Source organism: Ursus maritimus, unplaced genomic scaffold (genome assembly GCF_017311325.1).
Source record: "Ursus maritimus isolate PB19 unplaced genomic scaffold, ASM1731132v1 scaffold_11, whole genome shotgun sequence".
Classification (NCBI taxonomy): domain Eukaryota; kingdom Metazoa; phylum Chordata; class Mammalia; order Carnivora; family Ursidae; genus Ursus; species Ursus maritimus.
In genome coordinates, this window is record NW_024423453.1 from 349,332 (window position 1) to 493,510 (window position 144,179).

The window sequence follows — 144,179 nt, forward strand, 5'->3', positions numbered from 1 at the left end:
ATTATATTGGTAACAACAACAGCCATGGTGGAAGTATTTGCACCACAGAAATTGGCAAATGCTACAAATCATGTTCTTTATTTCTAGAAGGTCGTTTGTTAAACATTACTAGCATACTACTGATATTAATTCATATTTTATTTCAATTAATCTTCACAATAAGCTAACAGTGGAGGTTTTTATCACCATTTCATAAGAGAGGAAGTTGGAATTCAGAGAGATCAAATAATTTTCTGAGAATTCAATGCAGAACAGAGCCAGAATTCAAACCCAAGTTTATCTGATCCTATGGATAATTAATTTGTAAAATTTATCCTCTCTCCTTGTTGAGATAGGTGTTTAGGGCATATCTTGATATTACTCAAGTCCTATCTTGAAGTAATTACCTATTCAATAACATCATAGAGCTGACTCTTCACAGGATGTTAGGATTTTTAGGGTAGGCTTGGAGAGAAGGGGGAACTAGAAGAAGAATGTAGTATAAAGTTCTTTTGATAAATCTATATACAGTCAAGGATAGATGAAGAGCTGAACAGGAAAAGCATACACTACATCTGCAGTGTAGAAACCTGATTGGGGTATAATTCTTGTTATTCTCAACACTTGGAAAAATGATCAAGCAATCTAATATTAAATAAATCCATATTAACATTGATTAACATTAATATTAACATTAACAGGATACTACAACTGTCTTAAGTACTGACATTACTATTATTGCTATTACTCCTACCATGTTTTGAGTGCCTACCATGGCTCAAGTTCTCTCAAAATGTTTTAAATAGTAATGTCTTATTTGAATCAGTCATTCAACATATATTCAATACCTGATCTGTATAAGACATTCTGAAAATCTCAAAACTTTATAAAGAAGTGTTATGGATTGAATGTTTATGCCCCTGCAAAATTCATGCTCAGAACCTAACCCCCAATGTGATTGTATTAGGAGGTGGGGATTTGGGGAAGTGATTAGGTCATGAGAGTAGAGCCCTAATGAATGGGATTATTGCCCCTGCAAAGACCACAGAGAGCTCTTTCACCTCTTCACCACGTGAGGATACAGTGGGAAGACAGCCATCTCTGAATCAGGAAGAGTGCTCTCACCAGATGCAGGATCTGTTGGCATCATGATATTGGACTCCCCAACCTCCAGAGCTGTGAGAAACAAATATTTGTTGTTTAAGCCACCCAGTCTATGTTATTTTTATTACAGTGCCCCAAATAACTAAGGCAGCAGGTATTATTGTATTGTTATAAAATGGGGATTCATTTTATAGGTGAGAAAAACGAGCTTTAGAGAAGCTTCCTAATTTGTTTAATATTCAAGTGTCTGGACTCTTTCTTAACCTTATCTTGTTAATGTGTGATTTGCTAGACTTCTGGAATGCCTAGGCAATTTTCTCTAAAAAAATAATTTAACTGTGCATAACTGATATGAAATGTTCACGTAATGGGTCTTGGGGTGATACTGGAGAGCACCACCATACCTCCATGTATCTTTTGAGGGGGGAATTTGAGGGCTTATAAATCCATGTGAGATGTGATGATGTAAACCTTACTGCCTTGGCCATGTGAAGCCACGATGTACATAAAACTTCACACTGACAAAATCCACAGCTTTTTAAATCTCTGTGTTTCTCCAGAGAAAGAAAGGGACCACAAATACTTGGAGAAATAATCAGATATTAACACAGGGAAAATGACTAAACATGTACTGAACAGTTCTAATTATTCTAATAATGAGGAAACTCAATAACATACATTGACAAGTTATTGATCTTCCTCATTATTAGAAGAATTAGAGCACTGGGTGTTATATGTAAGTGATGAATCACTAAATTCTCCTGAAACCAATATGACATTATATGTTAACTAACTAGAAATTAAATAAAAACTTGAAACAGACAAAAATAATTCCAAATATTAAAAAAAGGAAATAGATTGTTACTCTATAAAAATTCACTTGGGAAAAGACTGAAAAAAATTACTTACACATTGAGAAGTCCAGCAGGCATTTTCATTTCTACTTTGATGGGATCTTGAATTGGAGTCCTGACTTCACTCCTTAAATTGCCTTTGTCCAACACAACAAAAAATTCATTTCATTCAATGGAATTACCCCAAATATTAGATTTTATTATTTTTACCTGATTCTCATAACAAAAACTCTGTATTTATTTCAAAATGGTGTGTTGTTACTTCAGCCCAGACATGTTAAATTTGATAGTTTTGAACAACATGGTGATGACCAACCAGGCAATTTAATGGTCTCATGACTCAGACTTTAGAGTGAATGTTATAGAAAACCGTATCCTCAAACTAAAGGAGTCCATAATTAAATTGTCAAGGCTAGGTACATTTTACTTCTCTAGTTATATATCTCAGAAAATAATTGCAATTTTGACTTTCATAAGAGTTTTGATTACTCCATATCTATCTGAAAGCATGTAATTCTTGAGCATTTCACAGACCATTGGAGATAAAGGGGGAATGCAAGGCAGCTCTTTGAGGACAACATGCATGACTCGATAGAGCTGGCAGCATGTTGTGCTTATACTTTATAGTGTCAAAGGCATTGTAGAGATCATTGAATCTAACTCCTTTCTTTTAAAGCTTTTCATAATCTTTATAGCAGAACGAAGAAACAAACTAGAATGATCAAGAAGAAAGAAACAGTCATTTAAAATCCTTTTTCTTCTTTGTTTTTAGTCAAAATATTAGGGCATATAAAACCAAAAATATACTTTGAGCATTTCTGAGTTTTTAAGTATTATTTCTATGGATAATTAATGATGATAGAAAGTATTGAATGATCATTATTTGCCAGGCATCATTTTAGGTACTCTATGTAGATTTTCTTGTTTGAAGTTTCTGTTGTTACTAGCAGAACTTCCATAGCTATTCCTGTAAGAATATTTTTTTTTAAAGATTTTTTTATTTATTTATGAGACAGAGACAGCCAGCGAGAGAAGGAACACAAGCAGGGGGAGTGGGAGAGGAAGAAGCAGGCTCATAGCGGAGGAGCCTGATGTGGGGCTCGATCCCATAACACCGGGATCACGCCCTGAGCTGAAGGCAGACGCCCAACCGCTGTGCCACCCAGGCGCCCCAAGAATATTAATGTTATGATCAAATAGATAGCATCTGAGTTGCCTCACAAAATAAATATTTTGAGTGATCATATTTTTGCACATATTTATTGAGTGTTGGCTATATCCATGTAGGAACCACTGTTTAAATTCTAGGTAAATAGAAGAGACTAAACTTCTGACCTCATGTACCATATATTCTCGAAGGTGAGGCAGGAAATAAAATAAATATATAATATAATAGGTACCAATAAAAAATTAAAATAGAGTGAGAGATAAGTTAATGAAAGAAGTTCTTTCTGAGATGTGCCTTTTGAGTAGAGGTGTAGATGAAGTAAAGGGGCAAACCTTACGAATATTCAAGGTGAAGGTATTTAGTGAAAGGCTCACCATGTCCAAAGACTCAGAGATGGGAATGCACAAGGAGGCCAGGGTGGCTGGAGAGGAACAGGCACAGAGAAAGCAGTAGGAAAAGGGGAGGTCTAAAAGGCAGCCAGAGGTCAGTTGATCAAAAGCTTTGTAGGTCATGACTCTATAGGCACATGCACCTTCAACTGCCTTGCCCCTCTTTTGTTTCTTTGTAATTGTTTAGAAAAATCACGTTCTGGTTAAATCTAAATCTCCTTCTACTCCAAGCCTGAACTGCTTTAGCTGACACTAAGAAAAATAAAAACATTTTTTTCTGTCTGATTTCATTCAAAATCCGTGGCCATCAGCCTCAGATGAATGGGATCAAAAATTCTGTCATGCACTTGTTAAGTATAAGACACTTACCATAAATCAGGTGGAGATATAGAATTGGATAAAAAGTAAAGAGTGTGGGGTGGGAGATGTGGGCTGATGGTAAAAATTTGGAAGTCATTACTGTGCAAATGGTTTGTGAGAGAATAAACATGGCTAGAAAGACTGAGTCCTCAGGGACACCAACTTATGGAGTGTAGACACAGAAGAAGATGCAGCAAAGGAGGCTAATAGAGCGATGCGTTATGTAGGAAGGAAATCAGGGGTTGTGGCATCCCAGAAGTCACATGAAGACAGTGTTTCAAGTAGGATGGAGTGGTCACTCAAGTCAAATACTGTGAAGAGTTGAGCAAGAAGGGATTGATCATTAGATTTGGCAATGAGAATGTCTTGGGAAGGGCACGTCTAACTGGGACAGGTTCAAGAGGATGTGGGAAGTGGAGTTTGCAAGTTTGGACAGTCCTTTCCAGAAGTATTGTTATAAAAAGGATCAAAGTTGAGTGGTAGAACAACATATGGAATCTAGGAAGGAATGATTTTTAATGTTATACCATGTCTGTATGGTGATAATAATAAGCCAGTAGAGAGTGTGAGAAAAGTGATGATGAGACAGACAAGAGGTATAATTTCAGAAGCAATTGCGTAAAGTAAGTGAGAGAAGGTGGAATCCAGGGCCTGAGTGGAGAAGTTGGCCTGGGATAGGAGCCCAGAGAGTTTGCCCTTATAACTGGAGAGAAAGTAGAATACGAATGAGTACGGATAAAAGTGGGTAGATGAGGTAATGGTAGTTTATGGAAGTTCTCTCTTAATTGCTTCTCTTTCCTCTGTGATATAAGAAAGATCAGTAGCTAAGAATAGTAAGAAGGAAGGGTCTGTTGGAGGATTAAGGAGGAAGAAGGTAGGAATAGCTTCTTGGTATCATAGGAGAATGAATGAAATGAGGAAATGCAGTTTGTCAGAATTCTTGAACTTACGTTCCTAAGTTTAAAGTCAAGGTGTGGAAGAATTGTCTAGGTGGGGATTTGAGTTAAGACTTACAGCAGGACGAATGGTTTAGACAAAAACGACCAGCCAGATACTTGAGAGTGGGTATTTTTTAAGGAATAAGGGACAACAATGGTTTAGAAGTGTTGATATGGAACAAAAAGGGCACCACCTCCCTTCCAAGATCAGTGCTATGTGTGGCTTAGGAGATGAAACAGCCAACATATGGGAGGGCTGCAGAAGAGAGAGTGAAAGCATATATTCATAGCTGAGATCAAGGAAAAAAGAGTTAGGCTGTACAAGTTTAGGAATCTAAAAGACTAGTCTTCTCTCATCTGCCAGGGCTAGGCAGGTTTTGTATAAATATCTAAAAATGTAAACACCTGGCTATTCTGAATTAGGATATCCCTAATGAGAACAAGCTAAAAAATTTTACGTGCATATTAAAATTTATACTTCATTAAGCCTTAAAAGAGTAACAACAAATAGTGCTTAATTTTAATTTTTCATCCTGGTATTCTATCATTGGCATTAAGATAACAGCTTGATTTCCTATAGTTGACTTGTTCTGCTGTCAGAGATGAGACTGTACTTTAGATTACTTGATTTTAAAGTTGTTTTTTTTTTTCATTGAATTCTTCCCTACATCTCCTGGAGTGTAGAAAATAATTATTTTATAACTATTACATTATATGCTGTTTGTTTCATTTTTAATGCTCAGCGCAAGCTCCATGAGGGCCAGAACTACATCTGGCATGACCCTACCTCATTCTTTGTGTCTGTCATAATGTTTGGCTGATTGGAAGCACTGATATTTTTTAAATGAATCAATCCAGATCAAACTTTGTATTATTACTTTGTGTTCTTTCTCTAACAAGATTTTAAGTTCTTCAAGGAGGGAGAGATGCCTCTCTCTCTCTCTCTCTCTCTCTCTCTCCCTCTCTCTCTTTCTCTCTCTATGTATGTATGTATACATACATACATATATATATATAAAATAAATTTAAATATATATGTATAAATCTGACTCACTTGGCTAAATAAATTAATGAGCCATGAGGCCACTTTCCATCTCAAATAATAAAAACATAAAATGGAAACACTAAGAATATTTCATAGTCTTTGTATTTTTTTTCTCCAGTCTTTTATTACATCCTCTTCTTTTCTGTCAGGCATTAACTATTTGGGGGTATTTTTGAGATTTTAAAAGTAATTAATAAACAAGCAAACAAAATCTTGCCTAGATATGCTCCTCTCTTAAGCCATTACCATGGTCTCTCTCTCTTCACTGACAAACTGTTTGAAAGAGCAAAGTGCATGGCTGTTTCTTTCCTCAACTTCATTCATCAGTGCCTAAAAATCCACTTCAGTCCTTGCCGTTCTATTGAAATTGTTCTTCTGAAAGCACTAATATCTTCTTAATTGCAAATCAGAAGTCCTATTCTCAGTTTTTATCGTGTTTTATTTCTCATCAGCCTTTAACATGGTAGACCACTCACTGAAGACCTTTCCTGGTTTTTTGTTTGTTTGTTTGTTTGTTTTGAGACCAGCATATACTCTGGGTCTCATTCACCTCTAACAATATTTGAACTCTGACATTTCAGTGACTCTTTCTGGTTTTTTTTTTCTTCTTTTTTTTTTCTTTTCTTTTCTTTTCTTTTCTTTCTTTTCTTTTCTTCCTTTCTTCTTTTCCTGTCTCTTTTTCATTTACTTGTCTAATTCTAGATGGTTTCTCTGGTTGAATTAATCCCCTTTCATGTTTTCACTGCCATCTCACATTCTAAAGATTCAATAATATGCATCTCCACCTCCATATTTCGAAGTGATGCTGTTGAACAACTGCACTACATGCACTATGCACCTTCGATTTGGCATGTCAAGATGGGAAGTTACTGTCATCCCATACCCAACTACTCTTACTTCAAGATCCATTTTGACATTGGGAATGGCATCCATCCAGTATCCAACCTGGAGACCTTTCCTCTTTCACACCCAACAATTAATGTGCTATCTGGTGAAGAGCTTTTTCCTTAGAGTTATCTGTAACCTCTGGATTCTTTTCTTCCACCTTCACTTCCATTCTGTTTTCCAAGTTAATATCATCCTTTGCAGTAACCTTCAAAACGATCTCTACTCCACCAGTTTCTATCCACTCCAGTTTATACTTCACCCCTCACCAGAATTACAATGCCAAAAAACAAAATAGAGTTTATCATTTCCTTAGTTAAAACATCTGTTGATCATACCAACTTATAAAATATGAAAAAAAAAAACCATTCTGGGATACTAAGCCTTTTAAGAATGTTTCAAGCTTTTCTTTCTGTCCTCTCTCTTGTTTTTTTCTGACTGATTTTCCCCAGGCAACTTACATGCCATTTGCATTGAATGTCTACCCTTCCCGATATTTGCTAGGTTTTTGCAAGATTCTGAAATTGTTCGTGTTTCCTCTCCCTCTCCCCACCCCATGTAGGCATGTTATTTATTCATTGCTTGATCCAGCACATATATTACTCGATGACACTACACGACAAATAATGTAAAACGTACTTGAAATATAGTGGTGAGCAAAAGTAAGTATTATTCCTCTTGAAGTTAATTTGTAACATAATGGTGGAAGGGAGACAGATATTAAATAATCACACTAACGAACGCAAAATTTAAAACAGAGATAAATACTCCGAAGAAAAGGGATAGGGTACCATGAGAGTGTCTGAAAGGTTCCTGATATATCCTGAGAGAAGGTAGTCAGAAAAGGTTAAAATCTGAGAAAAAAAATAACTAGGTAAAAAGAGGAATGGGCATTCCTGACAAATGGATTAGCATCAGCAAGGACCTCATGGTGGGAATGAACATGACCTGTTTGAGAGACTGAGAGAAGATCTGTGTGGATGGAACACAGAGAGAAAGGGGACAAGAGGTAGGCACTGAATTTGGACTGGTTGGCAGGCAACCACTACACAGGGTCTAGCTATCTAGGATGAGGCTATTGGTCTTAATCTCAGCATTGGTGGAAGCCATCAGAGGGGATTAACCAACTGAGCCATTCAGGCACCCCTGTCAAGCTACTTCTTAAACTCAGTCCAAATATTATCCATTCAGGGCTCATGTCCTTCAGGTTCTTTTGGCACAATATTGAGATCGCTTTATGGCACTTAAAAAAATTTCTCTGCTGAATAACTGTGTCTTCAGTTATTATGGGACTCCTGAAAACAATCACCATGCTTTATTCTTCTTTGTATTCCAGCATGTGAAATCATACCTTTCAAATAATAGATGTTCATTGAAATTGCTTATTGACTGATAGAATAAATTAAAATGTCACAAATAGAGCCAAAATTTATTAAGTCAGCACATATATATATATATGAAATATAATATATATATGTATTTTAAATATATATATTTAAAAGATTTTATTTATTTATTTGACAGAGAGATAGAGAGAGAGCACAAGTAGTCAGAGCGGCAGGCAGAGGCAGAGGGAGAAGCAGGCTCCCCGCTGAGCAGGGAGCCTGATGCGGGGCTCCCATCCCAGGACCCTGGGATTATGACCTGAGCCAAAGGCAGTTGCTTAACCAACTGAGCCACCCAGACGCCCCCAGCACATATGTTTTTAACAACTAATGCAGTTTTATTTTTTGGTATACATATCTACTACATACAGATAGGCTTACTTCCCTAAAGAAATCAGGAGATTATTAAACTTGAACTCTTAGAAAAAAATATTTAGTAGTTGTACTTTAAATAATTATGGAAGACTCTGCAAACTCTCAATTTTCAGTTTTCATTTATTATACGATATCTTTTTCCAGTTCTCTTGAAAGAACTTTTTGGCTAACTGCACAAACGGTGTATTAGCAAATACAGTAAAACACAGATTTTTTGAAATGTATTAATAGTATTTAATCCACTGAAAAATGGTGTATTTCAAAGTTTTAGTAGAACTGTATTTTAAAAATGATTTGAGAAGAATACTGTTAAAAGTATGAAAATGAAATAAGTGAATGAATATGTTGCAATGATGCTTAATTTTTCAATATCCATATTCTGCTTAATTTTTCAATATCCACATTCTACTTAGTTATTTTCCATATAAATTAATTATGTTTCCTTTAAATACTAAACATTTTTTATATTTAGCATTTTTGTGAGGGATTTACATAATTTTATCTATTTTTTCCATGCTGTGTACAAGTTACTGAATAGATTATTAAATGTTTTTTGATTAGTTGATATTTATTATTATGAATTTTATTCCATATAACTTATTGAATGCCTGTTTTGTGCACGGTGCTATTTGAGTGCTAGAGATTCAAAAGCTTGGAGTCTCCAGGGATAGGAAAGAGAGACTTTCCATTTAAACGTCAGATATTAGAGCAAGGTAGGAAGAAAATGCTGTGGGAGTTTAGAGGCAGAGCTGGCTGACTAACTCTTTCTGAAGAAATCAGAGCTGTCACAAAGACGTAAATCTTGAAATGTCATGAAGAAATAGATGTTTAGGAGGTAGAAGGAACAGCATGGTTGAAGGTCTGGGTTGTGAACTATTATGCTCAAGTAATTAGGAAATGCTAAGTATGACAAGAGCAAAATGTTCATATGGCTTAGTGTTTGAAGATGGGGCTGTGTGTTCTTTCATCTTTCAATAAAACAAACAGCAACCATAACAGCAAAAAAGAAAAATAATCCTTACTATTTAATGAAATAGTATTAATCCTTATCATTAAAAGAATTAATAATAGCAACAACATCATAGTCTCAACTACAAACCATTGACCACCAGCTGAACACTGAAAAGAATTAAGATATTATAGATAGAATATGCCAGAATTCACTAAACATGCACTATTATTTGTAGTATTAATGAAATGTGGACCTATATGAGACAAGATGCTAAGAGATGGTTCATATCGTCCTAGAACCTGGTTATGGTGGTACCTGTACTATACCTTGGCTAATTGAATTTAAATTTTAAAAAATCCTTAAAAAATACATAAATAAAAGTAAGTGCTGTGCTTCTGAAAGATTTCTATAACACTCCTTTCCTAGCTTAGAGCAACAAGATCTGAGGCACAAAACGGCTCTGGAAACATGGCAGTGTCTCTAAAGAGACAGCTCTATACTGCTGAAACCACAACACGGCTGAGACATGAAGGGGAATGTGAAGGTGTCACCCACACACCACTGTCATCTGCAACGTAGCCTTCTGCTAAGGAGGCTGTATGGAGGTGAGGGCAGTGGTGGAAAAGAAAGGATAAACAGTAGCACTAGATTCAACACAAGGGGAGGATGATTTAAGGAGCTTCTCTGAATTTATCTCCTAAATTCTGAAAAGCAAAGTGAGCCATGCCCCTAGGCAGAGGACAAAAGAGGTTGGGTAGTAGGACATTCCCAACTATAAAACCAATGTTGTCGTTATGACCCTTTCCTGGCAGCTCACTCTTCCTGTGCTAATCCCACATTTGTAGAAATAGCCAAACAGATGTCCAGATGGAGCAGGCCCTATTGACAGACAAAAAAGATGAGAGATAAACAGGAAAGAACCCACACCAGATCTATAAATAACAGAAGGGGAAATAAAATGAAGAAACGAACATAAGTGGAGGCATATTGAAATTCAAAGGTAGTGATTTTATTGTCTAGTTTTACAAAAGTGATATACTATCAGGAGGTCTCATTAACATTGCTAAGGTATATATGTGTTGAGATTAGACTTTAAGGTAGGGCACATTGTTTGCTAGTCATTCTTCAGGTATGAACTAACAGTTCAGATTTTTGTGTGTTAAAAAGACAAGACCTTCCTAAATTGAAACTTCAGTTTCTCTTCCATTCCAAACTCCCACTGTGTCTCTACCCCCAGCTCAGGCCAGCTCTTACAGTTCAATGGAGAAAGAGGATGTGATCTGCCTTTCCCTCTTTTCCACCTGTTCTTCCACTCCCTTCTCACCTCACTTCATTCCTTTACCTACAACGTCAGGGCAGGGAGAAGCCTCAGAAGAAATGCTACCGCTACTGTTGTTACTTGGCTGTAGGCCTTCTGTCTGGAAGATGCATAAATGTTAGCTTTCCCTTGAGCACCGTTTTGTGGGTTATTGGAGAACTCTACCCACCCCAGCTGATATCTTTGATTTTCTAGCTCCTGATGCATTGACCTCCACTAGCTTCTCATGGCTCTTGTTCAACAGCTGTCATAATGCCATATGCCATGCTGCTTCTTTCTGCTTTGTTCTCATAACCACAGCAGATTATTATCCTGGGAGGGGTCCTTTAAGAACTGAACAAGTCTGGCTAACTTCTGGAGTGTCCGTTTTGGCTTATGGAACTTCTGCATGTTCGTGCTCCTCTACCAAGCTCTAGAAGATCAAGCCCCTTTGTCTGCAGCTTTTCATCCCTCTTGATCAGCTACCAGGAGCAGCTCTTGCCACTTCTTGCCTTTTGCATCTTCCAGGCAAAAGGCAAGCTCTAATCTTTGTACCTCATCTCTAAGTTTCTTCAAGGACTGTCATACTATCTCCTCAATAGCAACAGAACAAAGAGCTGCAAGCTTCTGTGCTCAGCAAATATCCAGTCCATGGATGACCCTCTCCTTTAGCAACCACCTTGCTGTCTCCTGGAGCTTCTTATTCCCCTCTCCTGGCTTGGAGGGCAGCTCTCCCTTCTTTTGAGGACAGGAGGGAAGGGGAATCACAACCTTAGCATGATATTACTACTAGGCCTATAACACTTTTCTGGAAATGCCTCCACATGATAGTCCTTACATATAAATAGAAGCTGGACAGAGTGAGGAGGTAGGGTCACAAACCTAGCAAGATCCTCTTTTTAGCAATTCTGCCATTAATAGTCTATTTTTCAGTCTTAGAAAATACATTTGTTTTCTATTGTGATTGTCACCAATTACCACAAACTTAATGGCTTAAGACAACAGAAATTTATTGCCTTATCACTCTTTCAGTCAGAAGTCTAGCATATCTCTCTGGGTTAATATTAAGGTGTTGGCAGAATTGTGTTCTTTTTTGGAAGTTCTAGGGGAGAATTCACTTTCTTACATTTTCAGCTCCTGGGGGCCATCCACATTTCTTGGTTCATGACCCTTTCCCCCATTTTCAAAGCAAACAATATGGAATCTCTCTGACCCTTTTTCTGTAGTGTTTTAGTCTCTGCAGGTTGCCATAACAAAATACTACAGACTAGGTGGCTTAAACATTCCAAATTCATTGTCTCATGGTTTTGCATGCTAGGAGTTCAAGATCAAGGTGCCCTCAGGTTTCTGACCTTTCTTCCTGGCTCTAGACAACCACCTTCTTTCTGTCTTCACACAGTTTCTTCCCTATCCATAAACAGAGGTGAGGGCAGGTAGGGGTTAGGGAGAGAGAGAGAAAGAAAGGAGTGACAGAGAGAGGTCTGGTTTCTCTTTCTTTTTTTAAAAGGATGCTAGCCCTATCAGATTAGGGATCCATCCTTGAGACCTCATTAACATTAATTATCTCTCTCAAGGCCCTCTCTCCAAATACAGTTACATTGGGGATTAGGGCTTCAACATATTAATTTGCGGGAAACAAGTTTATAACTTCTGGTCATATATAGTGACTTTCTGTGACTATAGAAAAGGAATGTCCTCTGTTTTTAAGAACACACAGTGACTGGACTGGGTCCACTCAGATAACCAAGGGTAATCTTTCCATCTCAAGATCCTTAACCTTAATTACATCTGCAAAATCTCTTTTGCCGAGTAAAGTAACGCATTCACAGATTTTGGGTATTAGGGTGTGGACATCTCTGGGGTCAATTATTCTACCTACTATAGGAAATTCTAGTTTTGGGAAATGTCCAGTTGAACATTCTGTTACATAGGTTACCAATTTATAGTCCAGTGAACACCATTTTAAGGTGTGTCAGTTTCATTGTCTCTGAACATTTCATTTTATCCATTTATATAAGGAATACTTGGAGAGGATATTTTAGACCATGGAACATTGAAAATTGCAACTTATTAAGCTATGACATGTTATATTTAATAATTGTGCCTTTTTTATGACTTAAGGAACATTTTCTCTCAGCTTGTGAGATGTATGATTAGCTCATTATAAGCACCCACTACAAGAGTAAATAACGTCAAATGAGGGCAGTATCAAGGAACAATGTCCTTTTTCTTTGGCACACACTGGAGAGGAGAATGCAATTTAGGAACAGAGATGGAAGTTCTTATTTGTAGTTTGCAGTTCTTATTGAAACTAAGTTTCAAAATGTACTAACCTGCAGAGCAGAGGATATCAAAGACAGAAGAGGAAAACATTTTCTGCCAAAGCACTCAGCAAAACTTAAGGGGAAAGAATTTGCTGAACAATAGAAGAAACCATCTTGATTTATAGGAGTGTGTAATGGGTCACATATAACAGCTATCAAACCAACAAATACATAGATAAGTGTGTGTCCCAATTTACCCACTTGGGAGCAATTAAGGATAAAAAGAGAACTTACTGAGCTACATGTTTCTATAATTACATGGTAGGCTTATATGAGCTAGCAGCTGGCTTTGCCTTTTTTGTAAGGCAATAGGAGGGTGCCAGAAAGACCTTTTCGAAATATTTCCACCACCCAGATCCTACAATGCATAGAATTTCACTATGGTGTAGGTGCTCTTTTTGGAGGGAAGTCTTGCTCTCTCCAGTGTGTAGTAATGGGACTTTTAAAAAATAAATATATTAAGTTGTGAACATTTTCACCTGAAATTTAGCGTGTTGCTGTCTTCTTTCTGGGAGATGAGGAATAGGAAGAGAATACTATGAATTTACAAGGGAAGGACTTCTGCAAGGAGAGATGATACATAAAGGAGAGCAGGAAGTTACTTGGAACTTTGCCTTCTTTCTTACAAGGTGGGAGACCAGTGTCTTGCTCTCCCAAGCATTCGGATTTTCTCATCACTACAGACTCAGAGCCATGAGTGAAACTCTGGGGAGTGTAGAATCCAGCAATTTCCATGTTCTTTCTAATTTTCTAAATTAGAAAAGTGCTGGAATGTGGGTTGTTGTATTGGACTGGAAAGTACATTCAGATACTGGCTGAAACAAATAGGGAATATGAATAGAGATGGAGAATTTATAACATGACACATTTTTAAAAATATGAATGCATATGGACAAAGACAAGATCATAACATGGGAAAGAGAAAGGGGTTAGTTAGGGGTAATGTTTTGCTTTTTTAAAACCATTTATTTTTTTTTTTACAGTGAAATAAGAAAAAATATCTATCTGAGGATGCATAAGAATAACTGAAATTCTCAACAAACTCAGTTTTTAGAGGAAAAAATTGTATATATTAAATTCACTTACATAAAGGAGAAGACAGACGAGAACTAAATTTTTCTCAATAAAATTTGATTCTTATTTTTCCTGAACTACAAGAGTGTAAATCTGAAAAATCAAAAGACTTTCAGTATTGGTCATGATTTCTTATAAAAATGCTTAGACAAATATATATTTTGGCAGATCTACTCCTGGAGTTCAATTTTATTTTGTAGATTGTTTCTGATTTCCAAAATATGGAACATGCTGTAGACCATGTCAGATATAATCTTGAAAATAGTCTGTATAAGAAAAGTGTACAGGGGGCGCCTGGGTGGCACAGCGGTTAAGCGTCTGCCTTCAGCTCAGGGCGTGGTCCCGGCGTTATGGGATCGAGCCCCACATCAGGCTCCTCCGCTAGGAGCCTGCTTCTTCCTCTCCCACTCCCCCTGCTTGTGTTCCCTCTCTCACTGGCTGTCTCTATCTCTGTAGAATAAATAAATAAAATCTTAAAATAAAATAAAATAAAATAAAATTTAAAAAAAAGAATAGTGTACAGAATCGTCTTCTCAAAATATAAGCATGTCCACCCACAATGAATGAGAATTCTGTTGCATTGTATTTTCAATGATTTTGATAGATGCATACATTGTAATATCTCATTGTTTTCATTTGCATTTCCTAATGAAAAATGATAGCATCTTTTTATATATTTGTTTGTTATATGTATATCTTCTTTGGTGAAGTATCTGCTCAGATCTTTGCCTGTTTTTAAATTTGGCTTTTTTCTTTACTGTTCAGTTTTAAGAATTTGTGTGTGTGTGTGTGTAAAGTTATATATATATGTATGTATATATATATACACACATCTGTATGTAAAGTTTTATATATTTATATATACATACACATGCATATGAAGCTATATATATGCATTGCATATATTTATATTATATATATTAGAAGTTTTATGTATATATATTTGGTTACAAGAGTTCTTTATATATTTTGGGTATAAATCCTATATCAGATATATGTTTTGCAAATATTTTCATCCAATCTGTGGCTTGTTTTCTCATTCTCTTTACAGTGTCTTTGGCAGAGCAGACTTAAAATTTAAAAAACACTAACATCAATTTTTTTTCTTTCATGGATCACGTTTTTGATATGTAACAGTCTCTTCACCAAACCCAGGGTCATGCAGATTTTATCCTATGTTTTCTTCTAGAAAATTTAAACCTCTGATCAATTTTGAGTTAATTTTTGTGTACAGTGTAGACTTGTAAATTTTTGACTTGGGCCACCAGGTGTATCATGATAACATTTACTAAGATGGGAAAGACTGGGGGTAAGTCAGTTTTGGGATTGGAGTTTGGAATCAAAACAGTTCAGGTGTGGACACGTTATATGGCCCCATTTGATAAACATGGTTATGTCAAGTAGGCGGTTGGAAAGAGAAGAGTAATGGATTTCCATATTCCAGTAATACTGGAACGTCCAGGAATCTGATTTCTAGCTTCACCAGCACCTTGAACTCCATCCTTCCTTATGTCTCCCCCGCTCTCCCCCCTCCCCCCATCTCCCTGTTCTTGAGGTGTGGGTTCCTGAAGTTAATTAAGTAAAGAAGGTCTCATGGGTGTTTAGTGAGAAGAAATAGTGGTAGAGGTATAAAGATGGCTGTGCAAATTATATTTGCAAATCTCAGACCAGAAAATGAATTTGGGAAAATGATGAGGTCTGGAATAGAAACTTTAAAGAGTGTTTTGTCAGAGGGAAATGAGAGCGAAGTTTGTTATATGGCCATCCATGTGTTGTTTTTCAGAATGATGACTGGACTCTGTGGAGAGAAAGACTTCATCCAGACACCAAAGTCCTCAGTAGTGTGGCATAAGGAAGTGGAGGTCAGTCGATGACAGTGATGAAGGTGAGTAAAACACGGTATAACTGAATTTTCGGGGACTCACATGAGGAGGGGTTTTGGGATGAGTATCAAACGTAGTGAGAATGAATAGTGAGGAGAAAGATGTACATACCTGCTCACTATAAAATGCGGGGAGAATTAGTTTCTTCTGAGGGCTTACTGAGCAAAATTATATCATTAGAGGAGAGCCAAGTTATAGTTACGGCCAAGAGGTAGAGGGAACTGTCAAGGTCTTGTGGATTATAGAGAAGTTTCTTAGAAATAGGATGGGATTCTATGTAGTTTCAGTAAAAGGAGGTAAAAGTAGAATCAGTAAGAGAATGATAGCTCTGAGGAGAAGATATAAATGAGATGGAAAGTTTGCAATGTGGATTATAGATCAAGGGCCCTAGAAGGGAAAGGAATACAGAGGAAGATGGGACATACTTGAAAGTAACTAACCTCAGGGTTCCAGCTGGGGCTTTGATGGCAAGTGTATTGTTGCTGCTCATATCTGGACAAGCATTCCTGGGAGCTGAAGAGCAAGAGGTGAATTGTAATATATCTCAAGGAATACCAGAGTGAGAAAAAACTTTTATAAAAATGTGAATTAAAGTTTAAGTGGAATAAAATAAAAAGCCATGGTAATTTTGAGGGGGAAATGGAGAAAGTAAAATACGATCTATTTTATAAATTTATCTTTTGTGTTATTTATTAACTTTGCCATGATCAGGATGGCCTTAATGTTCTCCTCAGTTAGAATAAAATTTAGACAAGCTTCTTTCTGTCTTCAGGCCCCTCCCTCTCAGCCCTGGTCCTTACAGAATCTACACCCTAGAGGCCCTTCCCCTCCCGTAGAGTATTCAATTTAGAACACTTGTAATTATACATTTTTCCTCTGCCCCTCTGAGTTGTAAATCTTTGTTATTATTAGTTTTTACTTTTTAAAAAATTTTTACTATTGAGGTATAGTTAACATACAATGTTATAGTAGTTTCAGGTGTACAATATAGTGAGTGATTCAACTACTTTATGTATTCCTCAGGGCTCACCACGATAAGTGTAGCTCCTATCTGTCACCGTGCAGTGTTACTACAGTATTATTGGTGATATTCCCTATGCTCTACTTCCCATCTCTGTGGCTTATTCTATAACAGGACAATTGTACCTCTCAATCTGCTTCGTCTATTTTGCCCATCCTCCACCCTCTTCTCTGGCAAACACCAGTGCGTTCTCTGTATGTATGAGTCTGTTTCTGGTTTTTGTTTGTTTGCCTGTTTGTTTGTTTTATTTGTAAGATTCCACATAAAAATGAAATCATATGGTATTTGTCTTTCTCTGTCTGACTTGCTTTACTTACATTAATACCCTCTAGGACCATCCATGTTGTGGCAAATGGCAAGATCTCATTTTTTTTTGGTTGAATAATATTTAAAATATTACTAATTTATAATATTACTAATGTGTATATATATTTATATATTTAAAAGATTTTGTTTATTTATTTGACAAAGAGAGCGAGGGAACACAAGGCAGGGGGAGTGGCAGAGGGAGAAGCAGGCTTCCTGCTGAGCAGGACCCTGGGATCATGACCTGAGCTGAAGGCAGACACTTAACAACTGAGCCTCCCAGACGCCCCAACACGTGTTATTTTTTATCTTATTTTGATACTAGCCATTCTGACTAGTGTAAAGTGATTCTCACTGTAGTTTTGATTTGTATTTCCCCGATGATTAGTGATGTTGAGCATCTTTTCATGTGTCTGTTGGCCAGCTGGATGTCTTTTTTGGTAACATGTCTGTTCAGTTCCTCCACCCATTTTTAAATCGGATTGTTGTTTTTTTGGTGTTGACTTGTGTAAGTTCTTTATATATTTTGGATATTAACCCCTTACCAGAGATATCATTTGCAAATATCTTCTCCCATTCAGTAGCTTACCTCTTTGTTTCCTAAGCTGTGCGAAAGCCTATAGTTTGGTGCAGTCTCAATAGTTTATTTTTGCTTTTGTTTCCCTTGCCTAAGGAGATGCAAATCTTTTTAAATGCTGTTTGCCAGTTTTGACGGTACCAGAACTATCTTTTTCAAGGATCTGAGAGCCATCTCTTTGAAATGTAAACATTACAGAAGATAGTGCCCCCATCTCCTAGTCTTTGTGGGAGGGTGGGTGCCTAATTTCAGTGGGTACCTTTCTCCAAGTTATAAAACTGTCTCTTGCCATGAAGATAAGAGAAAGTTTGTTTTTTCTTTGAATGATGCCAATTAGCAGACACAAATGGCCAGTGTGTTATCTCACCTCAACGCTGAAAAGGGTCCCACCCTTTGTTTCAGGGAGTTGATCAGACTGACTTCTGCTGTCTCAACCTTATTACAATAAACTTGACTGAAGTCTTCCTTACTTGTTTAACTCTGCTGGAATTTTTGCTTCGACAGTAACTTATAAATATTTCTCTCATTCCTCTAAGGACTGACTTCTCATAAGTAGACTCTTCCTTAACCAAGGGCAGGGAAAAACAACTTGAAATAGCTTGGGAGACTTGATCACTCAGAGAAAATTTTCCAGGCCTGCTAAAATTTCTAGAAGGTATTTTCACAGAAAAACTGGTAAGTATATATTCAAGTAACCTTCTTTTCCTGGGCATATAAGAATGCCACAGAATACTTACAAAGTCAAGAATAGAAGTTTACCTTCAGATTACCAGTATTGACCTCCCACCTTTCAATGAGTCATCTAGTGGGATGATTAAACCTTCCCCCAAGTCAGTCTCTGAGAAATTCTGTTGTATTTGCCAGAAGACACCACTGGTGATGCATTATTTCCTCTGCAAATCACCTCACCTTTATGCTTTGCCATAAATGACAAATCAGGTGCTTAGTCAATATTTGACTGTAACAGCTTTTACCTTGTTTATAAAAACAAATTTGGGGGTAATACATGTTAGAAAATTTATTAAAAATGTGTTCAGTGAGACTGGAGATGGTCATTAGAAAGCTTCTTAGAATCCTTGCCTTGGAACATTTGAAAGTGTGGTTTAGATATTTTATAGATCATAATTGCTGCTAAGGCAATCTTCATCAACAGACATTAATTTTCTTCTCAAATATTTTCCTCCATTGAGATAATGTATATGTGTACTAGATATTAATTAGAAAAAATAATTTAATCATCAAATATTTGTAAACATGTGAGTAGATACTATTATACTCAAATAAACCTTGTCCTTAAAGAAATAATAATAACAACAATAACAGCAGTACCTGTGGAAGAATGACTATGCATTATGTTGTGCTTAGTGCTTTTCACATATTATTCAATTTGTACAACAATCAGAAACTTAAATTACACACACACACACACATATATATATATATATATATAATGTATTGATATTTTGCCAGCGAGAAAGCTAAAGCTTCAGGAGGTTGTATAACTCATCTAAGTTTACATAACTGGTAAGGAAAGGATAAAACACAAGTGTAATTGATTAAAAAGTTTGGGCTGTAATCCACTACATAATGCTGACCACCTGGAGTTTATAATTGAGATATAATGAAGAGAGAAGTAAAAAAGTATTTATATTTCCATTTTTGAAGTGTGTGTTTTTGGTTTCCGAGCTTTAGATCACTAATGCTCCGTCATCCAGCTGCAACAGTACCATCAGTTGGCATCAAGTGGAAGCCCTGGAGGTCAGTGTACTTGGGATAAAAGCATCACTCACCTGGCTTCCATGCTTCCATGTGTAAGAGTGAAGAGAAGACCTCACAAATCTAAGATTCTAGTCTCTTCTATTGCAGACAGTTGCAAATTCCATGAGTTCCTTCTCTTCTCCAACCTGGCTCGAGGAGGAGGCTAAGCACCCCTCCACTTTCCCTCATGAGGGGAACCACCATAATGCTCTCTACTTCTATGGATTTCTTTCATTTTCATCTAGCTTGAAGTTGTCAAAGGACCTGTTTGCATAGCTCCTATTAAGTTCATGATGCTTCTCAGAATATATCATCCATTTTCCCTAGCTTTGAGGCATTAGCTGAAATTTTGAGATAGCAGGAAAAGGCCTATTCTATATATTAATGCACTTCAGTTGTAAGTCTGTTCCTTCTTATCCTCTGAATGTATAAACATGCTTAATTTTCACTTCATTTTATTTAAATGTAAATAATTCACAAAGGGAAAAACTGGAAAAGAAGATAAAAGAGAGATTAGAAGACAAACTTGCACTAAGGCAAAACAAACCAAATTTAAAACTAAGCCTATCACTCTGCATGAATAAAATGTCAAAGAACTGGATAAATGTCTAAGAATCAAGGATTAGATCATATAATCTTTTAAAAGCATTGAGATACTATTTTAATTATCTTTAAATCCTTTCTGTCTTTTTCTATCTTTTATTCTACAAGGTTGAGTTTTACAGAATTCTCCTACAAACCCAAGAGATTAATGTACTCTGAGAGGCTAAAAAATCAAACTCTGGGTGTGATCTCCCTAGGAAACGGGAGCAAGCTAATAGTCTGTTCTACCCTAACAGAGTTTATCTTGCAGGGAGCACTTCACTAGGGTCAATTTCTAAAGCAAGTCTGATTTAAAATCTATTTGAGAACATTAGCTGCTTTTTGATTCTCTTAAGACTCGAACTAAAAAAGCCACATTTATTTTCTCTTTAACTGCCATCAGGCTTATAATATTTCTATTCCGGTCTTCCTGGTGTCCTATGAGCGTGCCTACACTGGGCAATGGGCCCCAATTGGGAGTACAGGAAACTGATGTATGTATCCATCTGGGATGAGTTTTTGACTATTTCGTGTGTGTAAGCGTAAGTTTATTTCTCTTGCATAAATAGCCAGAAGTGGGATTAGTATGTTTGTTTTAACTTCCTGAGAAGCTGCAACTGTGTTTCAGAGTGGCCAACCCTCGTCCATATCCTCCTTTACTTGGGTTTTCCTCTGTACCAGTCTTATGCGGATAACCAGGACCTCTCAGGAATAAGAGAATTATGTTAATGAGGGCTATGCTGGCAGTGGATGAGGTCAGAAGGAAACAGTTTCCAGAAGTGGGTTCCTTGAGCTGCAAGCCGCATAGCTTTGGAGCAACCCTGATTTCCAGGTTAGTCCAGACTTCAGTTTAAAATAAAAGGAATTTTAACTTGCTTAAAAGCCAGTATGGAACAATAAAAATTCTCATTCATTGCTGCTGGAAATGTAAATTGATACAGTGACTTTGGAAAACCATTTGACAGTTTCTTACAGAGGTAAACAAGCTTTTATCCTACAACCTGAAATTTCATACCTAGGCATTTCCTCAAGTGAATTGAAATTTATGTTCACACAAAACCCTGTACACAAATGCTTATGGCTGCTTTACCGTAATCGCCCCAAGCTGAAAATAACCAAGATGTCCTTTAACAGGTGAATGCATAAAAATGAGTAAATAAATAAACATAAACAAAAATAAAAGCAAATGAACAAAAACTGTGGTACACCCATCCATACAGTTCTCTACTCAACAATAGAATGAACTATTGATTCTGCGACAATATGGATAAACTTTAAATGCATTTTGCAAAGTAGAAGCCAAAAACTGTACACAGTCTCAAAACTACACTGCAACTTTGCCGATATCATATTATTAAAAATGTTTTATTGAATAAAATAACACATAGAAAGATAGATTATTAATATCTACAAAACTAAGGGAAAGGTAACTTTCATCATATTTTTGTGTTGTTATTTACATTTTTTGCCCAGTTTCTTTAGAGCCCAGTTCTTTTAGAACTAATGATCCAGGATGCCTGGGCGTCACGGTTGGTTGGGTGTCTGGCTCTTGGTTTTGGTTCGGGTCATGATCTCAGGGTCATGAGGTTGAGCCTGCATTGGGCTCTACTCCCGGTGCGGATTCTGCTGAGGAGTCTCTCTCTCTCCCTTTCCCTTTGCCGCTCACCCTGCTCGCACTTTATCTCTAAAAAATTAAAAAACAATAAATAAATAAATAAATAAATAAATAAATAAATAAAACTAATGATCTGTAAGAAAAAGCTTTTTTTTTTTCTTTAATTTTGGAATTAAATATTTTTAAATCCTAAAACAATGACAGCTCTACATAAAATATAAAATTTAGAAAAGTTTCCCAAAAATTAAAAGCTATCTTTACAAAACAAGATTATGTAGTAAACTTACATGTTTTATTTCTATGTAGGAGGTAATAAGTAAATAAGAAAAATTTAGAGGTTGTAAAGTAATGATTCAGTGTGTGATTATGAAGTTATAGAGATTATAGCATGATTAATGAAAGAACATAGTAACAATACAGTAGAGGTCCTGAGAAAAAAATGCGTTAAATCAGAGCATGTACACTACCATACCCTAACCCTACTTTAGAAAAATCTAGAACATAACAGAATACACAAGAATGCTTTCCATTAACTGTCAGAGTGATGATGTCATCATACATCACATCATCTCTGGAAAACTCTACCAGACATTTATGAAGAAAGGGAGTGAAAAGTTTATTATGGAAATACTCATGTATCCACTGCCACACATTGAGAACTCTGTATTAGTCTGTGACCTGTGACTGACAGGTTGGATGGAAGGAGAAATATAAGAAGTATAACTAAAGTTTCAGATTATTAGGTGTCTTAGTAATGGAACTTTAATAAAATGAGAACATCTTAGCCTTTATTGAAATAATTGAGAGACAAAGTCAAAAATACTCTATATATCTTTATTATTCATTTTTGCCAATAGAGCCCATGAGCATTTTGATAAATATTTGTTATCAAAATTTGGTAATACAATAGTCTTGTCATCAGTGAGCAGGGGAGCCAAATGATCTGTCATCTAAACAGAGCCCATCAAGAATGAAATGGGTGCTACTAATTATTATGCAGAGCTAAGATGCAAAGAGCTTTGTCCCAGGGGAACCAGAACATAAAGTCATCTTATCTTTGAAACACATGTTCTGGAGCAAATTTCTAAATTTGTGAATGTTTCTGTAGCTTATACATTTCACACATTAAGACTCAGTAAAGTTTAAATTCCTGAGGGTTGCTGAATTTGTATGATAAATAGCAACATTTAAGCAATGATGAGATTTGAATCCTGAAATTTTGGTTGGCTCACTCAGTAACCAAGTTACTTCTGTACATCCGTTTTGACATAATTGAATCTGTTTTATATACAATGGAATTGAAAAGCATTATCTGGTCCTAAATTATATGTAGTTACTTTTAGTATATTCTCTTGCCTATACGTAGATTTCACAACAATTCTTAACATACAAAACAGGTGCATGCCCTTTATGAAAACAAAAGATCAGAAGTATGAGAATGGGGGCGCCTGGGTGGCACAGCGGTTAAGCGTCTGCCTTCGGCTCAGGGCGTGATCCCGGCGTTATGGGATCGAGCCCCACATCAGGCTCCTCCACTACGAGCCTGCTTCTTCCTCTTCCACTCCCCCTGCTTGTGTTCCCTCTCTCGCTGGCTGTCTCTATCTCTGTCGAATAAATAAATAAAATCTTTAAAAAAAAAAAAAAAGAAGTATGAGAATGAATCTTTAGCCCAATAACTTCTTATCATTGATGTTATTATTATTTTGATTATATGTAAATGTGTTCTATTAAACACAAATTATGTTGATAGTCTTATGAAGAGAAATATTTGAGATTGTGTCTTAATAAAGGTATATTTGGTGGCAGAGATGGCCAATGAACAAAGACTTGATACAGTTTATCTCTTTTTTCTACTAGTGGCTAAAGACCAATGCAATTATCTTGAACAGAAACAGAATAAAATATTTATGAGGATTGGCTTAGAAGAATCTTCGGGAAGTAGTTATTCTTTCCACAGTATTTTCATTTGCATTTTGGAATGTTGAGCAGTTGTTATGTGTGGTGTTTGTTCCTTTAAGAGGGAAGGAATCCTCCCCAGATATAGCAGAGAGCTGACCATGGCCATGAAAGAATGGTGTCAGAGCTGTAGCTGTCTTGCTGTGGGCAGTCTTGAGTCATCTAACCCACCTTTCCTTCAGTTGATAAAGAATGGATTATAGGAATATTGCACTGTTCCCCAAAATGAAATGAGCAATTAATACGAATTACTGCAAAGCTGTAGTTTCTGTTTTATAGCCCTCCATGGGCTTGATTATCCAATTTCCAGGTTGTCCAGGACCCTCACATTGCCTTTAGTATGCTGCATGCCTTTTCCAATATTTATTCCTGAAATAATGCTTTCAGTGGAGAAAGAGAAAATTGGTTACTCTACTGCTTTTTTTTAGTCAGTTGACTTAATATCCAACATTTACTGAAAAACTATTTAAATGTTCTTAAAATACAATACCCCATTCTTCCCACACTGCTGAAAGACTGTGATTTCTAGTCAAATTCCCCCAAAACTCTCGTCACAAAGCTCTCCATCTACAATGCACTTTATCCCGCCAAGCTTCGAATCAGGGAGTGGTGAGCTCTTTTCTTAAATCATCATCTACCGTATTTGAATCCTTTCATAGAATGTTACATTTAAAGCTTTTATAAATAGGTTCTAGCTTTATTTTTTTAATTGCAAAAAGCAATAAACTGTGACAGATGGTTATTTATTCCAATATAGATGACTTTCAAAAAGCTTTTCACTAAAGTTCCATCAATTTAGTTCCAAGTCTCTGTAACTTGATTGAATCTGTGGAGCTTCAGTGTTTCTTTTATTCACCGATATTCCTTTTTTTTCTTTTTTTTAACTGCTTTTCTTCTAATTTCCTGAACCTACTTTCTTTAGGAGACATTACCTTTACAATGAGGAAGGGTAGCATGGTGGTTAGGATGTGAGCTCTGGATCCAGACTGACTAAGTTTAAGTGAGGATAATAATTGGACCTTCCTCACAGGGAAATTATAAATATTAAATAAGTTAATTCATGTAAAGTTCTTAAAATTATGACTGATATGAAATAAGTATTTAATAAAATTTATTGAGGGCCTACTATAATTCAGGGCCTGTGATAAATACTTAGGGATATAGCTAAAAAGAGAACACATACTTAACTGAGTTTAGAAGGAGAAGTGCACATTGAAACAAATGAATGGAATGCAAGTGGAAACTGCGTTGTACTAGGTCACAGAGGTGGTTACATGTAGGTCACAGAGGTGGTTACATGTAGGTCACAGAGGTGGTTACATGTAGGTCACAGAGGTGGTTACATGTAGGTTACAGAGGTGGCATAAATCTTGGGGGGGGGGGTTCTGCAAAGTCTTCCCAGTGGAGAAGTATTACAACTAATCTTGAACTCTGGCTGGATAATGAAGAAGAATCATCTGGCCTCTGTGACTTTGGAAAGGCAGAGCTGGTGACATCCTGGGCAGGTGGCGTCTCTGATGCCTTTCCTGGAGTCATTCCTGGAGGCTTGCCCAGGGCCTACCTCTCAAGGCATTCTAATGATTTAGAAAGTTCAAGGAATTAAATTGCTTTTTGCTCAAACTAGGTAGAGCAAATTTATATTTTTTCAGTAGAACCCTGACAAAGTGGCTTATATTATTTTTTTTCCACATGACTTTTTAAGAAATCATACTTCTGAGACCTGTCTGCTCCTAATCTTGGTCAACTGTTTACTCTCAATCTACATATATGGTAGGCATCACATTTATACTTCTTAAATGCCAAGTCCTTTTCTGGATCATATTTTTGAAGTGTATTTTAAATATACATTAATATCTGTACATTTCAAAGAACTTAACCTTCATGAACTCCAACTTGCTTAAATGTAAAATATAGACACTAATACTTATTACCTATGATTGTTATGAAGAGACAAAACAATTGTTTTTATAAAAATGCTTTGAAGACTGCAAAGGGTTGTAAACATTAGACCCTACACTTATTTGTTCTCTGATCAAATCTTAGGGATTTTTTGTAGTGAAGCCTGTAAAAGGTACTGTTTCGAAGATCACATAATTAGCATTAGAAACAGACACAAAAGCACATGCATTAACCTATGGTAAGGCTAATAAATAGTTGGTAACCTAAACAGAAATTTAATGTACACCTCTGTTATAGTTTCATTTTTCTCTGTATGCTTGTTTGGAAAAGCATATCAATGAAAGCATATGGTGCAGTATGATTTTTTTCTAAATGGTGTGTTGGTAGGTTAAGCGACATCCTATTTTGCAGAATGAAGAGCTAAGGAAATTATATAGATACTTCAGGTCTTTAAATATTTTGGATTTGTTTTCTGATCGTTCTAGATATTTTCTTACCTCAAATTGATTAATTCCTCTGAATTTGTATGAATTTTATTCTTGTGTTTCTGATGTGCAAATTAGTCCTTTTGTGGTGTGAGGTTTAGAGAATATTTTTATGGCCTGTGAGGCATCTTAAATCTGTTTGTGTGCTTCCTTTAAGATTCTTATTGTTTTTAACATTTTGTAATGGACTAAACAGGACTGTTTCATTCCTTGCTGCTAAACACAAATAATTTCACGGCTGCAAGCACTTCAAAGGATTTTCCAAGTAACTTTTTAAGTGAATAGCAAATACAACCAATAATTGAGTTCTGACTTAGATTCAAAAATGGTATCAGTGATGTCAATATCTTTTTATCTCATTATCTGAAATTTTTCTTTTTTATTTCTTTTTCTAATATAGATACAGCCATATGCATCATTATTATTTGTTTTCATTCTTACAGAAAATATGTAAGCACCAAGAACCAAATTTGGATGTAACTGGTATTATATTAGAGTATTTAATTGCATAGTTATTCACAAATTGACTCAAAATACTTAACTGGTTAAGTTATGAGCTCCTTTGGAAAAATGCTTTTTAAAGGATTTTGGATATCCTTTTACTTGGGCAGTATTCAAGAAATGCAAAAACTGTGACAGAGACTAGATATTTCCCTTTAATAGAAATTATTTGTTTCCTTAAAAAGATCAATAAGTCAAAGATAAACAACCACCAGTATATCTACTAGTAAACTTTTCTGTAAAAACCACAACCTCCCAAACCTTTAAAATTAGCTTAAAATAACAATTTATTTAGCTCCCATTACCTAGGGGCTGTTCTGATTTGGGTTGGCCTTCCTGATCCCAGCTAGATTTGCTCATGCATCTATGATCAGCTGGTGTGGTGGCTAGGGCTGACTGGTTCTGCATGGCCTCACTCACATGTTCGGCAAATGCCTGAAATGACCGAGGAGCAGCTGGGTCACATATCTCTCAACATGGGTTTTATGCATGGTGCACTGGGTGTTACACTCAAGTAATGAATCATGGAATTTTACATCAAAAACTAGGGATGTACTGTATGGTGACTAACATAATATAATAAAAAATATTATTAAAAAATGAAAATAAATGCAGCAATATGGCAAGCCTTATTCTTGTTGCAAGCATTAAAAACAAACCAAATTCTTGGCAAGTTTCTGCTTGCATATAATGCTGGCTAATGTTCCATTAGGTAAATTAAGTTACATGGCTAGCCCAGATTCAACGGCTGGGGAAACGGACTCTCCCCTTCGATGGGAGGAGAAGAGTTGGTGATCACTTACGCAGTCTGTCTCAACATCATTCAAAACTCTTTGAAAACACATTCACTTCAAATTTCTATAAAGCCAGAAGCCCAAAGCTGCAATGATTGAAGTGTTAGTAATAAAGTAGATGCCGTCTATGGACTGAATGTTTGTATCCCCCTAAAATTCCTATGTTGAAACCCTACCCCTTAATGTAATAGTATTAGGAGATAGGGCCTTTGGGAGGTAATTAGGATTAGATGAAGTCTTGAGAGTGAAGCCCTTGTGAATGGGATTAGTGCCCTTATAAGAGTCACCAGAGAACTCACGTCTGCACTCTGTTACATTCCATGAGGATACAACAAGGTGTCAGCAGTCTGCAACCCAGAGCGAGCTCTCACCAGAGCCTGACTATGCTGGCATCCTGATGTCTGACTTCCAGCCTCCAGAACAACAAGAAATAAATTTCTGTTGTTCATAAGGCACTCATTATGTTACTTTGTTGTAGCAGAGCCTGAATTGATCAAGACAATGCCTTTAGTGCTGAGAAGTACTGGAGAGGTTTCACCTACACATCTAGACTTAGTAAAAGCTATAGTATTAAGACAGTATGGACCACAGATTAAAAAAAAAGAGACTAATGGAATAGAGTGGAATCCAGAAAAAAACCTACACATATTCATACTGCCAAAAAGTGGCATTTCAATTTAGTGAGACAGGAGAAAGATGATCTTTTCAATAAAGTGGTGCTGAAGCAATTAGATATATGTAAGAAAAAAGATTCTTGACAGATCACATCATACACAGGAATCTTTCCATACAGATTGCAGACCTAAATGTCAAAAGTAAAACAAAAAGATTCTGAAAGAAATCCAAGGAGATTATGTTCCTAAATGTAAGGTAGAAAACCATTTCTTTAAAGACACAGAAAACACTAACAAAGGGAAAGATTGGTAAATAGTAGGATATTAAATTTAAGAACTATTATTCATCAAAAGATATTAATAAAATGTTATAAAATTCAAGCTACACAGAAGAATATATTTAAATGTACATACCTGATAAGGCATTCATATTTAAAATACATAGATATTCTACAAATCAATTAGAACAAACAAGTAATCCAATAAAAAATTGAATGAGAGACTCAAGCCAGCACTTCATAAAAGAATAGATTCATATGACCAATACATTTTTAAAAAGGTGCTTAACTTCATTGGTCATAGGTAAAGAATTAAAACAATAATCTAACTTAATGCACCCCTGCCAGGACAGCTAATGTGAAAAAGACAGATAATCCAAAAGTTGTTAGGATGTGGAGCAACTGGAAACAAGAGTATAAATGACTGCAACCACTTTTGAAACAGAAGAAAACTAAGATTCAGAGAGATCATACGTTGGGATTTGAACAATGGCCTATGTGAATCCAAACTTTAGGCTTTAAAAATGCATTCTTTTGTTTTATTCATTTGTTCTTTTAACCAGTAATTTCTTATTATATGTCTGTCGTGGCCCTGGATGCTGAGATTGCATTGGTAAATAAGCCAACGGTAGCAGAGACAGGTATAAAGCAAATGAGCAAATAAATAAGCAAGAAAGGTATCAGATGGTGGTAATGTATGAAGGAAATTAAAAGAAGGTGATATGATAGAGATTGAGAGATCAGGGAATATATCTAAGGAGATACCTTTTTAACTGAGATCTGATTGACTAATTAGCCAGCCATGACGAGATCTGAGGAACTCTTTCCAGGCAGAAAGAACAGCTAATGTAAGAGCCCAAAGGCAAGAATCTAGTTCTAGGGACAGAAGAAGGTTAATATGGTTGAAGCAGAGTGGGTGATGAGAAGCAGAAGGCAAAATGAATCAAGGAGGCAGGCAGAATAAAATCATTTAAGACTTTGTAAACTAGGAAAAGAATTTATATTCTAACTGGATGGAAAACCACTGGAGATTTTTTAACTGGCTGTTGTGTGAATAATGACTTGTTTATGATAAGAGTAGAGGCAAAGGGTCCAGTTCGGGGTCACTGTAGTGATATAGGTGAGAGATAATGTTAGCTAAACATAGGAGGTCATGCAGATGGAAACAGTTTTTGAGGCAGAGTTGATGGGACTTTTAAATTGATTAGATTGCGTCAGAGGGAAAGAAAAGTTGGTTTAACCAACTTGTTGGATGGCAGCACTATGTATTGAGATGTAGCTCAGAGGAAGAGTTAGTTTTTGGGGTGTTATGACCACCTCCTATTCATCCCATTGGTGAAGGAAGGATCCTGTGCCTTAAAATATAGCAGATGGTCAAACACACAATACCTGATACTGGATAGATGAGATTAACAGCAGTTTATTAGTCATGTATTCTCAGCCCAGAGGAAGAGGACACTGCATGCTATGGTAGGCCATACAGGTGTTGCACTTGGAAGCTGGGTGAACCAGAGGGGCTGCGGGGAAGCAGGCCTTATAGTAACAGGAGGGAGCAGTGCCTATTGGTTCTTGCAGGAAGTTCTGATTAGCTTGTTTAAATAATTTTATGGGTTGGCAGGGAGCTGAATCTGTTAGGTTGAGGATCGGTTTGGGGGTGGGTGCAGTTGGTCCAGGTGATAAGGGAAATAGTCAGATGGGGAAATTTCCCACTGGGTAGGAGCACTTCTGGCAGGAGCAGGGGAGCTCACAGCTATCCTTCTGGGGCCCTGTGAGACTCAAAGATGTCAAGGCAGCACTTGAAATTTTAGATTTTATAATACAGGGGGGACATCGAGTTCTTTTGGCCATGTTATGTTTGAGATGTCTGTGTGAAGACATGGAGGTGTCAAGTTGGATATATACATCTAGAACTGTGAGAAGTCAGAATTGGAGGTAATGATTTAGTAGATAATGAATGTATCAAGTCATAGTCCTGGATGGGAGAGTATATAGATAGAGAAGAGAAGAGGGCCCAGGACTTAGCTTTGGATACATTTCCACTTCGAGAGAAGTATCAAAGAGACCGGGAAGAGTAGCTGGTGCGATAGGAAGAACACCATGATGTGAAGTATCATGATCCAAGAGAAACATTTCAAGAAGGAAGTGATCATACGTGACAAATACTCCTGAGTGATCTTGTAAGATAAGTAATCTTTGGATTTACAACCTGATAACCTTGAGCAAAGGGTATCTGTAGAGTTGTGGGAAATGGAGAGGAAATTGGACATTCTTTGCTGGTTGTCTCCATTTATAGTTCAGTGAAACCAGTGGTATCTACTGGTCTCTAGCATTTAGTTGTTTAATTTTGACAACAAAATCCCCTGTGGAATCTAAGGCACGTGTATATAGAAAATAAGCATCCAGAGACACTCAGTCGGTTGGACATCAGACTCTTGATTTAGGCTCAGGTCACGATCTCAGGGTCCTGAGATAGAGCCCTGTGTCAGGCTCTGCGCTCTCCCTCTCCTTTTGCCCCTCCCTCTGCTGGCTGCATGCGTGCTCTCTCTTTCTCTAAAATAAATGACTAAATCTTGAAGAAAAAAAAAGTATTCATTCTTTTTCCATAGGAAGTTAGCCATATCTGTCTTTCAGAGGCCAATGTAACAATTTGTAGGGTGTTTCTCATCTAATAGTGTAAGTACTTACCACCTGAGAAATTGCAACAGGCAGAGGTATCGGCAACCACCACATGGCCCAGCCTTCTCTAATGTCACTCTCCCTAGATACCTATGCTGAAGCCTTGCTAACCTTTTAGTTTCACAAACAAGACAAGTTCTTGCTTCAGAATATTTGCATACGCTTTTATCGGTGCCTGAAAAAATAATCTCCCATTTTCTTCTGGATAATCAGGATCATCCTAGGTTTCTGTTTAAATGTCTGTTTCTCAGGAAAACCTCCTTGGCCTCTCAAGTTAGCTTATGTTTCCTTGCTATGTATTCTCATTGTGAATTTTTCCTTTATAACTCTTTGATCGTCATAATTAAATGAATATCCAGGAATTATTTGAGTACTATCTCTTTACTTGACCATAAGTTCTAAGATGTCCTGATCTCTATCTTGTTCTTAATGAGATTTCTAATGTTTGGCACAAGTCTTGGCATAGTGTGAATGAACAGTAAATACTTTGTTCTCTTCTCAGTCATAAGTGGAAGTGGAAGGAATCCATTTAACAGTAAGGATAAAAACAAAACTGTTTTCAACTGTTTTTTTATTTTACCTTATGCCTAGAATAGCTTATTGGAAGAGTTTTTCAAAAATATTAGTATTACTGAACTTATAATACGTTTCTGTGTTCAGCTTCACTCTTTAAAAATATCTATTCAAAGTTTGAACTGTCCTATTGACTTTAATAATAATAATAATTCCAAAGAGGGCCACACTAGTTAATATACAGTTCTGTAGCAAAATAATTCCATTATCTATCTACCTGTCTGTCTTCTATCATCAATCATCCATCTATCTATCTTGTTATTCTTATGTTGCATACATCTTTTAAATATTAATAAATGACAAATATGGGAAGATTTTGTTAATAATGGAGTAATGCCTCAGACTTACTTCATACATGATCTTCACTGCAGCCATGACTCATTCTGAACTTGATGTCACTCCATTCTGATCTCTATATATTTCTTTCTTCCACCCTAAGCCATTTATCTCTGCACTCAAACTTGACCCTCAACTTTCCTTCATTTCATCCCTGACCTTAAGAGGTCAGTCTCAGACATGGAATGAACACATCTATTTTAAACAGTATGATAACAAAACAAAGCTGAATATTTCATAGTAAAGTCTTCCTGAAATTAAAAAAAAAAATGATTGCATTAATGTTTCTGGGTCAAAATGTTGTGTACCCAATAAATCCAACAGCTTGTACAAATAGTGTAGAATAATAAAAAATCCTTTTTGTTGCTTGTAATGATTGAGGAAATTCTCTGCACATCGAGTTTGATGTGAAATGTTACCGACAGGAAAGGCCTTGGTCATTTGTAATCAGATTAGTGTCCATTCGTATGACTTTGATGCATGGCTGAAAGAACCTAAGGAGAATGTGAGGAAGATGTGAGCACTTCTTTGGTTGTGTGAATCTAAATTGATATTATAAAAGGTGGCAGAAGTAATCTATTATTTGGCATATTCAAACCTCAAGACAATTTTAGTATTGGCTTTCTTTACTCTTAACTTTGAAAGTAATTTAACAGCTAGTGAAAAAAAACTTGTGGATTATTTAGGCCTTCTTGCCCCTGTGCACTCTGTTCTCTATGATTGACTTTTCTTCTCTTTGGAGAATTCCTATTTATCCTTCAGGATTCAGCTCAAACATCATCTGTGAAAATTACTCTCTATGCATCTCTTCTTTCCTTGCAATTTTTCCAGGGAGGCAGACGTGCTCTCCGCAGTCTGTTCCCATGGTGCCTTACTGTAAATCTCTTAATCATTTATTATGTTGTAGTGAAATTATTGTTCATAATTGTAACTGAGCTTAACATTTTGAAGATTCAACAAGATAGATTCAACAAAGATAGATACTGTATTTATCAACAGTGTCTTAGTCACAGATAAGAACTGTAGTCCAAGGGGGAAAAATAGAGAAAACCAATAAAAGAAAATGACTATATAATAACTCTTCCCATGTTCATCAGTTTCCTGAATAACTGTTTTTCCACATACGATGTTAGTATTACTCAGCCATCAGAAAGAACAACTATACAACATTTGCAGCAACATGGACGGCACTGGAGGAGATTATGCTAAGTGACATAAGTCAAGCAGAAAAAGACAATTATCATATGGTTTTACTCATTTATGGAGCATAAGAAATAGGAAGATCGGTAGGAGAAGGAAGGGAAGAAGAAAGGGGGGGTAAACAGAAGGGGGAATGAAGCATGAGAGACTATGGACTCTGGGAAATAAATACGTATTTCTTATTATAAATCACAGTACTACATAGGGTTATGTCTATAATAAGGTCAAATATTATAAAGACATTCAGTTGCATTTGTAAAAGAGGAACCAATCCTTGCACTATTTTGTTATGTCCTTAGTAAGATTTGTTCAACCAACACTTTTGCTTGCTGATTTGATGTTTTTTCGCCTTTGGGCTCTTTTAATGATACAGGTTATTGATAGTCCCATTAGATTTGCTCCTTAAAATCCTTATTCCTTTTCGATCAGTTTTATTGTTGTATGATTTATACCTGTTTAAAGCATACAATCCAGTGGGTTTTTTTTTTTAAAGCATATTTAGAGTCGTGTAGTGCCGGAATGGCCAGCAATCCTGGTACCAACAGATGAAAGATTACTCCAAACTTGCTGCGAAAGAGGGGAGAAGGCAAGGGGGTCAATGCTCAGAGGTGAAGACCGTTTGCTCTTCTTTGCTCCCGCTTTCATTGGTCCTTCAGGATAATCACAAATCCTTATCACTGTTTCTCAAGCACTTGCTGTGTGACAAGGGGTCTTACTGAGACTGGGAAGATCTGTTTACAGAAAGATGCGATATGCTAATTTGGGAATGTTCTAGTAAACACAGCCTAAGGGACAATGCCTGCATCTCCTAGATCACAAGGCTGCTGTTTGGGCTGGGAAAGCTTGGGGAGGGCCACTCCCCCCCCCACCCCTTGCGCGGCATTCCAAAGGCAGAGTGGTCACGCGGGCCTCGGCATAACAAAGGCCTACGCCCTTGCCCTTCTCTGAAACCTTCCCTGCCCTCACTGGGCTCCGAGTTACATTGTAGCGAGCCAGGTATTATGGCTGGTTTCACGCTCTACATTAACCCCAACAGTATAGATATCACAAAAATCTAATTTTAGAGCCTTCCACAAAAAGCCTTGTACCCATTAGCAATCACGACCCCTTTCCACTCCTTTCTCTCGCCTCCAGCACTAGGCACCCAGGCAACAGCAAATCTACTTTCTTTCTTTGTAGATTTATCTATTCTGTTTGTTTCATATTTGTGGAATCATGCAATATGTGGTTCTTCGTGACTGGCTTCTTTGACTTAGTATAATGATTTTGGAGCACAATTATTACTTCATTTCTTTTTATAGATTGCCAAACAACACTTTATTGATACACCATGTTTTGTCTATTCATTTGTTAGCCAACAGGCATTTGCGTTGTTGCCACTTTTTGAGAATTACAAATAATTCTGCTATGAATGTCTGGGTACAACTTTTGGATGGGCATATGCTTTCGTTTCTCTTGGGTAGATACCTGGGAGTGGAATGGCTGAAACCTATGGAAACTCTGTGTTTAACATCTTGAGGAATTGCCAAGATGTTTTCCACAGCAGCTGCACCATTTTTCACTCAACTCAATTTCAGTATATCCACATTCTTTCCAAATTGTGCTGTTGTCTATATTTTGATTATGGCCATCCTAAGTGGATGTGAAGCGGTCTCTCACTGTGGTTTCCCTAGTGACAAATAATGTTGAACATTTTTCATATGCTTATTGGCCATTTTTATATCTTCTTTGGAGAAATGCTAATTCAAGCCCTTTATCCATGTTTAAACTGAGATTTTGTCTTTTGTCATTGAGTAGTAGGAGTTCTTTATGTATTTTGAATATTAAACCCTTGTCAGACATATGATTTGCAAATATCTTCTCCCATTCTGTTGGCCCTCTTTTTACTTTCTTGAGAATGTTCTTTGATGCACAAAAGTTTCAAATTTTGCTGAAGTCCATTTTATCTATTTTTTTCTTTGTTGCTCATGTGTTTGGTGTCATATCCCAGAAACCATTGATATTTCCAGTGTCATGAAAATTTACCTCAGTTTTTCTTCTATGAGTTTACTGCTTTCAGTGCTTATCTTTAGGTTATGGATGCATTTTGAATTAATTTTTGTGTATGGTGTGATGCAAGGGTTCATTATTTTGCATGTGGAAATCCATTTCTCTTAGCTACATTTGTTAAAGAGATTATTCTTCCCTCCATTGGATGGTCTTAGCACTCTTGTCAAAAATCAATGGGCTATAGAGGTACACAAGTCTGTTCCTGGACTCTAAGTTCTATTCCATTGGTCCAAGAATATGTCTCTTCTTATGCCAGTACCATACTGTTTTGACTACTGTAAATTTGTACTAAGTTTTGAAATTGGTAAGTGTGATTTGGAGCCCTTCAACTTTGTCCTTCTTTTTCAAGATTGTTTCCTCAGCGTAGGTATCCTGCAATTCCATATGCATTTGAGGACTGACTTTTCCATTTCTGCAAAAAATGCTGTTTATAATTTTAATAGGAATTGAATTGACTCTTTAGATCTATTTGGATAGTATTGACGTCTTAACAATACTAAGTTTTCTGATCCATGAGCATAGGATGTCTTTTCATTTGTTTGCTTTTAACTTCTTTTAGTGATGTGTTGTAGTTTTCAGTGTACAAGGTTTTCACTACCTTCATTAATATGCTATTGAATTCAGTTTACTACGATTCTATTGAAGATTTTTGTGTAACTGTATTCATAAGGGACATTTGTCTATAATTTTCTTTTCTTGTGATATTTTAATCTGGCTTTGGTATCAGGTTAATGCTAGCCTCATAGGATGAGCTGAACAAGTATTTCTTCCTCTTCTATTTTTTTTTACAAGAATTTGAGAAGGCTTGCTGTTATTCTTTCTTTAGTGGTTTGCCATCTGGTCCTAGTCCTTTTGTTTTTTAAGTTTTTTACATTTCATCTTTTTCTTTGTTATAGTTATTTGAGATTTTCTCTTTCTTCTTGAATAACCTTAGGTATTTTGTGTATTTCTAGGAATTTGCATTTTAATCTAGTATTATAATACTTTATCCCCACTTTCATTTCTGATTTTAGTTATTTGCATCACTCTCTTTTTTTCTTTGACAGTGTAACTAAAAGTTTGTCAGATTTGTTGATCGTTTCAAAGAACCAACGTTTGGTTTTGTTGATTCTCTCTATTGTTTTTCTATTCTCTATTTCTTTCATCTCTATTCTTATCTTTATTCTCTCCTTCCTTTTAGTAGTTTGGGATTTAGTTTGTTCTTCTTTTTCTAACTAGAAAGTGTGTAAAGTTGAGGAATTAATTTGAAATATTCCTTCTTTTTAAATATTAATTTCCTTCTGAACGCCACCATAATTGTATCTCATGGGTTTTGGAATGTAGCTTTGTTTTCATTCATCTCAAATATTTTCTAATTTCCCTTATGATTTCTTCTTTTATATTTTTTTAATAATAATTTTTTATTACATTATGTTAGTAACCACACAGTACATCCCTAAAGAGAAATAAGTCAAGCAGAGAAAGACAATTATCACATGGTTTCTTCTTTGATCTTTTGATTGTTTAAGAGCATGTTGTTTAATTTCCACGTATACATGAATTTCCTGCTTTTTTTTTTTTTTTTTTTTGGTTGTTGAGTTCTAGTTTCATTCCTTTGTGGTTGGAGAAAATATTTTTTTCTAAGTGAAGTGAGTTCCTTCATTCTTTTTTTTTTTTTTTTTAAGATTTTATTTGACAGAGAGAGACAGCCAGCGAGAGAGGGAACACAAGCAGGGGGAGTGGGAGAGGAAGAAGCAGGCTCCCAGCGTAGAAGCCCGATATGGGGCTCGATGCCCTGAGCCAAAGGCAGACACTTAACGACTGAGCCACCCAGGCACCCCTCCTTCATTCTTTATCTTAGATATTCTTAAAATCCAAGAAAATAAAATTAAGTTCTCTAGGTAAAGTGGGAAGCCATGAGAGGATTGTGAGCAAATGAGTGAAATGATAGGTTGCTATTTTAAAAGAATCACTCTGATTATTGAGAATCAGTTTTGGGGAGGGCGTGTGGTAGAGGCTTTTGCAATAATCCAGGTAAGGGATGATGGTAGCTTGGACCAGGTTTGTAGCAGTTGACATGGTGTGTATCAGTTGAAACTTGGGTATATTTTAGGATGTCCTGATGCTTTGGATGTGTGGTGGGCTGGTGAAGATATCCTGCTTCTTTTTTCTTTTCTTTTTATGATAAACTGATAAGATAGGGTAGAGGATACTTGGCTTGTATCTGAGTGGGGTTGAGGAAGTGGATCAAGGAAGATGTCTTTGCAGCTGTTGGAAATAGATAGGCAATGAGGATCATTGCTGACACCTGACATGGAATTGTCTCTGGGCCCTCTTCTCAGAGCACATGGGAGGAACGCGGAGAGAGCAGTCTGTGGAGCTGCCCAGGAAACCTGAAAAGAAACTTCTCTGCATTCTCTTCCTCATCTATTTTCTTTTGAAGTTAAACATTCTTATTCTTCAACCTAAAATGGCTACATCTTTCCTAAAAAGTGAGTTTAGCTTAACATGTCCAAAGCTACTTCTATTAATTGGCCATTTCTAACCCTTCACCTATACAGCTTTCCCTTACACGGGGACCCAGGGCCAGATAGTACATTCCCAGAACACTCATACACATAATCCGTGAGATCCTGTGCAGACTCTGAAAATAGCCCAGGGCTAAGTGATAGCAGGCTATATGGCTATTAATGCCTCAAAGAGCTTTGGATGGGGGCAGAATGATACAGGCATGAAAAGGTTTCTTTAGTATTCTCCCCATGCACACAATGATATTAGTGATGTTTTGAACACTTGTCTAATATTTGGCCCTGCCTTATTCATGCATTAGCTCATTCAGTTCTCACATCAGCATTTGGAAGAAATTATTATTTTCTCTTTTTTATTGATGAGTTAAATGGGGCTCAGGGCAGAATCACTTGCCCCAGGCTTCCCAGCTATCAGTTGGTGAGGCTTAGATCTAAACTTGTCTGTCAATCGTTAGAGCGGTGCTGCCATAGCTCTACAAGGTTATGCTCTGACTCAACTTCATACTCTTTCTGTTCTATATTCCATGTGCTCTCCACACAGAATATCTTTCTACATTTTGATAACTTTTCTTTCCATAGATGCCTTTTTTCTGCATCAAGATAACAGGAAAACTAGATATTTTCAATGAGGAAAACTAAGGAAGAAAGCAAAGCACAATATAGTTCTGAGGGTGAGTGTGTTGGGACAATATAGGACCTTCCATAGTATATATTTTGCTAGCCAGTAGGAAAATATTAGGACTACTTTCATTTTTAATATTATTTTTAATATTTTTAAAGAAAAAAAGCAAAATCAAATCTGTCACATATTCCCACATATACAAAGGATATGAATGTATTAAACTATTCAGTATAATTAGAACAACTTAAAAATACTTTATTCACTCGCTGCAAACTTTATATTCATTTACTTCTTATATACACAGAATTTTTGCCAAGCTACTTGATAACACATGATCACTGACCTTGTACAAAGCTATTGTAGTTTATTCTTCATTCCTGCTTAGCCCTAAGGGAAATTATTACAACATTATTCTACATGGCCAGTGTCATGCTTCATTTCTTTAACTTTTGGAATGCTATCAGCAACAAGTGGGATCTCAATTTGTTACTGTTAAAAGTGTGAGAAATTGTAACTCTCCTGACTTTGCATTTGATGGAATAATTTACCAGACACTAATCAGAAGTTTTCTGATGAAATTCTGCATTAACAAAATTCAAGTTCAAATCTGAGCTGGCTAGCATCGATTTTTCACATTTATTTTGTGCTTCTGAGGTTTGATGCTAAGCTTCTTGGTATTCTTCTCTGTGCTTTGTAAGCATGGAGGTCACTTTGAAGTTGGTCGATCTCTGTCGATAAGAGATTGGCAGGATCTGGAGAAGAATATGAATCTGGCTGCTGGGTCAGAAATGTCACCATCGTGAAGCTGGGAGACGGACTAATGAAGCAGCGTACTGAGCTCGCTAAAACATAAAAGATGCAGACTCTACAACAATCATGTTGGCTTTAATGTTTTCCCACGCAGGTAATTTCAAAATCACTTTGCCAGATGCAAAATAATGAAAATACAACATTCATTATTTACTTACTTTGGTCTTTTAAAAAATATTTAAAATGTTTCAAGTCTTTTTGGGTCTTTCAGATTTTTCTCAAAATATTTTGTATTTTCTATTGCTGACCTAAATCCAAAATATCCTAGGATGTTTTAACCATCTGCCTAGTATTTCTAGTCAGTTTTTACCTTCAAATAGTGAAAAAGATTTGCACTGAACTTTAACATCAGAGGGTAGGGTGAATTTTGGAGGTAAATTATTCCAAACCCTGACAAATGTGAACATATCAGCATAGCTTTATTTAAAGTGACCTCTATTGCAAGTGATTTCCATGTGTATTATTCTATAATTCTCAGTGTCAAAATTCAGACAAAGGGGCTAAAATCTTCTTTCACATTGTTCTTGTTTTACTATTATTTTTTAAACTTTTGACCTTGAAAATTCTGCTTCCTAAGTTTTCATTTAAAAGTCGTAAATATTGAGTTAATGATGTCAGTTTTCCCGGGCTATCTGGACATTAGGCATTTCTGTCACACTTGAGGATAATACTTGGTTAAGCACAGCAACAACAAATCTACTGAAAAACCCAAAAAACCAAAAAAACAAAAGAAACCAAACAAAACGACAGATTGAAGCAATACTTTTCCTTAGATGTCTTAGCAAATTATACTAAATTTTCCTACCGTGTGAACGCCAGGAGTTAGGTTTTTCAAACTGCCTTTGGAGGTGGCTGACTTAGGTGAACCTGACGGCCCAACTTCACATTCACTTCCTGCAGCTGAATACAGCCCCATGTATGCTAGTCTCATAATTATTTGTAACTTTAAGAAGATAACGTTTGCTAAAATATTAGACTTTTTCTCAACACTTTCACATTGTATGATAAGCATTTACATGCTTTGGAATGAACATTTAAAAAATTATATTCAACAACTAAATAGTAAATAATGATAAATTCGCTTATCCAAAGCATGCACACAAGCTTCATGGATTTTGTTGATCTTTTTCTGGCAGCTCTGTAATAACCACTTACTATTTTAGCATTCGATTTTGAATTTAATTCTTTGAAGCTGTTACATACATTAGAATGATTGTATTTGCACACTTGTGAGTATATATGTGTGTGTCTGTTTATTGGTACAATCAGAAGAAATCAGCTTAAACACATGGTGGAGCTGTGTACACTTTTAACACTTTGTAACAATTAGGTATTTCTGGCTTTGGGCCCAAAATGGGAAAGAGGACTGGAAAAGTCAAGGCAGTGGCAGCAATAGACCATGATTTGCTCTTGAATAATTGCTTTTACCTTGTTCTGCAAAGACAGTTGGTTCTGTATTGATGGAGGCATAACAATGCGGTAAAGCATCACAGGTAATTAGTTCATCTGGATAGCTTTAAAAACAATCTAACTGAATATTTAACCTTTCTGGGAAGTTTATATTGTATATCCACATTGTCAGAAGGTTTCTGCTTCTTTGAGCAAAATTGACAGTATCTTTAATTCAAAGAAAGATGATTTCCAGGTACTGACCCCTACACTTAAAGTGTCCTTTTTTTTGTTATGGCTCTCAGAAATACGATAGTAAATTTTTTGTATAGTAAACAGATGCTTCTTTAGGACCATTAGCTCATTCCTCTGAATTATTTAAACAGACAAAAGGAAAGCTCTCTGTGGAAAGGTGTGTATTATACTCTTGTTTGCCTGGTATTAGTTCGCATGTATCCAAACTCTTGTTCTGCCTTTTATTCTAACAGTTCGTTCGCCTTTCTACATATGCTTATTAGTACATATAGGTAGTACACAGACTTACTTTTCTAAGGATTTGCATTTGACTATATTTTCTGATACTTTCCCCTAGTCCTTACTCATTTTTCAGTGGAGGGAGAGGACAGGAGAAGGACGCTGTACAATTGATAAAGTCAATATTCATCTTAAGCTTTTTCCTTGAATTATGGGGAGAAACACTTCTTCCTTTGAAGCTGGTAGATGTTCCTGTCTGCCGTCCTAATTAAGAATTACTATCTTTAATTCTTGCCTAAAAATTGGTAGCCAGTTTCAGAGACAAATGGGATTCTTCCCTTCTTCATTAGAAGGCATCTTTAATGTTTTATAATCTGCCCGTTTTCTAAAAAATTTTAAATATTTGTGAAAAATAAAGTAAAGAGGATCATAGGAATTTGCTTTGTCCTTTTCAGGACTTAACTTTGACAATTTCTTAGCTTGGTACTTTATATAATGGTCAAAAAGTAAAGGGGTATTTTTTTTTCTTTTGAAGCCATATTCTCAGAGAAAATAATAAAGAGAATGACATGTACCGCTGTCTAATAATTTTACTAGATTTCCTTTCCAGTTACTGATTTCATGGAAAAAATACTTAAATCTTTAAAATTTTTTATTCTACAAAGTGAATTCACTTGAGCGAAGATTTTCATTAATTTCTACTCCTTGAGGCAATTTTCCTTCATTCTCATGGGAAAATGAGTCATTTATTTTTTTTCTGTTTTATAACTACAGATGAAAATGTTTCATTCACATAGATTTTGTTTTTATTCACTCACAACATTATATTTTTAAAGCTTCTTTAATCTCTTGGAAAAATCATATGTCACCTTAGCGTCATAAATGTTTATTGCAATTTTTAAATGAGAAAAATTTAACACTTTGGTATTTTTCAGATTTATTTTTAGTATGTTACATGTAATAATTTAGAGTTTTCAAAGAATAAATGGACAGCCCATTTTATTTTTGAGGGGAAAAAATATCTTAATAGTGTCTTTGTTACATTTCTATTCTACCTTCCTCAGTTGAAGCTTTGCTGACCAAAACTGCCCTCTGTTTCCCAAAAGTAGGTAGGACAGGACTGGTAAACAGGAGAATGGGGGCTTATGCTGAAACCATGATGGCCTCATATGACTGTCTTACTTCAGGAAATGAATTTAGGAGTATTCATCCACAGAAGTATAGGGCGAACTAATGAAACTGGAAGTGGTGGAGGCAGATTTGGAATTCCTGCGGGAGCAGCCCCTGAAGCTTGGATCTCTTGGAGTTGCTGTCTTCTTCCGACTGGATTTGGTGTTGTCTGCATCACTAGGCTCAAACACCACCGTCATGGACTCCATCCTGGTCACCGTGTACAGGCTGCTTTGCCGAGTGGGGTGAAACCTGGTGGTCTTGAGCTCCAGCTCATCATAGCTAGAAACTTCAATGAAAGGACACCAGCGAAACGCCCTCTTGAAGCCAGCTCGAAATCTGAAGAGAAGCAGGTCACAGAAAGAAAAAATTATGTTTTCAAGTGGAAATTTCTTTCAATTGCCACAGAAAGCCCTATTGAAGGCAATTAAGCAAAATCAGGTTTTGAATTTGATTTTCTTGACAAATTCTTAAAATGTATGCCACAGTATTGGTACCAGTCTTGTAAATTTTCTTGTTTGAATTTTAATTTCCTATGGATGAGAAGCATGTCATTGAAGAGAAAAAGCAGAGCATCACATAATCCATATGCCAAAGAAACAGTGTACATTTCTTCAATAATTTTATACATTTGCAGAAGTGTAATTGAATTAGGCTTGGTGGTTAAGGCACTGAAAAATGACATATTTCAAAATAGCTTCTTTCGGAAATGATTAAACATTTGTACATTAAAGTCTCATTTAATGTTGGAATTAATTACTAATCTTGATGGTTTTTATCTAATCATATATGAAAGTGCAAAATCTTTTGCTTTGTAAACCATGAAGTGAAGTTGATTAAAAACAGATATACTGTTTGTGGGGTGGCTTGAATTCATATATGGCTTATGCAATTGAGAGAAAAAAAAGAATTAAGTATTTAACAAACTTAAGGCACAGTGTAGTGGAGGCTCAACTGGAAAGAGAATTAGGATTTGGCTTACAGTTACTTGCGTGAAGTTCTACTTCTAGTTCTGCTCAGAACACATTGGTTTCTTCAGGGAATTACCGATCTTACGACATTTAGCCCTGCCCCTCCATGTGTTTTTACAGCCGAGGTGTTTTCATCTGGAAACAGCATTTTACCCTCCTTTCCAGTCCTAAATTTGACTACAGTCAAATACTGCCTTTTATTTTTATTTTTTTAAATATTTTATTCATTTATTTGACAGAGAGAGAGACAGCCAGCAAGAGAGGGAACACAGCAGGGGGAGTGGGAGAGGAAGAAGCAGGCTCCCAGTGGAGGAGCCTGATGTGGGGCTCGATCCCAGAACGCCGGGATCACGCCCTGAGCCGAAGGCAGACGCTTAACCGCTGTGCCACCCAGGCGCCCCAAATACTGCCTTTTAAAATCTTTACTGTAAAAGTAGCTTTGCCCTGACCACTTTAATTTCTTCATAGCCTATTTCCATGGAGACTGCATCCTGTCTTACTTGCTGACCTCATTATACCGGCAGGAGGATTGGAATTCTCCTCGCCCTTACTGTTGATTCTGTAACCCTCACAGCAACATCTTCTATTTTGAAGTCTATCCACTCACATATGCCATCATCTCTCCCCATCTTATAAAAATTATCTGTATATTTCTATGAAGTGTCTTCATTTCTTTGAGGACTTGAGCACATATTCCACTCACCTCCTTCAATCATGATGGACTTTTTTTTTCTTAACAGACAAAATTCTGAAGGGTCTGGAGGGAGAATAGGCCATATAAAAATCTCCCAGTTAGAACTCTTAAGTTTACTGTTTTGAGGATGTAATTGTTAAGGTGGGATATTTCATAACGTAGGAGGAATTCTGAAAAAAATCAAGTTCTGTACTCTTCTTAGTAAATTTTTAAATTTTTCCTTCCTTTTGCATTTGTAATTTGTACCAAGAAGCTGGAACAAAATTATATGCTTTCAGCTAAGCCAAGAGTGACAAGAACTCTGTGGTTTGGTAACTTTCTACCTTTTATTCAGACAGCAGTAGATGATGGGGTTGTACATGGTCGAGCTCATTGCCAGCCAAAAGCTGGCCAGGTAGACCTGCTGGATGTATTTCCACCTATTTAGTTGTTGGTAGACTGCGGTGAGGATGAAGTAAATATGATACGGCAGCCAGCAGATGGCAAATGTCACCACGACAATTATCATCATTTTTACAACCTACAAAGAAAGAAGGAAAGAGGTCAGTTTTGGAAAATTTAAAAGTCATTAAATATATTAGTTGCAGTAGCTTACTACAAATCATATTTTTCTCCCAATATAGCTAAATACATAGCATGCCTAAGGATAAGTATTTAAAAAGTGGGAGTAATCTAGGGACAGCTGCCCAAGATAAGTCTCAAGAAAGCATGCTGATGTGACCATTCCTTCTTTACCTAACCCAAGAGAATGGATGGCACTAACTCAAACAGAAACAAATATTTATTAATTGGCCTGAAGAAAATAAGTGTTTACAAAAATCCAACGAGCTTAGGGGAGAGTGGAGCAAGATTTGGCTCTGCTAGCCTGAACATTAAAATAGCAGAGATATTATATCTAGAGAAACTGGTATTGGGAAAGGTTTCTCTGGATAGTGATTATGAGCACCCACAGTCTGAGGAAATATCATTAGCTTTAAATTTGCAAGTAGGTAATCAACTGGTTTATACAGCAGGTCTTATGAATTTTGTAAACATGGATCATTTCCGTTGGTTTTCATACCTTTGAAACCAAATACTCTAGAAAGCCCTGGCCGAAGTAGCACATCAGCCTTTATTTCTCCACCACTAGGCCTTAAGTTCCTAGACGGCAGAGAGAATGTCTTAATTATCTTCATATTCCCAGCATCTAGCACAATCTGAAGTATATAGCTGAAGATAAATAACTAGATACGGAATGAATGAATAATGAATGACGATGTACAATTTGCAATAGTAGGTTGAATGGGAGGCTGTTTTATGTGTCCCTAGATGAAATAAAATCTGTCCATTGTCTGTGACTGTAAGAAAGGTAGACTCAGAGCTGGTTAGCTTTGTATGGAAAGGGAAATCACAATATTCTATGATACCGCATTTGATATTTCTCACGAGCAATCTATCTACTAAATTTGTCCATACTTCTTTTGGCAATTTGGAAATAGTAAAATGTTTAGAATGATATATGTTAAATAAAATAATTTGGGGGCTTACCCCTAGTCAGATCAGCACACAAATCAGAGACAGTCTTGACATAAATGATCTGTGAGGCATCTTAGAACTATGAAAATACATTTATGGACTGGACTCATCATTTCACTGCAAGTTAGGGATTCATAAGAAAAGTTGGCAAGGTTAAGAGTCAGGAGAGACGTAATTCTAGAACAAGGCAAAGCATGAAGTGGATCAGTGTGGAAAGCAAAGTTTTCCCAAGGGCCTAATCACTGTACCATCCAGGGAACTAGTATTGAGCTGATGGAAATTAGTCATCAGAGCTGAAGATCAAGGTCAATAGCTCAGAGAATGTCATCACTGGCTGCACCATCCAAACCCTTTTTTTCTCAGTGCTCTTTAAACTGCCCTTTTTTTTTCCCCCTGAAAAGCTGTGTTCAGATTTCTGCATTTATCTCTCTGATTTCCTATTCATTTATTTGTGGAATATAAGTGAGAACTGTATTTTATTATAATTCACATTTATATAATGTTTCATGTATTTAACACCTTATCAGTTGGTTTTCAATTGTGCTTTAGGAAACTGAGGCAAAGACCAAAAGATTTGACCACTGTGATTCACGAGACAAGGCTGGAGTTTTAAAACTAAGATTTTTAAGTCTTTTTTCTTCCTGCTTACAGTTAACATTTACTGAATGTCTACTGGGTCTAGAAAACAGAATAGAGAAAAATAGTAAGTAAAGGACCCATTTCTTATCCTGCAGAAGCTTACAATATAATGAAAAATGTAAATAAAAAATGCACAGAAATGTGGTGAATATAAACATGTGCATATAAAGTTGAAATAATATTTATGAGAACTTTCTAGTTTATTATAAGCAAGAACTATTCAGTACATGGTAACTGTAGCCCAGGGATATAAGACTGAATGAAACAAGTTCTATTGCCTTTTTACTTTGAATATATGAACATTATACTATTCCTTGAATACGACAAGTAAGCTCCTGCCCCAAATTATTCTCCCTCCAGAACACTCTTCTCCCAGTTACTCCCACTGGGTAACCCCATCATGTTCTTCACGCCTTTGCACAGCTGTCACTTTCTCTGTGACTCCCATTCTGACCAACCTGTTTAAAAGTGCAGTCTGCCCTTCCAGCACCAAACTCCTTAGCTTGCTCTTTATTTTCAGTTTGTTATGTTTATTCTTTACTTCCTGTCTCCTCATGTTAGAATATAAAAGAGCAAGAATTTTCTGCTTGCTTTGTTTTTTGCTGATGGATTCAGGCACATAGATCGGACTTCATACACAATCAGTGCTCAAGAATTTTTTAAAATAAATCCATGAAAGCTGAATACAACAAAACAAAACAAAACAACACCCGAGAGTCATATAGGTGGTTAAGAGATGTCCCTAATTTTACTTGGTCATTAATTACTGGTATCATTTGTCCTCCAAATTTAAAATGGGCATGTATGTATCGAATGTGCCTGATGTTTTATTGCTATCTCATTTTTCTAGGCAAACAAATTCAAAAGAGTATGAGTGTATAAACAATACAACTGATACATTATTTGGGGTGCATGAAAGCATTAAATTTTATTCTGAATAAATGCTAAGGGAAAAAAAAAAAACTACGACAGTGTGAACATGGTATAGGCTACTCTGTTAAATACAGTATCAGCAAATATGCATAAAAGCTTCTTTGAATGCTTTTGTGCAGGCTGACCACAAAATCCCTGCGCATGAAGCTATTTTCTAACAATAGTAAAGACCTACAAAAGCTATCAGAATCTTTAAGTGACTTCCAACCATCAATAATGTGGAAAAATTAAAGTGCACGTGGAGAATTAAATTAAATAAAAATGCCTCTGGAACCGAAGTTTCAGATAACTTCTAATTCACGGATATAGGGCCTTATGGACCTTGTTATAAAACATTTAGATATTTATTTGAAAATAAGGAAAAATCTGAAAGACTCTGAAAGAAAATGTCTTTTCCAGTGAAACATGGTTATAATATTCTTCACTTACTTATTTCTATAAAATACATTTTAACTGTTAGCTTCAGTGTCTGCTCACCAAATCTTGTGGAATTATCTCAGATGTCAAACTTTCAGGACCCCAGGTGTCATGTATATGCAAAAAAGCAGGGTTCTAGGTGGGAGAAATTGCATTGCTTTGTGAAGTGCCAAAATCATGAATCTGTAATCCTACTCTTTAAATTGCTCAGGAAGAGAGCACTTTGAAGCACAAATCTTGAGCAATGAGAGATGTGCAAAGGCTGCGAGCAGTTCCCCTGTGTCTCATGGCTGGACGACGGCACTAGCACATAAACACTAAGCAGGAAAGGTATGCAGTTTGGTAGACTTCCTGAAAATCCTGAAATTTTTAGGCGAGATAAGAGACTGGGATAGAGACGGTTCAAATCTTTCACCATGTCTTAGCAAATTGTGCTACAACCTGATATGAAGATTGATTGATGTTGGGTATTTCAGGAATCTGAGACACGTCCCACTTCTGAGGCAGTGGGATTTATTTTCCACTTTCCATGGCAACATGGATGGTCATGGCTGTCCGCTGTCCTTGGCACAGACACTTACTAGCAGGAGGAAGAAGGGAGGTGGGACGAGTGATGAAGCTCCTACAGTTCTACTGCCTGTTTTTAGTAGTTAAGAATCCACTTTACTCACATAGGCAGGACTGAAATGCATGCTTTGGTAAGTGAAAATAAGCTTTGGGCACCTTTTCTTTGTGTATCAAAGGGAAAAAAAATCTTTGATTTTTGTATCTTGTACAGGTTAGACTGAAATGCCTGCAGCCGTTCTTATCTTTCATATTAAATTAGTGTAGGAGGGATGATTTTGAGGTTTAGGTCATAAAAAAGAAAAAAAAAATGTAAGTCTAGGAAATGAAATAGAAGAGTGCCAACCATAAAAAAACGTGTAGGATTATCTTCTTCAGCGTAGGGTTTATGTTCCTAAATGTCCGAACTGGAAATTTTCAACGCCATGTGGCAGGAAGCTTCTTGCTTTGATCAGAACCCCTTCAGAATGTTCTGGAGGACCATCCCATGAGTCACATCCTACCACTTCATCACGCCTTTTGTCTGCAGAAATGGTCTTAAATGGACCATTAAATTTCCTTAAGTCAAAACTGCAGGCCTGCTTATTTTAACCACACATTAGCAAATTAAAATAATATTCTCCAGAGTAGGATACGGGAAAATTTTCAATAAAAGCATCAAAATGTAAAGTACCATTTCATGGGCTATTTAGGTTGAGGTTTTGCTGCTTCCATTACATTCAGTGGGCTTAAACATTTCTGTCTCGAGTGAGGAAATAAGAACTCAGTAATAATAGTGGTGAAAAAAAGGGCACCGTGGTCCAGAAGCCGAGTTGAATTTTGCTAGTAATTTTAGAATTAGATGAGAATACGGGTGCGCTGTGTTGGTGTGGTCCAAGAACCGTGACGCTGGTACCAACTCCAAGTAACGTGTGCATGCAGTTAACATCAGAGTGATGCCTGTAAGAAGTGACGTCAAGCCCAAACAAAGGAAAAAACCTATGTGTGTGTAAGTGCAAGCGTGGAGAGCCTTTGTGTGTGTGTGTGTGTGTGTGTGTGTGTGTGTGTGTGCAGTGTTGTATTTGGACTGTCCTGTACATGTTACTGGTCATATTTCGTTTTTAGTGTATTTTCATTTTTTCCATTGAAAACTTAGACTTTGAGAGCATCATAAGATTTTAGGCTTACAATGGTCTAAAGCCGGAGAAAGTGAAGCAGCCATAAAAAGGAAGATGAGATGAAATTAGTAAAGGAAGTACGTCGAGCAAGACAAATAAAGACTGATGTTATGGGATCGTGGTTGGAGATAAAAATGCATGGAGCCTTCTTATGGACCAAATTGTGTTCCCCCATTTTTTTAAAATTTATACGGTTTCTTTCTTTCTTTCTTCCCTTTCCTTCTGGCTTTATTGAGATATAATTGATATCTAATGTGTATGTTTAAAGTGTTCAATGTGATGATTTGATACATGTATGTATTGTGAGGTGGTTACTGCAATAAGGTCTATCTCCTCACACATAATTACCGTTTTTGGTTTGTGTGTGTGTGGTAAGTGCGTTTAAGATTTATGGCAACTTTTCAGTATACTACCCAGTATAGTTAACTGGAGTCCTCATGCTTCACGTCAGATCCTCAGACTGCCTTCATCTTATAACTGGGCCAGTGGGAGAGGAGAGGAGAGGCATCCCCGGCGGCTGGTGGACTGGCCTCCCACAGAGTCCGTGACCGGTTAGTGGAATCCAAGTCCCCCGGCTGGGGTCCATTTACCTTGCCTGCTGTTTTCTTAGCCACTCCCCTGCCTCCTAGTTCTGCAGCTCAAGACTCAGTTCTCTGGATGGAGGGAAAGAAATGGGCCTTTTTGGCAGCAGCCTGCAGAACTGGGGCAGTGGGTACTCACTCATTCACATACTTTCATTTCCCCCCTTGGGAGAAATCACCTCTGAGAAGGAACCTCTTGGCGCTGAGCTGTGTCACTTTCAGGGAGAGGTGATGTGTGTGCAGTCAAACTATTCCTCTCACCCTCTCCAGTGCATCTGCATCACATTTTTTATCGCTAACGTTGTGCTGGAACTTCTCTGCTAGACTCCTGGACTTCCACATGGCTCCCAGGTCCATGGGTGATTCCCTAAATCAGTGTTTCCCAGGGCCCCTGGACTGTAGCTGAGAGGAGCTGGAGCTGATTGACGGGCCACGGTAGGGTCCACAGCTGCATGGAGGTCTCTATATTCATTACCCAACTCACAGTGAGTGAGACTCCTCTCGGATCTCTTGGAGTTTGGTGCTGATGAAAGAACCAAAGCCAAATGAGGCAAGAGCCAAATTCTCTGGGGTATGGCGCTGTTTCTGGGTCTCCAGCTGGAACCTTGTTTTAGCCTCCTGGATACAGGCCTGCCTTCTCAAAATGACTCCTCCTCTTTCTGGGACGGCACCAGACCTATCTGACCCTTCAGCACCCACAAGGCACATTTGCCTGTGGATAGATGCCACATTGTTATTAAGGAGATAACAAGAGATGTCTTATTTTGTCATCTTGCTGATGTCAGTCTTCAAAATTCGTGTTGATATTCTAATCCCCATTACCTCAGCATGAGACTGAATTTGGGGAGAGGGTGTTGAAAGAGGTAATTAAGTTAAAATGAGTTCATTAGGAGGGGGCCTCAATCAGTATGACCCGTGTTGTTGAAAGAAGTGATTGGAACACTGACACACAGAGGGAAGACCGTGGGAATACAAAGGTTTGCAGCCATCTGCACACCAAACAGAGAAGTCTTACAGGAAACCATTCCTGACAACACCTTCAACTCAGACGGCTCACCTCCAGAACAGCAAGAAAATAAATGTCTGTTGTTTAAACCACCAGTCTATTGTATTTTGTTATGGCGGCCTGAAAAGACAGCAACAGGGTTTGAAATGCTGAGGACACTAGATGATATGGCTTCATGCCAGCAAAATAGAAGGCAAAATACTCTACAGGGTCCCAGAAAATGGAGATTTCCAGAGAGGTTTGGATTGCCTGTAGAACTGCTGTTAGCAGTATCAGAAACAGACCAGGACCTCCATTTGCAACAGATGAACCTCTCAGGTTACATATGGTCTTCCTCAGGAGCACTGTGTTCCATGGTAATTTTTTTGCAGCAGACATAATGACACTGCACGTAGAAAGCTTGCTTGCTGAATGAGATGATAGATTTTTCTTGGTTGTTATACAATTCAAAATTCCAATTGAATCTGTCACTTGAGCTTAGACTGAAGAGTGGTCCCTTTGATTCAGGCAAAAGGCTCCTTTGTTACCACACTCAAGCGTTCACCTCGGAAGGAGCAAAGCTGTTGTGGCTTGTTAGGTTAGAGGCAGAAAATTAAAATAGAAAATAGCCAGAAAACAATTTCTGTGGTTTACAAAAACAGGAGAAGTAGATTTATTTACCACATTTCATGGGTTTCCAAATAATCAAGAGCAATTTTAACAAGAGTTTTTGAAAAGGAAGGGTCACATATTGTGAATATTGGGTCAAAGTCATGTTTTTGAGGCTTCTGTTTTATTAGAACGGGAAGGAATGTCAGAGTATGGTTAAAAATGTAGATTACTTTAAAATATATGTTTAGCAAATTAACACCAAAATGTAATACAAGAGTACTGTTCAGAACATGCTGACAAAACGTAATACTGATTCATAGTGGACTATGAGATGGTGGTCTGGTAATGGGAACGAAGTTTGAAATTCCTTGATCAGTATCTTGTGCTCTTAGGGAGAGGGGCTGGGTTGTTACATTTTAACTGCAGTGCAGTCCAGAGCCCATTCCTGACTGCATTTCAGATCTCTCCTTCATAAACTAGAAGATACAGCGGTGTTTCCAAACTTACCCTGTGCTCTCTTGTTTCATCCTACCTTTCAAAGCTTCTTTCCCCTTACTACCTTCCTGTGCTAGTTTCTGGTGCTACAGACTCTGTGCTACAGAGTGTGACATTCAGCCCAGGTGCTGCACTCCACGCGTTGGCCAGGTCGTTCTAACACGCACTTTCCGACTTCCCAAAGGAAAATCATGCTGATGGCAACATTGTCCTTTGAGTGAGGCAAGGCCAGCAGACGCATTTGATGGAGGACTCAGCGGAGTTGTGTTCACTTCTGATTTTAGTAAAAGGCTTGGTGCTTTTTATAATTACTAAAAAAAGAAACTTTCCAATGTATGATCTTCTATAATCTTCATGACAAACCTTTGACCATATAGCTTCTCCATTTTATAGATGAGAGACTTAAAACCCAGGAGGTGGGGTGCTTTCTCAAAATGCGAAAGGCAGGTTCACAGCAAGGATTCCTGGGTCTCTTAATTCTTCATTAGCTAAGAGCTCATTTTGCGTACATTCTACTTCTCAAGACCTTTAGAAAGAGCCCCGGCTTCTTTCCTCAGCTAGCGCGCTCAGGGGTGCTTAAGTGAAGGGTAGTCAGACGGCCTCATTTTGCCCAGGAATTGCCCATTTGAGCTTCAGGTAAGATGAGATCTTTTCCAAAAGATGAGAGAATGAGAAAAGAAGTTGGAATGGTGGAGCGGGCTGGGAACTTTTAGTTGGAATCTGGTGTATCTATTACTATGGGAATATGGACAGATTGATCTGCATTAAAACTGTGAAATAGGGACTCGGAACTTCAAATATTTTATGGGCTCGTGTGGTACCACTTACTTCCACAGACTTCATTTATGTTGAGCATGTTCAAAGACAAATGCACAAGAACTGTAAATTCTTGACAATCTCCTGTATTCTTTTTCCCTAGTAGCCATAAAGCAGGTCTGCTGAAAAGGATTACTTTAGTCCCAAATAAACACTGTTAGGATTTAAGATCTTTTGACATTCACAGAAGGGGAGTGAGCGAAGAGAATTTCTGCCTCAGTTACCTTTGTGGGAAAGTGAGTGTCAAGAGCAAACAGCTGCAATCTGCTGCCAGCCTGCTGGCACCAGGGCATGGGCTCATCTCTTCCTTTTCTGTTCCAGGAGTTGCTGGGGGAGATCTGGTGTCTCGGGAGTGTGCCTGGCCAGGTGAAAAAAGCTAGGCTGATGACATTTGCCTGACCAAGAGATTTTATATCTTGCTCTATGTTGACTTAACTTGTCCTTTTAAAAATACACTCTTATTAATAGATTGTGGTCTGAAATATTAGGTCAGCCAGTGTCTCAAGGTACTTTTACAGTTGGCTTTTTGTCTTCAAGTTGTGCATACCTTAATTGCTTTTTGAAGCAGCATAAATCTAGAATACTTAAAAATACACTTTTCTATACTAAATCTGGTAGAAAATAAGATCAGCCACTGAATATTAATATTTTTCTCTATGATATATGGGAAATAGGAAGGCATGGATTATAAATAATGTTATTGTCTTGATTTGTAGTTACCTTGAAATAAACCCATGTGGTTCGCACATGCCTATCACTCTGGAATGCCCTGATCTGATCTCTCTCCCTGTAAAATTCTCTATCCATCTTTCAGGAGGTCCCCCCAAGTTCACCTCCTCAGTAGCTTCCCTCATTTCTTCATGCAGGTATTCTTAGTTACTTCCTAATGAGATTTAGCAAATCACGCTTACATCTTATAACACAGGTACATGTTATAGTCAAGCACGTCTCTGTTTCCTTCAGACCAAATATGGGCATATGCATTATTTGTTTTTTTGTCTCCAGAACCTAGCATAGTTCTTGACATTGAATAAATTACTTGTTAACTGAAGGTATCAGATTTTCTCACTCATTTTATGAACACTTTAATTGCAAGAAGCATCATTTATTTTTGTCTTATCAGTGTTTTGCCCTATCATGCACATAATAGGATTTCAAAAATATACATTTTTGAACTAGGAAGGCAGAATTTTTTTTTCTTTTTTTTTTCCTACTCCCCCTCCCCCTGTATGCCATGCTTTTATTCCCATGACTTACTCATTCATAACTGGAAGCCTGTATCTCCCACTCCCCTTCACCCAGTTTGTCCAACCCCCTATCCTCTTCCCCTCTGGCAACTATCAATTTGTTCTGTATATTTATAGGTCTGATTCTGTTTCAAAAATATTATTTAAGTGAATAAAACAAAAATACATTTAAATATTTTATATCTAAATTAAGATAATTATTATTGCCCTTGACTTTTGTGTTTAGCACAACGTTTGAAAAAAATATTTGAACCATGTGATGGCTCAGGCTTAAAAAGGAAGCCAATTACTTTTGCATACTTAATTTATTGTACACTTATATAACAATTGTTTTACAATAATGCCATTTTTCTAAAGAAACCAAGGCTCCAGACTCTAGAGATACAGTGCGAAATTAAAAAAGAAAAAAAAGTTATCTATTTTCAAAGCATTTATATCCTATCAAAGAGACATTTGTTAAATAATAAGTATAGAAAACATATGAAATTACAAATTCTGATAAATTCAATAGAAAAAATAATCACATCTAGATTTGTAGAGTACAACGGAAGGTCTGTTTGAGGAAGTACTATTTAAGCTGCAACCTAGAGGCTGTACAGACAGAAGAATAAAGGGCATAGCATTCTAGGCCCCGATAATAGTGTGAGTGAAGACCGAGAAGTGGAAGAAAGTTTGATGTGTTCAAACAACCGAGAGCAAGTGTTATGGGAACGCAGTGTATAAATGGCAAAGTGGCACAAAATGAGGTTGGCAGAGTAAATGGCAGCAAGATTCTGTGGAACCTTGTAGGTTATTTTCAGGGTTTGCAATTTCTTTTATTTATTTCCTTACGTGTATCGGGAAACTACTAAAAAATTGCAAGCAGGTTGTATGAGTTGGTTTACATTTTAAAAACATCAGTTGTAATACACCATGGTGGCTGTAACCACTAACACTGTATTATATATTGGAAGATGCTAAAGGACTTGGTTTTAAAAGTTCTTATCACAAGAAAAAAGAATTTTAACTATGTGTGGTGATAGATGATTACCAGACTTAATGTAGTGATCATTTTGTAATACATACAATACCAAATCATTACGCGATACACCTGAAACTAATATAATGTTACAGCTCATTAAAAAATCATCCTGGCTGCTAAGTGAAGAATGAATTTGGGGAAACAAGTGCAGACCTGGGAAAGTGAGTTGGAGAGGTTGTGGTGGTGGACCTGTGGACAAGTGATAGAATCTTGGAGAATCATTTTAATGGAGAGAGAGAAAAATACAGAGATAGGAACTATTTTAGGGATGAAGACCATTAGGATTTAGTAATGAATCAGGTGAGGGTAAGAGAGAAAGGGGAGTTTTTAAGAATGACTCTTCATAGAAATTAGTATCTGGGTAAATGGAAGTACCATGCACTTGTATTTGGATGACTGTAGGAAAAGTCTCCTTTTATGCCACACCTGGAGACTCAGAGATCAGTAATGCATATTATAATTTCAAAACACCTGAGAAATAGGCAAAGCAAGGACATCAAGCATGTAGCTTGTTACATAAACCTAGAGCTCATAGAAGTAGTATTGATTTATGATATACATTTCAGAGTCAGTGACCTGTAGATGATATTTAATATCTTGAGAATGAATGAATATAAGAATGAATATAGGAATGAATGAATTATATATATAATATATATTCAGACATATATGAATTATATATATATATATATATACTTTTTCTCTGGGTAACACTAACAGAACTATGATATCCATTATATTGCACAGTTCTCTATTATATACTACATATTTCCATATGTAGCAGCCAATTCCTGAGCACTTTCATTTTCATATAAAAACATATTTGATCTAAGCGAGAATACATTTTTTTCCCGATATACAACCCATTCCTCATCAGTTTAGCCAATGGCATTATGGCATTGCTTCATACTTTATTAATACATTAATTTTGCAAATATTATTGAGCATTATATATATATGGTCTTGGTTCACTCAACTAGGAAGGCTGAGTAATCCCATGATGTGCCATGTGCAAGCTGGAGACCCAGGAAAGCTGGTGGAGAAAATTGATGTATCAGCTTAGGTGGTCAGGCAGAGAGCAATTCAACCATTCTCTGCTTTTTTGTTCTTTTCAGGCTCGCAACAAATGGGATGATGTTCACCCCCATTGGGGAGGGCATCTGCTGTACAGTCCACCTGTTCGACTGTTAATGTTCAAGTGTCAAAGACACACCCAGAATAATGTTTAACAAGCTATCTGGGGACCTTGTGTCCCAGTCAAGTTGACGCATAAACTTTACCGTTACAACAGCATAGACTTCATTATGTTCTTGGATTTAATTTTGGTGTGCTAGTAATAGAGTAGGTTAGATCCATGTCTGTATTGTGCATTGCCTTTTATTTCAGTGGTGACTACAGAAACTATTTCCACACACAAACTTCTTTTTGTAGAGTGTGATCTTGTGTCAGTCTAGATTTATTTACACCCTTAGGCAAATATAAGTCAAGATATATATTCTAGAAGCTTGTACTTTCTTCTCTTAATAGCAGCAATGGTATAAAGAAAGAAATGACTTTTTATAGTAAGACATTAACACAGAATGTGGTACTAACATGTAGGTGCATTTGGTTTTATAAGAATGTTTAGGAAAGAGGATAATAAATGAATAAATAAATATCTCAAAAAGTAAAGGACAAAGAGTGACCTCCTAAGTTGAAGGGAAACTAAAATTTGTTGAGGACCTGCTTTATGAAAAGGACTGTGCTACATGTATTCTGTGTGTTTCCTCACTCTAATTGACGCACTTGGTACATATCAGAGGTGCCCTGCTGTGTTGCAGTTACAGTTAAATGTCAAGTAGACATGCATTTCTTTTCTAACAGGGAGTGTTGTCAAGAAGTAGAAGAGAAGGGCGCCTGGGTGGCACAGTCGTTAAGCGTCTGCCTTCGGCTCAGGGCGTGATCCCGGCGTTCTGGGATCGAGCCCCACATCAGGCTCCTCTGCTATGAGCCTGCTTCTTCCTCTCCCACTCCCCCTGCTTGTGTTCCCTCTCTCGCTGGCTGTCTCTTTCTCTGTCGAATGAATAAATAAAATCTTAAAAAAAAAAAAAGAAGTAGAAGAGGCTGATTCTGGAGATAAAGGTAAAGAAACCGTTCTCCTCCAATACAGTGAATTTTTTGTTATTCAAGTGAATTCATATGGCTACCCTAGACCCCTCCTCTAAACTTCTTTACTTTTTCTTTCGTGATCCTTAGGTATTTTGTATATTTGTGTTTTGATATATTTCTTCACTTCACAATGGTGACATCTTTTTAACAATTGGAGTTTTACATTTAAAAATCATGTATTTAGTCTCATAATTTTTCCATCATAATTAAGTGATCTTATATTTTGTGTTTTAGTTCATGAAATACAGCTTATTCTAGGTGCTCTGCTTCTTTGTCTTGTTTCTAGCAGCTGGGTTCCCTGAGGTTTGCTTTCATTTTTTTTTTTTTTTAAAGATTTAAAAAAAATTAAGTTTTTTTCCCCCCTGAAGATTTTATTTATTTATTTATTTATTTGACAGAGAGAGAGAGAGAGAGAGCACAAGCAGGGGGAGCGGCAGGGAGAAGGGGAAGCAGGCTTCTGCTGAGCAGAAAGCCCATCTTGCTGCTTGGTCCTAGAACCCTGGGATCATGACCCGAGCCGGACGCAGATGCTTAACCGACTAAGCCACCCAGGAGCCCCAGATTTTTAAAAATGTTTAAGTAATCTCTACAGCCAACATGGGGCTTGAACTCACAACCCCGAGGTCAAGAGTTGCATGCTCTACTGACTGAGTCAGCCAGGTGCCCCTACTTTTATTTCTTTTGTCCAACTCCGGGCTCTGTTCATCCTTGCCTATAAAGATAAATTGCAAGTGTTCTCTTCAAGCAGCAAATCTGCGTGTGTGTTCTTGGAGGGTGCAGAAGGCCGTGTGCCCCGTGTGGACGGAGTGGGAGCATTACATCCTCCCAGTCTCAGGAATGGTAAGGTTGATGCATAAAACTCTGGGCCTTTCTGTCCTTGATTGTAGCACCCCTGGGCTTCACACAGCCCTCTGAGTGTGGCCCACTGTCCTATCTCAGTTGTTACTTCACTCAGGAGAATTAGCAAGTTGTAGACCAGAAGGTAGAACTTTAGGTCACCATGTTCCCCCAGAGAGATGATTCGTCTGGAGTCTCAGAGACAGCTCAAAATGTTATGTGTAAAAAAAGCTCCTTCCATTCTTTCCCTGTCTCCGAAGCTGTGTTTTCTGTGAATGTCCCTGTCTCAGTAAGTGACACCACCACCCATCTTGTACCGGAAGCCAGACCCTCGGAAGCCATGCTTGTGTCTTTGCATCCCCTCATTTTTACTGCCCCGTTCAATACTGAGGCAAATCCTGCTGGCTAAGTCAGCAAAATATGTCTTAAATCTCTTCATGTCTTGTCATCTCTATTGCTGTAACATCTGCGAAAGTTATCATTACCTTTCTCCCGGACTAGTGCAATAATCACCTAACTGGTCTTTGCTTCCATAGCTAGAGTGGCTTAAAAAAGAGAAATACAGTAACTCTCTACTTAAAATGATTTTCTCATTGTATCCAGGATAAAACCAAATCTTCTTCCTGTTCCTTAAAACTTGTACTGCATTTTGCTTCTGTCCCATTCTCTAGTCTTACCCATTACATACTCTCCTTGGTTCTTTATACTTCAGCTTTCTTCTTTCTTGTCCTTAATTAAACACATCAGTCTCTTTTCTGTTCCAGGCACTACTCCCAGTACGTTTGGTCATTATTTTATTTATCTAGGGGGTCTTTCTGCACTGCTTGAATGTAAATCCCACGAGGGTCTCGAACATTTTAGTTTTGTTTATCCTAGTATCTCTAGGGTTTAGAAGAATACACACAGCACAGGATTTCAAATAAATGAGCAAATCTATATGTGAATGGAATAGTATAAGTAATCTAAAATAAAATGATTGGCATTCTTATACATGGTCCAGGGCTGTGATGTTCTTTTTTTTTTTTTTTAAGTTTTTTTTTAATTTATTTGACAGACACAGAGACAGCCAGCGAGAGAGGGAACACAAGCAGGGGGAGGGGGAGAGGAAGAAGCAGGCTCCTAGCGGAGGAGCCTGATGTGGGGCTCGATCCCATAACGCCGGGATCACGCCCTGAGCCGAAGGCAGACGCTTAACGACTGAGCCACCCAGGCGCCTCCAGGGCTGTGATATTCTGAATCAATACACTTTTAACTTCATACAAACAGAGCATTTTAAAGGTTTTTTTTGGATTCTCTCTACAGTGTAAAACTAATTAATATTATATGGATAATTTTGCACTGTGCAAAATGGTCTTTAACATTGTCATATTTTTAAGTCATAGATCGTGCTGATGCTGATGAGTCTTCACATATGCAAAGTGGTTACTATTTAGTCTCATAATATGGGTGTTGTGATGGAAGAATAGATGAAGAACCAGGAGATATGAATTCCAGTCACACAGCATCACTAGCAAATTATCTGTGTGATCTTGTGTACGTCATTTAATCTCTCTAAACCTCAGCTTTCTCAAATGCAAAATGAGACTAACCTTACATATGATTGTGATGAAGATTATTTCAAATAATACTTTTAAGCATCCTATGGGGGAAAACTGCCAAAACTACTATTATATTTTATAGCTTATAATAAAATAATAACTATCTTAGCTCAGTCTGCTATAACAAAGTATCATAGAATAGGTGGCTCAAATAACAGATATTTATTTTCTCACACTTCTAGAGGCTGAAAGTCCAAGATCTGGGTGCCAGTATGGTCAGTTTCTGGTGAGGGTCCCCTCCCTGGTTTGCAGTCAGTCAGCACCCTACCATGTGACCACAGGACTCTTCTCTGTGTGCTCACAGAGAGAGAGAGTAAACTCTCTGGGCTGTCTTCTTATAAAAGCATTATTATTATTATTGGACCAGGGCCCCATCCATACGACCTCATTTAACCCTAACTATCTCCCTATAGGCCCTGTCTTCAAATACAATCATATTAAGGTTTAGAGCTCCAAAATGTGAATTTTAGGGGACACAATTTGTCCTTAGCAATGATAAATGTAAGATAATATATTTTCAAGTGCTAATTTATGAATGTGTTTAGTTCTTTTATTTTCTAGACTTTTCCTTTGAGTTACTAATGATCTATTGTGTTTTCTAGAAAGTAATGTTTTTCTTTTGATATTAGTTTTAATATTTATATTAATATACTGTGATTCATTGTTTGGCCTAGGAAAAATGATTTCCAAATTTGGAGACACACACAAGTTTTTTAAGGAGTTGATGAGAGGAATTCTTTCCCTGATATTTTTAAGGCTTTATTAACTTGCTTCTATTTAGTGTTGAGGCAAAAACATTTTAATGGCTCATCACATGGCTGCGCAGGGGTGTATGTTTAAGCGACACTCTCTGGAATAGTTAGAAGCAAACCTTGAAGACCTCTTTGCACGGTAATGCAGTACAGTGTCAGGAGCACTGGACTCTAATAAGACTTTGATGTAAATCTAGGCCTTGTTCATAAACAGCTATGTGACCTTAGGAAAATTACTTAATCTTTCCTCATTTCATAGTGTTATTAGTAAAGAAAGAACAAGAACACTTTTCATGCAGGGACTGTGAAGATTAAATGGAAGTGTGGATGCCAGGCTCATCAGATACTCTGGGCGTGGTGAGATATTAATTTTCACTTCATTCCCCAATCTGACTAATTTATAAGCAAATTTTAAATCATTGGTATCACATAAATTGATTACAAACATGCATTTTGTAAAGGCAAAGAAAGGCTATGGTGGCAGGCTGGGGGACAATGGTAGAATACAGACTGAGTATTAAGAGCCAAGAAATTTTGTAACAGAAAGTGTGCAGACAATAAGAATTTTAAGAATGGCTCTTTTTCCATCATAGTCCTGCTATCTGTGTGTGAATGTGTGTGTCTGTGATTGTGAATGATAGAGACAGAAATAGAGAGAGGGNAAGAGAAAGTGGGAAGTAACATCAAATCCATGTTTTCTATTACAGCTTAAAAAAACAACAGGCACAATTATTTTATACTTACAGTGGCTTTGTCATTTTTCCAACATAGCATATTTCTATAAAATAACAGGATAACAGGTATTTCTTGAAAAGCTTTCCTATGTAAAAAAGCTATTATATTATCAGGGAGAAAAAAAATAATAAACATTCTATTTATTAAACATTCTGGTTTTTTAATTTTTTTTTATTTTTAAAGATTTTATTTATTTATTTGACAGAGAGACTGCCAGCAAGAGAGGGAACACAAGCAGGGGGAGGTGGGAGAGGAAGAAGCAGGCTCATAGCGGAGGAGAACCAGAAAAGGGGTGGAGGAGTAGGGGAGAAGAGTGTCCTAGTCAGAGAAAATAAAATATGCAAAACTTGTATCTCACTCTAGTACTACAAACAGCTTGACTGACTAGGAAGTAGTGTATTATATAGGTTATGCTGATGGAGAAACTGGGAGAGATAAATGGAAATGAGATTAGGGAGTGGTAAGTGCAGTTTACAGGGCAGAGAAGCCAATACAGGATTTTAAGGAAGGTATTAATAGATTCAGATCTTAGAGAGATCACTTTGAAGACAGTGTAGGATGGATTTTATTTGAGTGAGAGTTAATGGAGGCAGGAAGATCACTAGTAGACAAGGATATTAATCTAGGTGATAAATTATGTAGATCTAGACAAGAGTAGAGCAGGAGCTTATGAAAGAAGGGAATCTGAGTGCTTTCAGAGTTAATTTGAAGAACCCTGTTATTGCTTGGATTTCAGCTGATGAAAGGGAGATATTACAGATTATTTCCAGTTTTTGTTTTTTGGTGTGTGTGTGTTTTGATCTGAGCCACTATTCAGCTATGAAATGGGGAAGAAGAATTTCAGGGATAAAGATGATTATATCATTTTGACCACTTATTTTGAAGCGTTTATTATATATTACACACAGGGCTGGCATGAGAGATGATTAATAGAATTTTAATCTGGAGCCTAGAACCTGGACCTCAGAAGAAAAGTCTAGAAATGGGCATAATGTAAATGTAGATTTGGAAGTAATTTTCAAGGGTGTTGATGTAGATGAAATTATTCAAGTAAGATTCTATATGAAAGCTATAAAAATATGAAGAACGGGCCTCTGGGGTAAAGACTAGCATTTTAGTGGTAGTTAGAGGGGAAAAAAGCCAGTAAAAGATACTGAAAAGGAATTGCCTGAGGAGAGAATAGAGACAAATTCCATAGGAGAGACATCTCAAATGGAGAGTGATCAGAAGATATCTATTGCTCCAGTCTGCTCAGGGACTAGATATCTCCAATGAATTTAGAGACAAAGAAGGCAAAAGTAACTTTGGCAAAGATAGTTTCAGAAGAATGGTGTGTTGGAAGCCAAAAAGTTCTAACAAGAAGAGTAAAAGATCGGTAAAAAGAGGAGAAAGCGATGGAAGAGATGTGAGCATGCCCGCCTTCCAAGGGGAATCATAGTGAAGTGAAAGATGGTTTAACTGATGGAAGAGTGGTCTTGAGAAGGAAGAGCCAAGTATCCAGAACACAAGTAGTCCATAGATGAAGAACATGAGAACACTAGGACCAGAGGAAGATCACAGAAGCTGGATGAGGTGTGCAGACAATATGCCTTGCTGGGAATTGTTCTGTACTGCAGAACAGATGTGTTTCTGTGGGGTCATGGAACTCAGTTGCATGGAGAAATAAGACCCAGGAGTGACCATTGTTAAGGCCATTAGGGAAGGGCATTCACCACCTTTAAGGAACCACGCTTCCTATAATTAAAATGAAATGCATATTGAAGTTCAAATCAGAATGAATTGGAGGACAGAAATCAATGGGAATGCTGTAAGGTCATTTGCTGGGTCTACCAGTCCTCAAATTGGAATATACCTACAACTGTCTTAGAAAAAGGATTCAAAACAAGTTTCATCCTTTTCTCCTTAAAATTAGTATAAATAAAACTAGAAGCTAAAAAACAACTAGAAGCTTCCCCCCCCCCAGCCAACTAATATAACCTGGTACTGTAGCTGGATGAAAAAAGAATGATTATGTGTGAAGCAACACATTTCAGAGAGATGACAATCTGATCTGTGTTGGTCAATTACCCAAAGACAGATTCTGCAAATTTCCTCCAAAACTTTAAAAAAATATTAACCACTTCATGTGTTGGAAAATAGTTCCTTTTGCTTATGGCAAAATATTTTTTGGTTTGTCATCACAGAATATAATAGAACAGCCATTTATATGCCATATATGTATTAAAAAATGAAATCGCTATAGCAAAACGTTCCTGAACCATGCTTCGCTTTTGGACTATGGGACTTGAGGAAGGTGCTGGTAAAAACCACATATGAATCATTTTCTCAAAGCTGCCTGAATTCTAAGATGTCTTATAGGAAGAGAGGAGAACAACTAAAACTGAGGTGTAAGGTCTGAGGTCTCCCACTCTCAACGTATTACAGGTGATCCCAAGCAAATGCAAGTTGATTTACTAATTGTCTCTCAGCAGTGGAGTTAGAGCTCTGTACAGAGTCCTTCCTAGTAAAATTCCGGGTCTGGTAATGAAATGTTCTATGAGATGTCCCATGAAATCTTCTGGTTAGAAGGTAGACTGGGGTTGTGTTGATGGAGACCTGGTTTGTTTTCTCAGTCAAGTAAATGAAGCAATGTCTTCTAGTTTTCCATGAAGCCTTTTTAAAATAAACTGGCCTGTGATGTTCAAGCTGGATTAATGTGGTTTATGAGCTTATGGCCATCAATCATGTGTTTTCATTTTCCGGTGAGGCACTGTTAATATAAAGGAAATTACTATCTCTGCCTTTTAATCAGCATGGATAACGCTGAAGGACCCGTTGTTTATTCTAATTAATACTGAAGTTCGTATTCCTTTTTGGTATGCAACTACTATTCTATCCATTGTTTTCAGTTCTTTTAAGATGCTCTTTTCCTTTACAGATTTAATATGTGAAGCATGTATGTGTTCCTTTAAGGTGTCAGTGAAAATCATTCTTCTCATCTGTGCTTAGATGGCTGTGGCAAAAGGCTTTAGAAATTCCTATTTCAGAGATTTGTATAATGCTGCCAGATCATGTTGGAGAATGATGAAATAATGAAGCAGAAATAATCTGAGGATAATATCTGAGAATGAAAATGTAAGAAGTATTCACAATGTATTATTTCTCCAATCCTAAATATTTCCAAATAAAAACAGATTAAAGACAGGTTTGGAAGGAATATAAATGATTTGAAAAATACATAAATTTGGAAATACACTGAGGAAAGCATATAGAAGTACCAAGAATCCACAGTCCTTTAAGATTAACCACCTAAGCAAAGTAGGAGAGGAAAATCTTTCTGAAATCTTTTCAGAAATGGAATAAAAATAAAAGCAGGAGCATAAAGACACCTGAAAAAGACTTAGAGCATAATTAGAATCACATACATGAAGGGTCGGTGCAACATGGTGTGACAGAAAACAACAACGTTGGCAACAACAGCAACGACAACATTATTTTTCTATTTGTAATTATCTCCTGACATGGAACAGAGAAAAGTCGAGTATAGGGAGGGTATATCGTTTGCTAAGAAGGGTAATGGATACAGATGGGAATTAGCATGTTTGGAACTATTTGAGTTATAGGAACAGTACTGTAGTTGGAACTCTAGGAACAGTACTAAATGTGCCTTTGAAAATTGTGGGTGCGTGCTCATTGTGGAGCAGAGAAATGGATCAAGGAGGGGCTGCAAGAAGGAAAGGTGGGGAGGGAGAAGGTGAAGAGGGAGAGAGATGGACATAATTACCTGGTTGCTGACTTGAGAAGATGTGCTAAAGGAGTTCTATGTTCTGAGAGGCAAATTCTCCCTTTCGACTAACCTACAAAGTCCTCGAGAAAACCTACACTTTTCATTCAGGACATATGGAAAAAGTGATTATATGAAGTTAGTTAAAAACCAGGTCACATAACTAATGGTAAATGAAAATGGAGAATCCTGGGAACGGGCTGTCATTAAACATGCGGGGAGTAAGAGTCACTCACGGACTGCTGTGCTGGGGGGCTCGGACATTATGCCAGGCACTTTAACAGACCACAAAGATTACCTAAAGATGGGAAGGTGAAATCATTTCAAAAGGAACTGTTTCTTTGAGGTAAGGAATGAAGAAAGAGGACTGGAGGAGAACAGGGAAGTGCAAAGGGCTCTCCACCAGCAAACTGCCAACTAGGAATGAAAAAGAATAAAACGGTTCAAGTCAAACCGAAGAATGGTTTCAATTTTCTTTGAGCAGAAGATAAGCCTGTTGGGCTGAAGTGGAGAGAAGCACTCTCCTAGCCCTCAGTTAGTGCACTCTCTCTCCTTCGTTAAGGAACTTGCATCTTTGTAACCAGCAGAAATACTCCTTGGTGCCAGCAAGCTGCCAGAACCCCGAAGTGACTTACTCGGGGTAAAATTATGAATGGCGTGTTTGTTATGGGCTGACTCGTGTCCCCCTCTCAAATTCATATGTTAAAGTTCTAACCCTCAGTACCCCCGGTTGGGACTGTATTTGGAAACAGGGCCTTTAAAAAGCTAAATAATGTACAGCGAAGGTCCTACGGGTGGACCCTAATTTATTACGAGTGGTGCCCTTATATAGAGGGAAGTCACATGAAGACACTGGAGGAAGATGGCCATCTTCGAGCCAGGGAAAGAGACCTTAAAGAAACCAACCCTGCTGACACCTTGATCTTCTAAGCCTCCAGAACTTCGGGAAAATAAATTTCTGTTTTTCAGTCGCTTAGTCTGTGGTTGTTTGCTATGGCTTCTCTAACAAACTCATACGTTTTCTTTCCGCCTTTCTCCCCCCAACCTCTCACCACTTCTAAATCATTTGTGGCAGGTATCATGAAACAGAACTGATATCTCTCTTCTGTTACCTAATTTAGATCCACCGTGAGCCCGATGCATGTGCACTTCACATAGCTGCTCCTGGCGCTGAAATGGCTAATTTAATCTGGTATCTCCTACTGCTTACCTCCAGCAGAGAGAGCCCTGGATTCTGTCAACTCCCGTGTCCTAGCTGTCAACCAAAAGGACACAAAGAAATGCTTGTTCTTAACGTGTTCTTTGGGTTTTTGGAAGGGTGTTTTCTTTTTAGAAAAAGCTTTACAGCTGTAGTTACCAGCTGAGGACATGGGCAGAATGGGAGGTTTGTGGAAATGTTTGCTAGGATAGCAAATCTATGGGGATACACAATACTCAAGCCTAAGAGTATACCCTCTGATGTCCATAACTCTGTTAACTGAACCTCTCTGTTCATTATTGTACATGGTCAGGCTATTTGTATTTGATACTGATAAAGTTAGTTCTGCAAAACACTGAAATGTTTTTCTCCTTCGTGAAAGAAAGGAGGCTGTTTTCCAGCATAGTTTGATGTTAAAGGAATTTGGAATTATATAATGAATAGTATATGTATGCATATAAACTACTTTTACTGACTAGACTCTTTAGCTTACGGGAATACTGTATCGAGAATATGTATAACAGGGAGTCCGATATATTATTTTACTTGTGGCAGGGGTAAGAAATGTTTTTATTTAATGAATTATGGAAACTTTTCAAGCACAGTTTAACTCATTCAGCAATAGATCAGTAGACTTCATTTAGTGCTGAGGATACTGATACAGTCCTGAAGACGTTCACTTTGTTCTGCAGATTTAAACTAAAATCTTTCCCATGTGTGCCGGGACGAGGGGCAGAGTACCAGGGTAGGACTCGGGAAGTCTAAATTCCAAACCTGGTTCTCCCCTTTCATGATTTTGACTTTTACCAAGTCACATCAGGTGACTTCACAAGCTGAAGACTACACATTATTATTAATATAGGCTATATGATTATGATGCAAAATTAAATAGGAATAGAAGACAAGTGATATTCACTCTCTTACTTTGAGAGCACAAGAATAGCTGCATAAATGGTCAGTTAGCCATTCATCTGTTTCAAAGAATATTTTACTAACCGGTTATTAACTGGTTACCTCTAGTAAAGAGGAACAGTGCTATCAATGGAATTTTCTGCATGGGTTGAGAGATAGCTTTAACAGAATTGCAAATAATAGAAAGTAGAAATAATGAAATAAATATAAATAGAAGCAGGTAGTCCTGGCCAAAGGATTTTTCTCCGCTCCTCTGACTTAGGCTTCGGGAGGTTGGTGGTGTGGAGAATGGGAGGAAGGAAGGGACATGAAGAGAGGACATGAGCAGAGGAATTTGTGCCCACAATATTCGGTAGATGGTGCACCTAAATTCACGATTATTATGTCCTTGAGAGGGTGGGACAGAATGTTCTTCGTATGAACACTTGTAATCATAGTACAGAATACAGTGCTCGAAACCGGTGCTCTTAGATTACAGAAGTGCGAGACATTTTCTGCAGTCGTAACATGAGCTGTCATCTTCCTCAGCACGAGTAAGTGTTCCCTCTGCTGCACCACACCTGCAGCACCATGTGGACCATTTCCACCTTGCTGGCTCCTTCTCACTGTGAATCCACCTTCACTGCAAATTGCTGGATCTGCTCACAGGCAACTGTCTTGTCCCTAGCATCTTAACTTTCTCAGCAACTGAGTCTTTAAATAGAACTTTTAATTTCCTCTCTCTCAGTCTTCATATCTAATCAGTCACCAAACTCTGATGATTATTTTAAGTTTTTCACATTGACCTCTTTCTATTTCATCTTTACCTTCTCTAACATTGACTCTTGCTTACATATCTCTAAAGTAAGATAAAAAACTTTCCTGTCTGTCCTGGAGCATTATGATGAGTGTAAAGTAAAATAATGTAGAGATCGTGTGTTATAAAGGTTATGGAATTAGGAAATTTTTCCCTCATGATTCTGAGCTAGTTTCAGACTGCATTGTTGCTTCCCTACTTCAACCATCTAGTGCACGCTGCAGCGCAGAGAAAGACTTTCTGTGTATTTTATATGAAGAGATATTTATATCAGCAACGGGCACAAAAACTACTGCATTAAACATCACCTTGCACTATAAGCATAAGTTGATACTGTAAGTATTGCTTCCTGTGATTTTCCTTCCTGTTTCCTGTCCCATTAGTGTTACTATGAAACACTTGCCTAAGCTTATGTCAATGCACATAATTTTTCTTCCCCCCAACTAGAGAGGGCTGGAGCAGGAGGTGGAGGGGAGGGGTGGCTGAAACCAGAGAGAAAGAAATGTATGGACTGAAGTGTTACAAATTAGGAGAATAATTTGATTTTTGAGTGGAGGGGACTCCGTGCTAAACTGATCTTATTGTGGGTCCTTCCACCTGTATCCCTGCATGATACAGCACTTGCAGACAATAATATAATATGTGTGGCTTTGGTTGCTTGAGTGGGGTCAGAGATATGAGGAAAAACTTTGGTGTGTAAGCATAGTCAACTACACAGAGCCCATTAGAAAATTTCCAGTGAGCTTGGGCCACTAATATTTCTGAAATATAGCCTCTTTTATAGGATTTTGTAAGGTTAAATAAAATCACTTGTGCACAATGCCTAGTATACACTAGATGTTGAATAAATAATTCATGAATCTCAGTCATGGATATTTATGGTTGGAAGAGAACTTAGAGATGGTATATATCAAACCTCTCATCTTACAAATAAGACAATGAGCCCAGAGAAAAGTGGTGATTCAAACAAGAGAATGCTGAAATATACCAGGTCTAGCACTCAGCTGTCCCGAGTCCCAGTTTTCCTTCCACTGGACTATAAACCCTTTCGTCTTTTTTGTTACGTATCCTGTGTATCACTCTCCTTCCTAGTTTTCTTTCCTTCCCCTAATCCCTCTGTTGCTCCCTCTCTTTTCTTCTTGCTGTCTGGCACATAAAAAATGTGCTTATTTGGCTTTACAAATCTAGATTTTCTCCAAATACAAGAAACAGTTGCATTTATATCTGTCTACTGATATTTGGCAATGGCACTGTAATTATTGTGGAATTGTTTTACTTGCTGCAAAACCGTTAATTAATACCAGTATGCTTTTGGATGTTATATTAACTAAGGGCAATTTGTTGCGGCAGCTTGTTGTTTTTATTTTTTATGTCTTAAAAGGAGTTTTAGAATGTTAAAAATTGATCTGAACAAAGAACATAAAATGATACAATATATTGAGCTGATTTACAATGTTTAATGATCAGCAACACATTCTTAGTGCACATTTTTGCATTTCTAAAATAGATGCCTCTTCAATTTGGTAACTGCATGCAGTCTTAGTTTACTGATGGATTGTTTTCTAAGAATTAATTTTTAAGTTGATTGCTGGTAGTGGAAATAAATTTTAAGTTGACTGCTAGTACTGGGAAATACTTATTCTTTAAAAACAATATTATGTATTTTAATTCAGAACGTGAATAAATAATACAATAGTATAATTCAATGGTACTACTGGTAATTAAACAAATAGAAAAATAAGTGAAGAATTCTTTTATCTGATTTACATCCCCCCCTTCCCAAAGTTGGAGCAAAGTATGGAAATGATCAGTATAATAGAGAGGTTAAGAACATGTTCTCCATGGGAGCCTGGGTGGCTCAGTCGGTTAAGCATCTGACTCTTGACTTTGGCTCAGGTCATGAATTCAGGGTCATGAGATCAAGCCCCCATCAGGCTCTGCACTCAGTGGGGGAGTCTGCTTGAGATTCTCTCTCTTCCTCTGCCCCCCCCCATCCGCATACGTTCTCTCTCTCTCTCTCTAAAATAAATAAATAAATAAATAAATAAATAAATAAATAACTTTTTAAAAAAAGAAACACATTCTCTAGAATCAGATTTGCTGGGTTCGAATCTTGACTTTATCATTCAGCAGACTAGGCAATTCCTTACCCTAGCTACCCTGCTACTGCATCTGTAAAATGAAATCATAACAATACCTTCCTCATGTGGTTGTCAGAATTCAGTTGGCTCATCTATTTAAAACACCTAAATCAAGTGTCTGGCACATAACAAGAACAATAAATGCTGTTGCTTTTATAAAGCTATCATAAGCATTATTTTTATTAGTGATCCTAATTAGGTTTATTTTTGTCTCACAAATAGATGAAAGTAAGTGTAGACTGGGATTGCATATTTATGAGCATTAGGTACCAGACATTTTAATACATACATTATCTTGATTAGCCCTCATCAAAACGTTTCAAGGAAAGAAATAGTATTTTGGTATTTTACAAATGCATATTGGAAGGTGAGAGATTAAGTGTGAGAGAACCAGTAGCCAGCAATCCAGGAAACAAACCAGCCTATATCTGACTCCACAGTTCATGTTTTGTTTTGTTTTTTCCCCCATTAACACTGTACAAATATGTCACATGTGTTCGTGTTAGGCATGATGTCAGAAATGTAAGGAAGTCATGATGGCCCTTTTCTTACAAAGAAATCTTTACTTATGGCTCAAGAAACTTAATAGCCAAAATAAATATATATGTGACACAAGATAGTTAAAATACACGTGACACATAATAAGAATCAAGAATAGAGAAAAAATATTTCAAATACCAGAATTCTATGAGCAAAATGTTAAAGTAAGAGAATCTTAGTTTTTTAAGAACCTAATGGTAGCATTACAATTTTCTTCAACTCTTAACTAAATTATCACAGTAAATGAGAGTAAACACTGGTTGCAAAATAAGTAGTTGGTTTATTGTTCTTATGCCTTTTTAGAGTAGCACTGATAAAAATATGGTAGTCACTACCCAGATGAGGCATTTAAATTTCAATTTACATTAATAAAATAAAATGAATTAATTTTCATTTCTCGTTATAGTGACTGTACTTGGTGTTCGTACATTGGGTACATGTGGTTAATGATGATCACACTGGACAGTTGAGACATAGAACATTCCCGTTATTGCAGAAACTTCTAGTGGACAGCACTAGTCTAGAGTAAGTCAGAATGTGTAATGGAAGGACCAGGCAGAAATTTGTAATGCACAGAAGATTGGAAGGGTAGCTGCCAATCCTTTGCAGTTGAATATAATGGAAGGAATGGTCATCTTGCATACCATAGTACTGAATGGGCTCCACGTATGCAATTATCAGCTGTATGAATTTGGGCAACTTTCACCTTCCTGGAGCTTCAGTTTCCTGATAATGTTAAGTGGAAGAAAACACCTTCCACCAGGCCTACTTCCCCAGGGAAATTATGAAGCTCAGTATAGACAATATATAAGAATGTACCTTGTATAATACAAATAATATTCAAACATAAAGTATCATTCTGAAACCTGGTTCTTTGAACTAAGTAGTTCTCTAAAATAACACAGCCCTAAAAACTTCTGTCCAGGATTCAAGTCCAAGTTCTGCCACTTATTAATTTTATAAGTTTGAGACTCAGTTTCGTTTTTCTGTAAAGCAAGAAAACTTCACATAGGTATTATAAGAATTAAGTAATATATATGTGGAAAGAAGTCAATGTAGGTGGGTAGGGGGATGGATGAAATAAGTGAGGGGGATTAAGAGCACACACACACATGTAGGTCAATATTAAGTTTAAAAAGATAAATGGCCACTTTCATAACTCTTTACTTTGCTACCACAAGATGCTTTCTGACCTCTGCAGTACTGGCATATATAGTCACAGTAAGGTTCCACATTGACAGGTACCATTTACTGAGAACAGTATGCTAGGTGCTAGGCACTTTTTGGAGTACTTAACATTCATTGCCTCATTTAATCTCTATACAACCACATGGATATTCATTATTATTATTTTCCCTTCATTTTATAGGGGTTGTAACCTCTCTGAGGTTCAGACAGGTTATATAGCCCAAGATAGGTGCCAGAGTCAGCATTTGAACTTGGCACACTAAGAGTCTCTGTTCCCAGTCATTACATTCAGTTGTCTCATGCAACATAAAAGAATACCATGGGTTTATTCATTCATCAACCCATTCCATTTTCCCCTTACTAAATATTTATGGTCCAGTTCTCTCAAAGTTAATAAATGTTATCTAATTCCAAAATCAAGAATCATTTTAACTAGACAAAATGATTTTATAAAATTTTTATGTAAAAGTAAACATGTAAGAATAGCTAGGAAAATTCTGGAAAGAAAAAAGGTAAATGGAGTGGAGAGTTGCCAGTCAGATATTAAAATACATTATTAAGTTTCGCTACTTTAACCTATGTGGTGATAATGCATGAACAGCCAGATAGAAGAGAATAGAAAGTTGACTGAGTCTCAAACACATTTGGGAATTTAGGCTATGATAATTGTAACATTTTAAGTTAGTCTTGGAAAAGATGGGTTATGCAATAAATAGTGGTAGGTAAAATAGAAGAGCATCTAGAAAACAAAACTGTTACCCCATTCCACAGCTCGTATAAATAAACCTCAGATGGATCTAAGTTTTAAATAACAAACACATAAAACCAGTAGAAGAGTTTGATTCAATCTCATCTATCCATATAGAGGGTGATTTTGTAAAACCTGTAATAATTGATACCATTCTCATGTGTGCCTTTGTGTGTTTGTGTGTCCTGAAGTATTGAGAATTTTAAGATAGTGGCCCAGTTTCATTCTTTCCTATGTAGCTGTCTAGTTTTCCCAACATAGTTAATTGAACAGACTGTCCTTTTCTCATTTTATATTCTTGGCTCCTTTGTTGTAAAATAATTGACCAGATTGATGTGAGTTTATTTCTAGGCTGTCAATTCTGTTCCATTGATTGATGTGTCTGTTTTTATGCTAATACCATACCATTTTAATTACTATGGCTTTGTAATACAGTTTGAAATCAGGAAGTATGATACCTCCAGCTATGGTTTTCTTTCTCAAGATTGTTTTGGCTATTTGTGTGTGTGTGTGTGTGTGTGTGGTTCCATACACATTTTAGGATTGTTTGTTCTATTTCTGTAAAAAATGCTATTGGAATTTTGATAGGAATTGCATTGAATCTGTAGATTGCTTTGGGTAGTATTGGCATTTTAACATATTAATTTTTTCAATACATGAGCATGGAGTATCTTTCCATTTATTTGTGTTGTTTTCAATTTCTTTCATCAATGTCTTATAGCTTCAGTATACAGGTCTTCCACCTCCTTGGTTAAATTTATTCCTAGGTATTTTCTTCTTTTTGATGCAGTTGTAAATTGAATTGTTTTGTTTATTTCTCTTTCTGATAGTTTGTTATCAGTGCATAAAAATGCAACAGATTCCTGCATATTGATTTTGTAGCACTTGTTACAGATTTCATAGGCTAAGCTTAATTTTTCTGTGAGAAATCCACGATTTCTGAACCTGGTTCCAATCTTTTCTGCACCTGTGATTGCAGAATGAGAACTATTAATGAGTAATCTATGGAGAAATCTTTTCAAGTGATTGCCAAGCACTGAAAGGCTGCAGACATTTCCTCCAAAAGTGCTACCTTTTCCAAAAAGGAGTAAACACTTCCTCTTCTCGAGTACCCCTGGCAAACCAGAAAGAAATACACAGAAATTTTCTAGGCTTACACAGATGATTGCCATCCACTGCCACCCACAGAGAGCAGGGAGAAGAGTTAATCAGAGAATTGTAACCAAGTGGCATCTGCACTCAATGCAAAGCTCAGGTGTAGGAGTCGTTCCTGATTGTGGGTCATAGCACCAGGTGGGATAGAAGTTAATGAGATGGAGCAGCTATTAGTTTCTTTAAGTCTCACTATTTCAATTAGAAATATTTCATGGCAATATTATTCTTATCTATCATAAATTCCAGGTATTTTTTTGACTTTGTTTTGATCTTAGTTCTTTTCCTTGAAGACATCGAGGTTTTTAAAGACCCAATTCATATAAATTTTCATCTATCCTGATGGGATGAAGTATTTGTATAATTTCCAAAATAAAAAAAAGTAGGTATGTTCTAATGATGCTCATTGATTCATCAGCCAAAACACAAACTGTTCTCAAAATATATGAATGAAAAATGTTGATAAATTATCATGAACTTATATATAAAAGTACTAACAATATTTATTTTTCTTTGTGGGGGAGATATTGTGTGATACAAGACAAAAACTTAAAATGATATTTTAAAATTCTTGATTTTCATTTCCCTAGAAAATCTACTACTAAAATATTGGTTTTATACCTGCATAAACTTTAGGTTTATATATATATATACACACATACACACACACACACACACATATATATATACACCTATATATATATAAGTATACCCATATCTAAAATGTATACCTATAGCATACATTTTAAAGGAAAGAACACATGAGAAGATATGTATTTCTTAAAATATAGAGATTTTAAAAGGGATATATGGTTTTATCATTAATAATGTGAATAATAATATTATTATGCCAAATTATTAGGGAAAGATGCATGGAAATAAGTGGAAAGGTGTCATGGAGGCACAGAAATGAGGGAGGGACACAAAGATAGGAAAATCACTGAATTATATACTAGCTTGTACATTTACATAATGTATTAGTATTTGAAGTCTAAATCATATAGAAAATATCAAGTTTTTTTATTGCAACAAAATAAAGTACATAAAGATAAAACAATTGGTTATGGGTAAAGAGTGAGACACAAAACTTTTAGTTTATTTACAAAGCCAGCATTTCAGCAGACTCTCAATTAATTTGAACGCTTGCCACTGCTGACACTGCACGGCGAGCTCTCTTTTAGGAAAATGTGCACATGCTGTGTTACTTTCTTTGCTACAGCTGGGTAGCTAAAGGAAGACAATTGCTAGGGGAAAAATCAGATTAATAGCATAAAATGTGATGGAAATATTAAAACACAGAGAAAGAAATGTGCTATCAAATTATTGATTCACCTTGTTTTAATGGATATTTTCCAAGAATAAGAGGCTTATAGGCTAAATCCGAAAAATTGAAAGTAACTCTTTTTCCCCTTGTGGTTGAGCTGTTGTTGTTACTTTGGTTAAATGTAGTCACAGGAAATTTTCCATTTATATTTTTTGTTAAATTAATGCGTGGGAAGAAAACAAAAAACTCTAGGCTGTTTGGAAATGGATTTTATACTTAATGTAATATATCTCAACTATAAGTCCTGATAAAATCTACAGTCAGCTTAAAGACAAATCATTGATTTATTAAAAGGAGTAAAGTGAGAGTCATACGTAAATGTCTAGATATGAGTTCTGCACTTAGTTTTACGTTCTACATATTGAAAAAGCTAGAAAATGGTTCAAGAAGAAGGAAATAGCAACAGGAATTAAATGCCTTCTTTGTAAAAGGCATGATGCTGGGCATTAGAACCACTGAATTTTAACACAAAAGGTCCTTTTTCAAACCTCCACAGTCTTAAGTAAGCAGGGACTCTGAAAGTTAAAGAGATGTGTCTAGGATCACACTGATAGGGCAGGAACTAGAATAGAGATCATTGATGGGGCAACTCACTTGGTTAAGCGCCTGACTATTGATTTCAGCTCAGGTCATGATCTCAGGGTCTTGAGATCAAGCCCCAGGTCGAGTTCCTCAGTCTGCTTGAGATTCTCTCCCTCCCTATCTCTCTGCTGCTTTCCCTGCTCTCTAAATAAATAAATGTCTTTAAATTAAAAAATAAAAAGAGTAGAGATCATTGACATCCAAGACCCCTCTTTTTCTGGTCAGCCATGGGATCAAGACCATACAGCATGTACAATCTATCATGCACATGGCCCTGTATTCTAGGCCTTCCTAGTTTTTATTCCAATCATCTAATATTCTGTCTCTATCTGTAGACTTATTTATCTTGGCCACAGAGTTGATTTTCTTCTTATTGATCAGTTTTGAATGAGCTAGTCCCGATGACAGAGCTCTGTGGCATGCCCCTCAACGCCTCTGTTTAGACTGACATCATTCTCTTCATCAGCACACATGGAGTGTCCAAATTCAATCAATACTAACATGATTTGCAACAAGGCCATTTTTCTCTTTTTTTTTTTTTAAAGATTTTATTTATTTATTTGACAGAGAGAGAGAGACAGCCAGCAAGAGAGGGAACACAGGCAGGGGGAGTGGGAGAGGAAGAAGCAGGCTCCCAGAGGAGGAGCCCGATGTGGGGCTCGATCCCATAACGCCGGGATCACGCCCTGAGCCGAAGGCAGACGCTCAACGACTGAGACACCCAGGCGCCCCACAAGGCCATTTTTCTTTATCTGATTTGTAAGAATATTACAAGATAGCAATTTTTTTCTGATATCAGACAAACTTTGTCAGTGGTCTTTCTACAAAAGGAACTTTTAATATATCACCTTTGATGAATAAATTAAAGTTGATCTCATATAGTTCTTATCATTGTTTTCATTCTCTATCAAGCCACCATTTATTTTTCTTATAGGTGAATTTAATAATTATAATTACTTGAAGTATTAAGCTATGTTTTATGTCCAACTCATATATCTATTATTAAATATAATTTATTTTCTTTCCATCTTGCTAATCACTGGTGTTCTGGAATTTATTTTCTACATAATTACTCCAAGATGCCAGCAGACTTACACATATATTGTGGGATATATTTTGTCATTGCCAAGAATTTAATATCATAGGAGAATGTCACTACGTTTTTTTCACCCACATTGCCAAGGAAGTAGTCAATTTATGAGAATATTCAGTGGGAGAGATGGATAGCAACTCATTTCTGTTTCCAAAGTGTAGCTTTCAAATTGTAGCTGTGTAGATTTAGTTGTAGATAACATCCTAACTCAAATAAGCATTACGATGGCTTCTGAGACAGTATCTATAGTTTTCTTACTTCTCGATACTTGAGGAAATAGAACAATACTGACAAGACTGAAAAAACGTCAAAGAACATATTTGATTTCTTTTACCAAAACATCCTAAATACGAGATGTTAACAACCTATACTCATTTCCTCCTTATACTGCATTTGATTTTAATAAAGAGTAGCAGTAAGCAAGGGATTCATGAAATTTTAGGTTCTGATCAGATCTGTCATTCTAAAATACATTTTTTAAATTGCAAATGTATTTTAAAATCAGCTTGTGAGTTGACGGCTAAATATTTAAAATCTGACTTTTTATTTGCCAACATAAAAAGATACAGTTTCAAATTTTGTTGCATAATTGTTATGTGAACTTCAAGTAGATTGCTTTCATACATAGAGTTTCAGCCACAGGTAGCCAAAATCTGTGACTATACCCATGAGTAAGTAGAATAAAGTAGACCAGGACCAGTTTTTTCTTCTAGACACTAAATTATTCTTACACTGGAATGCAAGCATTAATATAACAAGCTCAGCAAACAGAATAACGTTAGAAAAGCAGTCTCTTAAAAATTTGTAAAAATATAATTTCAATTTTCAACTTGAATATTATAACAATGTACAAAATAGTACACATTTCCTGATGGAGAGCTTTGGCAAGAATAATAAGCAATTACTACCAAAAAAAAAAAAAAAAGATAAAACTAATGAGAACCAAGACCCTGGGAATTGTGTGATATTAATTGAAACTTTATATTTTGCTGCTATTTGAGGATAATTTTATTTAAAGTACTTGGATTCCTAAGTTAACCACTTTATTACATTAAAGGTACATTATTATTTCAATATGCATATTTAAATAGATTTATATTGAAAGCCAATGTGTATATAACATACAATATTTTAAAATCTACCACATTTACTATAAATTAAGGATACCTGATTGTGCTATGAGGTACACAAAGTGCTTTGAAGTTGTAAAATACACTTACATAAGACAGAGTTTATTGATGTGATTGCTAACATGTTTTGGAAGACTAGTTCTATATATGTGACTCAAACGTCAGACAATCCTACCCATTACCTCCTAGAGTTTAGTGAGCTTCTTAGAGCCATTGAATTTTAATACTGATTTTCAGTTTCAACACTCCAATTTCAATGATGAGGAAATATTTCTAGAGCTATTAACTTATTTCTCAAGGCTGATATTTAGTTTTTTTTTTAACCTGGTGCTGGCTAGAACTACTTATTATTTTCAAACTATATGTATACTTAGGTAGTTCATCTGTAAAGATTGAGTGGGGAAGTTAATCCCAATTAACTGAAAGTTTCATATTAGTTTAATTTTTAGGTTGCTAAATTCATTATGGCTTAGACATAGTAATTTATTTTACTGGCTGTTCTTCAGAGAATTTAACGTATAATGTTTGAAATTGAGCACAATTCCTGCAGATTGTGGGAGAAAAAGAAATGGCAGTAATGCTTCTCAGTGGTGGCAGAGATCTCAGTGACTTGTCTCAATTTCTTAAGCTTTCATTTATTCTTGTTCATGTGTATTTGGGGGCTCCACTACTCTTTTTAACTAGGAGGCTAGCTAAGAGTTGTTTATGGAGTTTTTCCCCATAGTCATCATGGATTTGTATTATCATGTATATCATTCCCTCCTATTTGTCTCTGACGTCCAGTCTGTACTATCGAGGATGTATTCTTTAGAAGACAGCATAAAATTAAAGTGCTCATCCAGGGTACGATTTACATCTTTGACCTAAGTTGTCATATTAAAATATAAGAAACAAATGATTCCTTGATAAATTAACTGTATTCCAGACCATATCAGACAATATTTAATTTTAGGTACAAATAAAGAAATGAAGAGAACACCCAGCTCTATTTTTAAATTTTCAATTTTTAGACAAAATGAGTGCTACTTCGGAGATTCCAATGATCATTCCAATACATGCCTACAAAAGGAATCCAGGGGCAAGGTGATTTATTATAAGAAGTCCATGGCATGGATGTCATTTTGTCTTATTTTAGCCCAGAACACAATATGACAGAAATATGGGCTGGAACTTTTAAATGTCATACTTTTTTGAAATGTTCTAGAAAGGTCACTCTCTCAGTTTGAATTGGTATTTACACTTTGAAATTGTAGAGTAATGAAATAAAAAGTAAATATTTATGCCTTACTCTTATCAGTTATAGAAGGGCAAAGAAAAAACATCCCCTCTTACTTTTCTTCCCTCTGGGACTCAAATAACAAATAAAAAGGAACACTCACATTAACTTTTCATTTCTTGCTAGACAATATTACATGAATATGAGAAAGAGAACTATCATCAATAATTACTGGACTTATTTTAATTTGTTTAGGCGTGAACAAGAAAAAATTGTAAAAAAAAAAAAAAAAAAGATGGCTAAGCCAAAAGAAAGAAATAAAAGATGGGAAACTAAGTCATCAGTACAGAGACAGACATTACTCTGAAATACCTATCATTTATTTAATGTGATGACACCTAAAACATAGCTATAAAAAATTTTACCCCCCAAAGTATCCTGCAATATGAGCAAGATGTTGGAAAAGGAGCTGAAACTACAAAGTAGAAAGAGAAACTGTTCATTTAAGATGTGTGTTTTTGATGTTCTTCTGGGGCTGTGTGTGTGTGTGTGTGTGTGTGTGTGTGTGGTGTGCTGAAGGCATAGTTTAATTGTTTGTGCACTTCATTTTTAAGGTAAGTTTCTTTGAGAGAGAAATAAATCCATAATTATCCATATTATAGGCTGAAATGACTAAATTAATGTGTAGAAGTTCATGCTACTTTTCAAAGACTAGAGACCATGATAAAATGTGAACTGAACATAAATCTTAGCTTCCATTATTTATTGGTAACAGAGGAAAAACATAACAGTACTAAAATGGAATCAATTTGCTACATTAAATTTTAAAACGTGATTGATCTCTGTTGAGTGTTTATAGGTAAGTAGTTTTTAAATTGTTGAGTGCTTCTTAAGGGACGCGTCCATGCAGTAAGTAGTAGCTCTACATAAGTAAATGAGTCGTCAACGGAATAAATAATCGTTGGCATAATCAGCATGACTCTTTTATCTCTGGGAAAGCCTCTCTGATTTGTATTAGGAACACATCAACTGGAGAGAGGAAGATGGAATAGATGACTCTAGGATTCTTTTTAACTCCACAAATTTTTTTAAAAACTCACTTATTGAGTCACATGATGATAGAAAAAAAATCTTAATGAAAAAAACTCTTAATTAAAAAAATCCTTGTAAAATGTCAACATAATAATTTTTAGAGGCTTTTTGTTTCATGTGAATTGTTCAAAAATAAGCTTTTTCTTGCCACCCAGTAAGTCATAGCAGAGCGTTAGTGCAGCTCTCATCTCATAATCAGACATACGCGATGGCTGGGTAGAAACCAGATGGGCCTGGGGGAGGAGGGGAGGCATGTGTAGGGAGAGGGTAAGGTGGATGGATATTAGGGAATTATAGCACATACTGGGAGAGGTTCCAGGGATAAAAGAAGCTGCGGGAAGATTAGAGGACATCAGGGGCATCCTGTTCAACAAAGGACAAAGGTAGCTACAGCCGCAGAAATACAATCACTGGGACTTCAAGTGAAATTTCAGAAGTTTCAGGTGGAGTAATTGAGAACACTCTGCAAAAGGTAGTATAAGTCCTGCTACAAGAAAGTGACTATGTATTCCAGACTGATACTGTACATAGACAGTGCTTATAGAAGACATAAAGAAATTAAAAGAAAAAAATTGATAGAAAGAATGAAAACAAGACAAAAAATAGTAAACGAGTACCAGCAGTACAAGTACAAACAAGTACAAAAAAGAGTAAAGCCTCCAATCATATTATATTAAAACGCCATGACTAGGTCTTCCCCCTCCCTGACGGGCCACTCACATTTGCAAATACTAGGTAAAATCATATGGAACAGTACCTTTCTTTTAGCCTTTAGCTGGTCATGGTACTTGTCACAGGTATCGCCTGGGATCTCTCCCCCCCACAGAGTAACTCCAACAATGGTGTATGTCACAGCCATGACGAGCAGTGGGAAGCAGTACACCAGGACGATGACAATAACGTGGTAACTGCAAGGAAACACACACGTGCTGAAGAGCATGTCGAGATGTAGTTTGTGGAACTTCGAATTCATTCCCTTCTAAGTCATAACCGAAAATTCCAAAGATCATTTCCACATTTTCTCCAAGTCCTCATCTCACAAATCTATCAAGATACCATGTTACTGTCTACCAGTCACCCAAATGCTACCAGTTGGTCTCTGTCAATCTCTGATTCCTATGCAAACACTACAGCTGCAGTGCTGATTGAACTACCCACGTTCCCCCTGCCTAGGGGTTCAGGATGAACGCCATTTCTCTGCTTGGTAATGTGGAATTAATCTAATTAAATTGATCATCAGAGAGAAAGAGATGAGACAGAATAAACCGATCAACTGACAGATATTTTCTCACATGTAAAATTATTCTATATATCTCTGCAACACCAGTCATATTTGAGATAGATTGCTTTTTTATCCAAGTAAAAAATGTAACTAGATACTGTAAGCCACTTTGGATCCACAAGCTATATGACTGCAATTTAAAAACTCAGGTATTGACATTTACATGCATTTTTCCAATGTCATGCCACATCCGACAGCATTATTAATTTGGCAAATAACATTCAGTTGTGTTAGTCACACCAGTGTCATGATACTATAAATTAGCAAACTAAATTCTAGGACTTCATAGCTTTTGATCAAAATTATAAGGATGCCATTGGGGAGGAACAGGACAACTGATAATATAATCACACAATTAGAATGTGTATAGTTTTGCACAACTTCTGTCTTAGGAAGGCTTTAAAGTAATTAAAGAATTTGGTACACTGCACTATCTGTTTCTTTGTAAAGAGAATCTTAAAACTCTTTGCCTTCCTGTTTCCTGATAGCTTATTAAGTATTGAGTTACAGTCGGCGGGAAGCCATTCAGTCAACAGATAATTTAATTTTATTATCCTGATTATTTTTATTTTGTTATACAGCTAAGATTTTTTAATATCAGATAGAATAACAGTACTGAGTTTAATAACCTCTGCCTGCTTTTCCGTCAATAAATACTTCTTAATATTTTTCTTTAAAAATCTGGATTCTGTGCAGTCAGAGAAAGACAAATACTATATGATTCCACTCATATGTGGAATTTAAGAAGCAAAACAAATGAGCAAAGAAAAAAAAGGGGGAGAGAGAGAGAAACAAATTAAGAAAGAGGCTGTTAACTCTAGAGAACAAACTGATGGTTACCAGAGGGGCGGGGGGTGTGGAGGGATGGGTTAAACTGGTGATGGGGATTAAGGAGTACACTTTTGATGAGCACTGGGTGAAGTATGGAATTGTTGAACCACTATATTGTACACCTGAAACTAATATTATACTGTATGTTAACTAACTGGAATTAAAATAAAAACTTAAAATAAAAAAAATCTGGACATTGAGTATAGACCAGTTTGAAAGATGACCATTGTATTTGTATCACTTGTTATTGTTAAAGGGAAAAATTGGACACTACGTAAGATTTTGTTGAATTAAAATTTAAATGATCCCAATAAAGAATGCAAACAGAGGCACCTGGGTGGCTCAGTCAGTTAAACCGTCTGCTCTTGACTTCGGCTCAGGTCATGATCTCAGGGTCCTGGGATCGAGCCCCATGATGGGAAGTGTGGAGTCGGCTTGGGATTCTCTCTCTCCCCCCCTCTGGCCTTCCCCCTGGTCTCTCTCTCTCTCTCTCTCTCTCTCTGTCTCAAATAAATAAATAAATCTTAAAAAAAAAAATGCAAACTGGGCAAGCAGTTGCCCAGTTATGGGTTTTGTTTTGTTTTGTTTTTCTTTTTTAAAGATGGGTCCAAAGTATGAAATACCAAACTCTACCATTATAGCATTCTTATTTCCTTTCCAACCTAGTGTTTACATTTCTTTAATGGTAAAAGAAAGGACCACAACCAAGAGCCTACCAGCACTGCCTTTCTCTGGCCAGGATTTTAAAAGGGCAATCAACACCTTTGGGCTTCAGTTCTTCCCTTCTCATTCTTTTCTCTCTCGGTAATAACCCTGCTTTCGTTTGTGTAATGCTTTCATCTCCAGGGATCTTCTCACTTCCTCCAGGAAACTCTCTAGCTCTACCCCATATAAATGTCATCAAATTTTTCCTATTAGAAACCTTGGTAACTTATAAAACTTATGGACCATATTATATTGTAGTATTTTAAACCATTTTTTTAAAAGATTTTATTTTTAAATAATCTCTACACCCAGTATGAGGCTCGAACTCACAACTCTGAGATCAAGAGTTGCTCTACTGACTGAACTAGCCAGGCACCCCATGTATTTAATATTTTGATATATCTCTTTTCCCAAGTAATGTGTGAACCCTTGAGGGAAATGCTTATGTCTTATTTGCTTAATTGTTACTCCCAACCTGTAGTTTTACAAGCGTTTAATAAGTTGAATTAAAAACTGCAATAGAGAATTAACTTACGTGAAATGTTGTTTGGGACCTTCTGGCCATTGCACGTAGCAAAGAGTACGGCCTGGCATGACTTTAATTCTGGAGTAAAGACACTGAGGGAAGGCAAGTAGGAATGCTAGAATCCAGATGCTTCCAATGACGATCTTGGTTGCTGTGGCAGACAGTCTGGGCTTCAAGGGATCAATAATGGCCATATACCTATATAAAAACAAACAAAACCATTTTGTCTTCTCTCTTGCAATAGACTTAAGAATGGAGTTTTAAAGGAGTCACTCTGAAGCCAGTTAGTGAGCGTTTTCCTTACGTGGAAGCAGCACAGAACGACAGTCACGGTGTCGTCTTCGGGATCCGGCAGGCGAACCTTCAGATCCTATTCTGTCACGTATTTAACCTTTTGAACCTCAGCTTCATTATTTTAAAAATAGAAATAAGAACACCCACCTCGTAGGGGTGAAGTCAAGATTAATAGAAATAATGTAAGTGAAAGGTATCGATTATTTGGTGCGGTGCCTGGCACATCAGAATTCATAAATGTCTGCTGAGTGGAATTGGAAAAGGACTTAGTAAGTGCTTAAAAATATGAGTTCTATACCTCAAGACATCCATTTTTCTTCTGTATGTTTAACTGTTTACAAGAAAATTCTAGAGAAGGAATATGGATATGATTGACAAAGATGAGGAACCTCTATAAAAGGGTATCATCAACAGCTCCATTTAAAAACATCAAGCAGGTCATGTGATGTGATGAGCACTGGGTGTTGTAGGTAACTAATGAGTCACTGAGCACTGCGTCAAAAACTAATGATGTACCATATAGCAGCTAACTGAAGAAAAAAATAAAAAATAAAAATAAAAACATCAAGAGACAAGTTCAGGATTCAGATAATAATGAATAAGTCAAGTGTGACTGAGGCTACGCCTTGCTGTTACCTCTAAAATTGAATTCATGGTTTATCATGAAAATCTTCAGTCTATGTAACTATGTATAATATAATAGTTATAGGAAAATATATTTGAGACTCTTAAAAACACACTTAGAGTGCAACTTTCTGGGAAATTGGAAACTCTGAATATGGTAACAAAAGTCAAGCTATATTCAATTGGCAAAGTAGTAACTATGTCTGGGAGAATCAATTTACAGTTTTAAATTGGATAATATATCTAATTGCCAAATTCTGGCTAATAAAGCAGAAAATTAATTACAAATTATACATAAAATCAATTGTATTTCTGCATTTCTATCAATAAAACATTATTTAAATTATTTTACTGTTGACCATTTTGTGTTTCTCAAATATATTTTGATTTATGCAAAATTTTCAAAGGCAACAATTTAATCAAAGAATGAGTGTTACTTAAACCCAAAACATTTTAATCTTAAGAATAAATATTTCAAGATGAGGATAATTTATTAACTTCCTTATTGCTCTTAGTCTTATGACTATTAGGCAGAATTGGACCTTTCATAGTTATATTGGAACTTATCTATATACTACTACTAATATTAACTTTAGTTGAAATGTACTTAAAGGAAATATCCTTAGTTTATTATGTATGACAGCTAATAGGTAAAAGTGAATGTTAGGTATGAAAAAAAAATCCTAAAAACAGTACCATAATTTCAGAAAATAAAGTGAACCACACAATGAAAATAGAATGCATATGTTTAAACCGAAAATTGTTTAAAATGTGCCTCCTGTGCTTACGTTGGTGAATAATAGCAACATTTACTGATTACTAACCATGAGCAGGCAATTTATTATATACATTATATATATTTAATATCCAGAACAATCTAATCAACCAAATAATATTATTATCTCTTTTTTTATAGAAAACTGAAGCTCAAAAACATCAAGTAAGTTGTTCAAAATGACCCAGATGGCAATAGCTAGAATTCTAAACCAGTTCTGCCAGTCTTCAAAGTCCATGTTTAAGACTGAGGTTTTGAACGGGACTGGTCTTGTAAGGAATTGTGCAAGAGAAAGAAAACTATGTAAGGTAGATGCCATCCAGAGAATCACATTTTGCCGCAGAATCCAAAGCGTTCATGTGCAATATTAGAGACAGAAGTCAAGCCTAGGAAGGCAGCATCGGGGGCTGGGCATTTCTGTTTCCACTGCTGCTGATTTTGATTCACCACAGCATTTCTCTCATTATACTGACTTGTTGCTTCACGGGCGTTTCTAGAGCCAAGCTCGACACTTATCAATAAATTTTGTTGTGCTGGACTGAATATTCCTCAACTCTGTCATACTCTTTTGCTTTTTTGCTTGCCCTGGAAGTACATGAATGCACTCTGGATGTTTAGACAGTTGAGTTTTTGAGACTGAAAGAGGATTTGAGTGACACGAGCAGGGTTAGAGTCCTGTAAAGTTACTACAGCACAAATAATTTTTAAAAAGGTGCAAGTTGCTTATTGATTTGTTTTGGTGAATTACTCTTTATTACAGAAATTATTTCCTGACACAGAGAATATTGTTTTATATGAATTATATGAAAACAATCAATTTATATTCTCATTAACTAATACTTTAGTGAAAATAGGAACTTAAGAGCTTCAAGTTGACATTTTGTCATTCCTGGTTTGATCCATTATTCATTCAACCAAACATTATTGAATGCCTACTGTGGCATTCTTGACTCTACAGTGATACAACACCTAAGAGAAACAACCTTCACAGAGCTCCCAGTCCAGTGAAGTAGATAGATACTATCCAAATAATGTAAAATAAACATAAAATACAAATATGACAAGGGTTACAAAGGCAAGCAATATATAGCCATGTGAATGCATTTACTGGGAAAAAATATATTTAGATCGTGACTCAGTCTTCCCTAAGAAAAGTCATTCTGGGTTGAAATTTGGAAAGGTGACTAGGCAAGGTGGCAGAAGAATAAGGATTGTCAGATTTGTGTAAGAACAAAGGATATGTGAAAAATTCCTGTGTTAATGGGTTTTTATTGGTTGAACTATGTGTCTCTAAAAAAGATATATATAAGTCCTAAACCCGTGTATCACAGAATGTGACCTTAGTTGGAAATCGAGTTTTTATAAAGGCAAGTGAGTCAAAATGAGGTCATTAGGGTGGGCCCTAATCCAATATGACTGATTTAAAGGAGAAATTTGGGAACAGAGAGAAACATATGGAGAATGCCATACGAAGTTGGAGGATTGAATGATGCAGCTAAAGAAATCAGAGAGGGAGACAAACCGTGAGAGACTCCTGACTCTGGGGAACAAACTGAGGGTTGCAGAAGGGGCAGTGGGTGGGGGGATGGGGTAACTGGGTGACGGGCATTAAGGAGGGCACATGATGTGACGAGCACTGGGTATTATACGTAACTAATTAATCATTGAACGCTACATCAAAAACTAATGATGTACTATATGTTGGCAAATCGAATTAAAAAAAAAAAGCCAAGGATTGCCAAAGACTGCCAGAAAAACCACAAAAAGCTAAGAGGAGGCAAGGAAGGGTTTCCTTAAAGGTTTCTGAGGGAGCATGGCCCTTGTCAACCCTTGATTTCAGACTTCTAGCTTCCAGAACTGTTAAGACTGTAAAATTCTGTTGTTTTAAGTCACTCCATCTGCGTTACTTTGTTACAACAGCCCCAGGAAACCAAAGCAATGGGTAAGGATGCGGAAGCATTGGGCACTTGAGTAATTAAAGACTACTGAACAGAAACATAGAAAGTGAACGCGGAAGTGGTTTGAGATGCATTTGTACAGCAGATTGTAGGTCTTTTGTCCTACGGCAAGTAGTTGAGGTGATTAGTCAGAGGAGAATGATCAGATTTTAGTATGGAAAATGGACTGAAGGAAGGAAAAGAATGGAAGCAGGGGAGGAAGTAACTTGGCTATCCTTTTGGTTTGGATGAGAGGATTGCTGCCTGGAGTAGGGTGTTACGTGAGCGACTGAATTATGTTAATGGTTTGAAGAAAATAAAGGAATGTTGAAACATTGTAGAGAGAGCAAGCCAGTCGGCCAAAGAAGGACGTAGAATTGCCAGGCCCTGCTGACAAGACCAATTTGAAATTAGTAGTTAGGAATTCATTGCGGCATCAATATTTCCTGTTCTAGGACTCTCTCCAGCAATAATAATATGCTCAAACACAGGCATAAAACATAAAAGGACCCTTAGGCTCAGCCACATGAATATCCTCTGGACCCTGATAAGAAATGATCCAATCTGAGATATAATAGCACATAAATGATTGCCAGTACTTTTATTTCTCCCTTAAAGAAATACATATCTTTATGTGATCACATTAGCTGTTCCTAGGTTTTTGTCTGAGCTTCTCACTACCATTCTTCCCTCACTAAACGGAGTCTCAAAGATGTTAGTTTCCTCGGTATGATTATTTCGTATGTAATAGCTAAGATTAGCGTCTCCACTCTTCCAATTAGCATATCACCTAAATGAGTTTAAAATCACTTTTTATTCTCTTTTGAGTCTGAAATTCTCAGAAGCGTCCATTGAAAGCTCATATTTTTAATGCCATCTTTTATCAATTTTCTTTTTCATTCTAATAAATTCCTTTACCACTTACTTTTTTCTGATATAATTGAAGGGTCTTTTCTGGTCCCTTGGTGTCTAAAATAGAATATTTTGACATAACTTTTTCAATAAGTAAGCCTTTTCCATTTTGCAATTGTTCTTGACATCTGCTATAATTCTTCCTTTTGTTAACATTTTTATTAAGTTCTGTTTCTGGATCTTTTTGTGCTTCTGCAAATTTTAAAATTTTGGTATGAAGACAGAGTGTACTCTTCAGATGGGTACTTGATTATAGGAACAATGCAAAGAATATTTGCCCTAAATGACATGGGTCTGGCTGTTTTCCAATTTGCTTCTGGCCACAGTAGACACTGTTTAGTCTGTAAAGCCCGTATATAAAATCCTGTCTAGCCATTGTCTGTGCAAAGTAAAGACTAGACACGACCCATAAAATTTCAACTTCTGGCCTTTGGTGCTAAGGCATTTTCTGCTTTGAAAAATCACTAGAGAGAAATATAATCTTTTCTGAAATTGCGTTTTGTAGACAAATTTTATTTTGGATTTTTTGTGTTTTAAAGAAGCAAGAGTGAGCCAATTAATCTGTTATAAATATGGTCTTAGTGAATTTTGAAGGGAGTATTTATTAAAATAAACATATATATATTCAAATATATGTACACATATAATAGGAACTTCAAAATATTATCAAGCAAGAAACAAATCACTTTACTTACTCAAGTTTTTTGATTTTTTAAAAAGATTTTATTTATTTATTTGTCAGAGAGGGCGCCTGCGCACAAGGTGGGAGGGCGGCAGGCAGAGGGAGAAGCAGACTCCCTGCTGAGCAAGGAGCCTGATGTGACTAGATCCCAGGACCCTGGGGTCATGACCTCAGCCAAACGCAGACACATAGCCAACTGAGTCACCCAGGTGGCCCAAGTTTTTTTTTTTTTTTTAATTTTTATAAGTAAAATTCATAAACAGACATTTGAGGGAGATTATATTTAAAAAATAAAAGTTTCTGTATAGTGAAAGTACTTGACCCTCACTATATATACTTTCAATTTAAATTTGGCAATTAAGTGTATCTATTCATTTATTAATTTAATATCAGCTATTTGTTTTCAACTATTTCTTGAGTGCTTCTTTCCAAGACTGTATCACAATCTTTGGCCATATTGGTAAATGAACAGATACAGTTCCTACTCTTGTGGAGTTCAGAGTCTAATGCAGAAGAAATACATTATTCAGACAGTCACAAAATAAGTTAAGAAATTACTACCTAAATGTTGCTTAGGAAACACTGCCTCTGGGATATTTAGTTAACCTTTCCTTGGAGCTTTGTTGTAACGGCCTGTGCAAGTTCAGCACCCTCCCCCACGATTTCTAAGTGAAATTCAATCTGATCTATACAGTACCCTCTTGTTTCTGTTCTTGAATCTGTATAGAATACATTCATCTCACCCACTGTGAACCTGGATGTGAAATTGTACTGATGATTTCCACAACAATTCCAATTATATAAAGCATTTCAGATTTCAAAATTTTATTGGATTTAGGAGTTTAGGGGAGGGAAGAATATACTGGCAGTCTTCATCCTATGATACTAAACTTGACTTTTCTTCCCTTTGTTATGCTCACTTTATATTCTGCAATTTTTGAAAAACTCTACATGTACCATGGGGACCCTGTCATTTGCAAAGCCTTGAGAAGTTTAGCCCAGTTCCCTGTACTGTCAGTAGGCCAGTCTGTCTAGCATAATCCTTCGGGAAGGCTGCAAAATAAAGTTGTCTCCCTTGTGTCCCTATGATGTTATGAAATGTACTAGTAATTACAAAGCACAAAACAGGGAGTTTGACCTAGTCTGGGGTATAGGTATAGGTTGAAATGATGGTAGAGATATTAGTAGGCACGGCTTCCCTGAGGAAGCAACATCAGTTTAGAATGACGAATAGGCGTTAATTAGAATGAAGGTGGGATTGGAAGAGAAAGTGGAATCGCAAGTCCGGTTAGAGAAAGCATGAAGTATTTGAGGAACTAAGAAAGCCAGCTTCTCTACAGCATAGAGGAGGGAAAAGCAGAGGTGTCAAATGAAGCTGGAGAGGTAGGTATTAATCGCGACTTCACTGATATTATATATCCAATATATAGATTTTCTTTTTTGACAATAAAAGCAATAATTGCTAACACCTATACCAGCCACTATTCTAAGAGCTTTGTATATAAATCATTTAATCTTTAAATTCTTTTGTAGTAATTACAAAATGAGTTATAACAAAATGCTACCTCATTAGTGAGTATGACATAAAACAATTTCTCCTCAAAATTTCAGACATGAATTCAGAAGTGGTTTTCTAAACTGACAATATAAAACTTACTAACAATTATCTTATTTATACTATCTCTGATGATAAGTAATTTAAAAATCAGAACATAATAGGTTATTTCACCCATGAGATACTATAAAACTCTAAATCACTTTTTTATTTTTTTATTTTTTTTTAAAGATTTTTTTTTTAAATTTATTTATTCGACAGAGATAGAGACAGCCAGCGAGAGAGGGAACACAAGCAGGGGGAGTGGGAGAGGAAGAAGCAGGCTCATAGCAGAAGAGCCTGATGTGGGGCTCGATCCCACAATGCCGGGATCACGCCCTGAGCCGAAGGCAGACGCTTAACCGCTGTGCCACCCAGGCGCCCCTTAAATCACTTTTTTAAAAGTCCAATTTACTAACATTTTATGCCATCTCTGTATTGTCTCAGGAAAATAATGGGAACATACATCACCACTTTTATATACCATTTCAAAAGTACTGCTTTCATAAAGTTGCCTTTATGTTATCAATCATATATTAAAAAGTTAATTAGTTTCTTTGTTAAGAAACTAATTTCCCTTGAAAATACTTTTGAACTCTGGGCAGATTATTTTCCTGGAAACAATGCCTTCGTTAAAATATAGCTGATGTTGAAATTGACCTATAAATATTTTTAGTATTCAATATTTTATAGAGATAACACAAAATGCTATACATGCTTGTGTATAGTATAATTATACATGATATTATATTTATACTCTGAGGTAATATGCTTCCTAAAATGCATACAAAGCCTCTTTTCACGGCAATAAGAAAAGATACTCAATCCAGTTTAATTTCATTTTATAAGAAAAAGAGTTTCAGATGAAGAGAGAATTCAAAAGGTTGCCCCAAAGTGGAGGAGTTAGCATATAAGAGCTAAAGAAACTCCCAGATGGAAGTGACAGACATGTCAAATTATAATCCATGGATAAAGGAAGTGAAATTTCTTAAGAAAAGACTCAGGACACTTGTCAGCTTTAGTCAAATGTATGAAGAACTATAGTGTAGATAGTCGAGGAGTTTCAGATCTCTGTAGGAGGCAGAGCTCAGACTACAGTTCTGGAGAAAGATGAATCACAGCTCTCTAGGGGACAATAGATTGTCTCCAGTGGTAATAAGTTGTTTTTTTTTTTTTTTCTTCTCTCTCTCTGTTGTTGAAGCACTCAGGAACCAGGAATAAATTGAGTCACCACTTATTGAGTGAATTAAAGGATTTTATAAAAGTAAGGTGAATTGTTGAAACAGATAAAAGTAGTCTCCCACACAACTTTGAGATTCTAATTTTAATCAGAGGGAAGTTGTCTGAAAACTAATTATAGTTCCAGGCCCTTATCATCAGAATTCTGACAGGAAGCAGATTATTGGGACAACTGAGTGAAGTAACTTATTACTTTGTGTAACTTGCAGAGTACTACAAATATGACTCATATCAAATAGTATTGAGCCAAAATTCGCTTCCCCTCTATTAGCTTCCCCTTATAATTATTTGGCTTCCCTTTTTATATGGCTTTTATAGGCATTGATTAGGTAAAGCTACATATTGCAATTGGCACTACAAGTCAATAGTTTTGGCAGACGCTTTTCTTAACTAACAGCAACATTAAGAGAATTATGGGAGTGGATGGAAACATTTTACATCTACGCTTTGACAGTGTAAATGACTTCAGAAAAAACCATGAGTATTACTATGCACATATGAAAATATGTTTATGTTTCAATAATAGGTTTTTCACTTTTGGAAAATGAATACTTTTTTGAGTGTGCTCATTGTAAGTATTATTCTTACGTACATATGAGTTACTCTGAACCCCTTTGTTTTTCTCATTTCCTTTGCACAATCATAAACCTTATCAGTTCAGCTTCTGGCATCACCAAATCTATTCAGTCCTCCTTTCCAACTCTCAATTCCTGAATTATTGGAACATCAGCATAATGGGTTTCTCTGATGCTACTCTTTCTTAGCTTTCTTCACAATATCTTTAAAGTTATCTTTCTAAATTATTTCACTGTCTCTTCACTTTTGACAGGATTAATTTACCATGGTAGCACTAAATATCTTACCTTTTGCTCAAACTTACTACATTGTATCAGTCAGAGCTCCAGGAGAAACAGACGGCACACTGGTGGGGGAACACTGAAGAGAGTTTAAAAAGGGGGCCATTTATAAAATCAAATATATAAACCATTTACAAACCCCATTTTACAAAGGTGTTAAAGGAAATCAACTTGAAATGACATTCCTAGGACTAGCAATAACAAAGAGTGGGAGGAGTGGGTATCCCCCCCCCCCCCCCCCCCGCCAGGTCTGAGGGATGAAAGGATGCTATAATCTGAAGTGAGGAGATGAACCCTTGGGGGAGGAACACCTGACAAGAGATATGTTGGGGGCTTAGCCAATTTGCAGCAATTCTGAATGGAAGGGGTGGTAGATACAACCCAAAGTTGCTCTCCTCCCTTCCTCGCATTTCTTCCAACTGTCTCCCATTAGGCAAAGCCAAAAAGAGGCCAGAGAGCAAGGGATCCTATAGGTGCATTTAGTCCACAGAAATAGCCTCGTGGGGAGGGGGCGGAAAAAAGGAGTAGAATAAGTAGAGAGTAGATCTGAACTGAGAGATGGAAACTGCCCAGCTCACATAGCCTTTAATAATTTCATGTTTCTCACCTGGTAGTTTCTTTGCTGGAATGATTTCTCTGGCTCATACCTTACTCTAAAGTTCTACAACTGCTCAACTTCCAGGCATCCTTAAGTTTCCACTCGGATTACAGAATGTTCCCTGTGGATTCTTTCCCTTCTCTCTGTCCAGAGTTAGTTTTAACCTTCTCAGTGCTCCAACAGCATTATGCTCATATTTTGATTTTAGCTCATTGGAATTACTGATTTATTCTTCTCTGTGTTCTGTAACACCTAACAAAGTATGTATAGTAGTTGACATGATAGTCGAACAGTGACTGCAAATGGTTATATTACATATTTAGACAGTTGAATACTTGAATACTTCTATGGTTGTTGACTATTTGGATACGGTGAATAATTGCTTACAAATGGAGACTTTAGCATGTATACAATTTTTAAAGGAATAGCTTCCTTAACTCTGCTAAGTGGGAATAATAAATATAGAGTATGATTATGAGGTTAAAATAACATTAAATAACACCGTGTATACAAAGAGACTTAGCTAATGTCAGGCACAGCAGACAATCTAAAACATTCCAAACTATGTTGAATAAAATGAAATTAACACTTAGGACAAAAACAAAAGCAAAACCTAAAACGAAACAGCTAAAGTGGTAAGTTTGAGACAAAAACAAAACAATTTAACATGGTTCTTAAACTTGTGATTGGCATGGAAAGAAAAACAAGTTTATGCCCAAATTCTAATCTAAGGATTGAAAAAACATCTTTTGGTATTGTCCCTAGCTCCTCAACACAAACCTATCCCATGAGGGTAGCACAGTACATGTTATCTCTCTTCTAAATCTCTCCATCTGAAACAATTTTCTATATAGAGAGTAATGGGATTTTCTTTGCAACTTCAAGAAGGACATTTAATGCTCAACGATTCAATGATTAAATGGAAATAGTCAGTGTTATGCGTGGAGATTTTTAAAAGCAGTGTATACTAAGAATTAATTCCCTTCCATTTTGTCTACTGTGGGTCTACACCATGTCAGACTCCTTTCTGAAATGAACAGGGGCATGTAGCAGCTCCACTAGATTATCTTTAAATCCATAGAGATGATGACACTCAGCCAGCAGGAGGATTTCTAAATCTTTGGGTATTTAAGTTGTGATGAGGTAAAGGCTTATTTAACTGTGCAAATGGAAGAAAACAGATAGCCTTTAAATTTGGATTATAAAGATGGAAAATGAAAGCTTTTTATCTTATCTTAAGAAAAATATCTTATTTTTCTTTCTAATTATATTTTCATTGTATCTTTTTAAGGTAATTTGTGTTTGAATTATTCAATGATAGGAAATGATAGGAAAACAATTTTAAAATTTTCTTCCATTCACTCAGTCATACAAGAAATATGTATCGAGTGCCAAATGTATGTAGTCATTATCTTAGATGTTATGAATATGGTAGTAAACAAAATAGATAATAGTCAATATTATGAAGAAAAATAAGTCAGAATACGTGGATAGAAAATAACATGAGGTTACTATTGAGATGGTGATCACTCAATTCACATATGATACACACCGAGAAAATGAAAGGTATCTATTCATTTCTTTGTAAAAGTTGTTTTATTTGTCCTCTTACAACACACCTCTAAATATAAGATAATTTTATTTTAATAACCTTTTTTCTTTGTGGACCAATACTCTTCCATGCTTTCCTGAACAACAATATGCCAACAAATTAGAAAACTTAAGTAAAATTGAAGCATTCTTAAAAGGAAATAAGAGACTGAAATTGACTAAAGAAAAATAAAAAATCTGAACTTATATATAACAAATACAGGTATAAAATTAGAAATCAAAAATCTTCCCACAAAGAAAAATTAGATTCAGATTGTTTCAATGGTGAATTGGCCTGAACATTTAATGAAAAAATATTACTAATCCTTCCAAACTCTTCCAGTAAATAGAGGAAGAAACACTTCCCCTCTCACTGTGTGAGGTTAGCATTACCATGGTATCAGAGCCAAAGGGGGTTGAAAGGTACAAGCTTCTAGTTATAAAATAAGTAAGCCATGGGGGATGTAGTGTACAGCATGGCTCCTCTAGTTTATACTGTATTGCATAGTTGAAACCTGCTAAAAGAATAGATCTTAAAAGCACTCTTCACAAGAAAAAAATTGTAGTTGTGTGGTAACATATGTTAACTAGACTTATTGTGGTGATAATTTTATAATATATACAAATGCCAAATTATTATGTTGTGTATGCAAAACTAATATAATGTTGTATGGCGATTATTTCAGAAACATACAAAAGGTATTATCCATCACGGAAAAGAGGGAATTATTTCAGAAATTCAAGGTCAATCTGAAAATCAGTTAATGTGATATGCCATAGTAATAAGATAAAGAACAAAGACTATGTGATCATATTAAATAATAATTAAATAATTTACCAAAGTCTAAAAGCTTTTCAGAATAAAAACTTTCCACACACTAGGAATATAAAAGAACTTCTTCAACCTGATAAAGTGCATTGATGAAAAACCTACAGTTAACATCATACTTAATTGTTAAAAATTTAATTCTTTCTCCCTATCATCTAAAAGAAGGCAAAGATGTCCAATTTCATCACTTCCATTAAAAATTGTACTGGAGGTTCTAGCCAGGGTAATCAATCAGCCAAAAAACAAACAAACAAAAATAAAATATAAAATAAAGAAAAGAAAAGAAAAGAAAAAGAAATTAAAAGCATGCAAATTGAAAAGAAGAAAGTAATGTCTTCATTAGCAGATGACATGGTCCTCCATACTGAACACCCCAAGGAATGCACAAAAACTGAAACCCATTAGAATTGATAAATAAGTGCAGCGAGGTCACAGGATACAAGTTCAATCAACTGCATTTCTACCTCCTAGCTATGAACAATCTGAAAATGCACTTTAAAAATTCCATTCAGCAATGTGGAATTTAAAAAACAAACAGATGACATATGGGAGGGGGAAATAAAAGAGGGAGGGAAACAAACCATAAGAGACTCCTACGGGTAAAGAAAAAACTGAGGGTTGATGGAGGGAGGGTGGTGGGGGATGGACTAGATGGGTGATGGGGATTGAGGAGGGCACTTGTGATGAGCTCTAGGTGCTATATGTAGGTGATGAATCACTGAACTCCACTCCTGAAACCAATATTGCACGGTATGTTAACTAACTAGAATTTAAATAAAAATTAAATTTAAAAATTCCATTCAGCAGCACAAAAAGGAATAAAATATTAAGAACTAAATTTAATGAAAGTTTTGTACATTGAAAACTACAAAGCATTGCTGAAAGAAATGAAATACCTCAATAAATGGAGAGGCAATCCATGGATGGGAAGTCTCAATATTGTTAAGCTGACAATACTTCCCAAGTTGATTGAAAGATGCGACACGATCCTTATAAAAGTCCCTATTCTGATTTCAAAACTTAAAAAGCTGATCCTAAAAACAATTTGGAAATTCAAACCTCCTAGAACAGTCAAAACAATTTTGAAAAATAAGGATGAAGTTGAAGGACTTACACTTCCATATTTCAAAACATATTATGAGGCTGCAGGAATCAAGATAGTGTAGTTCTGGCAGAAAAACGGACATATAGATCAATGAACTAGAAATATCAAGGGTCGAGAAACGAACACTTTCATTTATTGGTTATTTTTGACAAATGTACCAAAGCAACTCAGTGAGGGGAAACTGCAGTCTTCAACAAACAGTACTGGAACAATTAGATAGCCACGCACAGAAAGATGAATTACACTGTATGTCATACTGTACACAAAAATCATCTCCAAATGGATCATATATAAATGGAAGATCTAAACCTATAAAACCATAAGGAAAAAAACAGAACTGAATCTTCACCACCTTGACGTAACTAATGATTTCTTAGAATTGACCACAAAAACACAAACAATGAAGGGAAAAATGATATATTGTATTTCATCAAAATTAAACATTTTTGCTCTTCAAATTCACCACGAAGAAAGTGAAAAGACAAGCCAGAGAGAAAATACTTGCAAATAATACGTCCAATAAAGGACTTGTGTCTAAAATACACAAGTAACTCTTACAATTTAATAAGACATATAACCCAATTTAAAAACAGAGGAAACAATTTGAAGTCCACACGAAAGACTACATGTTGTAGGACTCCATTTATACCAAATTCCAGAAAAGTCAAATCTACGGCAGGAGAAAATAGCATAGTGGTCGTGTAGGTGCGGATGTGGGACAGGGAGTGACTGCAATTAGAATGAGGTTTCTTTTTGGGGTAGTGAAAATGTTCTAAAATTAGACTGTGTTAATGGTTACATAACTAAAAACTTATGAATAATTATTGAATTATGCACTTAAATGACTATTTTATGATGTGTAAATTATAACTCAATAAGGCTATTAAAAATAATATCTCAACGGTAAGAAGACAATCCAATTTAAAAATGGGCAATGGCTTGAACAGACACTTCACCAATGAAGAAATATTAATGACAAGCACATGAAGATGTCCAACATAATTATCCATTCATGAAATGCGAATTAAAGCCACACTGAGATACAACTACAAACACATTAGAATTGCTAAAATAAAAACAAAAGTACTGACAATACCAACTGCTGATGAAGATGTGCAATAAGTCGAACTCTCATACACTGTTGGTATGAATACAGAATGGTACAGCCACTGTGGAAAACAGTTTCACAATTTTTTCTCTTTTCTTTTTATTAAAATAGAGTTGACATATAATATTATATTATTCTCAGGTGTACATAACAGTGATTTGACTTTTATATACATTACAAAGTGCTCACCATGATAAGTGTAGTTATCCATTCGTCACCATACAAAGTTATTACAATGGTATTGACTATACTCCCTACACTGTGCTTCACATCCCTATAACTTAGGTATTTTATAACTGGAAGTTTGTACCTCTTAATCCCCTTCACCTCTTTTGCTCATCTGCCCACCCACTTCCCCTTTGGCAAACACCACTTTGTTCTCTGTATTTATGAGTCTGTTTTTGTTTTGTTAGTTTTGTCTTTTAGATTCCACATATAAGTGAAATTATATGATATTTGTCTTCTCTGTTTGACTGTTTCCCTTAGCGCAATACCCTCTAGGTCCAACCATATTGTTGAAAATGGTATGATTTCATTCGTTTTTTCATAGCTGAGTAATATTCCATTGCATACATATAGCACATCTTCTTTATCCATCTATTGATAGACATTTTGGTTGCTTTCCTATCTTGGCTATTGTAAATAATGCTGCAATGAACATAGGCGTACATATATCTTTTTTTTCAAATTAGTGTTTTTATTTTCTTTGGATAAATACCTAGAAATGCAATTGTTGGATCATATGGTAGTTCTATTTTTAATTTTTTGAGAAGCCTCCATATTGTTTTCTATAAAAGTACAGAAGGGTTCTTTTTTCTCCACATCCTCGCCAACACTTGTTATTTCTTATCTTTTTGATAATAGTCATTCTGACAGGTATGAGGTGATGTTACAATTTCTCATAAAGTTTTTATTTGTTATATGGCCCAGCAATCCCACTCTTAGTTATTTACCCTAGAGAAATGAAAGCTTCTGTTCATACACAAATCTTTGCATGGTGTTTATAGCAACTCTATTCATAATTGTTCAAAACCAGAAACAACACAAATGTTTTACCAACGGTGGATGAACAAACAAACTTTGGTATAGCCATGCAATGCAATATCCTCAGTAATAAAAAAGAGCAAACTTCTGAAACACTCAGCAACCTCAATAAATCTCAGAGATGTTATGGTTAGTGAAAGTATCCAGATTCGAAGTTTACATGTATGATTATATTAATATGATATTTTCCAAAAAGACCAAACTATAGTGGTGGAAGATAAATAAGTGATAATCAGTTCTCAGGGCAGGGAGAAGGTATGAATACAAAGGTATGGCATCAGGGAAAAAAATTATTTTGTGCTCTGATTGTGGTGTCTGTTAAATGGATCTATTCATGCATTAAAAAGCCTGCATTTGTACATCAATTAAAATCAATTTTACTCTATGTTACTTTTAAAATAAAGTTATACAGTTGGAATTTAGATTTTCACACATCACTGAAATCAAATTTGTGATTTCTAATCATACGAGATATTCTTGGTATTAAAATATTTGTGTGAAAGGGGTTAGCATGTAAACACGAACTACCCCACCTCTGACCACAAAAGACTAACTGTGTAAGTATCACAAACATTAGACGTTAAGGCATGAAGTGATACTAAATATAAAGATGGATGTTTCATAATGATAAAAAAGATAAGTTTAGCAGGAAGGCATCACAAATCCTAGATTTGTATTAACATTCCTTTAAAATATGCAAAGCAAAATGGACAGAACTAAAATGAAAAATACATTCCCAGTTACAGTTGGACTATCATATAGTTCTCTCAGTAACTGATAGAACAGAAAACAGAACAATGACAATAACAAGACCCAGTAAAGATGAAGAAGATGTGAACATGATTAATGAACTTTAGTAATTACAGAGAGTTCATCACATCAGACAATGTCAACACTTCCATCAATTTATTTTGAAACTTTATATATGTGGTGCTTGTGGGATTTTTTTTAAAACAACCTATCAGAGTGATTGCCCCTAAAATTTAACAAATCAAATAGCGGAACCATATCCAAATAGCAGATGAATGGAAAATACTGTACAAAGGGTCATGAAATACCCCTATCACATAACTCCAGAGATTTGCGGGAACAGGTACATGTGAAAAACCTCAGGATGAGTTCTAAGGAACAGGTTACAGCAAAGGGAAAACCGTTGTTGCGGCTTCCATGGAATAAATGAGCAAAGTAACAGTAGTGAGAAAGCACATGAACATTCAGGTCCTTCTACAAAATGAAATTGTGGAAAAACAATCTTATCCTGCTTTATAGAAAGTTACATTTTCCCCTCAGATTATTCAACTGAGGACACTAGGGTATATTAAGAAAATATAGGGGCTTCTGGGTGGATCAGTCAGTTAAATGTCTGCCTTCAGCTCAGGTCATGATCCCAGGGTCCTGGAATCCTTCCCTGAGTGAGGAGACGGCTTCTCCCTCTCCCTCCGCCCCTCCCCGTGCTCATTCTCTCTCTCTCTCCCTTGCTCTTGCTCTCTCTCAGATAAATAAATAAAATCTTAAAAAGAAAAAAAAGTACAAATTCCCCATAATCCTGCTACTAAGGGACAACCGTGCTATATATCCTGGTTCATTTTTCATTTCCTTTGTACTATTTTATTTATGCAGGTGCATATTTATTTATGTATCACTATATCATTGTATCTTGTACCTGTTTATAATTATCTACATTCTTTGTAATTAATATTTTATTGCATGCTCTTTGAATATATTCTCAAAATACTATTCTTAATCACTACATAATATTCTAAAATGTATATAAGAATGTCTATTTCTGACCTATTATAATGTAAAAAAATTGCAGACAATGAAGTCATTCTTTGCAACTTTATTTTTTATGGATACCTGGAGTTAGAATTGCTGCGCCTAATGGAATGAGCAATTTTAGTATATATGTTACCAAATTGATTTCTCAAAATGTTGTGATTTCTGTTTCCGCCAGCAAAAAATTAGAATGCCTGCTTTTCTAACTTTCATTAGCACTGTATTAACATAAAATATTTTTAAATGAATGTGTATTTCTTTGGTTATTGTTAAGATAAATATCTTTTTCATTTATTTATGTAGTAGTTTTATTCTCTTAAAAATTGTCATGTTTTGCATATTTGCATTAATATTTTCTTATTGATTTATAGGAGCTCATTATAAGTTAAGGTTATTAATCTTGTGTCTGTCACTTATATTGAAAATAATTAAAACACTTTGCTTACTGTTTAATTGTGCTTTAATATTTTTGATTTTGTGGATAAACTATATAATGTTTTGGTTATATAGTTTCTTACAGTCAAATCAACTAATATCTTTCTCTGCAGTCTTTTGCTGCCCTGATGTTTAGAAATTTTTTTCCTAGCTAAGATTATTTAATGATAAGCTTTTCTGTTTTCTTCTTCATGGTTTAATTGTTATATTTTAACTATTTAATCTATCTGATATTTATATTAGCACATAGTGTAAAGTGAGTCTCTAACTTGGGTTTTTCCAAATAATTAGGTAAATTCCAAAATTCTTATTTTGACTAATTATGCTTTTATTGGCATGTGATATTTTCTTTGTATAATCTCATATGTGTAGGAATTTCATTACATATATTATCAACCTGACTTGGTTCTTGTTCAACAGTTCCAATTTTTTTTCATTTATTATAACTTACAGTACTTTCTCATTCTCTTTAGCAATTATCTTTATTATTATTTTTATTATTAACAAACATTTCTTAGTTAGTCCCAACTAAGTAGTACATAATAAGTACATAATAAGTAGTACAACTTATTGTCAGAAAAATTGTAGACTATTTTAGATTCTATTCAACTTCTACTATGGTCTTACTAGAATTACATTGTGCCTTAAGACAACGGATACATTTTTACTATTTAGCTTTTTTACTATATGTTTTCTGTTTTCAAGCGCGCGCACGCGCATGTGTGTGTGTAAACTTTATTTCATATAGTTCTCACATATTGCATTTGGGGATATATATTTGTTTATCATGTTAAGAAAGTACCATATATTGTAATTCACCAAGAATTCTGTTAGGAATGTGTACTGAATTATCTTAGATGTATTTCAAAATCCATTTAGATGATCATTTGCTTATTTTTTACATCATATATTAATAGTTTCTGGCATTCAGCCATTCCTATTTCTCTGGGTTGTCTTTCCTACTAGGTGTTTCCTTCTCCCATTTTCCTTTTCAATTCTATCTGCACAGCTATATAATTTGTATCTTGGACAAAGTTACTTTTTTTAGTTTTTATTTTAATTCCAGTTGTTAACATACAGTGTAATATTAGTTTCAGGTGTACAATAGAGTGATTCAGCACTTCCGTACATCACCCTGTGCTCACCACGAGTGTCCTCCTTAACCCCATCACCTGTTTCACCCATTTCTCCCCACCTCCCCTCTGGTAACCATCAGTTTGTTCTCTATAGTTAAGAGTCTGTTTCTTGGTTTGCCCCCCTTCTCTTTTTTTCCCCCTTTGCTTATTTGTTTTGTTTCTTAAATTCCACATATGAGTGAAATCCTATGGTATTTGTCTTTCTCTGACTGATTCATTTTGCTCAGCATAATACCCTCTAGTTCCATCTATGTCATTGCAAATGGCAAGATTCATTCTTGAATAATGTAATAATTACATTTGGTGAACAGAATGGTCTATATGTGTTAACTATCTAAAGAGTGTGTAAATGCCTGAGACAAAAGTATTTATTTATTACCAAACTTAGGCAATCAGGTTGTGGTACTTGACGTGCCGGCAGTTCTCACTTCACAAAGTGGTATGAGAACATCAAAATGACCATGCAAGTCGAAACGGTGCAAAATGATTTTAATGATCAAGGAGAAAAATGACAAATTTTCTGGGACCTTTAAAAATGTCTGTCAATAAATTTAAAAATCATAATTTCAGTTACGTATACACAAGGGAATGAAAAAATAATAAAACTAATATTTCATACGGTGTACTTTTAAACATTAGAAATGTTAAAAATAAGTGGGTTTTTTTTATTTTTTGTAAAAGAAAGTATCATGGGACTTCTGGTTTCTGGTGCTGCATGTAGGGAGCTTAGAAGTTGCTACTCCACCCTAACAAGTAAAAAGTCGCACAGACTGAAAAATCAGCAACTTTTCTCAGATCTGGAGGAGAGGGTAGGATGCGGGGAAAACCACTGACCCCAAGATTGGGCAGACAGGCAAATATCTGAGCAGAGGCTCACAAGCAAAAATTCTGTCAGAACTAGCGTGTGGGTAGGAAAACCTGAGCTGTAGTATATGAATTCCTCCTGGAAGCTCAGAGTGGACATATCTGAAATTTGAAGACTTCAGGGGACCCAATCATAAGGGTGCCTCCACAATGTTATCAGATTCATCTCCAGGAACTTGACCATGTTACCATAGTAACTATTGGAGAAACACCCCCTCACACTCTAGCAAGGAGAGGCGAAGAGGAACCGTTTGAAACACATCGAAGACTGTTCTTAGTAAAGCCTGCCCTCAGGGGAAACTAGTTAGCCAGAGCCTAACCAGACAGGGTATTATCAGAGTCTAATTGTCCTGGGGGAAAGTGATAGCCAAATCCAGCCCCATATCGCCTTCCAAGTAGTATGGAAGCATCCCACCCTAGCCCACTCTAGCCATCCTGTCCCATCTAAGAGGGAAGGAAAAAAAGAAAGAGAAAAACACTTAAGTTCATAGTCCAGAGGCATATCCTCACTAAATGACTAGACCTAATCATAGGACTCCAGAACACGTCCCCTTCACACCTCACCATCATATTACAGTTATTATGACTTGGTAACTAAAATTTTAGCCGTGTTCTTGAGAGGACTGATATATATATATATGAAATTTGTGCAAAGTGAGAAGTGCATGCATAAAATTGGCAATCTGTTCATACAAATATTTATTTATTTAATCTTTAGCATATATGTTCTGTTTGTGAGCTGCTAAAGCTATAAAATTGGTATCATTTCATATGTTTCTAAGCAGATCTGTTTCATTCCTGTTCATTAAAGATATTTATCAGCAATGGTTCTGTGACTGGTGAATGACAGTTGCCGGTAATATCTTGTATAGGAAAGATATTTTCATCTATTATTTAAAAAAATAATACTGGATTATACTCATTTTGTTTGATTCTGAAATATTATAACCTTCAACATGAAATTAGGATTACGTAAGTCTTTGTTGAAGAGATATTGAAAATATTTTGATTTAAGGAGTAAAATATTTTAAGCTAATAAAAACATAATGCAGTTTAAGAATTTTGAATTTATTTTATGCCATGTAGTTAGCTTACTGGAAAAAACTACCTACATATATCCATTCAATTTGAAGGTATAAAAATCAATACACATGGTACTGTGCCATCTTTTAAACTTAATAGGTTTATTCATCTGGGTATTCTGAATTGTGATTGATAGTACTTATTCAACATAAACACTCATTTTTGTGAGTATTTTGCTTTCTTCAAAATTGTTCCTTATGCTTTGAAAATCTCCAAGTCTTTTTCTTTGTAGATAATTCAGCTGGATACTATAATCATGCATTAGGCTGTATAGAGTATTTAAGATGTTTTATTTTTACTTCAATATTAACTACTCATAGTCAATTTATTAGTAGATATTTTCTATTCCTCTGTACGATGAACTTTAAAAATGCTTCTACGATTTCTTTTTCTGTTCTAACATTATACATGTGTTTTCCCCTACTATGTGTTCTTACAGTTATCATAAACTGTATTATTCATTCATTTAATTGAAATACAGGTCTAGTCTGGTCCTCATGGAACTTATAACCTTGTAGGACAGATAGACAAAAAACAATAAGCAATAAAGATGTACTAATTATATAGTATTTCAGAAAGTGACACATGTGATAAAGAATAAAGCAGTTTTAAGTAGAGTAGTCATGGTTCAGAAGTAGTACAGGGAATGAGCAAAATGGCTATCTGGAGAAAGCATGTTTCACATAGAATGTAAGCTCCTGAAGTGGAAATATGACTAGTACATTGATGAAACAGAGGAGACTAATGATGGTGGAGCAGAGTGGGGAGTGGTAAGTAGCAGGAGATTAGATCAGAGAGTAACAAAGGACCAGTTACTACAAATTCTTAGAGCCCACTGTAAGAACTTTGATTCCTACCCTGGGGGCTATTGGAGACTTTGCTTAAAGGGAAAATGATCAGGTTCATTATTAACAGGATCACTCTGGTGGTTTTCATTTAGAACAAACCAAAAAGGAGCAAGAGTAGGAGTAGGAAAACAAGTTAGGTGAGAAATGGACTGACCAAGACTAGGGAGGCGGTAGTAGACGTCTTAAGAAGTGATTAGATTCTACATATATTCTGAAAATAGAGGTGTTAGATTTGCTGATCGATTGGACATGGAATATGAAAGAAGAGATGAGTCAAGAATATGTGACCTGAGATTCAGATTTTGACCTCAGAAGACTGCAGGGGGAGTAAGTTTGGAGGAATACCAGGAACTCAGTCAAGTCCAGAGACACCTCAATCTCAGTAAAGTCTGAGATGTCCATTAGACATCTCAACGGTAAAGTCTAATAAGTTGTTGGATTTAAGATTCTGGAATACAGCTGAGGGGTGCAAGCTAGATATATTAATTGGTTTCATTAGGCTATGAGCCATGTCTACCTTGGTTATCTCACTCTGTACCATACCTATACAATGTTTAGTACTTAGAAGGTACTCACAAAATACCTGTTGAGTGACTACAAATATAATGACTTGTGTGCTGGTAAATGTTTAACTACAAGCCTCTGGGGGGAAAAAAATCAAACGGAAAACAAAACTTCTGATTTCTAGTGTTGGCAGATTTTAGTGGTGTAAACTCATACCATGATTTCAAGTTACCAAAGTAACACCACTAAATGCAGAATTGGGAAGAAACGTGTGCAGTTGAGTCCCTCTATCCAGTATAAACCAGCGCCAGGACAAAACTAAGCCCACTCTTGTTTAGTGATATAATCATATACTTATTTAATGATTTTCGACTTCTCTCAATTGACTTTCCCATTCCTTCCTATTCTTTTATTATTTAGTCTGTGATCTTAAATGCTGGTTTAAAATAATACTATCTTGGAGGCGGGTTGGGAGATGGGTGAAAGCGGCAATGGGAATTAAGGAGTGCACTTGTCGTGATGAGCTCTGGGCGGTGTATGGAAGTGCTGAATCACTACACTGTACACCTGAAACTAATATAACACTGTATGTTAACTACTGGAATTTAACATTTTTTTAATTAAAAAATTTTAAAATGTTTTAAAATAAAATAAAATGACTCTATCTTCTTTCCCCTCCCAATAAAAATCATATACGTATTTTCCTTACTTACAGGTAGACATAGAAGAGAATTTTAAATAAGTTTGATACTTGGGCAGATAGGAAGGAAAAAAAATTCATAGTTGATAATAAAAGCTCAAAATGGGGGATTTAAGCAAATATTTAAAAACCTATGTCACATACCAAACTAAGTTTATCCTTGTACCCTTAGCCAGGATTTTAAATTACTCCACACATCTGAGATATTATACAATTCCTGGGGAAAAAAATTCACAGCCTATAAAATAATATTATAATGTTAACAGTATTCTCTTGCCAGAGATTTCTTCATAAATTCAAATTCAGCCTAGAAAATGTGTTTAAAAATGTTGCCATAAGACATCTATCACAAGAATATCTATACAAAGTTTAATTAAGTTGTTCTGTTCTGAAGTCCCAACTGTTTGGCATATATCTCAGTCACTATTGGTTCTTTAAAAAATATTTACTTAATTAATATTTAAAAAATTTGTACTGTGGTAAAATATATATAAAATTTACTGTTTTAACTATTTTTAAGTGTACAGTTCAGGTATTATGTACATTCACATTGTTGTGTGACCTTTACCACTATCTACAGAACTTTAATTAATAATTTCTTTCATATAAAAGAAGTGCATGTTGTTGTAGATCATTTAAAAAGTACAAAACAAAATAACATCCCCCGAAGTCTCCCCATTCAGAGCAAATCAACCTTGTTGCACATATAGAATTATATTAGACTGTTAAATCCGTAGTCTAAAAATCCCTCATGTGTTAGAGACCCTGCTGAGTCTAAAATGGGTTTCAGACTCTGACTGTGTCTAATGCAGTGGTAGGGCTGCAAACCCCAATTGTCTATTTTGCAGCATTTATTTAATGTACCAGTGAGCAAGCCTCAATAAAAATGATTTATGCCTAGAGTGATGAGGCATGGGGAAGAGGAGGTATGGACAATTCCCCATCCTGGATACACCATTTATGGCTCAGCCCCAAGGACAGAGAGCTGCAAGTAGAAGATGAAGGAATTTTGGTCATTAGGAAATTATTAATGGAACAAAGATTAGGGACAAGATCATTCTTCTAAATTTTCTTTCAACATAAATAGTCATCACAAAAATTTCAAGCAGAGGATAAATTTTGTAGCTTATAAGTTTCACATATTTGGATGCAATTTGCCCCAAACAACAATCCGGGGAAGGACATGGCTTCCTCCTCCAGAGAAACTCTCATGCTCTGTACCAATGTGATGACATTGCTTTTTCTTTTCTTTTTTTCCCTAGTGTAGGATGGGGAGATTAGAGGTGCTAAAGAGGACTACTGATGAACTGTTATCAGACCTCCCTAGGGCTCTGAAATCATTGGAGACTTGCAGGAAGTAGTTTATAAGTAAAGGTTATGAACTTAAAAAATCGATATTTATGCTTATGTTACATTTATACATGTGTGCCAGGAGAGGTGAGAGGACTGATGTTATATTCAAACACGTGGTTTTAAAATTTCATTTTGGCCTCATAGATGCCTCATCATTTGTTTGATCATCTTCTTTTGGGGGGGATTTTAAATGTTTTCAGTTCTTCAAATTTTGGGTTGAAAAAGATCCGTGAGCGGCACCTATGTGGCTCAGTCGGTTAAGGGTCTGACTCTTGACTTTGGCTCAGGTCACGATCTTAGGGTCCCGAGATTGAGCCCTGTGGTGGGCTCCTGCTTAGGATTTTCTTTATCCCTCTCCCTCTGCCCCTCCCCTGCTCTCTTCTGTTCATGCTCCCTCTCTCTAAAAAGAAAAGAAAAGGGGGAGAGGAAGAAAAATATCCTTGAATATATTGGCTAATAGAACTCCTGAAAGATTTTGACAAAATACCTCCAACTGTTAGGCTAAACCATATAAAATACTGACATTTTATTTATTTTTTTTTTTTAAAGATTTTATTTATTTATTCGACAGGATAGAGACAGCCAGCTAGAGAAGGAACACAAGCAGGGGGAGTGGGAGAGGAAGAAGCAGGCTCATAGCAGAGGAGCCTGATGTGGGGCTCGATCCCATAATGCCAGGATCACGCCCTGAGCCGAAGGCAGACGCTTAACCGCTATGCCACCCAGGCGCCCCTAAACTATAAAAAATGGTGGGGTGCCTGGGTGGCTCACTCGGTGAAGCATCTGCCTTCAGTTCAGGTCATGGTCTCAGGGTCCTGAGATCGAGCCCCACATCGGGCTCCCTGCTCAGCGGGGAGTCTACCTGTCCCTCGGTGCGCCCCACCTCAAGTAATAAATAAAATCTTAAAAAAAAAACCCTATAAAAAATGGCAATTACCTATGGCTCAATCCAAAACTATATGTAAAAATGCCCTGTTCATTACATACTTACAAATCTCTGCCAATTTTAATAAAGAGTTGTATCTCATTACTTTAATTTTTGTTGTTTTAATTACTCTTATGATTTGTTTATTTAGCAATCTGGATTGTGTGCTTACCACGTACAAACCACTATGATAAGCATAAGGACACAAAAAGCACTAATTTCAGAACTGAACCTGTCTTCATGGCGTTTACAAGTCTGTTAGAGGACATTATTAATCAAATATTCTTAAATATAAGTATGAAATTTTATATATGGAAAATGCCATGACTGACATGTGCTGAGAGAGTCTATAAAGGGACATCTAATTTAAATTGGGAGGCTCACGGAAGGTTTCCCTGTGAAAGTGACATTTGAGTTGTTATTTAAAAGAGGAGTAGATTTAACTAATGAGGAGTTGGCAGAAGGGAATTTGAAATGGTAAATTGTGTTCAAAGGCTTCGTGGCAAAAATTGAGCATCATACATTCAGGGACTTGAAAGAAGATAGGAGTGCCTGGAACAGAGATTAGGTCAGTTCAGTTACGGTATGAGATGAAGTTGGACAGGTGAAGGAATCAGTCATTACTGTGGGGATTAAGAATACTGATTTTTTCGGGGCGCCTAGGTGGCACAGCGGTTAAGCGTCTGCCTTCGGCTCAGGGCGTGATCCCGGCGTTCTGGGATCGAGCCCCACATCAGGCTCCTCTGCTGGGAGCCTGCTTCTTCCTCTCCCACTCCCCCTGCTGTGTTGCCTCTCTCGCTGGCTGTCTCTCTCTGTCAAATAAATAAATAAAATCTAAAAAAAAAAAAAAGAATACTGATTTTTTCATAAGAGCAATGGGCAAACATTGTGGGATTTTAAGCAGGGTTGCAGAATCATGTTCTTACGTGTATACTGAAGCATCATTCTTTATATGACCATGATGGTAGCTTGGACTTGGGAAATTGGGGTAGAGACAGAAAAAAGGTAATAGATTTGGGAGCTATTTGAACAACTGAATGGATGCTTGTACTGTTTGTTGAAATGGGGAGCACTGGAAAAGGAAAAGGGTTAGAGGTAAGGTAATACATTTGGTGGAGTTTAAGGGGCTTTTTAGATATCCAAGTGGAAATGTCAAGTAGGTAACTGAATATACATAACCAGAGCTTGAAGAAGGTTTAGATATTGGACTTTAAATTGTGAGCCATTTACTTTTTGAGTTTTAAACAGAATATATGTATTATCTATTAAAAATTTAAAGAACATTATAGAGCAAGATAAATCTCTATATTCCCATATCAAATAATGTCCAAGATTATAATTTGTTCAGTAAAAGTTTAATAACAGTTTATTAAATTAAAAATACAATAATGTGACATTATTTTAGTAATTAAAGGAAAGACGTCTGTATTTATGCATATATATAATGTACTATGCATCAGAGTATGTGTATATGTGTCATACATATATGTCAGATTATATAAATATATCACAGAAATGAGAGTTGAAATGTGAATATGAAGATTGTAGGTTGGCTATACTTGGGGAGTAAGATAAGCATATGTAAATTTAACTCCCTAACATTAATATTTTTGTATTTTGTTGCACTGTGCATATGTGCCTCTTAAAATGAATGAGTGAAATAGCACATTGGAATAAAAGACTGGTATAGAGGATAGAGAAGGATCAGAGATTGGTCCTGGAAGGAAGATGATTTGGGGAGCTTTAGCCATACCTTACAACTTTGAGTTATCTGATTCTCAAGCTACATCCAAAGTTCAGGCGAGGAAAATGCTTCTGGGGGAAATGTACTTTATCCCTTCTTGTAATTTCTTCAGTGCATCCAACCTGAACATCTGAAACTGTTCATATAGAGAACTGGTACCCTGAGGACTTTATTCACTGAATTCTGCTTTGGCAAATGCCTTTAGCTCACCCAGAGGAACACTTAACAAACACCTGTTGGAGACCAGCTTTTCCATTTGTGACAGTGTTGTTGAGGACAGTGTCCTCTTTATTACCCATACAAAGAATTTCTTAAAACCTGATACCAGAAATCCTTAGCCCTTAATGAATGTGTATGTATTGTTTTTATGGACAGTGTAAGCTATATTACTAATTGTATTTTTTTGCATGTATATCAAGAGTTGCAGACATATCTGAAGTTCAACTTTCATTAACGATTAGAACTCTTTAACTTGAATGTCTGTGTTATAACTTTACCCTGATTTTTTTTCATATTTTCTCTTTATTTTCTCCAGTTTTAAATTTCTTTCATTTATATTTGTCTACTGTACAAATTGTTATGTATCCTTATAATCTAGTAGAAAACCAATTTGATAATAGAAACAATGGGAGCTCTTTTATTCAAAAGTGAAGAAGAATAAGGCCATGGGTTTGGATGAGCTTACTTGGGGAGAAAGAATAAAGTTAAGAGAAACTCAAGCCCAGGATTTAGCATTGAGGAACCTATGTATTTATTCACTACCTAGAGGCAGAGAATCAGAAATACAAGCATGGAAGACAGGCCGAGGAGGAAGGCGGGGACCTGGGAAATTGGAAGCCAAGAAGCAGTAGCCACCTGATAGGAATACTACTGAAAAATCAAAGAAGTTGAGTGAAATGCCCCCCGGGTTTCACAATTTATCTTCAGATAGAGTTTTGGGAGATGAATTCAGATTTGAGTATCTTGAGGAACAAAATAGCAGGTGAAGAAATGGAGAAATACGAAATGTAAGCAGCCCATAATTTCATGTTTGTTAGACCTTTTTTTCTTCTATGAACTCTCTGTTTATGTCTTTTGTTCTTTTATATTAGTGTTGTATATTCTTATTAGTGCATAAGAATGTGTTATATTTTAAGGTTTTGTCTTTACACTAAGTCTCTTAACTATGCTATAAACTCTTCTTCAACATAGTCTTTCTCGTTACGGTGAATTTAACCTTGATATCAACTGGAGTTCTGCTAGTTATAGAAGAGCCACTTGTGATTATATCTTATGCGATGATGATCATATGTTTCACCCACTCAATTAATGTATATTTATTGCTTTCACTATTTGCTCATGATTAACTTTATAAGAATTCGCACTCTAATTTTAACAGAATGTTCATAGCTCACTACAGCAGTAATTTTAGTAGATGTAAATGGGATATTTTAAAATCCTTGGATAACAACTACAAATTGTAGAAAGAGCCAAAGATTCCACAGTAAATTTCCTAAAAGTAGTCTTTCCCCAAACATAGATTTACTTACTATTTTGTAAATAGAGCAAAGATAGAGAAATTAATCTTAGGCTAAACTCATCCAATTCATTATCCGGGTTAAATATTGAGGTCAAGTCTTACCGTAACACTAATATTAGTGTTATGCAGAATATTAACTGCATGGGCGGTAGCTATCCCTAACAGAGAGAGGAATGAGGAGTTTGGCTCAGGGCACCAGAATTAAAGACTGATAAGGGAGTTTTAAAACATTTACTGAAGTGTTTATATCGATAATATTCATAGCAGTGATGTAAAAGTAACCACAATACATTTAGGTAATTTTGATCACATTGAGGCTTCATGATTTTCTATAACTACATATTTTTATTTGCCCATAATAAATTTCAAAAGAAATAGAGGTTCTATGAATACTTTGCATTTATGAACAGCTTTATGAAAAAGAATCTTCCTACAGATATTTTTTAAAAAATGAAGAGCAGCATATAAGATCAACTTTTATCTATTTGGCTGAAAAATAAAACAGTTCAGCTAGATAAGCTATTTCTTTAACAATTATTCATGCTGGGTGTGTCCCTGGATTTGAAGAGTATAAAATATTTTCTGCTGTCTTTGTTAATGTTTTTGGACTATTAAATTAGACATATTAAAAACAGTTCCTTAAGGTTTGCAGGTAAGAAACAGTGAATGTCATTTTAAAAATTCTTTAATTAAAAATTCCAGTCAATACTGGAGGATGAGCTCTGAAATTCTCTTTTACTATTTGTTAATAAACTCTTCCTAGAGCTTCCAACTTAATCTCAAAAATGTGCTTAGAAAACGGAAAAAATATTTTCTGTTTTTTAATATATTCCTACATATCAAGTGGTATATGGCCATAAATGAATAAAATACAATGTTTGTATTATATTAATAATTTTCTAAGATCTACATTCTCAATTACAACAAAGGTAATATATATGTAAGATGTGTTAAATGTATATGTAAGATATATAATATATAGGTATATAGTTTATTTAGTATAAATAAGCACTAAATGATAATTTAAATGAAGGTAATAATTTTGTCTAATTAAACCCTACAGTCATCAGACTTCCTTAGGAGCCATTTTACTAGTGTAGAGGCTGAGAATAGCACAGGCCCTTGAGTGGGTTACAGTGGTTTGAATCTTGGCTCTACTACATGATCTTGGGAAAGTTTAGCATCTTCTGAATAATCGTTATATTTAAACGTTAAAATTCAAAATGGCAAATTTGGGAAGGATGGTGAAGAGAAACAGGGACCTGATTGGCAAATAATTCCTCTGTGTGTGTGTGTGTGTGTGTGTGTGTGTGTGCGCGTGTGTGTGTGCGTGTGTGTGCGTGTGTGTGTGTGCGCGTGGGTGTGGGTGTGGGTGTGTAAGGATGCGGAAGTAGACTTCCAGGCAAGAGGGAACTGTGTAGAACTGAAAGATGGTTTCTGAGCCAATAAAAACAGTTTTGCAGAAATTTCTAACAAAACAGAAAGTAACATGTTTCAGGATAAGACCAGAACCTGTGACCTCATATGCACATCGTTAGTCGAATTACTAGTATCATACAGAAACAAAACAAAATGTGTGACAGCTTGAGGTTCTCCATTAGTAAAATACATGTGTTCATTTAGGGAATATCTACAATCAGGTCTAAAATTTCAAAGGTCTTAGGAGATTGCAAGCATTTTGCTCTAGCTGAAGAAAAGCCATTTGTGTCTGAGTCAAAGCTGAAGTAGTTTTCAAACTCAGAGGATCTTTTGATTTTATGCAGAGGGACAGAGTGAGTTAAATATGTTTTCTATTTAGGCTGGGAGAATACAATTCAGTTTATGTTAAATGAGGATGGAAAACACAATTCAATAACACAAGTATTCACATCGCAGTCTAAATGATGTATTTGTTTATCAATAAGAACTAATTAGGGAACTAATAACCTTTATGATTATTTCACTAAAGCATGAATTATACAGGAAAATATAATTTCTGTGAGCACATACTATTGCCTATGCTCTATACGGGGTAGAGAGCCCATGCAGCCATAACCAAGGCACCATGACTCACCTGAAATTTCTCAGAGCGGGTCAACCTTGCAAACTTGAATCTCTAAAGTGACTGCAAATACCACAGGATTAGTTTTTCCAGTTCATGGTTGATAAGACACTAGTGCAGAAAGATTCCATGGGATGGTAAACTATTGAAAATTCTAATAACTGTTATATTTGAATGGTCTTTGATTCTCAAAATTACCTTAAACAGGTTTTTCTATGTCTGTATTTCGACAATTGTGTGCTCCTTTAAACAAGTTTTTAAAAAGATTTTCAGTATCTAAGCTGAGCATGCTTTAAATAGTTGCAAATTGCATGCTCAATAGATTTTTTATTGTTTTGGTGATTGAATAATGTTTTCTACTAAAGAAATAGTAAAGAATAAGTAAAGCAGCCATTAATTTCAAATCAGTAACTGTGAAGAAATAGAATTATATATATTATCAATTAAAATAACTCCAAGACCACTTCAGATTTTCTCTGTTGGCAGAAAATAACTGGAAAAAAAATACCCCTTTTTGCCCCTCAGACTTGAAATACCAATTTCACACACACTAAAATTTTATCAAATCTCATAATGAATAATTATTTCAAGAAGACAGTGAGAATTTTATAACATAATAATTCCCCTCCTGATCCCATTAAAAATCACATTTGCAAGTAATAAAAAAAAAAAAAGGAAGGAAAAGGAAACCAAAACAAAACAAAAAAGGAAGATGTTCAAACCAAAGGAACATTTGTTTCTGTCTTGGTAGAGCAAGATTAGAGGCAGTTTTCACCTATCCCTCAAGTTGGAGCTGATTTTGTTCTTTGCACTCACTCCTGTCCCTACAAAAGGGAAGGGGTAAGATGCATGTGGAAGATCAGAGATAAAGAGGTTGACAGTTTCAGAGGCTCATTAAAAATGTGATTTTGTGATTTTTTTTTTATCCTAGTTAGTGGCTACTAACCACTGCTCCTCCAATTTAATCCTCTGAGCCTAGCATGTGAAAGTAATTTTTAAAGATTTATGTTTTCAATATCTTTGTCTATTTCAAATAGTAACTACAGGGGGTAGATTTATGGAAAGAATTTGTTTTTTCTTATTTTATTTCATAATGGTGGCTTAATTAAGTCTCATTGTATTTTGAAACAGGTTGTTAATATAGAAAAAAGTGCTCTTTTCCTTTCAAGGTTAAGAACATTGAGCTTGAAGTTAAAGTCACATCACCCCCCCCCACATCCCCCATGCAGCTGCCCGTCACAGAACAGAGACGAATCAACTGGTGGTGTTGGTTTTTAGTATAATACTGAATTAAAGTGTAACCAGCTTTCAATATAAGTAGGGGTTTACCATTGTCTTAACACAAGTATGCATATTTCATAATGTTCAATAGGACAAAGCAAGTGCAAACAGAAATTTTAAAAACTTAAATATGGTAACAAATATTGGAGGTCTATCAGGCTTCTTTTAATTGCTTATGAATCGCAGAATCCTCATCGAAGATGGGGGAACAGTCTAAAAAAAATATCTCAAATAGCTATAAAGTGGTAGGTCTCATTTTTTAACCATTTATTATTTAGGACTTCCCCCATGGTCCGAAACATTTGGCTGTATGTGATCTTCCAGGAACACGGTGTACCCAGCTCATAGCCTCCTCAGATTATTGAAAGTGAAATCTAACCCAAGTCACTGTGGAAACTTGCAGCATAAAGCAGTCTTTGGAGGGGCACTGTTACCTCTAATGGATGTTCCATGACTGGGAGGCCAAGCCAGTATTGGCGTTGGAGCAAGGACAGGGAATAGGGTGGGTGGGGATGAGGCCCAGCAGAGACAGGGGGAAAGGTGGAAGGTGACTCATTGTCCATTTTTCTGACAGAATAGTTACTAACAGAGAGAAGGAAGAACAAAAAGTACGTTTTACAGAGAACGTAAGTTTTGCAGCAATTGCTTGAAGCCATTTGGGAAAGCTTGCTACTATTGTTTCTAGCTTAGTTTGTCCTACTTGGAATGACAGATTTTCCCCATCTCCCTCATTGGTCTTCCCAGTCCCTCTAGATGCCCTTAATGGGATCAGGGGTTAGGGACAGTGGGGAGGCCACAGAAGCAGAAACTGGTTCAGCCAGTTGGAGAGCTACCAATGTGTTTGGTGACCTCCCTTCTCCAAGAACTCTTTCCTAGGCGCTTTCCTTTTATCAAATCCATCTTGTCACCATGTCCTTGGTAACCTTATCCCACTGCCCAGCTCTTCTCTCTCCCTTCTCCCCCATTCCTCCCCATTCTCTCCTCACCTGTCCACCGCAATGGCCGTCATAGAGTAGATGCTGGCGAACACCGCCGTGATAGGAAAGAAGTTCTGGAAGCGACAGTAGTTGGCGCCGAAGTACCACTCGCTGTGAAGCGCATAGATGAAGTTGACCAAGGTGTTGAAGGCGGCCATGGAGGCGTCGGAGAAAGCCAGGTTCACGAGGAAGTAGTTGGTGACGGTCCTCATGCGCTTGTGGGCCAGGATGATCCAGATGACGATGAGATTCCCGAAGACCGCCACGGCCACCACCACGCCGTACGCCAGGGACCAGAGGGCGATGCGCCAGGACGGCTGCACGAACTGGTTGGTGAGGTTGGCCCGGGGCTGCGTAGGCGCCGGGGAGGCCGCGGGCGGTGCCGGCGCGGAGGAGGCGGCCGAGAGGTTGCCGGCTTGGACCAGCAGGTGCAGCCACTCGGCCTCGGCCGCTCCCGCCGCCGCCCCTGCGCCGAGAGCCGCGCTCAGGTTCCCGGCGTCCGCGCCATCCGTCCAGTTCGCGGCTGCGGGGAGAGAGCCCATGGCGGCGAGTGTGCAGCCCGGACGTCCGCGCTCCCCGCCGCCAGCCGGAGCCGACCCGCCGAAGTTCTTCTCCGCTTGCTGGTCCCTTCGCTGCGGGGCGGACTTCAGGGTAGAGAAACCACCGCCGCGCTCGCTGGCTGTGAGACAGACGCTTCGCGCCCGCAGGTGACGGGTCACGGGGGAGGCGGCTTCTCCGCGGCGTCCGCTCGCTCGCTCGGGCCGGCAGGAAGCGCGAGGTGCGAGGGAAGGGAGATGCGGGGAGCCGTCCCCGGCGGGGCACTCCGGGGTCGCCCCGCGCTAGTTCCCGGGCGCCGGCCGGAGCGCGGAGGTTCGGGCGCCGCAGCGGGCTTTATAGTCTCGCCCGGCCCCTGCTCTGCTGACGTCGCGCGGGCCGCGGGGCTGACGAACCCCTTCGGGGCTGCGGTGGCGCGCCTTTCCTCCCTCGCGCCCTTCTCATTCCGTTCGTGCGCTGCGTGCGGCCCCGCGGCGGGAGCTGGCGGCTCCGGACGCCCAGGAAGGGCTGCGCTCGCACGGTTGTAATTAAATCTGTACGCGATGGTCTTCTCCTCTTTTAACGTCAAGTATTCGGCTGAGGTCCCTGTTCGCAGACATTCCGTATGGGCTGTGCTTGCCCAAACCAGTGACACCATTCGCGCCTAAAGCCGAGGTGGGGGGTCGAGGGCGTGCGGGGCTGTGACCGCCGCGGGCTGTGGGTACAGCGCTGGTCGGCGCCGCGGGCTTGTGGACGTTCGTTCCACTTTCCGCCCGTGCGCGTTCTCACTTCCCAGGTCCCTTCCCTCCCACTTACGAAGTGCACCCGTGTGTCTTCCTCTGAACTCTGTCGCCAGAAATCAGCCCCGTCGCCTTCCTCCGGGCAGAGCCCGGTTTCTCCCGCGGGAGTCCGCTCTCCTCGGAACGCCAGAGCGCGCTGAGCGGAAACCGGAAACCCGAGGTGCAGGTGGTTTTTGTAATTCGATGACAAGCTTTGACTCTTCGATTCTCTGGCGTGAACACATTTTGTAAGCATCTAAACACATTCATGTGGCTATCCGGCTTTGGACATTTGGCGCCTTAGTTTCCGGGTCGGACCGTGAGGACACACTGATAAGGGTGAGTGACAGCGACCTGTTTCCTGCGCAGACCCAGAGGGCCTGACTTCTGAGGTTCGGCTGGGAGCACCGAGCAGCGGTGCTCTGTGCAGTGCGAGCTGGAGGCAGTAGTCTGTGCTTGGGTGTTACCGGCAATTTACCAGTATGTTCCAGAGCAGAAACTCGTCTTTATTAGTTTTTTGGAGGCAGGAATAACGAGATTTTGGGTTAATCGTGTTTTAGCAACCTCCCCCAAACACTAAATTCTTTGAACCTCATTTGAAAGTGAATATTTAAAAAATCTAATTTACAGAATAATTATGGGGCAAGTAGTTTCAACAGACCTTCAAAAACAGGAGGCAAGAGGGAGACCTCAATACATGTTAGCATCCTTTCTTCTTGTTATCATTGTTTGGTTCATCTGAACATTTTCAGGTAAAAGAGACGGGCACAGAAAGTTTTATTTGCTTCAAGAAAAGGTACCATGTGATTTGTGATGATTCTGTATCCTTTAGTTTCCTGGTGTAGAACATATTTCTCCAAAACTCTGCAGTGATTATTGTGCAAATGGACCTGGATGTCTGCTAATGAATAATGTTTTCTTTCTTGTAGTTTTTATGACAAACAAGGTAGTGTATGGAAATAACTTTGAGGCAACCTGATAATAAATATAATTAACTCTGCTTCAAAATAAATGCAGGCTGAAAATGATAAGTATCAAAAGTTATTATTTATTATTTTTCCTCAGAAAGGCCTGTGAAAATATGTGATAAATCATCAGTGAATTTAATAGAGTCCACATGTCCTGCTTACTAATTCTAAACTAAATCACTTTCTTTTGAAAGGCAGGTTATTTCTTTCTGCCAATTCACCACTTAGAAATTACCTGAGTTACAAGTGAAAACCTCTTTCTTCCCTAAGGAAATCAAGGAAGAATTAAAAAAAAAAATTTTTGTATGACTTGCATCAGTCATCAAATAAGTCGTGTGGTAGCTTGGGATTATGCATATTTTGATCAAATATTTAATGTTGTAAAATTACCTAGTTGTGTAGAAATCCATTCAGTTTACTCTGTGCTTTACTTATCCATACAGATTATAATGTCTGTGACTCTGCCTTCATTGGACTTTTCTGTGAATGGAAATGATAAGAAAAAAAAAAGTGATAATGATAGAATTAGAAGTACTTACAATGAAAGAGGGTTTTTTTTTAAGATTTTTAATTTATTTATTTTTAAGAGAGAGAGAGAGAGCAGGGTGGGGTGGGGGTGGGCAGAAGGAGAAGCAGACTCCCCACTGAGCAGCCAGCCTGATGCAGGACTCTATCCCAGGACTCTGGGATCATGACCTGAGCCCAAGGCAGATGCTCAACCCACTGAACCACCCAGTCCCCCAATGAAAAGGGTTTAATGAGTGAGTTCTTTCAGAGGAAGAGAGGGATCCAGGTCATGGCTTTCCTTTTAGATTTGCCTTCCACAGAGAGAATCTCTGTGTATCCGAGTAGAGGATTTATTGTTCATTCATTGCTTCAGTCATGCCTCCCATCAGTACTGAGTATACTTCCTTCCAGGAGCTGTGCCAAGTACTCGGGATGGAGAAGTGAAACTACAGACATAAGCCAGACATGAACCCTGTCCTCACTGAGCCTGCAGTCTAGCAGTATTTTTGACTTTAGAGCAAGTATTATGAATGGTGGAATAGGAAACTACAGAGAAAAATGGGAGTGTGCAACTGAACAGGACGTTGTTGTGTTAACTGGATTCTGGATTCTGTCAACTTAAAGAATTTCTTTGTAAGGAAAAGATACATGCACCCCTCTGTTTATTGCAGCTTCATTTACAATAGCCAAGATATGGAAGCAACCTAAGTGGCCATAGGTAGAAGAATGGATAGAGGAGGTGTTACACACACACACACACACACACACACACACACACACACACACAGACGAATATAATTCAGCCATAAAAAATGAGATCTTGCCATTTGTGACAACATGAATGGACCTAGAGTATATTATAGTAAGTGAAATGAGTCAGAGAAAGACAAACACCATATGATTTCACTTATCTGTAGAATCTAAAAAATAAAACCAACAAAAAAGTAGACACACACCCATAAATATAGGGAGCAAGCGGATTGTTGCCAGTGGTGAAAAGGGAGAATAGGCAAAATGGTTGAAGGGGAGTGGGAAATGCAGGATTCCGGTTATGTAAAGAGTAAGTCACAGGGATGAAGGGTACAGCAGAGAGAATATAGTCAATGGTATTGTAATTGTGGAGTACAGTGACTGATGGTAGCCAACTTGTGGTGAACATAGCATAACATATAGAGTTGTGGAATCACTATGTTGTTCACCTGAAATTAGTGTAACATTATGTGTCAACTCTACTTCAATTAACAAAAATTCCTTGTAAGGATGGAATGAAGGGCCAAAAAATAGACTTGTCAGAAGATTATGCCTTGAAAAATGGGAAGGTTTAGAAGATAATGGCTAAGAAAGGAGCTTCCTTAGACTTCTTCCTAAGAGAATTTGATGAATAATCTGCTCATGGTAGCTCTAGAATCTGAATTCTGCCCTTATCTGAGTCCACTCTGCTAGTTTCCCAATTCCTCTTTCTACTACTATAAGAACTCCAAACGTCCTGGCCTTGGACTCCCAAGGGAAGGACAGGCAGAGGAAACGGTAACATACCAGAAGCTAAGTCTTAGAGAAGGACCCTATACTCTTACATTCAAAACTTGGGAGTGTGACTTTTCTGCCACTTCCTCCTCCCCGCCAATGCCGCTCAGACTGTACCACTAGCTCAGAGCTCTAGGCTCCAGCTAAACTAGCTCCACAGTGCTCTCTCTCCAGCTGCTTTCATGATCATCTACCAGGACTTCTTCAGCCAGGTGAGATGTTCTCCGACATCTACGAGATTTGGGAGATCATAGATGGACTCTGCCTGGAGATGGAGGGGAAGATGGTCAGTAGGACAGAGGGTAACATTGATGATTCACTAATGGTGGAAATGCTTCCACTGAAGTCCCTGGCAAAGGTACTGGAAGCACAGTAATCACTGATGTTGCTATTGTCATGAACCATCATTTGCAGGAAACCGGCTTCACAAAAGAAGCCCACAAGAAGTACATCAAAGATTACATGAAATCAATCAAAGGCAAAATTAAAGAAGAGAGGCCAGAAAGAGTAAAATCTTTCGTGACAGGAGGCGAAGAACAAATCAAACACATCCTAGCTAGTTTCAAAAATTACCAGTTCTTTATTGGGGAAAACACGAATCCAGATGGCATGGTTGCTCTGCTGGACTATTGTGAGAATGGTGTGACCCCATGTATGATTTTCTTGAAGGACAGCTTAGAAATGGAAAAGTGTTAACAAATTTGGCTATTACTTTGGACGCATCACCTTTTGTCGTAACTGGCTGCTGCTCTTCATCCACACAACACCAGGACTTACACAAACGGGCCTGATGTCATCTTGAGCTCTTCTTTTATTTTGACCTTGATTTATTTGGAGTGGAGGCACTGTTTTTAAGGCTTTTAAAAAAAACATATCATATAGGTTATCTAAAGATAAAATGCATTTAAACTCATTTGAGAGAATGACTCTTAGCTTAATACATATTTAAATCGATCCTGTGTTGTGTCCTGGAGAAGCTAGGGCCTGGTTGTAGACTACGGCTAGAAAGCATAAGACTGCCTGCAAATAACTTCTACAGTGAAAACTTCATCTGGGACTGGAATAGAAAAAAAAACAAGAACCAAACTGTTAATTCTGAGTTCAAGTAAAGGGAAAGACCATGCTCATACATGTGCAAACATTTGAAATGACTCCTTACACATTTCATCACATACAAAGGGAAGCAGTAGTTAACTTGAAGAGATTTCCAAAAGAATAAAAAGAGACTTACATAGTAAGGAAAAAAAAAACCTTGGGAATATGTTTGAGCACATTTAAAACCTATGCAAATGCATGAGGCTGGTAGGAAATAAGCCAAGCATGGTATCATAGGAGATGCTAATAGGTTTTACATTATAGTAATTAAATCTTGGTTTGACTGTGTAAATGTTAATACAAATTCTGATCTTTTATGTGAATGTTTGTTATTTATTCCTAATGACCAAGAAATGTTTACCTGCTTTATTATGTGTAATACATTACATTTCTTTCAAGTTTTATTTGTTCTCCATATTTTTGCTTAGAATACCTATTGGTAATGTGCCCCAGTAATTTGCTAACGACTTATAATAATAGAATGGATACTGATGACATGCTTTCGCCCCCTCTTTTCTCCTCCTTTTTTTTCTCTCTTACAACTCAAGGTAACCATATGGCATATTTCACACCTGTATTTTTATTTTAACAGTCCTCTTAAAAATAATAGGGTAGAATTTCAGGTATTGGTGCTGGCTAGTGGACGAGTTATTTTCAGAAAATTTTGTCAAAATTCCAGATTTCTCTGACAACAAACTTCTCTTTAACAGTTTGGTTTCAGTATGTTCAGTGTTCCCACTGCGTTGAGATTTATTTTTCTTTCTTATGAATTTCAGATCTGATAGTCCACACTTTGACTCTTGCTTTGCACTTTTTTCCTTTGTTATTTCATCATACTACTTTGCAATCACATTGGGTCATTTCCACTCTCTGAGTTTTGGGCTCCTACAATCAGTCTGCTAAGTATTGCTGGCAATCAGTCAATAATCAGCAATCGATAAAATGCCAGTCTATTGTGCAGACCGGTGCTCCTTGAAAATGTTTGCTTTCTGCCAGACACCCTTTTCATGTGGATCTATCAGTTTCCATTTCCCTGAATCCCAAATTTCTTCAACTTTCTTCTTTCTCCATCATCCTTCTCCTTCTCAGCAAGTTATCTCCAGTTTATCTGAAAAAAATTCAGAACATCAGCCAAGTTGGAGCATCTGGGTGGTTCAGTTGGTTAATGACCAGCTCTTGATTTTGGCTCAGGTCATGATCTCAGGGTCGTGAGATCCAGCTCTGCACTGGGCACTCAACATGGAGTCTGCTTGAGATGTTCTCTCCCCTTCTCTGTCCCTCCTCCTGCTCTCTAAATAAGTAAATAAATAAAATCTTTAAAAAAAAAAAGAACATCAGCCGTGAATTTCACATTTCTGTGAATTTCGTCAATATTTTCATCATTTGTTATCATCTTGGTGAAAGTGATTTATCTTCTAAAAGAAACCCATTCTTTTATCTGTGCCACCTGTTCTTTCAACAACTCTTTTCTCTTTCTCTTCAGCATCTTTTTTTTTCCCTTTAGGTTGAAACACATCTAAGAATCTACATTAAAATAGCTTTTTTCTCGCCACATTCCCTTTTAGTTATCATTATCACTCTTCTCTCTCTCCTTCTCTTCCCACGTTAGCTTCTTTAACAAAATATCTAAATTCATTATTTTCACTTTGTCACTCACAATAATATTCTTAAGTTTTAAATATTTAATACTGTCAATACACTGTCCTATCAATTGCCTGCACGTTAAATCAAAGTGTCATTTTCTGTCCTTAACTTCCTTGACCTCTCTGTAGCATTAGCATTTGACATTTATATTGGTTTCTTAGGGTTGTCATAACAAATTACCACAAACTGACTGGCTTAAGACAACAGAAATTTATTCTTTCACAGTTTGAGGGGCTAGAAGCCTAAAGTCAGGATGTGGGCAAGTTTGGTTCTTTCTGGAGACTCTGAGGAAGAATCTGTTCCATGCCTCCTTCCTAGTTTCTGTTGGTTGCTGGCAATCTTTGTTGTTCCTGGCTTCTAGACACATCATTCTAATTCTGTCTCTGTCATCACACAACGTTCTCCCTGTGTGTCTTTACATTACCTTCTCTGTGTCCAAATTAACCTCTTCTTATAATGAGATCAGTCATTGCATTAGGGTCAGCCCCAAACAAATATACTCATCTTAACTTGATTACATCAGCAAAGACTCTGTTTTCAAATAAGGTCATATTCACGGGTACTGAGAGTTAAGAACAGAATATATTTGGGGGGTGTATGGAGGGACACAATATCGAAGGTCATATTTAGGAAGGTTTTAAATTGGAGACTGACAGGTCGTCTGTTGTATATAGATTTTGCAAATCAAGTGCTGAGTAGGAAACAATGAATAAACAGACTATGAGTAAAGATACCATGAATCCTTTCCCCCTTCAAAATACTAAGTATTATTAAAACAATAGCCCCCAATGTGGTGTATGAATTATTATGGAAGTGGAAAATGATATGATATAAAGTATTATATATCAAGAATCTTGATAATAATCTTATTCTTTAAGTCCAATAATTTCACTCCTAATGATTTGATCTAAGGAAGTAAGCAGAAATTCAGACAAAAATTTATGTACAAGGATCTATTTTAGAGTTATATTTATGAGATCAAAAATGTAAAAGGCATAAACATAAAATAATTTTGGCATGTCCAAAAACTGAATCTTAGTATCTTCAAAGATGGGCTTTTATCCTATCATTTGAAGAGCATGTTTTAAATGTTCTAAAATTAGATGGAAGGGATGGTTGCACAATACTGTGAATGTGCTAAAAGCTACTGAATTGTACACTTTAAAATGATTAAAATGGTGGATTTTGTGTTATTTAAATTTTACCTAAAACAGGGAACAGTTCCTAAAAAGACCAAAGAACTAAGAGTTCAGAAGGATTCGTCATGTCACAATCAAGGTTTATACAAAAGAATCAAGTCAAGACATATTCAAGTGAAGTTACGAGACCCCTGGAGTCATAGATAAAGAGAGAATATTATATGCAACAAGCAAAAATAGTTAAATCACTTGTAAGTTTAATAAATCAATTTGGTCTTGAAATTTTACACATTACCTGCTGGAAGAGAGTCGAGGAGTTCTTAAAAATTCTTCGGGAGAGAAAAATGTGTTCCAAGAAATTTATCCCATTAAGTAAGCTCTTTTTCAAATATAAAGATAACAGAAAGACATTTTGAAACATGCAGGGACTCAGATATTATAACACTGATGAGTGTTTTGTAGAACACAAATGATACTCCAAGCAACCAGCCAACCAACAAGCAAGCAAACAAAGAGATAATCTCTTTGCAACTAAAACCCAGCCAACAAAGGTGGACTGGAGTAGCTATCAGTAAGACTGGAGCCATGGAGATGAGTTGGATATGAGTCACAGTGATGACTTTGAGGTGATCAGTGTCCTCACTACCAATGTTTCTAAACATATGTGTGCACAACAGAGTCACAGATTACATGAGGAGTAGCTACTACAGTTTGTAGGCAAGCGAAAATCACATTATCAAAGTTGCCCTTGAGAATCCTCCATATCACCTATAAAGTAGGATATGTGCACACACCATATTTCCTAAGGAACAAAATAGCTAGTCTTCAAGCTGGAATCTATTGCTGCTGCTTCAGTTTAGCACAAGGTAAAGCATTAGATTGTATTCAGAGTCCAGATGGTACGAAATGCACATTTTAAGCACTAGAATCATACTTCTCTGTGCAGAACTGTTACACAATGAGAGGTCAGAATGACTGAATTGAAGATTCATTTCTCCCATCTCCTTTTCTCACTGGGACTCTGCTAAATCAAGAAAATGGGAAGTTCGGGGCGCCTGGGTGGCACAGCGGTTAAGCGTCTGCCTTCGGCTCGGGGCGTGACCCCGGCGTTATGGGATCGAGCCCCACATCAGGCTCCTCCGCTGTGAGCCTGCTTCTTCCTCTCCCACTCCCCCTGCTTGTGTTCCCTCTCTCGCTGGCTGTCTCTATCTCTGTCAAATAAATAAATAAAATCTTTAAAAAAAAAAAAGAAAATGGGAAGTTCATTACCTGAAAATGTAAATTATTTCTCCCCTTCCTTTTTTTCTCCCTACTTCTTTCCTTCTTTATTTCCTAAGTATATTTGTTGGAATTTTAGAAAATGAAATGCATGTATAATATAATTCCATAGAATTATAGCATCATGATAATTTTGCAACCTACATTTATACCCTCAAGTAATTTGGAGACAATTTCCAAAGAAACAAAAACATATTCATACAAATTCATTAAAAGAATTCTAATAACATCAAGATTTGTTTATTTATTTATTTTTTGTCTAAGAGGAGAAAAGTTTCTACTCAAATACGTAGGGGGTGGTGGGTCAGACTTCTGTTGGTTATCTACAAACACTGGCATTTCCCATGTTGATTCAAAAGATACAGGTGACATAATTAAGAGAAGAATTAATCTTTCAAAACTCATTAAAGTATCTATTACTCTAAATTAAAAACTGCTAAATGTGTGTGAGTAGGGGGTAGTTGGATAATTCAGCTTTTTTTTGCTCTCGAAATAAGAGCTCCTTGGAGAACGCCTATCTGTTAATTAAATCAAAGTTAATCAGTACAATTATAGGAGTCCGTGATTGGTATATAATTTCTGTGCTACACACTCGCTTACTATCATTTAAAGAAGGAATCAGAAATTAGTGTGTACAGGAGAACCTGATATCTTTATGTATGCTTCATTTTGCTTAGTATCATTTTTCATTTCAAATATGATCACTGCATAAACTCCACAAGATTGGAAATATATTAAAGAGAAAATAGGTAAAATTTGCTCAAAATAGTGCACAAAATTTTCTGGATACACATTTATTCCGAAATGTTCTTAGTGGTCTAAGAAGATTTCTAAGAACACAATCTATGATCAAATCAGCATTTTATATGGCTTAATCTAAATCTGGTTTAGATTAAAAAATCAAATATAGCCAACACTCTGAGGTACAAATTACCTTCTAATCTCTGTACTATTACATACTGACTAGTGTAGTATTCAGCTGTTGATCAAGAGCTGAAAAGAACGCATCAATATGTGCATGTTTATGCACAAATTGTATGTATTGCATTATTGCATTAACATATTATGTACATTTAAGATATTAATGATAGAGAAAGATGAAGCCATTGACAATAGTTTTTAAAACATACAGATAGGATCTCAGTATGTAATCTCCATTCACATAAAGTAGATTTGGTCATGGATAGGAACATTTTCCTTCTGTAATTAATTTGAAATGATATTAATAATGTTGCATAGGTGCTTCTCTCACACAACCCGTACAAAACAAGTTATTAGCAACCCGCTACTTCCATGGCTGCCTGCACAGCCGGGAGTCAACAGGTGTATGCAGAAATGGCTGTCCTACCTTTTATAGTATTAATATACTTCCTAATTGATTGAAACACCGATTTTTTTTTTTCTTTTTTCTTCTTAGGAAGCTTTATCCTCTTTACTGGGAACACTTGCAGTTCCTCAGTATCCCAACAATTAAAACTATAACGCTCCATACTGAAGCACCTGTAGGCGCTAGTTGGCATGGAGTTGGCAAATAAGGGAATGATAACTCTGTAATTGGGGGATAGATGCATTTTTTGTTTGTTTGTTTTTGAGAGAGGGGTCAGGCACAGAGGGAGAGGGAGAGAGAAAATCCCAAGTAGGCTCCATACCTAGCGCAGAGCCCAATGTGGGGCTCAGTCTCACAACCTTGTGATCATGACCTGAGCTGAAATGAAGAATCACACGCTTAGTTGACTGGCCATCCAGGTGACCCATGTTGGTGCATTTTTATATCTGGTGAGGTTGCCTCCAGTCGTGTTGACCAGCCTGTTTCAGTAGTCCAAAGTCTCTCCCCCAGAACTGATTGTATATTTTGGTAGTGCTCTTGTTAACTAAATAGTATAAATTTTGAGAACTGTTCCTGATCCTTTTTTCCCCCATATACCCTGATTTTTTTAAATGTAACTATTTATTTTTCCTGAACAGAAGTCCTTCAGGTACGTCTATAAGACATTATAGTACAGTTGGCCCTTGAACAACAAGAGTTTGAATTACTTATATGCAGATTTTTTGAATAAATACAGTACAGTACTGTAAATGTGTTTTCTCTTCCTTATTATTTTCTTAACATTTTCTTTTCTCTTGCTGATTTTATTGTAGAAATACATTATATAATATATGTAACATACAAAATATGTGGTAATTGACAGTTTTGTTATCAGTAAGGCTTCTAGTAGACAGTAGGCTTTTAATAGTTAAATTTTGGGGGAGGCAAAAGTTTGGATTTTTGATTGTGTAGGGGGTCAGTGCCCCTAAGCCCTACATTGTTCAAGGGTCAACTATAGATGTGTATATAGTCCAAAAATGTATATAGCAATGTAGTGCCATAATTGTTAAAATCTCTCTTTTATGAGTGAGGAAACTAACAGAGAAGCAATTTGAAACTTAACTGACAGGGTCAGCATTCCAATCCAGATGTTTCAAAAGCAAATCCCACAGCCTTAATCAAACACTCTTTGGTCTCAATTTAATTGGGAAGTAATTGGAAGAGGCTAATGTGGTTTTTTTACATCAAATCATCACACAGAGTATAAAATACACAGAGTGAAATAAAAAAAATAATACATCAACATTCCTTAAAAGTCAACAAAATAAAAGTAAAGGGGAACATATCTTACAATTATTTATATTTCAAGTTATATTTAACCAGTATAACCAGTTATACTGGTTAGATGTTTTGAATGGAAATTAGTTCTTATCAATTTCTCATAGAAATAAAACACCTATGAGGACATTTACTTGATAGTTTTTTTTTTTTTTTTGGCCTGTTCTTACAGTTTTATTTAAATTGCAAATTTAAGTCTCTCTTCACTATAGGGTTTTTCTTCTATTTGTTAATGTCATCCTTGCTGTAGAAGGAGAATTCATTAATGAGTCAAAATGCTCTACCTGACAGGTAGACAGACCTCTCCAGAGGTTTCTTGCAATAGAGACAGTGCAGAATAAATCATAATCAATCCACTTGTGGAAAAGATTTGGAGAAACATCTGAAGATTTTGTGTTTGCATGGTCAAGTTCAGATCATTGCCATTTCTTCTTTTTTCCAAAATTTTTATTTAAATTTTAGTTAGTTAACATATCGTGTAAGGAGTAGAATTTAGTGATTCATCACTTTTATTTAACATTCAGTGCTCATCACAACAAATGCCCTCCTTAATACCCATCAACCACTCACCTCCTTCCATCAGCCCTCAGTTTGTCCTCTGTTTTAAAGAGTCTCTTATGCTTTGTTTCCCTCTCTCTCTCTCTCTTTTTTCTCCTTCTGATATATTCGTCTGTTTTGTTTCTTGAATTCCACATGAGTGAAATCATATGGTATTTGTCTTTCTCTGACTGACTTATTTTGCTTAGCATAATACCCTCTAGCTCCATCCCTGTCGTTGCAAATGGCAAGATTTCATTCTTTTGATGGCTGAATACTATTCCATTGTATGTATATACCACATCTTCTTTATCCATTCATCAGTTGATGGACATTGGGCTCTCTCCATAGTTTGGCTATTGTTGATAATGCTGCTATAAAATGTATTTTTTTCAATAAGACTTGAGCATTAAAATGACTTCTTGATCCAAGCTGCCAGATATAGTGATTCCTCTGATGGATTTTGGCAAAATAAATTGAAAACCTCCTAGGAAGGACTCACCATTCTACATACCATGTTAACAAAGTTTGTGATTCATGGGAAATATCAACATGAACTGGAGTTTGGAAGAATTTAATCTCATTTCTCATGGATGACTTTGAAGGGTTCAGGAGTTCAGTGGAGGAAGTGACTGACTATGTGATGAAAATAATAAGAAAGCCAGAATTAGAAGTAGAGCCTGAAGATGTTACTGAATTACTGCGGTTTTATGATAACACTTTAACAGATGAGTTTCTTCCTATGAATGAGCAAAGAAAGTAGTTTCTTGAGATGCAATCTACTTCTGTTATACTGTGAAAATTGTTGAAATGACAACAAAGAATTTAGAATATTATATAAACTTAGTTGATAAAGCAGTGGCAGAATTTGAGAATATTGACTCCAATTTTGAAAGAAATTCTACTGTAGGGAAAATGCTATCAAACAGCATTGCATGCTACAGAGAAATTTTTTGTTAAATTAAGAGTCAGTTGAGGCAACAAGCTTCATTGTTGTCTTATTTTAGGAAATTGCCACAGCCATCCCAACCCTCAGCAACCACCACCCTGATCTGTCAGCATCTATCAACATTGAAGCAAGACCCTCCACCAGAAAAAGATTACAACTCATTGTTGTAATGATGGTTAGCATTTTTTAGCAATAAAATATTTTTAAATGTGTACACTGTTTTTTTTAGACATAATACTATTGCACATTTACTTAATAGGCTACAGTATAGTGTAAACATAACTTGTATATACACTAGGAAGCCAAAAAAATGTATTTGTCTCCCCTTACTGTTAGTCACTTTCTTGTGGTGGTGTGGAACTGAACCCACAATATATCTGAGGTATACCTATATTTGGAAACAACCCTCATAATCTTATTATTTTTATTGTTTTCTATGGCAAAGCAAAATTTCCAAGGTAGTTTAATCTTTAGTTTCAAAATTCTTATAGGATTTTGAAAATGTATTAAGTTTATATAAAATAAAGTAGTGTGAAAATCTGAAAAGACTGAGAAAAATAACATTTAAGACTTTCTAGAAATAACAACATCTATAAAACAATAAAAAAGGGAGGCATTGTTTCACCTAAATAAATATAAATGGTTCTAACCCTAGCATCTCTTCCTTATACCATTGGTCTCCAAGTGAGGTGGAAAAATTGCACGCAGTGCTGGAGAAGATTCGTTAGGATGTGGGGGGATATATTAGAACTTTTATTACTTTTATTCTTTATCTTATCCTTTAACTGTTTTATGCTATTGATATATATTTTAAAATTTACATAATATATTAGTATAGAACAAAGGTATAAATTACACAATAATGATTATGTGTGCGTGCACATGCCCTGTGTGCACTGATTTTTAATTGGTGAAAATCTGTTATAAAAGATCTTAATGCTATACTTCCCTTTCCTGTCTCTTCTCTCACTGCCACCGCATTCTCCAGCCACAGACAAGGTGCATTGCTTTTGGTCCTGGAAGATTTCCCCTGTTGGCTTAGAGTAGTAGGACACAAAGATGATGGCATGACAGAAAACTACATTTCTTCTCTGGTTTGTGCCATCTTCCTGAGTCCTAGTGCTAGTGTGAAAAATAAGGTTACTGAATGGATTTTTTTAACCTTAGGAGATTATGCTTATAATTTCCACTCTATGTGGGAGACCCTTATTCCAATCCCGATGTCTTACATTCTCTTCAGCTGGTATTAATCCTTTATCCAAAGACTTAAAATTATTTCTCTAGAAATATTAGACTAATAGATTTATTGACTCTTTCTGGTCTATTGCATTAGGGGAAATCAGATGTAATAATTTTGGTGGGAAAAATGCCTGAATAAAGCATTCTTAAAATGGGAAAATTCTGATCTTACCCTTTGCAGTGATTCCTACTGTACTTTTATGGTTGCTACAATTTGTTGATGATAAAAAGTATTACCTACTGAGCCGTAATTAAGGCTGTGTTTCTGAAATCTTAGAGAGCAAACTTATGAAAAATGCAGTTTATTTATAGACTGACTCTTTTTTATTTATATAAATAGACCCAACTGATCTCTCTGAGCTTAGAAGAAAGTGATTACTTCATCTGCAGAAATAATTTCCTTGGATGCCTGAAGAAATAAAATCAAGAGAGAAAAAAATTGAAGTATTCAAAAGTCTCTTATCTTAGAGGGACTGTAGAGATCACTTACTCCAAACACCTTGGAGATAGAGCAATTGAGTCACCAGGAAATGAGAAGTCATTTGCTTTGTAAATACGGTAAAATGGCTTGGGTTAGGAAAAAACTTTATTAGTATTGGTGGACACTGGTGCTCAGTGTACTGCCATATTCAGTTAGCAACTGCTAACTACCTCTTGGGTTTTAATTTAAGCTTCTATTGTTGAATGGCATGCAGTTATTTTGAGACCTGAAATCTCTATTTTGGTCTGTGTTCTATCAGATCATCATCCCAGCAGGATGGGAATTGCGCAGAGATGTTCCTCAGCAAGTGGAAGTGGAAGTATTCTTGGTTCTTGGAAATATTCAAGAAAATGCAACAGAAGAAACCACTGAGGGTACAAACTACATAAATGAACACACAGCTATTATTCTTTGGGTCCCACATTAAATCTTCCTGAGGAATTACCTAACATTCTGACTAAATGGGCCCCTTCCAATGATCAGTTATCTGAAGGTGCTAAAAATGCAGCATGATTTACAGATGTCTCAAGAGTAGAAGGTTAATAATCTGGAAAGCAATTGTACTGTAACTGGCTGATAATATGATATAGATTTTTCACATTTATAGGGCAATAGCTAATGAACCAGCAACATATCTAGAAAATGAGACAGAGATAATTGGAAGACAAAAGAAATTTCAGTGGGTGCTATGTTATGGAAAATGTTGTGAATTTAGGAGGCAGAAATCAAAATGGGCCATATTGATGCCCACCAAGAGAATGCCATCCAAATTCAGAAGGGGCCTGAAACCAAGCAGTAGATACTCTTGATGGTTCCTAGAAAGTGGTCTCTTGGACACATGAGATGAGTTGGCATGGGGAGCTACCAAGAAATACACTGATTGGCAGAGAAAAACTATGTGTCCTACTGGCTTAGAAACTGACACTATTTGCTTTTTTCAATAGGAACATTAGAGACTAAAAGAAGCCATGGCTGCATTTTGAGTAGATCTATGCAGGCCCATTGTTTATAGATTACATTGACTCATTATTCTTGTCGCTGGGTGGATACCAAAGGGCCTTGACCAATGTAGGCAATTATTTTGAATCTAGATTTACATATCCATTAACTGAAGAAAATACTTCTAACACTGTTAATGCCTAGCCTAGCGCAGGACATTCCAGTTTGGACCTTCTGCTCGTATAGCATTTGGTGAGGGAACTCAGTTTATTGCGGGTGCGGTGGAACAATGCAGTGGAACAATACCACATCTTACCACATTCACAAAATATTAGAAAATTAAAAACTTCAATGGGCAATTGAAACAGCTGCTTACTACATTAAGAGGTTATAAGGAAGGCTTGCAAAATTGAATAAATGTGTGTTAAAACTTAATATATCTGAATATAAAGGGGGTTCATGATAGCATAGATTGTTGACACATTGTGCAGAAAATAGAGAAGAAGGAATGAGGGATAGTACAAACACATAGCATTAATTTCTGTCCCCCTTCTGATATTTTTTCCGTTTCTGTCCCTGATTCAATAGTGTGGAACTTGGATTGCATTTATGAATTCCAGGAGAAGAAATGATTTTTGAATATGATTCATAACAATATCTCTAAAGGAAAATGAAATTAAGAGTTAAAAATTAAAAAAAAAAAAACTCTTCAAGAGAAAAATAGGCATGAAAAGATGATCCAACACACTATGATTAGCATCACCAAAGTGAAAAACAATGAAATGGACTAGAACAAATACTAATAATTATCATTAAGGAAACTATTTATGGAATACAATGATACTTAAACCTATGTACTGGAAGACTTCAATATTATATGTGACTTTCAACTGAGAATGATCAACACCAAGATATAACCTATTAAAATTACTGAATGTCAAATATCTTTTAAAAAGGCATTTGGATACCAGGAAAAATTAATTTACTTATAAAGGGAAAAAAAGCAAATAGGTGCAACACTTCTAGAACATAATATTTCATAATAGAATACAGTGGAGCAACTTATTAAAGATATTCAGCCAAAATATAAAGGTCACGGACAATTATGAACGTGAGAGTAATTGACTAATATTGTTCCCATCAACTATTTATGAATAATAGTCTAGATAACTACTGTAATCATCTGAACAGTCATAGGAGAAGTTTCATTATTAGGTATGGTGATAAACATAAAGTATATTAAACAATGCAACCAAGTTAAGTGTTTAGGATGATGATGAGAAAATTATAAATGTGTATGCTTTGACATCATAGATATAATAGAACTATCAAAAATTGGCAGAGAAGAGAGAGAGAGTATATGGAAGTAAAACAAGTTTACTAGTTGTTTTATAGGTAATAAAAATTAAAATAATATGATTGTAATTAGGTATTAGACCATAGGGAGAGAAAGGGAGAAATATTTTATTAGCCTAATTAATTATTGTGAATAATAGGAATCAAAAATAGTATGTCAAAAGAAGACCTAGAATATTATATGTAATCATTATTAGCAGTATAAAGCCAATTATTAAAACAAAAAAAATAAATTTATCTACACAAGAAGTGATGTGACGAAATAAAAAGAAATACACCATATGATGTAGGCTTTAAGTAAAATAAAACAATGTGATAGAATTGAGAACAAATACTTGGTCATATCAATGAGTGTAAATGACTCTAACTCAACCATTAATATAATAGAAGATATTCAGATTGTCTAATAAGGCAAAAGCCATGAAGTAAACAAGGTACATGCAAAATTAATGATAAAAACTATAAAAGTGTCATAATTTTGATAGACAAAATAATCTAGACAAGAAAAATATTTTTTAGTGCTGAAGTTCTAGAATGTGGGTCTTTTTTTAAGTATAAATGTTTTTATTTTTTATTTTTTTAAGTTTTTATTTAAATTCCAGTTAGTTAACATACAGTGTAATGTTAATTTCAGGTATGCAATTCAGAGACTCAACACTTACGTATAACACCCATTGCTCATCAAGACAGTGATTTAACCCACCCCTACCCACCTCCCTCCATCAACCCTCAGTTTGTCCTATCTTAAACAGTCTCTTCTGGTTTGTTTTCCTCTCTCTCTTATTTCCTCCCTTTCCATATGTTCATCTGTTTTGTTTCTTAAATTCCACATTAGTGAAATCATATGGTATTTGTCTTTCTCTGACTGACTTATTTTGCTTAACAAAATACACTCTAGCTCCATCCATGTCACTGCAAATGGCAAGATTTCATTCTTTTGATGGCTGAGTAATATTCCATCATATAGATATATCACATCTTCTTTATCCATTCATTAGTCAATGGACATGTAGGCTCTTCCCATAGTTTGGCTGTTGTTTATAATGCTGCTATAAACATTGGGGTGCATGCAGCCCCTAGAGTCAGTATATTTGTATCCCTTGGGTAAATACCTAGTAGTGCAATTGCTGGATCCTAGGGTGGTTCTATTTTTAACTTTTTGAAAAACCTCCATACTGTTTTCCAGAGTGGCTGCGCCAGTTTGCATTTCTACCAACAGTGTAAGAGGTTTCTCCTTTCTCCACATCCTTGCCAACACTTTTCTTGTGTTGTTGGTTTTAGCCATTCTGACAGGTGTGAGGTGGTATCTCATTGTAGTTTTGATTTGTATGTCCCTGATGATGAGTAACGTTGAACATCTTTTCATGTGTCTGTTGGCCATTTGAATTCTCCAACAATTCAGGTGAGTACAAGAGGTGGTGGAGGGGAGAGGGATGAAATAACTATCAGGCAGTAAGAGAAACTTCAGGAGCATAACAACCATGTGCAGTGTGTGGACTTGTTTGAATCTTGGTTTGGATAAATTAAGTCACGCTTGAGACAATGTGTGATTAAGGGCTGGCTATTATTAATATTACCTAATTAAATAATTGTTAATTTTACTATGTGTGATGGTAGCATAGTTGTATTTTTTAAAAGTCCATGCTAGAGATACATCTTGAAGAACCTGCTGGTTAATTGATGTATGTTTGGGATTTTCTATAAATATAAATATTTAATACCCATAATATTCTGAATAATAGAAAAGTGAATAGTCTCATTTTGTCAAGGTTAGGGAACATAAACTCATTCTTTACAAATACTACAATGTCTCTCTTTTGAAATAGAAAAATACATATTTTTAAAAATAAATATAAATTTCCAAGGAGTAGTTTGCTTATTCCCTCAAAATGGAGTATTTTAAATATTATTTCATTTTGCTGTGCTAAAGGAAAAAAAAAAGATGGAGATAATATTGATACTTTCTAAAAGATATCTCCATTGTCACTATTGTTTCATACACAGACACTTATGATACAAGGGGAAAAGTGAACAAGCACTTGATTCTAAAAACATTAATATCAGCTTGGTCTCATAAGGGAATGGTTTATCATAATTACTCATGCTTTTGTAACTCTGGGTGTTTTTATACAATAGGTCAGAAAATGAATTTTGCAGGAGAATTTTTATGTCATATCTTCATTTTTTTATTTACAAACATTTGTTGAGGACTACTATTAGCCAGACACTATTTGGGATATTGAAATGTGATAATAATAATTAAAAAACAAGCTTATGATTTCATAGTTATTAAATTTAATGGGGATACCCCTAAAAGAAAAAAACACATGTATTCTATGGTATCTATAATATTTGGTAATGACATTATTATAATGCCATCTAATATACAGAAATGAAAGATGTTAACTTTTTTTTTAAGGATATTACCTTTTAAAAGTAGTCTCTTTTCTAATGAATGTATGTCATGACAGCAAAAGTAATATATGTCTATGCGTATGGGTGAGGTTTTTTGGTAACCAACCTTTGTGCACTTAAGAGTTTGAGACATTATATCTTTGTATATACCTTCTCCTTATTCATGGACTCTAAATGTTGAATGCTTCAGGTTCTTTCCTGAACTTCACCATTATTTCTTTCTTTACCTCTCCTTTTCTTCTTTTTCCTCTTCTATCCTATCTCCTTCTGCCTTTCCTCATTTTATTTATCCTTCATCAGTTCATCAAATGGGAATTTTAGATCTCTCTTATTTCCTTGTCTTTAACTACATGTTGTAGGAGAATTTTTGTTATTACTGTGGAGAATTAACTTTTGTTAGTCAGCGATGACAACTCTGACTTTGGTATCAAAGGTGGCAAACATTTAGAGAATGAGCTACCTATTATGCCTTGAATACCATAATAACAAAAATTTTTGATTAATAATAGCCATTTTGATGGAAGTCCTTAAACATGAGATTATTTCACAATTCAACAGATCACATCTTACATATGAGAAATTTTTGTCTGTCTTACAATTTCCAAAGATAACATTTACAGAATGGTAACAGGGATAATGTGGCTTAAATTAATTTGGCTTTCATATCAGACTATGTCTATGCAGACAGATATCCATTAATATTAGTGTATTTTGCTTAATTTAAGCATATCTATGAGAAAATAAAATGATTTTTTCTCTTCCACCAGGCAATTTCCTGTTTATAGTAAATTCACATATACAAAGCTATATGGATATACATTTTAAATATATTAAAATGTTTTATGGTTATATAAATATATAAATTACATGTGATATATAGTACTATACATAATATATATACTATGTATACCATATACCTAGTATATTGACATATATACTATAAACATAGTATTGATTATGTTTCATAATATGTAGTAATAGTATTCATTCATGTATCTGTCATCATTTGTCCATCGTCTGGGAAGCTATGGAGGAGCTACCTGACTGTCAAACTGGGGCAGTAAGTGTGACTCAGTCTCTCTCTCTGCACCGTCTTTATACTCTCCCGGCTTCAGCATTTCTCCAACTTCTTTGATGAAATAGTTTAGTAATTTGGATCTTTAACTTTATTTTAATATCCCCTGATGTATATAGCTCTCTGTTTTCAGAAAACTAATCATCAATTTCAATACATCTTATTTATCTTTGAATATTTAGATCTAGTTTGATATATATTGCATTTGTCATCAATATTTTTCTTACTCCTCCCTTATCAAGTCTCATGGATTATATTCCACTTTCAGAGTAGTCTGTGGATACTATTCTATTCTTTATCAGCCTCTAGCATTATAAATGGAGAAAACCAATATAAATTTGATTTGGGGTAGGTCAATGTATGATTTTTTTTTATTCTTAGGGTTTAGAGTTTTTAAAGTTCAGAAATAACATGACTAGTTGTGACTTTTTTTCATGAATTCAGCCTGAGTCATTCCAATTTTCAAACCTATGTTTCTCTTCATCTAGAGGACACTTTCTTACATTCTTGGCTTAATTTCCATCCTTTTGCATCTGTGCCTTTTTGAAAATACTAGTATTTGTATTTTAGGTGCCATTAATACATTCTCCAATCTCCTCATCTTTTTTTCAGTTATGTCTATTTTTTACAGTTTTGCTCTGTGATTTAGATATTTTTTGGTTTTCCAAACCATTAACTGTTTCCATCTCCTCATTCAATTCATCCACTGACTTGTTTAACTGGTAAAATCATGGTTTTTTGTTTTGTGTTGGTTTAGATTCAAAAAGACTTTTTCAAGCACAGGAAAATTTTCTCAGTTCCTGCTGTTATCATCATCACCCTCGTTTTTAAGTTCAAGTTTCTGCCTCTTCCATTAGCTCTACTTGGCTGAATGTTCTTCTGTCTCATCTTTCTCTCCCTGGGCAGCTAAGGTACTGGGCAAAGCCTGTTTCCTTCTACCTTTCCATTGTAAGAAGGAGGAACAACAGACTAACTCCTTCCAATTCTTAACTGCCTTCTTAGGGTCAGAAAAACTGGGCATGGTTGAACCGCCTGATATTATTCTATTCCTAAGGGCACCTGCAGATCTCTAGGAATAAATTCATGTCCAGACAGTGAACTGTGGCTTTGCAATATAGTGTCTCGCCCAAAGTGGTCTCCAAACACACCCTTCTCCCACAAATGAATAATGCACCTGTTCTCAATAGAGACTCCAAGAGACCCCAGAACTCCTGATCATTCACTCTCACAGCCTCAGAAGCCATTTGGTTCAAGAGAGAAACAGAGAGTGGAGGGAAGCAGGGAGGGAAGAAGGCCTGCTTGCTTAGTTAGTTTTGTTCTCAGAATCCCTTTACATCTACCTCAATAGTGCCATCATATGAAAGTAAATATAAATTCAAGAATATGCTTATAATCTTCCTGAGGACAGAGAATAAGCTTTATTATACTTTTTTTTAAATCTCTTCAGTAGGAGATACCCAGCATACAATGTTAAGAACTAAATAAATATTGATTGTGGAGGCCAGCATTTCAAAACAGTACATATGAAGATCATTCAATGTTTAATCATTTAAAAAACAATGTTTATTAAGCTTCTGCTACCTGAAACAGATTTTTCCTCATTTAATGTATATCCCTTTAACTTTTGCTTTTTTTTTTATAAGAAGTTAACAATTTCAAAGAAACCTGTACATACAAAGAACTATTTACACAGTTTTTGTATTCTGACTTTTTGCTTCAAAGTACAATAGAAAAACACATGAAAAATTTATATTTTAAATATATTTTTGTATGTTTAAATTCATATAATAATGTGAATAAAAAGAAATAGCCCTTAATATAGTCTTAGAAAAATGAACCGAATATATAAAAATCTTTTACTAATTTGAATTATTTTTTTTTAATCTGACATTTCTTTAAAGATTTTTTTTTTGATCCGTGGCATTGAAACTAAATAGTATTTGAGCAAAATCATACTTCCACTAACTTACTAGGATAGCTCTACCAAAAGGAGTCATTTATCAAATAGTGAAGAAAATAAATAACAATAAAAGCTCTTAAAGCTAGGGTCTATGGTCTCAGAATGCACGTTATTGTTGGCATTAGTTATAGCCAACTTTATCTCCCCACTTTGTACAGTATTTTTTAAAAACTGTTGCGTGATGGCTCCTATTATAGTTAGTATCCACCAAAGGGTATGAACATAGCTTGCTTATAGTGGAGAGGTATTTTCTCACTAGTTTTCAGAAGCACACCACAGAAAAGTTATATATCACAAACTATATCATAAAAAGCAAGACAGCAAGAAGAAAGAAACTTGTGATAACGCCGTGTGAATGTCCTCTGTTTCTATAAGGACTCAGGGTTTTCAGCATAATTTTTTTGTAGAAACAAAACATGATGAAACATAAGTATAGCTCTGCAGATTATATTTAACTGGATAGGATCTGGTTTGGGATATCATATGTAGTTTCAACTGCTCTTGGGGAATTTGGAGTAAAATGGAGATTTTTCTCTTTGTGTATATGAATTTCTAAGGTTGAAGAAGTAAGAGAGAACCCTAATTCAGAATTTGAATGTGATTTTATTCTTAACTACTCAAAACCATATATTTTCTCACTGTATTTTGCATCACCATAAGGATGCCATAGAGAGTTTCTCTGAAGCCTCAGAGAGAATTAATAAGAGAAAGTGAATTGAAGTCTTGTTTTCTCTCTTCAGAGATTAGCTTTTATCTTTAAATATTTTATTTGGAAGAATTCTACCATTCTAAAGTTTAAAAACAAACACTACTTGAGAGGGCCTGGTAATCTCAATTGAGAAAGGTCATGATGACCAATTCCAGTAAAAGACTATTCAAATTGGGTTGAGTAAGTAAAAAACCTGGTGGTCAGAAGCACACATTAATTGCTCTGAATATTCTAGAAAGCTAAATTTTTAATTTACATTTTGGAGAGTTGGATGAGCTCAAATCGGATCAAATTTATTCTCCTTGGGAAGTGATTATAAAATAATGCCAATTAACTTTCTTCCAGGAGGATATTTAATAGCATCATTTAGAAGTGTTTCATGGGGCACCTGGGTGGCACAGCGGTTAAGCGTCTGCCTTCAGCTCAGGGCGTGATCCCAGCGTTCTGGGATCAAGCCCCACATCAGGCTCCTCCGCTAGGAGCCTGCTTCTTCCTCTCCCACTCCCCCTGCTTGTGTTCCCTCTCTCGCTTGCTGTCTCTCTCTCTGTCAAATAAATAAATAAAATCTTTTTAAAAAAAAAAAGAAGAAGTGTTTCATGGCATTATTACAGAACTGGGCCATTCTTTTTTCCATGAAAAATTATTTAAATTATTTCTTTTTAAAGCATGTAGATAAAGAAGCAATTGCCAAGAATACAACATCTGCTGGAGTAGCACAGATATGACAGAAGTCTCAGACATAGAAAGGCAGAGAACTTCAGCAGAACAAAAATGATTTCATAAACTGCATGACAGTTGACCATCTTGAATTGGATGGTTTCCTACTCTAAAGCAAAACTTCGGTAGATAACAATAGGCAGAACAAGCAAACTGACAAAAAACAGTATTCAAAGGCTTTATTTTAAGCAAGAAAATAAGCAAATGTTAAGACATTGTCTTCACTGTCTAACACAGTAGCCACTAGTCACTTGTGATGAGTGAGCCCTTGAAACATGGTCAGTCCAATTTAAGATGTGCATTGGGTATAATATACACATTAGACTCAAGCACTTACTATGAAAATAGTTAAAATATCTCAATAATTTTATATTAATTACATTTAGGAATGAAATGGACATATTGGTAGGGGGTTATTATCTGTTTCTTTCTGACACTAGAAAAAGGCTATATATATGAACCCACTGATAATTTTATATGCACATAGAAGAGACTGTATATAGCTCGAACACTATAATTTGGCTCAGTAATTCTCAACAAATCCTATACTATTTTTAATCCTTTCCATAAAAGGAGTCTATCAGATATCAAACTGAGTGAAACTTATCTGATTATCACAGTAAAAAATTTTCAGGCCTAGAATGGACGAAATAATGTAAGCAATTTACTCCCAGATTTTGGTTAAATGAGACTCTTTTCTATTTATATGGGATCGATGTTTTATTTCACCAGAATGATATACAGCATTTTTGTGTCTCTGTTATTACGTTAAATCTAACAAGTATTATTGAAAATGATTATGCATAATGCCCAGAATTTGTCCTTATGGGAAGTAAAATTAAATGCTATGTCAACAAATATACAATTAACTCATTTTTACAACATATATTTTTGAAGCATCTACTCTATGTCTAGCGCTGTTAGGAAATATAATATTAAAAGACCAAATGTATTATTTGTTAACAGAAGTCACAATAGAAATCAGAGAATTAGAAAGTTGTGCATTTGGGTTGCTTATAATACACTTTGTGACATTCATGAATGTGTCAAGTAGCATTACACTTACTATCATCATAACAACCTTATAAATTAAGTGCTTGTATTATCATCATTTTATAAATGAAAAAATTTGGGGTAAAAGAGGCTAAGGTGACATAACTTGCAGTTATTTAAGTGGATCAAGAAGGATCCAAATTCAGGAGTCTGGCTCCAGTAACCATACTTTTAACTGTCTGGATATTGGAAGAAAGAAATTTATGTTGGAATTCATAGAATTATGCTATGTTCACTATAGCATAAGTGAACAGGACAACAAAAAAGCATGTATGTAGTTAGGGAATATTAGCTGGTCCTGCTATGGGTACCTTGTTTGTATTGGCTCAGATTCTTTGGTTGCAAAAAAGCCAATTTTTTTCTAACTTAGGCAAGATTTTTGGTTTGTCACACATTAATAAATGCTTGAAGTGAGATTCAGAGATAAGTAAAATGAGTCCTGTTCTAGATGTTCAGATTTGGCTGCCATAATAAATACATTCCATCAGATTTTTCCCTCTGTTTCATCCCAATAACTTTGAATCAATATTAATTAAGATTCAAAGTATTGGACTCTGACCATAAACCATTAATGAGATAAACTATAAGGACAGAAAGAACTGTGAAGGAATTTTGAACTTTACATGGTAGATTTGCTCTTGGTATTAATTGTCTAATTATGAAACTACATTTTAAAGGCACAGTAAGATAGAGAAAATCCATAAGTATTAAATATATTTGGAACTAGGGTTCTCATAATGGGAGCTGGGAGGCACAAATATTGAATGATAGATAGGGAGGACTCAGAATTTTGGATTTGAATTGGTGGTGTCTTGGTGTGAACTCTTAACTTCTCTGCTCACTGAAGGAGCCTAGAAACAATGACATCCTACTATCAATACGCACAACTAGAGGTTAACTCTTGGTTTCTAAATACTGTTTTCCACTAAACAAAACCACGAGTTATTAGAGAATTAGCAGCTTTCAGAACTAGGGCAAGGAAAGTACAAGATAAAACCGTTCAGTCTTATTATGGTGAAAACAAGGAGGAGCTAAAAAATTGATAGAATCATAGCAAAAGGACAGAGAACCAGCTCGAAGGGGCAACCAATGATCAAATTGGGCCAAATCAGCATAAAAAAAATATAATGCGTACGCTGCATTGAATACAGTGAAATCATAAGTTCATTTTAATACTAAAACAAGTGGCGTGGGACAGAAGACTTTTCTCTGCAGAAAAACGCCAATGAACACATATATAAGGAATGACATGGTTAGAGAAATCATCATTTTGTATTCACAATATAATATTTAATTCATACAGCCATTATCAATTGATGCTCAAATGCACACAAAAAGAAAAATATAAGACTATTTAATTCTTCCATTCACATAGAGGTATTCTTTTAAAAACACATTATTTAAAAAGCAGTATTCCTTTTAAAAAACAATATTTCTTATATTCAGACAGTTTTCAATTTACTTCATCATAAAATCAGTTCCTTGGGAGCATGACTTGAGGTAGGTGTTATCTAATGACTACCCAGTAGTTTCTGGAGAGATGTGATAAAGCATGACAATAGTTATATTCAACCAAAAAAAAAAAAAACCCCACAGAATGATTATTTCTAAATTGCCTAATCAAATATGACAATAATATTCTCTTCTACTGCACTTATTTCTTTCAAAAGAAACATGCTTCAGACAGAGCTATAATTTATAAAAGAGAAGACGTATTTGACCGTTTTATAGAACAAATGGTTATGTTCGCAGGTAATGTCATTAGGCAATCAGCTTTACGTCCCTTTTGTACCATATAAAATCATTAGATTCTTAAATATGTGAGCCAGGAGCCAAGCTCACAGAGCATTAAGTTATTAAAGACGAAAAGCTATAGTTTATTCTTTAAATAATTGTTATTGAAATGAATGAATCTTGAGAGCCATTACATTTGGTAGATCAGAACTAAACATTTTTAGGGTGCCTGATGATGCAATCGGTTAAGCATCTGACTCTTGATTTCAGCTCAGGTCAAGATCTCAGGGTCATGAGATTGAGTCGAGTGTCAGCCTCTGCACTCAGCATGGAGTCTGCTGGTCCCTCTCCTTCCCTGCCTTTGTGCACGCATGCTCTCTCTCTTAAATAAATAAATAAATAAATAAATAAATAAATAAATAAAATCTTTTAAAAAAGAACTAAACATTTTTATGCAAGTATTTTTTATCATATTTATAAACTCAATTTTTAAAAAAAATTTTTTGGGTTGCGATGACTGAGGAGGGCTGATGACAGGCTACTGTAAATCTGGATGAGAAACACTGGTCACTGAACTCAAAAAATGGCTGTGGAAAGAAAGTGTTGGGGACACTGTGTAGGGAACAGATTTTAAACTATTGAGGAAACAGGGTACCTGGGTGGCTCAATTGGTTTAAGCGTCTGACTTCGGCTTATGTCATGATCTATAGCCCCATATGGAGCCCCATACAGAACACATCAGGTTCCCTGCTCAGTGGGGAGTTTGCTTGGCCTTCTGCCCTCCCCCCAATCATTCTCTCCCTCTCACAAATAAATAAAATCTTAAGAAAAAATTGAGAAAACAGATAACAACAGTAGCATTTTTCACACAATAATTTAGAAGTGCAAGTCTTTGATATAATTTTCTCAGTTATATTTTGATATTCATTTTTTAAAAATATTTTATTTGTTTGTTTATTTATTTATTTATTTTAGAGAGAGAGAGAATGCCAGGGAGGGGGGAGGGGGAGGGAGGAACAGAGGGAAAAGGACAAGCAGATTCTGTGTTGAGTGCAAAGCCAGTCTTAGGGCTCGATCTCACAACTCTGAGATCATGACCTTAAGATCATGACCTGAGCCGAAACCAAGAACTGGACACTTAACCAACTGAGCCACCCAGGCACCCCATTTTGACATTCTTTTAGGTGTGTTGAACTAAAAGATAAATGGAGATCAGTCTTGAAAATTCCCTGAGCAGACAAAACCAGTTTAGTCATACAAACAAAGCTTAATTTAGTTTATTTGGCAAGACTAACTTGACCTGGGTCATTTCTTGCTTATGCCTCTGGAAATCATAAGCAAAACTTACACCATTTCCTAGGGTTGATATGAGGTAACCCTGACCAATTC

General features: G+C 36.2%; 1 protein-coding gene and 1 pseudogene across 1 annotated transcript; one reads left to right on the top strand and one right to left on the bottom strand.

Moving 5' to 3' along the window:
• Positions 1–42,188: 42,188 nt before the first annotated feature.
• TACR3 (tachykinin receptor 3) lies at positions 42,189–116,056 on the bottom strand. The gene is made up of 5 exons (XM_008689504.2): positions 115,524–116,056; positions 83,150–83,338; positions 80,554–80,704; positions 44,193–44,389; positions 42,189–42,543 (listed from the first exon to the last, which is right to left on the bottom strand). The coding sequence occupies exons 1-5, from the start codon at positions 116,054–116,056 to the stop codon at positions 42,231–42,233; spliced, it is 1,383 nt and encodes a 460-aa protein (XP_008687726.2). The 3' UTR covers positions 42,189–42,230.
• A 3,952-nt stretch (positions 116,057–120,008) lies between these two features.
• Positions 120,009–120,522, top strand: LOC103661708 (annotated as a pseudogene).
• The last annotated feature ends 23,657 nt before the right edge of the window (positions 120,523–144,179 follow it).

Coding starts and splice junctions, on each gene's coding strand:
- TACR3 (XM_008689504.2), bottom strand. CDS start 116,056: ATGGGCTCTCTCCCCGCAGCCGCGAACTGGACGGATGGCGCGGACGCC. Junction 80,705..83,149: donor GGTCCCAAACAACATTTCAC/GTAAGTTAATTC, acceptor GTTTCCTTGCAG/TTACCACGTTATTGTCATCG. Junction 42,544..44,192: donor TACTGCTGTCTGAATAAAAG/GTAGAAAGTTAC, acceptor GCTTCTCTTCAG/ATTTCGAGCTGGCTTCAAGA.